The 134468-nt window shown below is 31.3% G+C and overlaps 13 protein-coding genes and 1 pseudogene across 32 annotated transcripts; 9 read left to right on the forward strand and 5 right to left on the reverse strand.

Moving 5' to 3' along the window:
- Positions 1–231: 231 nt before the first annotated feature.
- LOC108330645 (serine/threonine-protein kinase RIPK) lies at positions 232–2938 on the forward strand. The gene is made up of 5 exons (XM_017565141.2): positions 232–990; positions 1294–1429; positions 1527–1663; positions 1878–2001; positions 2165–2938. The coding sequence occupies exons 1-5, from the start codon at positions 607–609 to the stop codon at positions 2761–2763; spliced, it is 1380 nt and encodes a 459-aa protein (XP_017420630.1). The 5' UTR covers positions 232–606; the 3' UTR covers positions 2764–2938.
- A 15693-nt stretch (positions 2939–18631) lies between these two features.
- On the forward strand, positions 18632–21465 carry LOC108329928 (subtilisin-like protease SBT1.8). The gene is made up of 2 exons (XM_017564315.2): positions 18632–20376; positions 20466–21465. Exons 1-2 carry the CDS (start codon positions 18759–18761, stop codon positions 21128–21130), a joined length of 2283 nt encoding a protein of 760 aa, XP_017419804.1. The 5' UTR covers positions 18632–18758; the 3' UTR covers positions 21131–21465.
- A 3730-nt stretch (positions 21466–25195) lies between these two features.
- On the forward strand, positions 25196–26653 carry LOC108331232 (protein LURP-one-related 6). Its single transcript, XM_017565879.2, has 3 exons — positions 25196–25469; positions 25894–26139; positions 26217–26653. The coding sequence occupies exons 1-3, from the start codon at positions 25251–25253 to the stop codon at positions 26358–26360; spliced, it is 609 nt and encodes a 202-aa protein (XP_017421368.1). The 5' UTR covers positions 25196–25250; the 3' UTR covers positions 26361–26653.
- Positions 26654–36954: 10301 nt separating this feature from the next.
- On the forward strand, positions 36955–43161 carry LOC108331606 (aldehyde dehydrogenase family 7 member A1). The gene is made up of 14 exons (XM_052876332.1): positions 36955–37135; positions 37234–37320; positions 37475–37606; positions 38342–38414; positions 38581–38603; positions 38711–38774; positions 39454–39499; positions 41054–41234; positions 41614–41790; positions 41898–42066; positions 42228–42364; positions 42450–42547; positions 42658–42807; positions 42911–43161. Exons 1-14 carry the CDS (start codon positions 37001–37003, stop codon positions 42963–42965), a joined length of 1527 nt encoding a protein of 508 aa, XP_052732292.1. The 5' UTR covers positions 36955–37000; the 3' UTR covers positions 42966–43161.
- Positions 43162–47068: 3907 nt separating this feature from the next.
- Positions 47069–54778, forward strand: LOC108330151 (uncharacterized). Its single transcript, XM_017564662.2, has 20 exons — positions 47069–47472; positions 48636–48768; positions 48851–49158; positions 49352–49433; positions 49507–49840; positions 50144–50202; positions 50414–50503; positions 50918–51009; positions 51104–51202; positions 51291–51368; positions 51919–52003; positions 52103–52161; positions 52261–52330; positions 52686–52777; positions 52918–52980; positions 53237–53303; positions 53605–53814; positions 53966–54088; positions 54203–54358; positions 54506–54778. The coding sequence occupies exons 1-20, from the start codon at positions 47069–47071 to the stop codon at positions 54602–54604; spliced, it is 2703 nt and encodes a 900-aa protein (XP_017420151.1). The 3' UTR covers positions 54605–54778.
- An 8719-nt stretch (positions 54779–63497) lies between these two features.
- Positions 63498–67517, forward strand: LOC108331076 (protein STRICTOSIDINE SYNTHASE-LIKE 4). Its single transcript, XM_017565694.2, has 6 exons — positions 63498–63695; positions 63782–63994; positions 64092–64162; positions 66572–66808; positions 66888–67020; positions 67101–67517. The coding sequence occupies exons 1-6, from the start codon at positions 63552–63554 to the stop codon at positions 67371–67373; spliced, it is 1071 nt and encodes a 356-aa protein (XP_017421183.1). The 5' UTR covers positions 63498–63551; the 3' UTR covers positions 67374–67517.
- A 938-nt stretch (positions 67518–68455) lies between these two features.
- On the reverse strand, positions 68456–75877 carry LOC108332000 (ATP-dependent DNA helicase Q-like 3). The gene is made up of 15 exons (XM_052876877.1): positions 75794–75877; positions 74908–75048; positions 74787–74821; positions 74257–74340; positions 72868–72956; positions 72091–72243; positions 71898–71998; positions 71040–71189; positions 70883–70969; positions 70720–70785; positions 70517–70650; positions 69916–70010; positions 69697–69824; positions 69359–69465; positions 68456–69047 (listed from the first exon to the last, which is right to left on the reverse strand). The coding sequence occupies exons 1-15, from the start codon at positions 75863–75865 to the stop codon at positions 68603–68605; spliced, it is 1887 nt and encodes a 628-aa protein (XP_052732837.1). The 5' UTR covers positions 75866–75877; the 3' UTR covers positions 68456–68602.
- A 105-nt stretch (positions 75878–75982) lies between these two features.
- On the reverse strand, positions 75983–76892 carry LOC128196331 (ATP-dependent DNA helicase Q-like 3). Of its 2 annotated transcripts, XM_052876876.1 has the most exons (4): positions 76687–76889; positions 76425–76596; positions 76105–76212; positions 75985–76020 (listed from the first exon to the last, which is right to left on the reverse strand). In XM_052876876.1, the coding sequence occupies exons 2-4, from the start codon at positions 76582–76584 to the stop codon at positions 76001–76003; spliced, it is 288 nt and encodes a 95-aa protein (XP_052732836.1). In that variant the 5' UTR covers positions 76585–76596; positions 76687–76889; the 3' UTR covers positions 75985–76000. The 2 variants fall into 2 exon arrangements, with proteins under 2 accessions (XP_052732835.1, XP_052732836.1); XM_052876875.1 differs by having other exon boundaries at positions 75983–76212; positions 76687–76892.
- Positions 76893–83769: 6877 nt separating this feature from the next.
- LOC108330152 (beta-galactosidase 7-like) lies at positions 83770–86666 on the reverse strand (annotated as a pseudogene).
- LOC108331979 (methylthioribose-1-phosphate isomerase) lies at positions 86145–90920 on the reverse strand. 4 transcript variants are annotated; one of them, XR_008248435.1, is made up of 11 exons: positions 90405–90904; positions 90142–90197; positions 89834–89992; positions 89555–89654; positions 89294–89433; positions 89052–89157; positions 88326–88464; positions 87969–88237; positions 87806–87875; positions 86439–86544; positions 86145–86159 (listed from the first exon to the last, which is right to left on the reverse strand). XR_008248435.1 is itself a non-coding variant. In XM_052876654.1 (10 exons), the coding sequence occupies exons 1-9, from the start codon at positions 90483–90485 to the stop codon at positions 87807–87809; spliced, it is 1119 nt and encodes a 372-aa protein (XP_052732614.1). In that variant the 5' UTR covers positions 90486–90904; the 3' UTR covers positions 86641–86729; position 87806. The 4 variants fall into 4 exon arrangements, 3 of the variants coding, with proteins under 3 accessions (XP_052732614.1, XP_017422524.1, XP_017422527.1); XM_052876654.1 differs by lacking the exons at positions 86145–86159; positions 86439–86544 and adding an exon at positions 86641–86729; XM_017567035.2 differs by lacking the exons at positions 86145–86159; positions 86439–86544 and having other exon boundaries at positions 87473–87875; positions 90405–90920.
- Positions 90921–93771: 2851 nt separating this feature from the next.
- LOC108329936 (protein trichome birefringence-like 16) lies at positions 93772–98104 on the forward strand. Of its 7 annotated transcripts, XM_017564325.2 has the most exons (6): positions 93772–93938; positions 94326–94393; positions 94459–94610; positions 95444–95524; positions 96162–96447; positions 96806–98104. In XM_017564325.2, exons 3-6 carry the CDS (start codon positions 94460–94462, stop codon positions 97632–97634), a joined length of 1347 nt encoding a protein of 448 aa, XP_017419814.2. In that variant the 5' UTR covers positions 93772–93938; positions 94326–94393; position 94459; the 3' UTR covers positions 97635–98104. The 7 variants fall into 7 exon arrangements, with proteins under 7 accessions (XP_017419814.2, XP_017419816.2, XP_052732694.1 ...); XM_017564327.2 differs by lacking the exon at positions 94326–94393; XM_052876734.1 differs by lacking the exon at positions 94326–94393 and having other exon boundaries at positions 93777–93938; positions 96252–96447.
- A 1212-nt stretch (positions 98105–99316) lies between these two features.
- Positions 99317–107656, forward strand: LOC108329885 (uncharacterized). Of its 6 annotated transcripts, XR_008248401.1 has the most exons (15): positions 99318–99864; positions 100823–100975; positions 101068–101277; positions 101373–101468; positions 101553–101669; positions 101766–102035; positions 102549–102705; positions 102856–102933; positions 103355–103455; positions 104297–104467; positions 104867–104941; positions 105094–105201; positions 106019–106385; positions 106989–107405; positions 107526–107656. XR_008248401.1 is itself a non-coding variant. In XM_052876376.1 (14 exons), the coding sequence occupies exons 1-13, from the start codon at positions 99337–99339 to the stop codon at positions 106367–106369; spliced, it is 2415 nt and encodes an 804-aa protein (XP_052732336.1). In that variant the 5' UTR covers positions 99318–99336; the 3' UTR covers positions 106370–106385; positions 106989–107493. The 6 variants fall into 6 exon arrangements, 5 of the variants coding, with proteins under 5 accessions (XP_052732337.1, XP_052732336.1, XP_052732340.1 ...); XM_052876376.1 differs by lacking the exon at positions 107526–107656 and having other exon boundaries at positions 106989–107493; XM_052876380.1 differs by lacking the exon at positions 107526–107656 and having other exon boundaries at positions 100836–100975; positions 106989–107493.
- LOC108329886 (protein LAZ1 homolog 2) lies at positions 106215–111063 on the reverse strand. Of its 4 annotated transcripts, none has more exons than XM_052876383.1 (9): positions 110512–110990; positions 110140–110196; positions 109330–109438; positions 108790–108974; positions 108631–108719; positions 108199–108448; positions 107138–107371; positions 106893–107065; positions 106215–106352 (listed from the first exon to the last, which is right to left on the reverse strand). In XM_052876383.1, exons 1-8 carry the CDS (start codon positions 110659–110661, stop codon positions 106901–106903), a joined length of 1239 nt encoding a protein of 412 aa, XP_052732343.1. In that variant the 5' UTR covers positions 110662–110990; the 3' UTR covers positions 106215–106352; positions 106893–106900. The 4 variants fall into 4 exon arrangements, with proteins under 4 accessions (XP_052732343.1, XP_052732341.1, XP_017419744.1 ...); XM_052876381.1 differs by having other exon boundaries at positions 106216–106352; positions 106899–107065; XM_017564255.2 differs by lacking the exon at positions 106215–106352 and adding an exon at positions 111014–111063 and having other exon boundaries at positions 106657–107065; positions 110512–110703.
- Positions 111064–129245: 18182 nt separating this feature from the next.
- LOC108331330 (protein NEGATIVE GRAVITROPIC RESPONSE OF ROOTS) lies at positions 129246–131215 on the forward strand. 2 transcript variants are annotated; one of them, XM_017565986.2, is made up of 5 exons: positions 129246–129351; positions 129441–129516; positions 129983–130521; positions 130603–130798; positions 130889–131215. In XM_017565986.2, exons 1-5 carry the CDS (start codon positions 129346–129348, stop codon positions 130906–130908), a joined length of 837 nt encoding a protein of 278 aa, XP_017421475.1. In that variant the 5' UTR covers positions 129246–129345; the 3' UTR covers positions 130909–131215. The 2 variants fall into 2 exon arrangements, with proteins under 2 accessions (XP_017421475.1, XP_052732612.1); XM_052876652.1 differs by having other exon boundaries at positions 129441–129492.
- The last annotated feature ends 3253 nt before the right edge of the window (positions 131216–134468 follow it).

The following is a 134468-nucleotide window of genomic DNA, read 5'->3' on the forward strand; positions in this document are numbered from 1 at the left end:
CCAAATTTGTGACCGTGGATGCATGAAAGTCAAGTGGGGGCAGCTACGTCATTTGGCTTCAACCAACATCTTAGACTTGGGAAAACTCGGTTCCCCATTATCAAATACTATTAAAAATATACATTTATTCAGATACTTGGCAATTTCTTGCTTGCCAAACAACGCCTTCATTCCATCTCTCTCTTTATATATATTATGAACAAAAAGAAGAAATCCATGGCATATAGGACCTAGACAACAAATCAAAAGTAACTTTTATAGGAAAAAATCAACATTGTGTTGGTATAAAAGGGTGCTCAAAACCTCTTTTCTCTCTGAGCAGTTGAAGATTTTGGAATAACCTTTCACTTCCAAAGTCTTAAAACCATTTCCATTCCACCACCCTCTCTCTCTCTCTCTCTCTCTCTCTCTCTCTCTCTCTCTCTCTCTCTCTCTCTCTCTCTCTCTCTCTCTCTCTCTCTAAATTCCTACCTAATACATTCATATATCTCAACAAGTTGAACCTTCTTCGCGTATATATCTTGAGCAGTTATGAGATTGTAGATTCATTAGTATCATCATAAAGAGTTAAAGTTTCGAGCTTTAGTTTTTCGGTCTTGATCAAGAATGACCCTCATGAAAAGCATATGGAAATCCATCTTCCCGGGTTGTTACAAGGGTGAGTATCCATCTCCGAAGCCAAAGAAGGTGGTGGCTACAAAGCCAAATTCTTCTCACAGGATTTCTGTGACGGATTTGAGTTATCCAAGCACGACTCTTTCAGAGGATCTCTCCATTTCTCTGGCGGGGACCAACCTCCATGTTTTCTCACTTGCTGAGCTCAAGATCATCACGCAGTCTTTCTCTTCTAGCAACTTTCTAGGAGAAGGTGGATTCGGACCAGTGCATAAAGGGTTCATCGATGACAAGCTCAGGCATGGCCTTAAGGCTCAACCCGCGGCTGTTAAGCTCTTGGACTTGGATGGCTCGCAGGGCCACAAAGAGTGGTTGGTAAGTACTTTTTTTCCCCTCATTAATTTGTGACAAACACCAACCCACGGTCTGATAATGAGTGCTTTTTCAGATATTTACTTTGATTATGTAGATGAAAGTGCCCTCTTATTCTCTTAAAAGTTTTTGGCGCATATAGTTTAGTCAAGCATTTAATTCAATGAGTGTCAGAAATTAGTTTTAAAATGTCATATATGAATGTCACAAATTAGTTTTAAAATTTAAATGGGGTCCTTCAAGAATATGTGTACAAAGAATGAGCGGTGAGCTTTTGGTTTTCTGACTTGTGTGTGCTGATGACAGACCGAAGTTGTTTTTCTGGGGCAACTGAGGCATCCACATCTGGTGAAGCTGATAGGATACTGTTGTGAAGAAGAACACAGACTTTTGGTATATGAATATTTACCAAGAGGCAGCTTGGAGAATCAATTATTTAGAAGTAAGATTTTTATTCATTATCAATTATCTTTAACTGAGTATTAAGTACTAATTAACCTCTTGATGACTAATTATCTTTATTGTGGCAACTTATCCAGGATTCACAGCATCACTACCATGGTCAACGAGAATGAAAATTGCTGTTGGGGCTGCCAAGGGTCTAGCCTTTCTTCACGAAGCCGAGAAACCAGTCATCTATAGAGATTTCAAAGCTTCCAACATCTTGTTAGACTCTGTAAGTGTCCCTAGTTTCTTTACTGTTCCATTATAATCATATAAACAAGTTCATAACTTGTGTTTATTTGATATAACACTCTACATAAAGAGTGTAAAGAGATTTTTGTTTTAAGAAAAGAGAATAACATGAAATATTAAATGATTGTTCGTATACTTTTTGCTCTATTTATTACTGTAACTCTTACTCTTCTGATTTAATATTGTTGTAATAGGATTACAATGCAAAGCTATCAGATTTTGGGTTGGCAAAAGACGGTCCCGAAGGTGATGACACCCACGTTTCAACACGAGTAATGGGCACACATGGATACGCAGCCCCAGAATATGTGATGACAGGTAATTAACTTAATTAATTTTCAATGCCAACTAATCCACTTTTCTAGTAACAATTAAGTGTATTAATTACTGGTTTTGTACCTAAAAAAGTGGAAGCATTAGCTGTTTATGCTCAACTCGAGGTAGAAACTAAACATTATGTCAATGTGTTTGTTTATTTTAGGTCACTTGACAGCAATGAGTGATGTGTATAGTTTTGGGGTAGTGCTGTTGGAGTTGCTGACAGGGAGAAGGTCAGTGGACAAGAACCGTCCTCCAAGGGAACAGAACCTAGTGGAGTGGGCAAGGCCAATGCTGAATGATTCAAGGAAACTGAGTAGGATAATGGACCCTAGACTTGAAGGGCAGTATTCAGAAATGGGGACCAGAAAAGCAGCTGCATTGGCTTACCAATGTCTCAGCCACAGACCTAGGAGCAGACCCTCCATGAGCACAGTGGTTAAGACCCTTGATCCACTTCAGGATTTTGATGACATTCCAATGGGAACATTTGTTTACACTGCTCCACAAGATCATAACAATGAAGTGCATAGGGATGCAAAGGATCAATGTGAAACACCTAGAAGGAGGGAAAACGACAGCAATGGCCGACACCATCACAGGAACCGCAACCTTAACAGGCATCATCCTCTAAAGTCCCCAAAGAGCCCCAAGCCACAACAATCACACACACATTTACGTTCACCGAATGATCACAACAACAAACACAGAAATGGTAGACGAATTGGATCAAACTCTCCTCCAGGAACCATTAATATATAGGATACGTAAAAATCATCATATATACTGTATATACAAAGATATTTTCACTTCATTTTCCCCATACATAGATTGTTTAGTTTTATGTAGTGTACCAAGTTTCTTGTAGGCCCTAGCAAAAAAAACACAGAGTGAGCGTGCAAGAATTGATTAATATATGGTCCAAACATGGAAAACATGCATGAGTTGTCTTTTTTTTTTCTTTTTATTATATAGTAATTTAATTTCTTAAACTAAGGGAGGATTATAAAGTTAATTGTTTTAAATAGCATGTGCGTAATATAAATATTGTGATGAAGTTTTCTTGTGGATATGGATGAAAAGACTTTTTCAATAAAAATGGACAAATTACCAACTACTTATTAGTTGTTGAACAAACATATAAAGATCTTTCAATAACAAGGGTTGTACAGCCAAGAGGTTTGACCATACGAAAAGTAATGTATTGAATAACATGCCATTGTGTAAGCTCATTTTGATGCTAATTAATAAATAGTTTTTTATCATAGATAGTGGAGACAGCAAGGAACCCTCTCATATTTGTGTGCACTTGATGAATAAATAACGAACCTTTAGTTTGATTTGACAAAGGAAAGATAATCATTATGATGATATGATAGGATTGGGTGAATGATTAGAAAAATAAAAGTATTAATTGGTGGCTTTACTAGTCTATTTTACACGATATTTTTAAATTGAATTGTTACAACTCAATCACTCATTCCAAGTTCCGTAAATATGACTATAATCCAAAGCACTTACTAATAAAAATAAATTTATATATATTAAATAATTGAATATCATAATTTTATAACAATAACAAATAAAATTAAAACGTAATTTTATAATTTTGAATTAAGTAAGTTATATAACGTCTATTAAAAATTAATGGGTACACATAAAATAAATATTTGAAGTTGACTTTTAATTTTCTAAGAAAAAATTAAAATAATATTTTTAACACTTTTGTTATCATGGTATGACTCTTTCAATGGAAGGATTTTGACTGATTTTTGGTTGTTTTTTTCAGTTCTTCTACGGTTTTTTTCTACTAGCCGAACTTGTGAATTTTTTTTTTTAATTAGATACTTAATTGATGCACTAAATTTTGTCTACTCTGTCTAACCTATTGATCCAATTCGATATGCATGTAGTACTGATAGAAATAAAAAATAAAATAAAATATTAATATAATAAGTAATATAAATAGAATATCTATAATAAGAGCTATTAATATATAGTATAATTCTAAATTAGTATACATGTGTGTTTTAATAAACTTTGTCCTACACTATAACTACACACTTTTAAATTACGTTTTCTCTCTATTTCTCTTCAATTCTATTCATAAATTTCTCATAAACCAGTTAGAAAATAAAATGAAGCAAAACTATAATAAAACAAACAAAAATCTCTTTAAAATTGAAATAAGGCAACCTTACAAAAAGTTAACACGATAATAAGACAATATGTGCCTATTTAATCCCACTACTCCTTTATGTCGGGAGGGTTACTCCCTACACCACCCCACTTTGCTCCCTCCACCATCACATATCTTTAAAATTCCAAAATTATCCTTTATATTTTAAAATATCCTTTATTATTTTAATTTATATATTATTATTTAAATAATAAATAAAAAACTTTTTAGAAATCTATTAAACGGATGTGGCACATCCGTTAACGGATGTGACCACATCCGTTGAAGTTTTTTTTTTTAAATAAAAATAATAAACTAAAATATAAAATATGTAAATAAATGTTACGGATGTCAACATCCGTTGAAGGTGAAACGGATGTTGACATCCATTTTATAGAAGGGCAAATAAGGTATGGGGAGGTGCAGGGAGTGGTTGGTGGTGGTGGAGGGAGCAACTCTCTTATGTCGGTTCATCTTGGTCCATGGTGAGATTACATGAGGGCAGTTTCTTCCTGCACCTCTTAATTTTCTTCCTGCACCCCATCAAAGTTTCCGACATTTTTTTCCAGAATAGGAATGGGTGTGTTTCTTCCAAAAAGTGGATGAATGCCTTTTGGAAAAATGTTCTTACTTATATATTGTGCCAATATTATTGTAACTTCAGTGTTAGACAATTTCTAAACCAATTAAGGGGGTTTGTTTAAATCAATTTATCTAACGAGTCATCAAATAGGAAGAAATAAGAATAATATAATAAAGGTAAAAAAAAGGCACAAAACTAGAGTTGTCGGTCTTCTTGCGAGCAAGTACTTAGAAATATGTTAGGCATGTCCAAGCATATGGTCAATTCCTTTTTTTTCCCTTTTGAAACTGTCAACATTTCGTTGCATACCTATTATTTCTACCATATTATATTTTCAAGTGGTATTGGACTTGCAAGTCTTATATTTTTATGTTATACACTATTTATCTAAGTAGAGTTTAAAAATATGCGATTAAATGACATAAAAATTTGAATTACAATGAGTGGTTGATTGCATGTTTAGAGATTTAATTTTTCTTAATTTTATTACACTAGTACAGGAAAGGAAATATACACCGGTTATTTTTGGTCATAGACCTCGGTTTTCAAACCGAGACATATGAAAACGAGGTAAAAAGTTCGTAAGATACAAATTCGGTTCAATGAACCGAGGTAGTATTCTAGGATTGGACTCGGTTCAACGAATCGAGGCATATCAGTTCTTCCAAAATTTCTCCGGTTTAAGGTTGGTGAATAATAAAATATGAAATAAGGAGGGAAGATTCTTTTAAAATGGTATAATATTAGTATTTTATACCAATACCTTAATTTCTAAAAAATAGTCTCAAACATTAGAGGACTAAAACTAAATAAATAAAAGCACGAGTCGTGTTGGAACCAAAACCCAAGGAAAAGCTACGAAACCAAAACGAAGATTTGAGAGGTTTTAATGAGTTGGTGGAATTTCTTACGTTGTTGTCAGCCACCTAGGGTTTTGCCCCATTAAATGGTGTTCGTGATCATCATATATAGAAGCTAGAAAACCTACGTTGGAGTTCCATTAGGGTTTTGTAGTGTTCAAAAAACAAAATCATAGGATATTTCCTTTGTAGAAGGAAAAAAGAATGAACCGAGACAAAAGCATAGATAAAGCAATAAAACTTCGAAGGCGTGGTGGCAGAACAAGAAGAAACAGTAATGGTGGAAATATAGTACTCAGCCACCATAGTCAAGTGCTTGGTTTTTGTTGCTTCCTTCTTGTCATCGTTGTATTATCCTTAATTTTGTTCTTCATCTTTTATCTCATAATATAGGCTTATTATCATAAATGGAGAAATAAAAAGGTGATGGGGTTTTGGTACAAAATGTGAGAAGTTGGATAAAATGTGTATTTTTATTTGAAAAAGGTGATGATTTATTTGTTGCTCTAAAATGAATAAGGGAGAGAGACTAGAGAGAGTGAGATATTTATTTTCTTTTTTCATACAAAGTAATATTATCTTTTTTCATGAGTGTTTAAATGTATCTTTCTTTCTTTTCTTGAGATAGAAAGAGACAAAGATAAATAAATATAAATATTGGGCTGAAAATTTGTTCTTAAAATGCAGGCCTTGTTTTTTCCTGGGCCTCTATAATTTCAACACGTAACTTCATAAATTTTTGTATTTCAATGATTCTTCCAATGTTAATCAGGAAAACTCTAAATAATTTCAATTTTCGTTGTCCAGAAAATAATTTTAATTCATATTCATTAAGAAAAGTTTGAGGGACACCAACTAGAAGTAAATTTAGTTTAAATAAATTGAAAAAAGTATATTTAATATTAATCGAAAGATGTTTTTAATGATCATCAAGCAAAATCCTAAATCTATTTCTTGGCAAATAACTCGAACCTAAAATAACAATAACAAAACACCCCAATAATGTAGACCAAAACACAAGTATGATAAACTTTAGTGTAAAATAAATTTTCATCGACATTTATTACAAATCTTTTTTAATAGGGTGACAACTAAATATTTATCAAAACCATCAAGTTAACAAATGTTTCAATCAAAATTGAATTAGAAAAAAAATTCAAAAAGAAGAGACATAATTTTAAGAATAAAGAAAAAAATTAATTTTTAATTTTTAGATAAGATTTGAAATGATCTAATCATAATTAATCTAATTACTTTTATAAAATTTTATAACTTTTCAATTTCTTTTAATTGTCTTTGAATAAATAATATATTTTTTTATAAAATAATTTTAATTTTTTTTATAAACATGATTAGGTTCTTCAAATTTCCTAACCAAACTCTCCTGGAAAGAAACATTTCATTAAAAATATTAATCTACTGCAAATGATTGACACGCTCACGTCCTATTGGAAATTATTGATATTTTTTTTCTCCTAAATTATCTATTGAGTAGTATTAGAAGTATTATGCTATATATTATTAGTTAAAAGTTTGGGTTCTAAATAAGGAATAAATAGTGAATAATCTGATTCAAAATTATCAGTATTTAAGCAAGAAAATCCAAATTCATAATCTTGTATTTAATTTTCCATTTATAAACATTTAAGTAACATATTATATATATTTAAGATAAAAAGTAACAAAAAAAATATGAATTTCTTCATCTTTTACTAAAATCTCTTCTATATTATAGGATTTATTAATTAAATCAAAACCTTTTATAAAGCTTGGGCCAAATTTGTGGACTTAAAAGTTTTGTTGTATTTTCGTATTCTCTAATCTACTAAAAGTTGGTAATTTACATGTTTAAATTGATATTCTATTTATTTTTTAGTATCGGATTCGTTTCAAGATAAGATAATACAATTATCTTCTAATTAATATATACTTTTATATTTTATTAATTAATTAACTTTCTGTTATTACTAACTATATTTAAAACATATGGATTTGATTATTTAATATTGTAACTATGGAAATAGATGATAACCAGCAAAATGATTTGTGGAATGAGCCAGTGAGCTGTAAGCAAATGCATAATTTATTTATCGCATGTGATGATTCGAGGTAATCGCTTCCATTCAGCTCAATGGTGTGTTAGCTTGAGTTGTTCACAGAAACATTATCAGAAGAAATTATGTTCAGAAAAAAAAATTGTTAAACACTCTTAATGCTATATAGAAAGTGATTAAGCAATCAGATATTCGTTAATTCAAACAGGGTACAACCAATATATATGTATATATCATATTACACTGATATAATTATTATTATATATAAAAAGTGCATTCTGTAATAGAAAATAATTTTATTATTTTGTTTCTAATAGTGTAATACATAATAGTATATAGATGATAATAGTTCCGCCGTAGCTGGTAGTACACATGATTCATATATTTGTTTAATTTTATCATATTAATGAGTCATGAATTGAACATTGCCATATCATTTTTAATTTAAAATTTGGAAATAATAAATAGTTTGTATAAATTATCTTTTCTATATGTTTGATAATAATGTAAAATTTATATTTAAATTTGTAACATTATTGAAATCTTAGACGCGCTTTCCATATTGCAAGAGTGGATGAGTGAGAAGATATAGTTTTTATTTAGGTGGAGGTGGGAAGCATATGAGAGACAAAGAAAAGGTAGAGTTTTTATATATATCTCACAACAGACAACCATTGAAACTAATGAATCAACGTGTACCTGTTTTTCTATAAAACGTAATGCAAATTAACAAGTGATAATGTTGTGATCTATCCCAAAATCTTAGGTTTTTCGCAGCTATATAAGATATTTGGTTTGAAAAATTAAGTTTTTTTTTCTTATTATGAAGATAAAAGATACCATTTAATTAATGTTCTTGTCATACCGATCCGTTATACTATAAGTATATGTCGTCTAGTATAGAAATATGAATATGATAATTACTTATGAGATTATCATGGTAAATAAAATTTAAAGATAATTGAATCATTATTAGGTTGTCATATACAACTTTTTCTTCATTTCTTTGCAAATTACCCAAATGTTTAATTTTCTACACTGTTTATATATGGCAGTAGAGACGAGAGATTTTGATTTGTGGGCATGTGCAATGCAGCTAAGAGACGAAACAGTTAAAAGGAAGTTTCTGAATCAACTTCTCTTTATTCTTTAAAGTGTTTCTTTTATGTTTCACTTCACTCATTCAGACAATTCAATCTTTTATCACGCCTTCAAATTAGCAGACACACTTCATCATCATATTTCCCATCATTCAAACCTTCCAATTTTTTACTCATGTACTTTCTTCTAATCATAATTTCTTTACTTTTATATTTTTATTTCACTTTAAATTCTATTTTAAGATTACAATATCTTAGATTGTATAACTCTCTTAAATATATAATTTAATCATTTTAAAAAGAAAAAAAAATATATCATCTCTCTACTAAAAATAATGACAGATGTTTTAATTTCTTCATAATGTAATTTTTTTAACACAAATTTATAATCCATGTTGTTTCTTTCTTTCTATTTAAATTATAAATTATACTTATTAAATATTAAAAATAAAATATAAATGTTATGTTTAGATCAATTTATTATATTTATAAACTAATATTAATATTAGTTTAATTTAATTTATTAAAATAATATCTCACAGTGATAAAAATGTAAATAGTCGTCAGCACGTGTTTTTTCATTAATAACAATAATAGTATACTTTTTTATTTTTTATTAATAATTAATTGGTTATGAAAAACGTAAGACCCTCAACAACCCGTGTTCTAAATAAGTTCTAAATAATTATATTTCATTATTTTATTTCAAAAACATCATCACTATAAATAGAATTTTTTAATACTTTCATTATCCAAAAAGTTTTATTTCTCTAAAACTTTTTACTTTAAAATTTTTTCTGTCTTTTTATTTTTAATTTTAACTCCTTACTCATTTATCGAAAGATCAGAAGTTGTCTAAGGCTTTATTGAGGCGAGATCTTCATTTCTAATTGATTAATTTCAGCTATAGAGTAAGTTGACTTCTACCATTTTTTCCTTAAATTTTGGTGTCTTTGCATAAAGGGATTTCTTTCACTCTTTTAGAGTGTAAGTTTTCTATAAAACTATCTATTGATAAGTGGTGTTAAGGGTATATACTCTAATCAAAATTATCATGAATTGTAGGAGCAAATACAGATATTGGAGCCATAGAAGGAATTTTAGAGTTCTTCGAATCGTCGGAGCGTCAACTAGGTAAAGGAAACTAGTTTATATTGTTTTGGATTTAGTATGCATGTGATATTTGATATGATGATGTGATGATTAATTTGTGAAATTTAATTTAATCGTGAAATTTGGTATGTTAAGTGCTTGAAAAGTGTGATGTGTTGAATTGAAAACTTATGCATGTTGGTGTGTAGTGGGTTTGCTAATGTGAAAAGTTGTATATAAGGAATTTGTGAATGTAAATTTAGTGAGTTTAAGCTAGTGTATTTTTACAGAACTTGGGTTTCGAATAAATTAGAAGAAGGGTGATTTTTTGGCAAAAAATGAGGGTCTTGACCGATAAAATTTTAAAATCATGAGTTTTGGGATAAATATGTAGTTTTGGGAATTGTCTTGAGGTCATTTAGGATTTTGTTGGTCTCTTATTGTACAAAAAAATCTGGTAGATGGTCTGGTAAGGAGTCGTCTGGTGAGAAGTCATTTGGTGAGGAGTCGTCTGGTGAAGAATGGTCTGGTGAGGAGTCGTCTGGTAAGGAGTTTTCTGGTGATACGAGTTGTCTAGCAGTAACGAAGTTGTGAAACCTCGAATTTGGGGTTCTAGACGTTTGGACGTTCCTTATGTCGTTTTGGGGGGTTTTGGACCATTCTGAAGGTGTTGGTGATGATTTCCAAGTTGTTTTTCTTGCCTAGTGTGTGCAATGAGTTATTGTGAAGAAAATTGTGTTATTGTGTGATTTGGTTTACAGTGCATATGTTTTGATAATTGTTGATACTTTTGGCGGGGAGAATGACAAGAGGTTTTTACCCTATCCCTTTCGTTCGTGTAAGGAAAGATTAACCTATGAGGGGAGTAGGTCGAGTTATCCTTGTTTATGATTTTATAGAGTATAAATACTATCATGGATTATATCTTTATCGAAGTCTATGTTAACATTAAATTCGAATTATTGACTGGAGAGGTTAAATTTTAATTAATTGATTAAGTTAAAACTTTCAACTGTATCTGGACTAAAGTAATAAAAAAATGGCATTTGAATAAAATGATTGAGTCTAGATAAAGTAGTGATTCCCAAGAAAATGTGAATGAATTTAGCCCATACTATGTGGCTACTTTCCAGCCAAAAGTTAAGGAATGTATATATATATTAAAACTTGAGTCTGTTTTCTTCAGCTGGCTGCCATTGGTTTATGTATAATTTTCTATAATGAACACAAATATGAACTCTGATTGCTTCAGGTTTCGCTTTCAATTATTTATGCCAACTTTCCACTCACATTAAATTCAGATTCGCGGTTTAAGATTACGCCATATTTTTTTACCTTATCTCACACCTCCATTACGCAAACTACCAGCCTCTCTTTTCACAATATTTTATAAAGACAAACTTATTCATCGTTTTTTACCAAACCTTTTCGCTCAAGCAATGTCTATAAGTATTTATATGACTTATTAAACTCCTGTAATTTTGCAAAATTGTGGTTGTTGATTTGATTTAAGGTGATGACCTTTTTCTTTTCCTATAAAATTTCTAAAAGTATAAATTTCTTTATAAACGCAAACAAAAGATAAATACGTTACTTCTAAAGCACTAATGCATTGTACTAAAGAGAAGATAGACTTAGGAGAGATAATGAATTTGAAGAATTTAAGAGTAAGTTGATTGTTATTTTTTTTTTTAAAAGATTTGGAGGTGAATTAAAGTGAATTTGAAAGGAAAATTTGTAAAAATTAGCTTAAGATTTGACCAAAGATAAAAAGAATGATTTAATTGATAGAAATGAAGACTACTAAAATATATTTAATAGTAAAAGTAATATAAATTAATACTTTTTTATATTATATATAATATAAAAATTATTAAAAGAAGAAAAAAATAAAAATAATTTCTAAAATGAAAAAAAAATGTATTTAAGAAAGTGAAATAATTATTTTTAAAATATAATATGGAATCGAATGGCTTGAGTGCAGATGAAATAAACCTTTCATCCTGCAAATCCATTTTTATTAGTTGCTTATTCATTAAAACGAATACAATTCAAAATTGTAATTCGTCTTTCTCAATTAGAACGTGTAATCCATTCATCCGAATACAATATAAAAGAAATGTTAGAGAAAATTTGTAATAATGCAAATGTCATGAATCAAAATGAAGTGGAAATACTCTTAACATATAAAAATAGCCACCTTACAATGTAACTGCAAAGAAAAAAATTGTAAGTAACCAACTTTTGATCATCTTATTTTGTCTCTTTTTATTCTTAAAAATCAAAATCAGCTACCAAATAACGTTAAACTAAAAATAATAATTGTTATATTTTCCCCACATAATAAATAAAACATATATTTTTCTTCACACATTAAAGATAAAACAGAGAATCCAAGTTCCAGTCAGATTTTTTAAATACATGGTGGCAGTGTACGATTTTTTCTATTCTATTTCCTCTATTTAGTTTAAATATGATAATATAGAAACGCTATGGTGACTCTCAAAATTCTAATTTTAATTTAAATTAATATATATAGTTATACGAATGACCTTTTTTTTTTATAATTAAATTATAACATTTTTTTCACAACATTACCGTACGCAATTTAAGGAATCTAACGGGTAGATTTTTTGGAACATTTATAGCATATTTGACAATGATGTAACCTTGCATGCCATCAATCACACTCAAATTCAGTCAAAGTTCATCATACAATTAAATAAATTTTTTATTTTCTTCTCTTTCTATCATTGTTTTCGTTTACCTACCTCTCTCATTTGTACTTTGAGCATGATAATTAGACTTGTTAATAAATATTTGGAAAAAAAAAAATCTACCAAAAGGTGAAGAAAAATCATTCATGTAGAGTTTTTTCTATAATTTGAACACATGTATGCCCAAACAGCTCCAAAAGCGATTATGAAAACATATGGACATACATATTATTTTCATGAAAATAATGTATTTTTTTTTTCATACGATCACTTATTTAGTATAACTTTCCTTGTTAAAAAAAACTAGGTTTAAAATAAATTAAGTCAAATATTGACTAAATAAGCAGTTGAATGAGCAACTCATTTATTGAATTAGTTGAAATATGAAGGTTCCAATCGTGCATGCACAAAAGTCTTAAGATTGGCTAAGATATGACTAACATAATTTTGGGTTCTGAGACTTATTTAAGAGCAATTAATTACTTTTGCATTATATGGCTTCTTATTCTCAAATTAAATGATGACCAACACCTTTTACCCCTTCACATGTTTCAGGAGTGTCAATTTTGAATCTATATGATAGAAGTATATGATTGGATACCATTATTATTTCATACTTAGTAATTAACTTAATAATATTATTTGAGTAAACTTTATATATATATATATATATATATATATATATATATATACGTGTGTATGTAGGTATGAATAGAGAGAGTCACGTTCCTTCAAAGTTTATTTATTTATTTATTTATATATTTTTTAAAATTATATTTACATATTATTATATTAGTTGTATTAATTCTAGAAAAAAAATTATTAAAACTTAAATCCTGTAAATTCATGTTTTCATTCCCTTTTTTTATTTTTTATTTTATTTTCTCTCTTTTATCTTCAACTATTTTCAATTTCTTTATTTGTATTTCAAATTTAATTTCAATTTCTCATTTTTTTTAATATCAAATTGTATTCCAGTGAAACATTCTTAACATGTTTTTTCTTAACATGTTTTCATATCTTTTAACGTTCTTCTAAATCAACATAAAATTTTTGAGTAAAACATTTATCCTTATATGATTTATACAAATAAAGAGAAACAATAGAATAGACAAAAATTATTATTTATACATTTAGATTAAAAACATCAGACGTTTATCACAACATTTAGTATGATCCATACTATGCTAGTCTATTTATCAAAATGTTTGTGTTTATAGTAATCTATTGCGATTATGCTAAACCCTTTTCTTCAACGTTTAAGATATTGTTTAAACATAGATAGCATTTAGGACGTTATCTTAGATGGACCTTTTTATAAACACTATTTTGTTATATGCTTTTGTTAAACTTCAAAATAAAATGTTTTTAAACGATTTTATTTTAAACCAATTTATGAAAATGTATAAGTGTATCCTTCTAATAATTTTACCAAATATTTGTAATTTGATAATCTACATTGCAGTTTTATAATCACATTCAACATTTTAAAACCATTTTAAAAAATTATATTTATATTTATACGATTGCTTAAAGTTTAGTTCTTTTTCACTACTTTCTTTTAATCAAAGGCTGTCAAACAATGAATAAAACCTAAGTATTAACTCTTTTTTTCTCGAGAGGGCTACATATTAAACTTTTAAGTCATTTATGAAAACTAATTATACATACATTTTATTAATGAATCTAAAAGTTAAATGTTTAGAATTTACCGTATGTATGATATGATTTCAATGTATGCTAAAGAAAAAATAAACGTACATAAATATATCCATAACTTCTACGAATAGATTGGGTTTTATGATATATCTCCAATAATTATTGTTATTATTTTTGTTTCATAATTTTAACGGTAGTTTTTAAATGAGTGACTTTTACAATGAGAAAAGAGATCATAAATCATTGATGGTTTATTATATAAACATTATTAAAAACAAAGAATTACATTACATCCATGTCTCTTGTTCAGAAGTGAAAATATGAGGTTGCAATTAGAATGGTGGGGTTGGGTAGGTTACCTAAGAAAAGCGCTTATATTGGCGTAATTTCAGCAGCCAATTAATCACTTTTTTTAAAAGATAACATTATTCTCCTGCGGTTCCCACCACCCAACCTTTTTTACGCTTTTATTTCTCTTTCTTTACTTTCGCCATGCATTATGCATGCCACCTATCATCTTATTCTTTCCCTTTTCACCCTTCAATTTAACATCACTTATTATTTCGTATAAATAAATGTATTTACTTAGTGTTACCTTAAATTAATTGCTCCCAACCTAATTATTATAAGATTGCTACATGATATAACACTTAGGGTAAACTACACAATTTTTATTTACCAATTTTGTCAAAGAATGTGACATTAATTATTAGATTTAAACCTAAATCCAAATTAAAGACTATTAAAAATACAGTCCATTACCAACTTTGACCCTCTTCCATAATGGCGAAAAAGTTGGAACAGTTGTCATGCAAATTTAGTCCAAATGTCGCATTAGATATAAATTTGTGATTTAATTGTTCCCAATCATTTGAAGTGTTACAAATACTACATTGTATATAAATGCATTTATTTATCCTATATTCTTTGATGAATCCTTCAAAATGTATTCAAAATGAGACAAATTTTGTAATAGGTAAAAAGAAGTTTAAACTTAACCCAGAATAACCTTATGTGAACTAGACTATATCTAGGGATGACAACGGGTCGGATCGGGTACGGGTAGTGCTTACCCACAATTCGACCCTCAGGATAAAATCGTATCCGTTACCCGATCCGCTACCTGTTTAAAAAATATCCACGGATATTTTAAAATTCGCGGGTACCCGCGGATACCCATAAAAAATAAAAAAGAAATATTTAATACATATTTAAAATAAAATTTAAATAAAATTACAAAAAAAATATATAATATAATATAAAATAAAATTTAATTTTAATTAAATTTAACCTAATAAAATATAATTTTATTTTATTTTTAATCAATTTAATTAAAAAAAATATAAATTATTTTTTTTAAATTTTCGCAGGTAATATATTATCTGTACCCGACCCGTTTAAAAGCAGATATTAAAATATCCGCTACCCGTTACCCGCGAATAGTTACTATTCGCTGCGGATTTTACCCACGGATACCCGTGCCCGCGGGTAAAATTGTCATCCCTAACTATACCCATCGACTCATCTAAAATATAATAAAAAATAATGTAATCTAATTATAAACACTAATTAAAAAATGTAATCTAACTATTAAGGAACTAATGTCTAATGTCTGCCTTAATCTTTAATTTAAACTTAGAGGCTAAATAGACTCTAATTCCATCCTAGTTCTTGCTAGTTGATATTAGAAAATAATTTAAACTCTAATCCGCAGAGCAATTATAATTATTTATTCCCAATATAGATTATTTTAATTATTATTAATTTTTAGTTCATAAATTAATATTTATAGTGATTAATTATTTTTTATCCCTAAATTACTATTTAATGATTTTGTTGTAATAGATTACTATTTGAGTTATTACTTAGAACTCTAACTTTAAAAACAATGATTCAAACAACGATAATTTTTAAACTTTATTAGAGGTTTTGATTTATATTGAAATCTCACTCTTTACTGGTGAAATTTATGGTACCAAATATTATAGTTTGAATGTTAAAAATTATATTAATGTATTACTAATGAAAGTAAAGAAAAGGATAATATTTAAGAGTTTAAAGAGACACGTTAACAGTTAACAGTGGCAAAATTTTAGTTCTCAAGCTTATTATTTAGTTATAAATTTATTGAAAAAATGCTGTTATTTTAGTTCCCAAGTATTCAATTCGTTGCAAACTTTAACTTTCATAAATAATGTTTTTTAATTGACTTATTCTGTTTTAGAAATAGTTAATATCTAAAAATTTATTATGAAAGGATTTTAAGATTAGCAAAATAATGCATCCCAAATATGGAGTAAACCACTATAAACATGAAATAAAACACGTTCTTCATCCCGGTTGATGTTTTTCTAACTTCCTTTTACAAAATAAACTGTCTCTCCTCTCTTTGAAAAACAAAATTAAATTAGTTTATTTTAAAGTAATTATCTATACTTTATAATAACATGTAATGAGAATTCTCATATTCAATATATATATATATATATATATATATTGTTTATTTTATTTTATTTTTAATAATTTATTTATAACAATACATAATTTATATCAATGAGAATTCTCTCTTTAATATATAAAAACTATTTTTCTATACTCCTAACAATATTTTCAAGTCATAAGAACAAAATTACAAGCAATGTACAAAATAAATATTTTTTACACTGCAAAAAAATATTATGTTAAACAAATACTTTATAGTTAACTTAAAGATAATTTAAGTCAGTAACAACATATAGTAATTAAAATATTTTAAAATACTAAATAAACAAGGATTTTTCATCTTATGCATGAGACTTTTGGTGTTGAGAATCTTCTTTATATTCTCAACTAGACAACTCTCCCAACAATGAGCTTCTTAAGAATCTAAAAATTTAGAAATGTGTTTATACTCCTTACTATTTAATTTTTTTTTAAGAACAGTATATTCATTGGCGATTAACTTTACATTTAATTATTCCGATAAATTTATTCTTACTTGCCATGTTCAGAATTTTTTATTCTTGAAAATCTTTTATTCCAATGCCACTTTTTAGAACATACTAAAATATTATTTACATGAAACCTAACCTTGAGCTAAAAACCCACTTCTGGTCTGGTTAATTGTTAAGAATGATTTGATTCCATAGAACTTTTTGTGAGAATCTATGAATGTTCTTGTTGATCCAATTAAAACAGAAGTACACATGTTTTTAGCACTTGAAAATTGAATACAACTTCAAAACTCCACTAAACTAAAAGCTTATCATTTGCTATTATAAGGAGATGAAATCTTTTATCAATAAACACGATAATTGAACCTTTGATGTAAAGATGAAGAAACTAGAAAGAACACTTGCAAAAGAATGCAGCCAACTTTTTTAATGATTTTGTCCATTCACCCCAAACATAAAATAATTCTTTTCATGCATTATGCTTTATGTTGTGTGAAAATATCTGATTTTTTTCTGGGTGGAAATTAAAATATTCAATTAGTACATACCCTCAAAATACTGCACCAGTCTCTGCCACTGCACAGTGCCCAATGCCCATGCTCATGTCAAATAGAAGATTTGATTGGCTAGTTCAGCATAATCATTCTTGTTTATTGGGAAGGATAGACACTAATTACATGTTAAATAACTTTGTATAAAATACAAGGTTGATTGGAAGTTCCTAAATAAATGTAATATATAAATAAATATTATGTAATATGAAATAATTACGTTAATAAATGAATTATATAGGTGAAATATGAAGCTAATATACCTTATCTTTGGTTATATAATATAGTAAACAAAGTTATGAAGGGTTTTCATCCACACAAAAGGGTAGAGTAGTGGACCTTTACCATTCCGTGTAGCCAGCTATTTAGGCTTTGTCTTCACTTGTTTCTATCTTTTCTAAAATCTCCGATTCACCCATCACTAAATTACAGCCACCAAATATGTAAAAAACTAATGTACTATATACTTACTCATTTTTCTCTGGCTACGTCTTTATACTTCCACACATAATATAATACCTTTTCTAAAACATACTGTGTGTTAGAATATACTTCTTTTAAGACTCAAGGATGGGCATATTGCATAATTTCTTGGATGCTGTTCTGCTTAATAACTCTCTGCCTTGGAAAACACACATTTCATCTATTTTATATATATTAACAAATAATAATAATTAAATACAGTAAGTGGTTTACACAGGAAAAGTAAAATACAACATATTTTGTAACATCAAAGCTTTACATCTCGCTACATTAAAAATATGAAGGAATATAAATTTTTATCAAATTATTATAAATTTATGTAATTTTTTCTTTTGAAGTTTGGAGAAAGACAGGTAACGGTAGGGAAGACCGGAGAGAGAAGAAAACAGAGAGAGTGAATGGCAGAAAGGTAAATTGAGTGAACTAGAGAGTCCAATTTAGCAACGGCCAACGTTATTATAAACCCAACATCAGTTCCACATTTTCTCTGACACTGCCCCTGCACAATTCATTCACTAAATTAGAAACCTTCACTCTCTTCATGAAATGGCTTCCCTTTTCACCTTCGTTTTGTCCCTCTTGCTTGTGGCACAATGCTGCTGGTGTCTAACATCGCCCAAGAAGACATACATAGTTCACATGAAACAGAACAACAAACCTTCAATCTACCCCACTCACACCGACTGGTACACCGCAAATCTTCAATCTTTAACCACTGATTCCGATCCCTTGCTTTACTCTTATACTCATGCCTACAACGGCTTTGCGGCGTCGCTGGCCGAGGACCAGGCGCAGGAGCTTCTCAGATCCGAGGATGTTCTTGGAGTGTACGAGGAGACAGTCTACCAACTGCACACCACGCGTACGCCGCAGTTTTTGGGGCTCGAGAGAGAGACGGGGCTGTGGGAGGGTCACACCGCGCAGGACCTCAACCAAGCGTCGCACGACGTTATCGTGGGGGTGCTGGACACAGGAGTGTGGCCGGAATCTCCAAGCTTTACTGACGCCGGTATGCCTGAGATTCCGGCACGGTGGCGCGGGGAGTGCGAGACCGGGCCAGATTTCTCGCCGAGTGTGTGCAACAAGAAACTCATCGGTGCGAGAAGCTTCTCGCGAGGGTTCCACATGGCCTCGGGGGTTGGGTCCAGGGAGAAGGAGCCGGCGTCGGCGCGCGACAGGGACGGGCACGGTACCCACACCGCGAGTACAGCGGCTGGGTCGCACGTGGGCAACGCGAGCCTCCTTGGGTACGCCAGCGGGACCGCACGTGGGATGGCACCGACCGCGCGTGTAGCGGTTTACAAAGTCTGCTGGACCGACGGCTGCTTTGCGTCAGACATTCTCGCCGGGATGGACCACGCCATTCAGGACGGCGTCGACGTGCTCTCACTCTCCCTCGGCGGCGGCTCCGCGCCGTACTTTCGCGACACCATTGCTGTAGGCGCGTTCGCAGCGGTGGCAAGGGGGATCTTCGTCTCCTGCTCCGCCGGGAACAGCGGTCCCGAGAAGGCCTCACTTGCAAATGTTGCACCCTGGATAATGACCGTTGGGGCTGGGACGTTGGACCGTGATTTCCCCGCCTTCGCCGTGCTCGGCAACAAAAAACGGTACTCCGGTGTTTCGCTTTACAGCGGAACCGGAATGGGGACCGAACCGGTGGGGTTGGTTTATAATAAAGGGTTGAACCAGTCCGGAAGCGTCTGCATGCCCGGTTCACTTGACCCGAGTTTAGTTCGTGGGAAGGTGGTGGTTTGCGATAGAGGGATTAACGCGCGCGTGGAGAAGGGCAAGGTGGTGCGTGACGCAGGTGGGGTGGGGATGATTCTGGCGAACACAGAAGCGAGTGGGGAGGAGTTAGTAGCAGACAGCCACCTTCTACCGGCTGTGGCGGTGGGAAGAATCGTGGGGGATCAGATCAGGAAATACGCTTCCTCAGATCCTAATCCAACGGCAGTTCTCGGTTTCCGTGGAACGGTTTTGAACGTTAGACCTTCACCAGTGGTGGCAGCGTTTAGTTCAAGAGGGCCCAACATGGTGACCCGACAGATTCTGAAACCGGATGTTATTGGGCCTGGGGTTAACATCTTAGCCGGGTGGTCCGAAGCTATTGGGCCCTCTGGGTTGAGCGATGACACGCGGAAGACGCAGTTCAACATCATGTCAGGTATGTTCTGTTTCACTCCCAATGTATGTATGGGATATTTTGGATTGGGTGCCATTGTTGTAACATTGTTTTTGTCCTGGGCATCATAGGTACGTCGATGTCTTGTCCACACATAAGTGGGTTGGCTGCGTTGCTGAAAGCGGCGCATCCAGAATGGAGTCCCAGCGCGATAAAATCTGCACTCATGACCACAGCGTACGTTCACGACAACACCAAGTCCCCACTTCGGGACGCCGCAGGTGGTGCGTTTTCCACGCCGTGGGCTCACGGTGCGGGCCACGTTAACCCACACAGGGCCCTTTCTCCTGGGCTTGTCTACGACGCCTCCACCAGTGACTACATCAAGTTCCTCTGCTCCTTGGACTACACCCCCAACCACATTCAACTCATAGTTAAGCGCCACGCCGTTAATTGCACCAGAAAATTCTCTGACCCTGGCCAATTGAACTACCCCTCCTTCTCCATCCTCTTCGGAGCCAAGAGGGTTGTGAGGTACACGCGCACCCTGACCAACGTGGGCGAGGCTGGCTCCATTTACGATGTCACCGTTGACGCCCCCTCGACGGTGGAGGTGAGGGTGAAGCCCGCCAGGCTTGTATTTGGGAAGGTGGGGGAAAGGCGGAGGTACACGGTGACCTTTGTGTCTAAGAAGAGTGGCGGTAATTCCGGCAAGTATGGTTTCGGAAGCATAATGTGGAGCAACGCGCAGCACCAAGTGAGAAGCCCAGTTGCTTTTTCTTGGACTCTCTTGTGAGTCTCTTTCTGTTCTGGTCTCGTCTCTTGGTGGATTACATTTTTACAGCACAGCCATTGTTTCAACCCCAACCACAAACCTACATGCTGCTGATTTCACAACACTCTGTAACATTATTTAGTCGGACATTTTCATTTACAAGGTTGTGTATTTTTTTCTCGTGAGACAAAATAGAGTTCAGATTGGTTAGTGGTGTGTACCCAGTAAAACTGATGTAACAAAACCAGTGCGTTGATCATATGTATAAAGTAAACACTGGCTACGCCAATTATCCTTAAGAATGAGACTTCAGTTTACTCTCCAAAAGCAAGAGTCAAATTTCATAATTTTTCATCTTTTCCTTTTTGCTTTTGGTCCAAGCTACTTCACTGAACTTATAAACTAGCTTATCTTTTCTAAATATACGTGGAATTAAGCACATTCAATTTTTATGCAGACAAATTAGTATTTAAAAATATTGTGAAATATAATTTTGTAAAAATAGAAAATCTTATTACGACATGGGTGGGTGCAATTAATCAGACTAGTGACGGTGTTATCTAGTTCTTTGACCGCAGTACAGATGTGTCTTTCTGAGTTATGACTTAGACCATACTTTGAAATGTGTGGTGATTTAAAAATGTATCCTAACCATTTTTGAGCCCTTGAGGAAATCTAGGGTCTGAAAGGAAAAGACACTTCCTGTGTGATTGACAGTTGCAAAGAGAAAGTGTAGCACATGACGATCACATTTCTTCAATCACCATCTTTTTTGCAGGGGTTATGGCGTGGAAAAAAGAGGGTAATATTCCTGACTTCAAAAGGGATTTTAATAACAATTCTTTAAAAAAAAAATTCAAATCCATGAAGGAGGCAATGAGCTCAAAAAGCTTTGGGAGGTTAATTGATTTTTAGTGATGCTGTGTTTGCCAAAGTCATGTGTAATGATCTCTTTCATTATCCCTCTTACTTTTCCTTTAGGATACATTCTACTTTTCTTTCCTCAAACTTTATTTTTCAAACTGTAAGTGGGCTTAATTTTTTTCTTTACCAACATGTGTTTTTAATCTTCTAACTAAAATATATTTTTTTTCATCAAATTATAAAATAACATTTTATTTCTTAGTCAATTAGTCCTTATAACTAGACAACACTCAAGAGTATCTTCACTATGTGTAAGGCCATACATGCTATATATTATTTTGTGTTGAAAGTTGTGTTTTGAATTATTGTGTTCAAAATTGTCCTTAAATTAAATCCAAATATTCATAAAATCTTTAAACAGTGTCACTTTTATAAGACTTAATTAAGATATCAAAGTCACATTGAAATTCTTATCTTCTCAAACCTTTCTTGTTCTCTTTCATTATCAAAATGATATATGCATATATGGTCTTATGGACCTTTGAACGAGGTTAGCATATTGATTTCGAGATTTTTCAGTTGATGTAAAAAGTGCAAGCGATTCTAAGTTTAAGGAAGAAATATTTTTTTTTTATAATTAAAAAGATAAGTAATTCACAACAAGTTCAGTGAAATAGATGTGTTTACTTAATGATCTATTAAGATATCTACTTTGAAGCTACTATTCATATGATATTATACTATAGACTCGTTTTGATGTGTGTATTATTGGATCGTTTGACATAACTTTTAAATGATTATATAATACATCTTTTCCATACAATACACCTCTTTATTGAGGAGGAATATATACAAAATACAAGCTACAATTATAATAATAATTTATTTGTGTGTGTTTGTGTGTGTGACCTTGGACATAAACACTCACTATAAATTGACATATGTATGTCTTTCAAATAGTGTTAACGAAAAATTTATTCTAAAATCTATAAATAAAGAGGTAAGATAAGAAGGTAGATGATGTTGTAGAAGCTGATGATAATAGAATAAAGATCACGAACAAAAGACTTCCTGAGGCGAGTAGATCATTGCCCTTAAGGACTTATCCGCGGTGTATTGCGTAAACTCCCAGGATACAACAGGAACTTCTCAGAATTTCTGAGGATTTCAGAACTAGCAAGGATCTCTTAAAAAGAGAATAAATTAAAGCCATAATATTTTTAGGGAAGAAAAGAAAGAATGAAATTGATAGAAGAGAGAAATAGAGAAGAGGTTCTGATGGTGATTTTTATAATGGATGAAAGGCTCTATTTATAGAGCAAGAAAAGGAGTGATCCAAGGAAAAGATCTTGCGGAAGAAGCTACCCGAAACCGTGCCTTGCGGATGAGTGAAACCACTCTTTGAATGTGGATGATCCTGAGCGTGACTTGCGGAAGAGTGGTATTGACCACTTGAAGTTGCAACGTTTCAACGTTCCTTGCGGAATGTGAACAACCAAACAATATAGATATTTTGCAATATAACGGCACTGTAGACACACCTTTTTATAACAGATGATTGCATTTATTGGGTATTTAAGATTTAACTATGGTAATGGATCGGTATAGTTGACTAACTTAAATCTCGGAGTTTCTTTAACATATACTTACCCGCTCAACTTGAATCTGAAAAAAAGTGAAAAATTATAAAAGATCTAACCATAGAAACCTTCGATTAAATAGAAAGTGAGAACGTAAAATGTGAAGGAGTAACTCTCCACCTCTAAAACTGTTATTAACTTAAATAAAAGGAATGTATAAAGCTTATTTTCTTCAGAGAATTAGCATTTCGAAAGCACTCCTGCTCCTAATAAATTAAAAAGACAAATTGTTAACATATTTTAAAGAAAATATTTTTATTTTCTTATAACTTTTGGTTATAATATTTAATAATTATATGATTTTTCTTTTCAATGTTAGAATATGTAAACAAATCTGTGCGTAAAAGGTCTGTATTTTGGCTTGTATGAATAAATTGGTAAGATGAGAAATCTACCGCCACATACGTATTCTCTAAATTTCTACAAATGTTTGAAAACAATTACTATTGGCCGCGTCTCCACGAGTCTCGTCCTCTTCCCACCACGTGTCACGACAGCAAATAGACAACTATGTCGTAAGATGCTACACTCTTGTTTGGGTACTAAAGTCAACCAAATACTATTACATAATTAAATTTAATCAAGCAACATTTATATTTATCAACTCATGCCAAATTTCTATCTATACTTCATTACCTTAACCAAATCCGTTAAACTCTTTGGTTTTAAGATATACTTGTTCAAAAATTGACAGGTCTTTTATATTACTTTAGCATATAAGAAATTAAGTTCTTTTTACTTAGCGTCACTCAAAAAATATTATCTGTAGATTATTTATTTGTTCAATACTTCGTTATGTAAGTTTTTTTTGTTAAAACAAGCTCTTAGAGTTAGCCAATGCAAATAAAATGCTGTCGGAGATATTGTAAGATGTTTCAACAAGTATAACGATTATCCATGCAGCAAAATTAATAAACTTTTTTGAAGAAGCATCGAATCATATATCTAGGTATCCAACGTGCTTTTATTTATAGGTTTCTCCATCAAAGCATAAGATTCTTGTATATATTTCAATATTTCAAATATTCCCCTTTGAATTTCAGGTTTCAAATACAGCTCTACCGAAATTCAAAACCTTGCGAACAGTCTCTTGAAAACTACTATCTAACCTACCTACCTTATTTTATGTCAGTATTGCCTGAGACTTCTCTGGTTGAAATCTGAAGGTTTTGGCATTTGAAAACCCCTTATGGAAATTCAATCTGCCACAACTGAAAGAGCAGTCTAACACGCCAACGCATGCTGTGAATTGAGCTAATTAATTATCACAAAGCAATGATCCACATCTGTGTGAACATACTCAAACTTCGACATCTCATCCACAAGCAACTAACGTAAATCAATAATGCCTTGTAAGATTCTTCTATCTCCTATACGTCAAAACTTGCCAAACCTATAAAGGGTAAGCCAAAGAAGTCTAGTCACACAAGTGAGGAGAACCTTGTTTCCATTACTCACTCATTAATATATCCTTTCTTGCAATGATAGACCCCAATTTTTTTGTGTATATATAAAAACTAATAGGGTGGTCTTTTAGGAAAGCTAACAAGAGTGTAAGGACGTAGAATATTAATAGAGCTGAGAATTTTACGGTATTTACATACAAAGACACACAGAAAACAACAAGGGTTTGGAAGATGATGCCTGTTATTAGCAAAATGTACTGTTCATCTTCTCAGAAGGTGCTTGGGGTCAGAAGAAGGCCACATGTGGTGAATGGAGGGGGATTTGTAGTCACGGATTGTAGTGCCCAAAGGGTTGTTTTCAAGGTTGATGGCTGTGGAATTCATGGCACAAAGGAACAGTTGATTCTAAGAGATGGTGAAGGAGATGCTTTACTTCTCATGCGTCGAAAGGTATATATCATATTTGCATTATATATCAATACTCGTGTGTGAAAATTTAATCCTAATCTTTATCAATTTTTTCATAGACTGTGCATGCAACGTATTCTGTTTTTGTGTGTGTGTGTGTATAGTAAGTTTGTGATTAAGTTTCGATTTCTAGATTTTGGTTGTCAAAAAAGATTATTCTCTCACATGCATATACCTTAAGAGATCAATCTTTTAACTCTTGAGTTAGATATCTTCTGTTTACCTAAATATATATACACAACTAAATGTGTGTTGTTTTGTTGAGAATTCACAATATGTAATGGGTGAAAATTAAATTAGGCTTAAAATTCACATGAAACTTAAATTTGCTATATCTAGGGAGTTTAATTCTGCACTATGCAATGATAAAATTTGCAAGATGAAGTTAACTTTGTGTGATGTTCAGGGAGGCATGGTTGAGGCCCTTAGCATTTACAAGAAGTGGAAAGGATATAGCATGAACTATGAAGGATCACAGACCCTGGTTTTCAGCTTGAAAGAACCGAATTCTTGTTTTGTCAGGAACAATGGGATTAGAATCTCCATTGAGCCTAGAGGTTCAAGTAACAAAGGCTGGGACTTTGAGATCAGGGGTTACTTCCCTGATAGGAATTGTAGCATTGTTGACATTAGGGGCAACGTTATTGCCCAGGTACCCAATTTTTCAAGTCTCAATTTTTTCTTTCTGTAAAATGTAACATGAGTAATATGTGTTTTTGTTATACACAGGTTGGGGTGAATAAAGAAGTGGAGAAATTGATGGAAACCAAGGATCTGTACAATGTGGTCGTGAAACCTGGGATGGATCAAGCCTTTGTTTTTGGAGTCATCGCAGTTCTTGACTACATTTATGGAGAATCCACCTACTGCTAAGTCTGAAATTCTGCAGAAGATGCTATGCTTGCTGAATTATTATTATTATTATTATTGTTATTATTATTGTTATTATTATTGCAGAAAACCAATCATGGTTTTATTTTCTTATCATAAATATGCATATATGAAAGCAGAAATCAGCAGCCATTACCAACTACTATTGGAAAATACCTTGTATATTGTGGAAAGGAAATTGGATACTTTAAGGTAGTGATTATTTTGTTTCCTTAATTGGCGTACTTGTTTGACAATGATGGATATGTTAAAGTTAATTATTTAGTAATTGTTCCTTGAGCTTATCGTTTATAGGCTGCTATCGAATCTGTGTGAAATTGGATTGGTGATGGAAGAATTTGAAGAGTTTGGAACTGAATTGATTGAATAAATTAGGCACGGAATTGGCTAATTTGGCTAAAAAAGAATCTCAAGAACTCTGAATTCATGCGTATGTATTATATTCACGTAATGACTAGTTTTTGCGTAATTGATATAAGAGACCATACTTAAGATGTAACCAATAATTTACTTTTTCAAAAGAAAAGTATATGTTTTGTTGGATTCTTTAACTGGTGAGGAGGGTTCTCTACACAATTATAAACAGAGTAGGTGTGATTCTCTTTAGCAAATAAAGATGATTCTATAAACCTAGGATTCGTCGAATTTTCATCTAACTAGACGAGAAAAAGTCGAGAACTGTTTTTTTTGTGTCATTTGAAATCTAACTGCCACCATTTCTCTGTGCATGATGTTTCGGTCAATCCATGCAGTATTCTGGATTCATATGCACTTGCAATATCACAAACATATAGGATGATTTTTTTTATTAAAGTTTTCAATAAATAATATTTTTAATATATATAAATTACTTTTCAACGTACAATCAACAATTTAAATTCGAACACAAGACTATTTCTTTACTATTGATCATATTTTAAGAAGAGTTAAAAATATAGATTAAAAGGGGTAAGAAATAAGTTATTGAAGGAGAATTTATCGTAGTTTAAGACCCACGTCAATATGCTAAACATTGAAGGAGAATTACAAGGGATCCTTTGAAATCAAGAGAAATAAATTGGGTCTTTTGATGAACTCTTTAATATGGAAAAAAATAACAGCATCATCCAAAAGGTTTCAAACCATCCTTTAGTGGACTATTCTCTCTAAAAAAGAAAAAGGTTACTCCCTACACCACCCACATTGCTTCTGCATTACCATATTTCCAAAATATTCTTTATTGGATTTCAAAATCCGTTAAAATTTTCAAAAATTTCTTAAATGAATTTTGAAATCCATTTTCGAAAAGTTCCTTAACGAATTTCGAAATTCGTTGAAAGAAATTCGTTGAAGAATTTTTTGAAAACTTCAACGGATTTTGAAATTCGTTGAAGGCTTGAAAAATCCTTCAAAAATTGTCGAAATCTATTAAAAAAAATTTTCTTCAACATATTTTAAAATCCGTTGAAGTAAAGAAGTGAGATGGTAAGATTTTTTTTTAAATATAAAGGATAGTTTTGAAATTTAAAAAAAAAATGATAGTGCAAATAGTAATGTGGAGTAGTGTAGAGAGTAATCTTCAAAAAGAAACTATGATTGGTACGATCAGCAATTTCTGTAATTGGGCTTATTAAACCCAAATAAGTTAGAGGGTGGGAATAGTGGAAACAAAGAAGGAAGGATGAACTTAAAACGTGAGAAACGTACTCTCAGTTTAGGACCAATATAGGAATTTCTTTTAATTCTTTTATTTGAATTTGAATTCATTTTTTTCTTCAAGGACCTGTAAATTTCGTTCAACTACAATGTCACTAGGTTAGATTTGCATTTCATTTGAATACGTTGAATAAGAGAGTCATTTCTAGAGCATAAATAACTATTCATTTTTTGTAAAAAACTTTTAAATATATTGAATTTGTTATTTCTAGAGCATTTCTAGATTGTTTTTTGTAAGAGAGTTTTTTCTTACTTAAGTCTTACATTTGATCATAAAATCGAATGACTATTCAATTCAACACTTATATTGAAACATCTTAAAGTGATATGACTTCCTCCATTGAATAACAAGTTATTCTTCTTTATATATGACCTCTTTTTTTTTTTCTTTCAAATTTTAGATTGAATTGTTGTTTCCATGTTCAAATTTCATTCATTTTCTTTTACCATGTATACATTTATTTTCTTCAATTTTAAAAACAAATACTCCCCTTTATAATTCTATAGATTAGATTTACGTCTAGTGAACAAGCTTATGAGAATTTATATTTTATCTTGTTCTTTTGTTCCTATTGTTGTATCTTTATTCTTGTTCTACTCTTAGATGTAAGCTTTTAGTCGTAATTAATCCTATGAATTAATTTTTGTGTTTAATGGTGAACATATATATTTGAGTTTCTTATTGTTTGATCTTTAATTCATTAAAAGGAAAAACAAATTCAAGTTTCTTCTGCTAATCAACCTAAAACATAACTAGGCACTTATCAGAATGAGATATCCATTACATATTGTAGAGTTAGAAAGAAGATGAGTTTTCCTTTCTTACCAAACTGTTGCACAAGATTTGGAATAAGAAATACAAAGGGAGAATGATGCATCAAAGTATGAACCTAAAGTATTGATTTGTTATATATAAAATGATAGAAAGATTAATTCAAAAAATATATATATAACTTTCATATCATTACCTATAATAACTAAGAGAGTGTGATCACAATTATCGATAATGGAAGTATGGGTTTCTATTAAAAACACTAAAGCAAATAGTTATTTTATATTGACTAAAATATTATTTTGCATTATTAACAAAATCTTATATTTTTTAATCCAAAAACAGTAAACAAAATAACAAATCAAATATATACCAATCACATTATTTAATTAATAAAGAAATTGAAACTCAAATAAAATATAAAATACTTAATAAGTTAAAAAGAATAATAAAAGATATATAAATTTATGATAAATTTAAAACTTAAATAAATAAATAAAATCAAATAATATGTATAGAGATATAGACACACAATGGTTTGTCACATTTATCTGTACACAGGTTATGAAATATGTTAGCTGTTGTAATTCAAACCTCTTTCTGTTTTTGTTAGTTTCTGTTTAGTTGCTCTGTTTCTGTATAAACCTTCTGCATGCCTATATATTCCATGCAGACGTCTCTTCCTCTCGTTTTGCTTTATCTTTCTCTTTGGAAACCCTTTGTGTTTTGTGTCCTTTTACGTATGTTCCAATAGTGGTATCCAGAGCCAAGGTTCCCTTACCTTGGGCGTGTGGGCTTTTCGTTGTTTCTCTCCAGGCTTCTGTTGTGTCTGGTGGTGTCTTTGTTGTTGTTCAAGATTGTTGTTCTTGGCTCGTGAGAATGGCTGCTGATCTTTCATCATCACAACTTCCAATTTTAACAGATAAAAATTGGAACCGCTGGAGCACCCAGATGAGGGTGGTGTTCCGTGTGCAAGGTGTAAGTGGAGTCATTGAGAAGACAGAGGATGATTCTTCCGACAGAGAAGGACAAGAAAAGGAGTTCAAGCAGAAAGATGATAAAGCGTTGATGCTCATTCATCAATGTGTTGATGACGTCCATTTTGAAAAGATTCAGAACGCGTCTACAGCTAAAGAAGCATGGGGCATCTTGATGCGATGTTATTCGGGAGGAGAAAAAGTTAAGAAGGTGCGACTCCAAGCACTCAGAAGACAGTACGAGCATCTGGAATTGGAGGAAGGTGAACGAATAAATGAGTCATAACGATCAAGAATCAAATGAAAGCCTGTGGTGAAGAGATTACAGACACGATGGTCATCGAGAAAATCATGAGGTCGTTACCGGAAATGTTTGACCATATAGTTGTTGCCATTGAGGAATCAAGGGATGTTTCTAAACTCAAGATTGAGGAACTTCAAAGTTCTTTAGAAGCCTATGAAATGAGGAAGCTTGAAAGGAAGTCTAAACGTGATGATCAAGCTCTGAAAGTCAGATACGTAAAAGGAGAAGAGAAAAGGAAGATCAAGAAATGGGAAGGAAAACCAAGAAAAGGGAAGTGGAAGAAAGAAGGAAATAACGCTGATAATGAAGAACCAGATGAGAAATCTGATACCAATACATCTGATTCCAAAGACAAGAAAGGTTACAAGAAAGGCTGGAAAAAGAAGAAAGATAAAAGGAATATAGAATGCTTCAATTGTCATAAGTATGGTCACTTTGCGTCTGAGTGTTTTCCAGAGAAATCCAAAGAGAAGAAGAGCAAGGAGAAAGAAGCGCATGTTGCTGAAGAAGACTCGGACACAGAGACAACGCTAACTCTGATGGTGTTGACAGCAACAGAATGTACAAAACCATTAAACAAGACCTGGTATCTCGACTCTGGATGTTCAAATCACATGACATGCAACAAGGAGTGGCTCGTCAATTTTAATCAGACCAAGAAGACCAAAGTTAAATTCGCTGATGATAGCACATTAAAGGTTGAAGGTGCAGGAGATGTGGTGATTAATAGAAGGAATGGTTCTCAGGTAGTTATCTCAAATGTGTTGTATGTTCCTGATATGAAATGCAACCTCCTTAGCATTGGGCAATTGGTTGAGAAAGGTTTTATTGTGGTTATGGGCAATCAAAATAGGGTTGAGCTATACGACAGCAAGAATAGATTAGTCTTGATTAGCAAGATCTCTCAGAATAGAACATTTCAAGTATGTTTCAATGGAACCGAGAATATACAATGTCTATCAGCAGTGAAGAACGAGGAAAGTTGGAAGTGGCACTTACGATATGGACATTTAAATTTCAGAGACTTGAAAAGGCTCGAAGAAAAGGATATGGTAACAGGTATGCCACATATTTCCATACCAGATGATGCTTGTAAGTCTTGTTTGGCAGGCAAGCAACCCAGAAAAGTTTTTCGATCTGAAATAGAGATGAGGTCAAAAGGATGCCTTGATATCATACATGCGGACATTTGTGGTCCTTTAGATACACCATCTCTTGGTGGAAATAGGTATTTTATCGTGTTCGTGGATGAATTCAGCAGAATGTGTTGGGTTTATATGATCAAATTGAAAGGAGAAGCTCTTGATGTGTTCAAGAAGTATATTGCTGGTGTGGAAAGAGAAAGTGGAAAGACGTTGAAGGTTCTTAGAACTGATGGTGGAGGTGAGTTTACCTCTCATGCGTTTGAAGATTTCTGCCAAAAGAAAGATATAAGTCATGAAGTTACTGCTCCATATACCCCACAACATAATGCTCTGGTAGAAAGGAGAAACCGCACTATCCTGAATACTGCAAGATGTTTGATGAAAGAAAAGAACGTGCCACGTGATTTCTGGGCAGAGGCAGTAGCTACAGCTGTATACCTCTTAAACAAGTGTCCTACAAAGCGTATCAAAGGAAAGGTGCCTCTCGAAGTAGGGACAGGTAATACACCTTCTGTAAAGCATTTAAAAATCTTTGGTTCCCTTGGGTTTGTTCATGTTGCAGATCAGAAACGTACCAAACTTGAAGACAAGAGTGAACCTATGGTGTTCATGGGATATCATCCCACTGGAGCGTATAAGCTCTACAATCCAAGGAAGCAAAAAATGGTCATTAGCAGGGATGTGCTTGTGTTAGAAAAGGAAACCTGGGACTGGAGCTGCATGCATAAGAATCCTAAAAGAATCTTGATACGAGAAACTCTCGAAAATCATGAAGAAGAAGAAGGAACAAAGGTTGTACCTGAAACTGAGGATGACTCTGCTGAGAACATCAGTGTTGAAGTTGGTAATCAACGACCCAGAAGGCAGATTGTGAGATCCTCAAGATTTTTCGATTATGAGACGTACTCAGATTCTAATATTGATGAGGAAGGGAGTCTAATCCACATAGCTCTAATGGCAGAGGCAGAGCCTGTGAGTGTTGATGATGCGCTGAAACAACCTGTTTGGAAGAATGCAATGATGGAAGAACTAAACTCCATTGAAAGGAACAACACGTGGCGCTTAGTTGATCTCCCACCTGGAAAATGTAGCATTGGTGTCAAATGGATATTCAAGAGAAAGCTAAATCCAGATGGCTCGGTGTCAAAGTATAAGGCACGTCTCGTTGCCAGGGGATTTTGCAGAAGAAGGGCATTGATTTTGACGAGGTTTTCGCACCAGTGGTGAGATTGGAAACCATTCGTGTGGTGGTGGCAATTGCTTGTGCTCGAAGATGACAGATCTACCAGCTCGATGTCAAGTCTGCCTTTCTTTATGAAGTGTTGGAAGAAGAGGTTTACGTACAACAACCTCCAGGCTTTAAGATTAAGAATGATGAGAGAAAGGTCTATAGGTTGCAGAAAGCCTTGTATGGTCTGCGCCAAGCACCCAGAGCTTGGAATAAGAGGATTGACTCTTCTCTGATAAATCAAGGATTTGAAAAATGCAAGGTTGAGCACAGTGTCTACGTGAAAGAAACATCAAAAGGTAATATGTTAATTGTTTGTTTATACGTAGATGACTTACTTGTAACAGGATCAAGGCTGGAGGATGTAGATGAATTCAAGATGAACATGAAAAGAGACTTCGATATGACAGATTTGGGAGAACTCTATTATTTCCTCGGAATGAAGTTCACACGGTCTGAAAGAGGTATTGTTATGCACCAACAGAAGTATGCAAATGAAATACTTGAGAGATTTCAAATGCACCAGTGCAATGCAGCTCAAAGTCCTTTAGAGGCAAATATAAAACTTGGGAATAACGATGCTGAAGAGTATGCAGATGCCACAAAATACAAACAGGTTGTTGGGTCGTTAAGATTTTTGTGTAATAGTAGACCTGATTTAATGTTTAGTGTAGGCTTGATAAGCAGGTTCATGTGCCAACCAAGGAAAAGTCATATGGACTCTACCAAGCGTATTCTCAGATATGTCAAAGGCACCACTGGCTATGGAATATTGTTTCCCTTTGGAAACCAGGAAAGTTGTTTGAAGATCACAGGTTTTTGCGATTCTGACTATGGTGGTGCCACTGTTGAGAGGAGAAGTACTTCCGGGTTCATATACTTCATTAATGGAGCACCCATCTCATGGTCATCCAAGAAGCAAACGGTCATTGCTCTGTCCAGCTGCGAAGCCGAGTATGTCGCAGGTTGCTATGCTGCATGCCAAGGAGTTTGGCTTGAAGAATTATTGTCTGAGCTGAGAATTGTTTTGGAGGAACCTGTGGAGCTGAGAATGGACAATACTTCGGCCATAAACCTTGCCAGGAATCCTGTCAGCCACGGGAGGAGCAAACACATTGAAGTGAAATTTCACTTCTTACGTGATGTTGTTAACAAGGAAAGGATCAAGTTGACATACTGTAAGACTTTGGAACAATTGGCAGATCTATGTACCAAGTCTTTAGCCATTGATAAGTTTGTGAATATGCGATCAAAAATTGGAATGGTGTCCTTCGAGAATTTGAATTAACGGAAAGTGTTAGCTGTTGTAATTCAAACCTCTTTCTGTTTTTGTTAGTTTCTGTTTAGTTGCTCTGTTTCTGTATAAACCTTCTGCATGCCTATATATTCCATGCAGACGTCTCTATAAAATCCTCTCGTTTTGCTTTATTTTTCTCTTTGCAAACCCTTTGTGTTTTGTGTCCTTTTACGTATGTTCCAATAAAATAATGATCCATCGCACCAAACAAACACTTCAACCTCATCTCAATCACCTTTCTGGAAAAGATAATATTAAAATGCGTCAAATCTGATACTAATTACTCATCATTCAACCAATTATTTTTGTTTTTCATACGAAATAAAATACCTCTGTTTTCTTTTTCATACGCAAATAAAATACTAAAACACACGTCAACAAAATTAACATAATTAAATTAATAGAATTATTTTTATTTATTTTGAAAGTTTAAAAATTAAATTGTATAAGAAAAAACAAATACTAATTTTACGTTAAAATTTATAAACTGAAAAGATATTTAACTATAAAAAAATATCCTTAAAAATTAGAAACTTAAATTGGATTCAGTATCAACGTTTTATAAAAGATTTGAAGTGACTTTCAATATACAATTTTTAAAATATTATGTTTGCAGTTCTTTTGTGTTACATATGGTTCATCTTATTTAGGTATTTCTACTTATCGTAAAACTCTCATCTTCTTAGTTAAATTATTACTAATTTATTATTTTTGCACTTTACTTCACTGTAAATAATTTTTATATGGATGAAAGGTGAAATTAACAAGAAGTTCTTCAGCAGGTCCCATATCTCAGTATTGCTCTATTTTGTAAAAGAAAAAAACTAAGAAATGTTGTTTTGTTCCGCATGACAAAAACAGCCACGGGGAAGATGGCAAAAGCACCTATCTTCAGTGACTGTTGTTATTTATTTTATAGGGGATGTTCAGCTTTTCTTGCTGTGATTGTTCGAAGACCACGTGCATCTTCACATAAATCATTGCATTTGGTTACCCATTTCAGATAATTGATTACACATTTTAGTGCATTCCTTTAAGAATTCAGTGTGAAAATAAAAAATAAAAATATGATAATGTTATAAGGAAATTTTATTAATAAATTTTTAAATTTTTTATATTAGGAATGGAGATTAACTTATAAGTAGTATGTAAATATATTTTTGTTTATAACTTTATAGAATATAAATCCTATTACGGATGCATATCTTTCTTAAAGTCTATATCAAAACATCGTATTCATATAATTGAATCTACAGTCAAATGATTATATGAGTTATAAAATGTTTCAATATTAAATTAATATGTGATATATTAAATTGTTTATGTAGTTTTCTTTTGAATACTAGCTTATTCTGTTGTTTTTTTGTTATTTTTGATGTGTTGTTTGTTTCTTTTACCATAATCTCACTTTATTGGTGAGATTAGATGAGAGATAAGTATTAAGTATTTATGGTGGAAAATGATAATATTGCAAAACATCTTTTGAATTGTTTAGTGGTTAAGTATAGTTCTTATAGATATAATTATTATTATGATTATTTTATTTTAAATAATTGTATTAATACTATATCTATAAGTTGTGACAAATTTGTTTTGTTTTATCAATTTTATAATATCTTATTTTATGAGTAATAAGATGCTAAAATTGAGATATTATAATTTCATAGTAACATACTTATCTTATTTCATAAAACGCTCTTTACATTATTGTAGAAATCTCACACACACGTGTGTATATATATATATATATATATATATATATATATATATATATATATATATATATATATATATATATATATATATATATATATATATATATATATATATATATATATATATATATTAGTTTATCTCTTTTCTACGTGATTTTACTCATTTCTTATTATCAAAATTTATTTGTCTCAATTGATATTTATCAGATATTTATACTCATATAATAACTCAAATATATATCAAAATTTAGACAACAAATCTCAATCACACATAATCATTTAATTAATCACATAAACTTAAAATTAACAAAATAGTCAATATCATCACATCTCAATTCCAAATAACATTGCAACTCGTCATATTTTCTCACAATTTCATTCACACAACTAAAATCAATCAATTTTCTCAAAATAGCTAACTTCTTTTATCATACTTGAACTTTTATCTCTACTAAGATCCACATATTCAAGCTCTTTATATCTTATATCTAAAGAAAACCACATCAATAATCTAAATGCATCCTAATGATTAGAGACAAAGAGAGATTTATCTAAACCTAACAAAAAGTCACATGAGAACATATTTCCCTCCTCGTACAAACAAATGTTTAAAATGATAAAAAAAATGAACATGTTAATTAGATATGATGGTTTCTATTTACTATATAATTAGGTGTATTTTGATCTTCAAATAAATTCTTAGATAAAGTACAGAAGAGAAGAAAAATATATTTTATAAAAAAAATAGTTTTAATAAAATGATGCTCAATTAGTTAATTTTTTTATTTATAGTTTAAACTTTATTATTAAAATAATCAAATTTTATATATAAATCAATTTTTAATTTTAAATACTTTTTAAAATTGTCCTTAAACTTGTAATTACATATTATAAAAACAACTTTAAAAAAATAAAAAAGATAAAATTAGTTGATAAATTAAAGATAGAAGTAAAAAATTAATTAATTATTGATAAAAGGCATACAAAATAGTTAAACAAAAATAAAAAGATAAAAATGTATTTTAAACATATAATATAAGAATAACTTTTAATAAAAGTTCAATTCAAAATCTCTAAATTTATAAATTACTTAAATCTTAATTAAACATTATTTAAATTTTAAATAAACATTGTTAAGTTAAAACATTATGTTTCATATATTATTTTATTGATACTAATAATACAATGAGAATTTAATCAAGCTAAACTATTAAATCTTACATTGATATTCCTCTAGGGTGGGAAACGACAACACAGGGATTTGGCGTATCACATGATTAACTTAGATCTTATCGTTTAACCTAACATATGCTTTGATGCCACGTCATCTCTCAAAATGCGAGCTTTGTACAAAAAATGGCCATAACAATCCACGTACGTGTCTGTCCCTGTCATCACCGTATGAGGAAGAGCCACAGTCTCTATAAATAAACTATCTCTTCCACCACTTTCTCAATCACTTTTTTCTTCATCTTCTCTTTGCAAGAAAATGGGTTCTGAAAGCAAGAGCTTCGACTTTTTCAAGGAGATCGGGTTGGCTTCCTCCAATATTGGCTCTTATGTTAATGGCCAATGGAAAGCCTCTGGTTCCTCTGTCACGTCTGTTAACCCTTCTAACAATCAGGTTCACTTTCTCATTATTTAGATGGTAGTTTTTGTTTGCTTTTATTCTTCAGCCTTTTTTTTTTCACTGTCGCGTGTTTGATGGTGATTTGAAAATAGACCATAGCTGAAGTGACTGAAGCTACTTTGCAAGATTATGAGGAGGGTTTGCAAGCTTGCAGTGAAGCAGCAAAGACATGGATGACGGTGATTTTTTTTTTTCATTTAAACAAAGTTGTTTACTTATGTATTTGGGGGGTGTATTAAGTTTTGTTTCAGTTACATGGTGGAGTTTCCAGCAAGTACGGAATTTACCTTATATTGGAAATGAATTGAGGATATTATTGTAATGTTGTTGCAGATTCCGGCACCAAAGAGGGGTGAGATTGTGAGACAGATTGGTGAAGCTTTGAGGGCCAAATTGGATCCTCTGGGTAGGCTGGTGTCTCTTGAGATGGGAAAGATTCTTGCAGAAGGAATTGGGGAAGTTCAGGTATCACAGTTATCTCTGTTCTGCAATATTTTGTGGCGTTTTTGTCAAGTTTTACAACTTAGAAATCAGAGTTTAGATTGTGTATGATACTCCAAACTTACGTAGAAATCAGAGTTTAGATTGTGTATGAGACTCCAAACTTCTTTAATGTCAACTAATGAAAAAGATAAGTAACGGTGTTCGGCTATGTCTGACCAGAACAGTCTGATGTATTCAGGGACATTCTAATTTATGTTGTTCTGATGAATTGATATGCCCTATAGCTTATTATCTAGCTATTCGTCTCGCAAATGTTATCAGAAATGGCAAACATTTGATACTTATTTTTAATTTTGTTTTCATGTGGTCTTCCCGAGCAGCTACACCCATCTAACTACATTTACATTTTTTTTCCTAATTGAGGGGTTTCTTAGAATATATCCTAATTTCTACGCCAAAATATTTTTTTTTATTTAGTTTTTAGTAGATTGCTTATGATAATTATTCACTTCATCTTCTTGGCTTATTCCCTATGTTGGTTTTTCCAAGTTGCTTTACTTTTGCGGTTGGCAGTTTCCCATAAATATTTGGTGTGCGAATAGGCAAGCGGCATTCAAAGCATTTTAGTGCCTTTCTTAACTATGCACAGAGCCAAATTAATCACTCACACCATATTAATGAGAAAATTACTATGTGAAAGATTCTTCATGTACCATTTTTATATGATGTACTTTGTGATCTTGCTACCCATTACAGGAAATTATTGATATGTGTGATTACGCTGTTGGGCTAAGCCGACAATTGAATGGATCAATAATACCATCTGAACGTAAGATTGTTGTGTACCTAAATTAATTGATCATCTTTTCTTTATAATCCTTTCTGGTTACATTGTTTAAAATAAGTTGTAGCTCAGGACTTTTGTTTTGATACTGATTTCTCGAGAAGAAATCCCAATTTTGATTTGTTGTTTTCTTCTACTTGTCTTTTAACAGGTCCAGATCACATGATGTTTGAGGTGCGTATTTGAAGTATAATTATTTTGCAAGTTTTTATGCCCATTTATAACTATAATAATTAGTAGGTGCGATGATATTAACAGAGACACATGATTTTACACCACAGGTATGGAACCCCCTAGGAATAGTTGGTGTAATCACCGCTTTCAACTTTCCATGCGCGGTTCTAGGTATGTTTTTTCTCAGTCTGTTTTAATGCACACGGCAACAAATTCCTTTGGATCTTGTATATCAGTTCAATGTTACATATAATCAGATTGAACGCGTTACTGCATTCATTCACTGTCCTTGTGGCAAGTATTTAAAGCTTCATCTGATTGTAAATCTGTTGTGTCCAGGAGTTATCTTTATTTCTAATCAACTGGATTGTTTGAGTGTGAACTATCTTTTTGATAAAAGGGCAATATCACCAATTAATTAACCTTCTTATTATCCAATTCATCTCCATTTTGGATCACTTTACAGTATATCTGTCCTTATATTGTGCATTTCCATTTGATGATATGTTTTAGCCTTTTCTTAATATTTAGCCGCCCCTGCTATAATTAAAAAAGTATTCAGATTAGGGATTGCAACATTGAATCTTTGTGTAAAACATGCTACCCTAGTGTTACCGACCCTACTTTAAATAAATAGATGGATGCTGACATATATGAGCGGTCAGCTTTCTTGAAGTTTTTCTATCTAATTATACAATCCATTTTCTATTCCCTGATTTTAAAGTTTTTAATTGTAATGAAAAGATTTTCATTTGTCTTGTGCCTCAGGATGGAATGCCCACTTTCTATCCTCTGAATTTTTAATATTTTTATTGTAATAAAAAACATGTTAATTTCCCTTGTGCCTCAGGATGGAATGCTTGCATTGCGTTGGTCTGTGGCAACTGTGTTGTGTGGTAAGTCTACCTTTCTATCTGTCTATATATTTTATGAGATTGCTGAACTGGCCATTTTATGTCAGATCATGATTGTTTTGTTAATATTTCATGAATTGTACTGTAATTTTCTTCTCTATTTTCTTGTCATAATTGACTCTTATAATTTGTCGGAATAATGGTATATGTAGAATTCCCGACAATTTTGCCTGGTTGTGTTTCACCATATGCTTTGAGACTTGAACATTCATAGGACCCTGTATTTCAGTTAAATTCTCAACTCTATTAATCCAATACTTCGGTTCTTGATGCATTACGGTTTAGCTGTATGTATTTCATTGGTACAAAATTAGAATGATTGGCCAGAAACAGGGATATGGTGAACATTTTCCTTGACTTTTAGGCTTTTGGGTAACTAAACATTTTGTTATGAAAATCCACCTCTTATCTCTAACCTAATTCATTTGTATTAAGGGAATATATCTTAGGTGGCAATGTTGTTGCTGAATGGGATTTTAAGATATAATATGCCCTTCAACTTCTCTCACTTCCAGTATTTTAATTTTCAAGTTGTGGAAAAACTCCCCATGACATCAATGCATGAAGCCTTTCCCTCCTAGTAGGTTAAGGCTTGATGGTGGTGGTTTTTATCGTTTTCATGAAATGGTAATGTTCAAGTGCTACATATTTTTATAACTGATAGATACCAATAAACGAGGTAAAATCGGAGACCATACTTGTATAAGATATGGGAAAGTTCCACCCAAGATCAGTGCAATATCAAATCCTGGAATAATAATTAGTTTTAGAAATTGCAGAAAGAAATACAACTTCTGGACAATTTAGGAGTGCCTAACTCTCTCAAGTCATAACTAATTTTCCCGATCCTGTTACTGCTCCGCTGAACTCCATCTATTCTCTTATGTCCCCACAATACTCAATGGTTATCAAACTCACAAGCCAACTTGTAAAATTCATGTGTTTACGATCATGGATCCAAGAAACAGGTTAATACGTTTGCAAACTTGTTTTTGGGAGATCCTGTGTGAACTTGAGAAAACTCATTCACATTCATGTAAAATTGCAAGTTCATTTGCAGTTCTGTGTGTACAGTTGGGCAGTTAAAAATAGCCCATAAATGATGCCTGGGTTTGAACATTTTTTGGTCTTTATTTATTTGGAACTGAGACCTACGGTACTATTCTACTTTTTTTTTTGTTGGGTTCTTAGATAAACTTTGGAGACACTAGGTCTAGGTCCTTATCAGGAGTTCAGTTGTCCTTGAGTTCTAATATATCTTCATAATGGCTGCTTGCTTATATCTATGGTTTGCCTACCCATTCAGCCCCATCCCCCAAAAAAATGTTCATATAATATACACAGACAAAGTCAGTAAAGAAAGTCTATCATAAAAGATCATCAAAATATCTTTGTTTTTGCCAGTTATGCAGATCTGTATGGATTTTGTATGTATATGTGTATTCACTTGTCAGATTATCGAGTGTTCAAATTTTTTTATTTGTTTTTTGTGTTATCTTAATATTTATGTTTTTCTGATTACCACATACATTAAAGGAAGGGTGCTCCAACGACTCCTTTGATAACTATTGCTGTGACAAAGCTTGTAGCTGAAGTTCTTGAGAAGAACAACTTACCCGGTGCAATTTTCACATCTTTCTGTGGAGGTGCTGACATTGGTCAGGCAATAGCAAAAGACACACGCATTCCCCTGGTTTCATTTACTGGAAGTACAAAGGTACTTTATGTACTTAGTAGTTGGGCATAATGTTTTAAACAGCCAAGCATAATTAAAGTAATTGAATAGGATGTATAAATTTCTGTTTGTGAGTCCAAAGATGTACATGTCACCTAAATGATGCTCAGTTTAGTTGCCCTTAGTACTCTAGTCTTATTGTAGTCTGTCTATGAACATATCTGATATCTAACATGCTAAATCATTACCCCTTTGGTGCAACTACTTCCATGTTTCATGTACTGTGTAATCATGTATGTTGCCCTTCCTCCCTATTAAATAACTAAAGTAGAAACTCTGAATTGTTAACTTTCTTCAGAATGAGTTGTAGATTACGATCTTATGGTGTTGAGTTCATAATGATGTTTTCCCTGTTATATAGGTTGGCTTGATGGTCCAGCAAACAGTGAATGAGAGATTTGGCAAGTGCTTGCTTGAATTAAGTGGAAACAATGCAATAATAGTCATGGATGATGCAGACATTAAATTGGCTGTTCGTTCTATTTTGTTTGCTGCTGTGGGTACTGCTGGTCAGCGGTGTACAACCTGCCGGAGACTGGTATTAGATTAGAACCAATTTAAAAGATTAAATTCATAATTGCAATGCAAGTCATGTGTGATTTTATAAGATATATCTATTTTCTAATTCAACTTCTTGTGCTGCAGTTTTTGCACGAGAGTATTTACACAAATGTACTAGAACAACTTGTTGGACTCTACAAACAAGTCAAGATAGGGAACCCCTTGGAGAAGGGGACTCTAGTTGGGCCATTGCATACTCGTACTTCCGTGGAAAACTTTCAGAAGGGTATTTCAGTCATAAAATCCCAGGCATGTTTCATGTTACTCTTTTCTAGTTGAGTTAAATATTAAGGTGATGTAACCTTCTTGTCTGTAATTATGCAAAGTAGGATATGCTATATAAAACAGATTGAATGCTTGTATTCTCTGTGGAGATAATGTACTTGATACTCTGAATCTCTGATTATCAGGGAGGGAAGATCTTAACAGGTGGATCTGTATTAGAGTCAGAAGGAAATTTTGTACAACCAACAATTGTTGAGATTTCTCCAGATGCTCCTGTAGTTAAAGAAGAATTGTTTGCTCCAGTTCTTTATGTCATGAAATTTCAGGTAGCGTATATTCTATATCTTCTTTCATTTTACTATTTCTTTTGGACTTTAGTTTTACGATTGAACTTCACTATTTTCTACTTAGACTCTGGAAGAAGCAATTGCCTTGAACAATTCTGTACCTCAAGGATTAAGTAGTTCAATCTTTACACAAAGACCTGGAACTATATTCAAATGGATCGGGTAAGTACTTATAAACTACTCTGCTGTAATTCTAACAAGGATTTAGTACTGGCTACAACAACTCTAAAGATAATTGATTTCACTTGTTCATGGATGTGAATATGGTGCAGGCCACGAGGTAGTGATTGTGGTATAGTGAATGCAAATATACCTACAAATGGAGCTGAGATTGGTGGTGCCTTTGGTGGGGAAAAGGCAACTGGTGGTGGTCGTGAAGCAGGAAGTGACTCATGGAAGCAATACATGCGTCGTTCTACATGGTAAGTTCTAGTTGAATTTATGATATTGCATTCCTTGGTTACAAGCTCTGTTAATGGTGAATATATCTTCTTCTTCATCTTCTTCTGTGCATATCCTTGACAGTACCATCAACTATGGAAGTGAACTGCCGTTGGCTCAGGGAATTAACTTTGGCTAGACAGCCACCCTTGTAACATGAGGATGAACAAATGCAATTTTGCAGCCAGAAGAGACAAGTTCTATCACACATGTTAGTCTGGTTGACTTTGGCTCAAAGTGTTGTTTGAACCTTGAACATGACAGCTTCAATGTATTAGACTTAAATAAATGGCAATTAAATCTTATTTCCAAATAAAGTATCTGACGTTTAAATATGAGCAAAGCAGATTTTGGTCTTTGAAAATATCACATTTTTGTATTTAATTTATGCAAATTTTTATTTTAGATTTTATAGTTAACAAAATGATGTCATTTGGGAGTGCACCACAGAGATTCAATGTCTGGTGAGGTAGAATTTATGAAGACAGAAAAACAATTATGAAGTTAAACACAAATCCCCTACTTTCTTTTTGTGTACTGATGTCTACTTTGATTTTGTTCTAACAGTTTTCTTAAGATTTAACATCAACCTTTTTCTTAAGATTCAACAATAACTTTCGTATTTGACCAAAATTTATGAGCAAAATATTTCCACATTTAAGAGTTTGGTAAGATTCACCCATAACTTACGTACAGGAATAAAATTAAATTTAAGATAATGATATTTGACTTCTGATTTTAACTCTGTTACGTAACTTTAAAATTAAGGATTTTGTATTCGCTTTCTCTTCATTTGTTTCAAAATTCATTTTAAACAAATTGATTTCTTTGTCTATTAATTTAATTTAATTTCTTCGCAAAATTTCTGTCTTTTAATTTAATTTCTTCGCATGGTATTAATTACTTCGCTAATATGCTATATTGAAATATGTTTTTCTATTATTTTTATTTAATTACTTTGCATGTTATTAATTAAATGGTGAAATGACTTTATTTAAATATGTTTCTCTAATAATTTAATTTAATTAGTTTGTATGCTATTAATTAATCACTTGGTCACTATTCTATATTTAAATATATTTGTCTATTAATTTAATTTAATTTGATTATTTTGTAAGTTATTATTTACTTGGTGAAATTACTATATTTAAATATATTTGTCCAATAATTTAATTTAAATTATATACGCATGGTGAATATGCAAATTTAATTTAATGTATTTTAGATAAACCTTTTTCACGTAAAATAACTCATTGGAAACCCAAACATTTTTGTTGAAATGTTTACACGCTTTCATTTTATTTATTATGAATGAAAGGGAGTAGAAACCATAAAATAAGTCTAACTTAGATAAATTTTATATTGATTGAAAGCATAAAATAAGTAGAGGCTCGCCTAATAGATTATTTACTTCACTGTGTTAATTATATCAAAATTACCATATTCTTGATTGGATTATTTTCTAAATTTTGCTTTATTCTTCTCAGTTTAATGTTGTTTCATGTATGTTAAAAGCTGAAATGAACATACTACTTTTAAAATATCTTCAATCAATTTGGATCTATTTTTTATATATTAGTGAAAATACATGTGTTTAATTTTTTTATGATAATAAAAAAAATAAAAAAAGACATTATTATTATAATTATAAAATTAAATATAAATAATTTTTATAATTTATTGCAATTAATTTTTATTTATTTTTTAAGTAATTTTATAATTAAAAAATATTAAATTAGAAAAAACAGTTACTTAAAAGATAAAATATTTGATTAATAATATAATTATTTTAATTAAAAAATTATTTAAAGCGTAAAATTAGAAACTAAATATGGATAAAAAAGATAAATCACTTTATGTATAAATATAGATAAATTGTTTAGGTTAACAAAAGTATAATTCTAACTATTTTTAATAATTGATATATGTTATTTTAGTCTTTTTTTTTATTTCATAATTTTAAAAAAATTAATAAAATGTTTTAGTCTTTTAAAATAATCTACAGATTATTTTTAAAAATCGTCATTATATAGTATCTCACTTCTATAACAATGAAAACTGGTGTTATAGAAAATTATTTGTAATGTGTTTCTCTTTCTGGTTTTTGCATATTAGGCCTTGTGCTTAGTGTTATCTCACGAGTACATATTAATTTTTTTTTATCTCAAATTTTATTTTCAATTTCACGTTTTATCTTTAATTCTATTACTTTATGTATCATTCTTATTCATTTCATTTTTTTTACTCTTCATCAGACATGTACATTGATTTTATAAATATGATACAAATTTTATTATAAATTAATTTTTTAATATTGAATTAAATTTAAAATTCATTATATTATAATCATTTAAAGTATATTCTACTCAAACAGTTCTTATTTTTTGAATGTTTTTATAAAAGAATTGCTTGCTAATTGTGTTTTCACTCTGTTCAAATTTGATAGATTTGTGGGATATAGAAAATTTTCATTCTAAGTTAATAAGAGAGATTTGAGGGTGATTATAATGAAAAGACATTTTTATCCCTAGTAATAATGTATGAAAATGCATAGAATCAGCTCTTCTGAGACGTGAAAAAAGTAGGTTACATACACTACTTATCGAATCCCATAGATGAGGGAATCCATTCAAACCGTATTAACATAACTTTTTAATTTTTTTAATTTTTAATTTTTTTAATTTTTAATTTTTAATTTTTTTAATGTGTTTTACTTGTTTTAATTTAATTAATAATATTTTATATATTAAAATATTAATTGATACTAAATTATATAAAAATATGACATTAATTAAACATTTATTAAATTTCAAATTAAAAAGCAAAATTTTAAAAAATATGTTAAAAAGGCGTTAAAATCTTAATCTGTTTTCAAAAAACGGTGAAGTATTAATTGAATTTCGAAAATAGGTTAAAATAAATTCCTTAATCAATTTTCAAAAATCTGTTTTTGAAAATGGTTGAACTCTTATTCTCGATTAAAGAATTTTTATTTAATTTTTTTTGTTTTCTTGTTTTTTATAGTTTTCACAAAACTTTCGAATTAATTAATAATTTTTTTTTGTTTTTTTATTTGTTTGTATATTTTGTTTTACTTTGAAGATGTAAAGAGAGAGGCTGAATATATGAAAAAGAAATATCTTTTCTTTAAATTTACAAATTAAATTAATTTTAATTAATTACAATGGCTCTCGCTTTATGAAAAAAAATTAAAAGATAAATTTTCTCTTTTTAACAAAAATATGTTATATATTGATACGTGACAAGAACATTAATTTATAATTAGAGGGTATTTGGGATAATTACTAAAATAAGGTTATGTATTTAATTTTAAACGTAAAATTGATTATAATAACAAAATTAAGTCTTACTTTCCCTACAATATTATCCTTTAGAAATAAATGTATCCATTATATCTAAATAAACTTTCTTATGAATAAGTATTAATAACTAATTAAACAATATGATGAAAAAAACCTTTAAATATATATATATATATATATATATATATATATTGTTTGTTTTAAGATTAGTATTTATTTTATTCTGTCTATAATCTATTTAATTATAATTTAAGTTTTTTTCCCTCTTTTATTAAGAAAATAATGAAGAAAATAACACTTAAAGTCATTCAATTATTATAATTACTTATTTATATTTATATATCTAAATATAGTTATTTTACAAAAATAATATTTTCTACATATATTGTGGATTTCTAATTTGTTAACTCATTTATGTTTTACGTTTGTACAATTTATTTAATTTTCGTGAATGGATATTTCATTTGGATTTATATTTTCTATTTTAATTAGTTCAGTTGTTATATATTGTTTGAAATAATTGTATGATAAATTTTATAAAATAAAACTAAATAAAAAATTTAGATATATATTTATAATAAAAATAATAAAATATTTATATTCAATTTTAATTATATTTTAATAAATTTAAATTTATGTAATAAATATACTGTATTGGTTTTAGAGAATCCGAACATTTAATAATCAAATAATAATGTATTATATTATTAATGAATCTTTACCTAAATGTAATTCAATTAAATTATTATAATAATCAACAAATTAAAATTTAAAAACCTATTAAATATAATTGAAAAGTATCTTATTCTTCGAAATCATATTTTGAACGAGGAAACTCATTCTCTCGTTAAAAAGTACCTCATTCCATTGAGAGAATCAAATTTTGTTGCCAGAGCAAGAATTGTTAGAGTAACAGAGAATGGATATGAGTGTACTCGAAGCCGGAGAAACAGTTGCAATTCGCGGCTATGAACTTCGTCTCAATCGTTGCACACTCAATTCTGAGCAACCGCAACAACGTTGCGTCTTGCAGAAACGTGATTCTTTGGATGATTCCATTAACCATCTCTTGAATTTGATTCAGTGTGGCAATTATATTCAAGCACTCACCTCCCAATCTTCCTCCCACCTTGTTTTCCAACTCGCTGACCTTGAATCACCGTCACTCAGTGATCCCGGTAAACTCTATTCTTTGTTGGTTGATCGCGCCGAGTGCTTCATCACCACTGCAGCCAATCACGTTGAACAGCAACGTAGGAACATGCTTGTCACGTGCATCGCAGTTGCCGCGTTTCTAGGGTTCACTCAAGCCAACTTCATCGGGTAATTGGAATTTATTTTTAGCATAATTAATCTAATTGTACTAAATTATAGATTATCTATAATATAATATACTGTAAAAATTAAACTATTTTTTATTGAAAATTAAATTATACTTAATTGCTTCAAATAGTAAAACATCCGATAACCAAAACAAATTGTGGTTATAACAAAAACACACTTTTGTTTGCTTAAATACAAAATAACAAAAAAAGTAAGAAATATCGGAGATGCTTTTCAAATACTAAAATTTGAAATACTGTCGTTGTTATCTTTCAGATTATATATATTATATATATAAGTACAGATAAAATTTTATGGTGACTTTTTTTTTCCCTTTAAAATAAGCAAATAAAAAGAATTTTAAAATTTCTCTAACTTCTTTATTAAACTGGAATAAGTGTAAAAAAAATATTTTGTATCGCCCAAAAAGAGAAATATTTTTTTAAGACTCGGTTTTTGATCTATATAAAATAATGTATAAACAAATTTATATTATTAAATTAAACTATAGTTAATATGAGAATCAAATTTTAGGATTTTTATATTTTCAAATTAATAATCAATAACTATTTGTATTAATTCAACTTCTATTAATTTAAAAGTTATTTATAACCGTTTTCAAATGATAAAAAAAAAGTAGTAAAGATCAATTTAATTAGGTAAGCCCAATTATTATTACTTTGAAAAAGGCATTTGTATTATTTCTTAATATTTTAAGAATGAATTTATAATAATTTTTAAATAATTAATCTGAAATGTTAAAGTACAAATTTAATTAAAAAAAAGTTAACTCCCATGGTTTTAAAAAACATTTTTGACTTTTATAAAATTTAAAATTTGAAAAAAAAAATTATAACAATTTTAAAATTAGATTTAAAATATTTAAAATTCATTTTTATATAAAAGGTGATTACATTGTTAGATTTAAAGTTATATCAACTTTTTTTAATTAGAAAATATTGCAATTCAGAACATTTAAGATATACAACATTTCACTTCAGGGAAGTTTTAGTTTGATACAAAAACAGTTCACTTTGTCTAAACCAATTTTCAGATGCAAAATAATTTTTGGTTCTGTGTAGTTCTTAGCATACAGTTCATTTTGTCTACCTCTCATTTTTATTATATATTTTTAATTTGGAATGAAAGTGTTGCTAGTGCAGGCCGTTGGAAGGGGTAGAGCTACCGAAATGTCCTCTGGGTTTGGATGGTGACGACGAAGGACGGGACAATTGGGCTCGGAATCAGCTTATGTCTTCTGGTTCTGACTTGGTCGGAAAGTTCTCCAATCTTCAGGTACATCTACGTCGTACATTGAATTTGAATCAATTAGGCTATGTTTAATAGAAATTCTTACTTAGTGTTGTTGTGTTTGTAGTATATAGTTTTTGCGAAGATGTTGCTTATGCGGGTGAAGGATTTAGGTAGTGAGATGAAAAGCCTTCCATGGTGGCTTGCGCGGGTTTTGCTTGTTCAACAGAGGATTTTGGATGAGCGGTGTTCTTCCTTGTCTGATCTCTTGCATGTGTATATGGGTGAAGCTTTGCAGATGTTTGGTTCTCGCGAACAAGTTGAGAGTTATTGGCAGGATGGTTTACACGATGGAGAGAGCTCCGGCATGATCTCTGTGATTCATTTGGAGGCTGGCATTATTGAATATGTATATGGACGGGTTGACTCTTGCAGGTAATTAGATTAATTGCTATCAGCAGGCTAGAGCCACGAATTGTCCTAGTGATATGTTTCTTACCATGCACGTATATGATTTATATCGTTGAAATATCCAAGAATAAAAAGAAATTTCACCAAGTGAGGCGTGATAGTTTATACCTGTGGTATATTTTATGATGAATATTACCTTGGGCATGTATTGTATCAGGATGCATTTTAAATCAGCTGAGATGGCAGCTGGGCTTCAGCTTTCAGTCACTGGGGTACTTGGTTTCCGTACTGAACACCAGGTAAACCTACTAAACCTACTGCATGATCAATAACATGTTTCACGAAACTTATCTAATTCCGGGATCTGCTTAGGCGGAACCAAAGGCACAGAGGGTACTTCTTACCAACACATGTACATCAAATAATGTGGATGAAAACTGTCCCTTAACGAGTACCGGTATCCAAACATGTGATTCCAACAAAGGTGAAGATGATTGGAATATGAATCAGCATGAAACCTCTGAAGCACCTGCACTTAGAATACCCAAGTTGTTAGAAAACAACGATGACTCTAGAATTAGATCTCCATCTCAAAGCATAGAAAACGTTGGCCATGTTACTCCTAATTTGACAGCAATTCAACAAGCTGTAATTCTGGCATTTTGCCTTTTGGTTGAGAAGAGCTCCCCACGCGATGACTTGCAGTGTAAGTTACTTGAATTTCTACATTCATGCAAATGCATACTTAATAAAGATATAAGTCTCTTTTTGAAGCTACCTCTGCTCTGCTATGGACTTACGTGGTCTTATTTTGTTTTACCTTGATTCAATCTTGTCTGTGAAATTGTATTTCATGTTTCTAAACTATTTCAAGTTAGTTTAATCCCCCGTCTTTTGCTTAGATCTATTTAAATTTTTTAAAAAGCCTCTTATTTTCCCGAGAAGGAAAAGGTAAAAAAAAAATGTCTCTGAACAAGTTTTCATTTGGTGTTTTGTGACTTGGTTTCAGTATGGGATACGGCACCTTACATTGAAGCAATTGATTCCCAGAACTTCTCTTACTTTACTGTAAGTAGACAAAATTCTACACCGGAGCTTATACTTTAAAAATGTAGTCTTTTCTGTACAACCTATTTGTATTTAAATATGCAACTACATTTTATATTATTATATTATTACAATTGAGTTGTTATTATATAGTTTTTTTTTTCACAATATTATTTTTCAAAATATCAATTTGTATTGTAAGCATTATTTGATTATTTGTATTACGCTATAGATCAGGTGTTTATCGGATCTTTTACGTATTCGATGGGAGTCATCTCGTTGCCGAACTAAGGAGCGTGCCTTACAGATGATGGATAACTTGGTATGTGTTGTTTTGCGTTAGCACGTTGACTTTGGAATTACAATATGTTTCTAATTGAACTAAAAAACAGAAGTAGTGCAATTTCAGATTTTTTTTAAGAAAACCCTGTTTTAATAGTAATTTTTCAAATTTAAATATATGAGAATTACAATAAGAAATAAATTTATTTATCTCCTTATAGGTCCATAACTACATCCATTATAAACCATTGTCTTTGGGATGATAAGTTTGATATTTCAGATTAAAACTGAATGTATCCGTAATTACACACGATGAAATTTATTATATTATATGAAATATATTTAAATTTTTTTATGTACAATCAACATACATGTATACATTTAATCTGGCTATAATGAGTGGTTGTATGATTTGTACACTGTACCTGATAAAATTGTACTATGTTATTTACAGGTTAAACATATTTATGAACCTTCTCCAGCAATAGCTGATAGAATTGCTTTTATTTATGCTGTTTATATGCCAAGTATTCCTGCATTGCAGATGTAAAAACCTTTCCTTTCTAAGTCTTTTATGTATTTTAGCTTCATAAAAATGAGACAATTCTTAAACAATGGTATTGCCTTTTTTCTTTTTCAGGGAATATGGGGAACTTTTGTCAGATTGCGGTTTGAAAGGAGAGGCAGCGCAGAAGTTTGTAGAATTAGAATTATGGTATAAACTAAAAGACTGTTTCAGGTATTATAATAAAACCTTAAATGAATAAACCATCACATTCACCTTTCGTTGTCATTGACGTTCACTTGATGTTTGATTTGGAAAACAGTTTCTTGGGGAAGAAAGCAGCCGCTGTTGAGCTCATCAGGAAGCGTCTTTCGGAAACACCAAATGACCCCATATTATGGTACGTTACATGGATTGCTTATTTTTCCATTCTAATAATTGCGTGATTAATTATTAAAATAGTTTAAAAAAATTATAATTAGTCTCTCAATTAATAATTAAAATAATTTTTATTATACATTGTTTTTAATCATTAATATTAATTATCAAAATTTTTGTTATAAAGTAATTGATTTTTAATTAAAAAGTTAGTTTCTAAATTAATATCTAAATATATCTTTTTTTCACTAATAAATTCATAAAGACTTTTTTTTTTCTTTTATATAAGTAATGAAGTTAATAAAATACTCGAATATTAAGCATTCCAGTCAAAGATGACCACCTATCATTTTTGTGATAGGCTCTCCGTTTTGTTAAGCAAGAAGCTTTTCACCGAGGACAACTGTAGTCATATTTTTATTTTATTTTTCTATCTACTCAGTTATTATCCAAGATCGAACCGTGATGGATGACATGCTAACATAAAGTATATCTGATAAATTATGAAATAGGAAGACTATATAACATTATTTTATATATTCTTTTTAACTCAGTGGGTAAAAATTTTCCAGGTGTTCCCTGGGTGACCTTACAGATAATGATGCATGCTTTGAGAAAGCTCTGGAAGTTTCAAACAATAGGTCTTCTAGAGCAAAGGTGTGTCTGTGCATGTATTCGTGTTTGTACAGGTGTTCTTTTGCCTTCCATATATCTGCTTTTATAATATTACAGAAGTTGTTTTTCTCTTACTGATAGCGTTCTATGGCTCAAAGTGCATACAAAAGAGGAGACTACAACAAATCTATATTGTTGTGGTGTGTATATAACTTTCTATCATCATTGCCTTTATCGTTAATGCATGCATGACATGTGTTATTGTTATCGTTAATACAATTTTTGTTGACCAAACTTAGGGAGTCTGCACTTGCAGTGAACTCAATGGACCCAGATGATTGGTTTAAACTTGGAACTGCTGCAGTGAAGGTTATTAACATTTTACTTTCTCGGCGTTAGATTTCATTACAGTGAACAATTATTTTACTAGAAAAGGGTACAACTTCATGTAGGGTAGATGAGTCCCTACATTGCTATTGTTGAATGGAAACGATATATAAATTTTAGGCCAGCGTTGATGAACTGAATAGGGTAGATGAGTGCGTTTTTAATGTATAAAGTTCAAAGTTTCAGATAGTTTCTTTCTGGAAAAGCTACTTCTTTAATTATGCACATATTATCACCTGTTTTTTATAATAACCATGCCCGTGTAGACTTGTCCCTCTTATTTTTCTTTCACTATCTCATCATTTAGTATGTGAAACTGACTGCCAAGATTTTACAGGCTCAAGATACAGGAAAGGCTCTTGATGCGTTTACTCGCGTAATTCAACTTGATCCTGAAAATGAGAAAGCTTGGACTTACTTCGCAAGCTTGTAAGGAGTTCTTTCTTTCTTGTAGTATTCAAAAATAGTAAAGATCTTAGTTTGTTTCAGTGCATAAGCTCTCTTTTCTTCGAAACCTCTCACGTTTAATTTTGGTTCTAGCTTTTACTTATATTTTACCTGACATGCAGGCACGCGATGAAAAGAAAGGGCAAGGAGGCCTTAATTGCATCTAAAGAAGCCTTGAAATTCAAGTTTCGTATACGTCCCTTTCATTAAATTTCCTTTTCATATGCTGAAAGTCTCAAATACATACAATTTTTATTGCTTCATAATAATTTCAAGAAACCTTGTTGAAACTCAATTTTTATGTTTATCCCTGTTATTAAACTTCCTTTGCGTCATTAATATGAGCATATGCTTGCATACACACAACATTTGTACTGGTTCTTAACCATTCGATAGTTAACAGTCTTTGCATAGTAGTAACATAACGATTCTTGGTAACAGACGGAACAGCTGGCAATTATGGGAGAACTATAGCCATATTGCTCTCGAAATTGGCAATATCAGTCAGGTATGCTGTTTTTGGTTTATCCTCCTTTGATCAAACATGTTTTTATGCAGTTTTAGTCTTTTTAAATTTACTGAACCTTTTTCACTGGTTGACCCTTCTACTCATTTTTTTAGCTTATTAAAAATATGTTTATATTCATAAGCCACTTTCAGAGGCTTTGCTATACGTTTTTAATTTTCAAAGTGTATATGATAAATGGACAGTAAATATATTTCAAGTGTAATAAATAAAAACTGTAGGAAAATTATAATTTCTTTTGGTTCTTCCTTGATCATCCATCCTGTTTGATAAATTCTTTTAGGCTCTGAAAGGTGTACAGATGGTTTTGGACATCACCAATTATAAGAGAGTAGATAGTGAATTATTGGAAAGAATCACAGGGGAGGTGGAACAGTTATGCATTGTCGATTCTGGAGCAGAATATGAAATGGAAGTACGTGGAGCATCTGTTGCCGGAAGATCACGTGAAACTGAAAAATTATTGGTTTTACTTGGCAAAGTCTTACAACAGGTATTACTAAATTCTATCAAGATTCTTTAACTCTGCATGATGAAGTGGTTGAACAATCCCCAATTCCACACTTCAACCGGAAGTAGAGTGCAAACAATGTTGTTTGCTCTGCAAGTTAAATAAAAGCTTAATATTTTATGCTCTGCTACAGATAGTTAAACATGGGAGTGGATTTGGATCTGATATCTGGGGCTTATATGCCAAATGGCACAGAATTAATGGAGATCTCATGATGAGCTCTGAAGCCCTCTTAAAGCAAGTTAGGTCACTCCAGGTATGTTCAACGATAAGGTCCATAAAATCTCATACAGTTGTTGTTTGTCCTAATGATAGTTTTCATAATTAACCAATTGATATGATTTTTATTTTACTATTTGTATCGTTTCAGGGAAGTGATACGTGGAAGGACCGAGATCGGTTCAAAAAATTTGCAAAATCATCTTTGGATCTTTGCCAGGTATACGTAGACATGTTTTCATCTGCTTCTGGTAGTATTAAACAACTGTCTACAGCTGAGCTGCACTTGAAGAATGTCATCAGACAGGCAAGATAATTTAGTACAATTTTTCATGATGTTGGAGGGTTGAAAACATAATCTCGATTATTCTGTTTAAATCTACTTTATTTGCTTGTCTTGCCCATTCTGTAAAACGTATTTTTGATTTATTTATTACTTTGTATATATGCTCAGGCTCAGAGCTGCTTCTCCGATACACAAGAGTTCAGGGATCTTCAAGCTTGCTATGATGAAGTGAAAATTAAACTCCAATACAACTCCATCAATGCCTAGGTAAAATCTTTTTGGGAGGTTGCTTTCAGAATCTTGAGTATGCCAAGTATTTGATATGATTATTAACAAGTCACGAGATTTTGATCACCGGAGTTTTGATTTATCTTTCTTTAAATTGTTTGTATTGATATATTTTTTTTTAAGTTACTTCTAGTAGAAAGAGTCTTGATGTGTGATTCACTGTATGTCTAATGAAGTATTGTCAAATGATACTCAAAAGAAGTATAAAAAATGTCATGAAGTATATTCGTACCCAAAATGACTACAATCACATAATTCGGAAGCTCCTGACCCATCCCGAGTGATGTATGCTCATTTCACCAAGTCATTACATATCTTTTTTGACACCTATAAATAAAAGAATGCACAAGAAGACAACGAATAAACACTAAGTCATATCATATCTTTTTGACACCATACACAATCATAATTTAATGTTTCAAGTGCTTAAGAAACGCTTTAAATGCTTTAACAAAAAAGAAACAAATATCATTAACGAATGACAAAAAATGGGGTTCAACTTACACCAAGAGTGTATGGAAGAACGAGAGCAATAGGGGCGCAACAAGGAGAGAATGTGCGATGAAATTGGACTGAAGCAATGAAAAGAGTGGAAGAAGGAATGAAACGAAAGAATGACAGAGAAAAGCTTAAGTTTGATTCAAATGAAACCCCGCGCCCAAATTTCCATCGTGACTAAAAAAATTCTAAATCCAATTACAAATGCCATGTAGGATGCCATGTCATCGTGTCAAAATGGCTAAGAGAATTTTGAGATCAATATATATTTTTCTACATATATTATAAAAATCTATTCAAAAAAATATGAACAAACATAAAGATACTGGTCAAGAAAGAGTTCATTCATGTAAACCCCAGCTGATAGAGCATTGAGACGGACAAAGAAAAGTTATGCAAAGAACCTCGATCACTGGTCTAATCGCAACAGGTCAGTTAAGGAAGAGTTCTTAAAAGAATCTTTATCGTCTCAAGCGTCTAGCCTCTATTGTAGGGTCTTAGCCTTTCGACTTTTGCAAGTTGGATGTCCTTTATTCCAAGCTCTAAGACTAAGTTCCTCTAGGCTGAACTATAGGTCAACCTCTAAAAGCGATCACTCTTGGCAGAGAGCTCTTTTTGTAGCCCATTGTGGACCAATCAGTTACAAAACGGTCATTAAAAATGGTAACGACCAGTGCTTGATCACCATAACCAAACAACAGGGCTGAGTGGTTAGAGGATGGTCAGATTAAACAGTGTGGTCGAACAGTTACGACATGATCGATCAATCACAACATGATAAGATTAAACCGTGTGACTGACCAGGCACCACATGGTCAAATTAACAATGGTAATGAAAAATCAACCTCTTAATTCAGATTAAGGTACATATGTATCATTGTGTCATGATTAGTCAGGCAGAAAAGTAAAAGCTCAAAACAACCACTATACATAAAGGTATGAGGTATGACTTTTGTTACTAATAAGGAGTATTGGTAAATCTTGAAGAAAATTGTTTTGATGATGCTGCAAGAAGTTTTAGTTGAAGAAGATATTAAAATTATTTAAAAGCAATTTGTAGAAATTAAATATAGTAGGAAAGTCTTGTAAACTTTGTAAAACTTGCATTTTTAACTACAATAATCGATTATGGAATGGCAATAATCGATTATCACAAAGTCATCCAGGAATAATCGATTATCACCTCATATAATTGATTATCACATTTTTAAAAAACCTGTAACGGACTTGAATAATCGATTATCACTTACAATAATCGATTATTCATGGCAGTTGGGACTTAACCTTAGATATTCAGAACAGCTGGCTATATATTGGGTTTCTGTGAAGTTCAAAAATAGGTTGTCGTTGAACAGAAGCTCTTGCAGAATACTGTTTGTCAGAGGAAGTTCTCATAAGCTATAGTTCAAGTTCCCTTGCTTGGTCTCGTGAATAGGAGAGGCTCGTGTTTCGTGTGTCGATAGTCGGAGCAAGCTCTCTTCGAGTTAGCAAGGTACTCTGCCTGGTCTCGTGAATAGGAGAAGCTCGCATTTCATTTGTCGATAGTCGGAGCGGTTCTCTTCGAGTTGGCAGAGTGTTCTTCTTCTGGTTCGTTCGTCGAAGGAATGTTTATTTATCTGTTTTATTCACTATTTGTTGTAATCTGTGAAACATCTTTTTAGTGGAACTGTTAATCACTTTTTATAGTGATTAACGACTGGACGTAGATTCTGTTGAATCGAACCAGTATAAAAATTACTCGTGTGATTTTCTATTCCCTACATTTTTTATCTTTTACGCATATCAACTGTTCGATAAATTTTCTGAAAGAAAATTAATTTTCTAAAAACAGACCAATTTATTTTAAAAAGGTGACCGAACACACTTTCTGCTACTCTAAGCTTTATTCCGCTGCGTTACACTCTGTCTGGTACCAATCAACAACTTTAACATCACAAACACATAATATGCATTGATTACTTACCGAACGGTCATCTACTGACTTTAATATTGGAGTACCTTCTATAGGTGTCGCTGAAGCAAACTTTGGACGACTTTGGAAAGACGCTAAAAGCCGAGCAGTTGATGACCTGGAACCTATCTAGTCTACAAGCGACTTTCACTTCATCAGGCACTGTAAGTTCTAGAAAATGTTCTTTCTCTTTAATAGAAAACTTCACCCGAAGCTTACTCTTGTGAGTCCTCGAAGTTTTACTTTAAGAAAGCTTAGTTTCCTTCCTTTTAGTGAAAGAAAGAAGGATGGATACATCATGTTCGGGAGGTGAAAAAGGGGATGGTGAAAAGGGAAAGAAAATATGAAGGAAAGTGAGACCCATGAATGGTCAAAGCTTTTCATTATTAAAGATAACACTAATGATATGAAATTTTATTTTGAAAAACAAATTGAAAAAGTAAAAAATGTTAACCCTCACCAATAAGGCCATGCAGCATAGTAGGAAGTTGGGCCAACGGTTGTGTGAGGATTCACAGGGCTTCATGGGACTTTCATGTAGCTACTGGAAGTGCAAAATGTATTGCTGAGTTTTCGAGCATGTGATCCACTTGTATCATATCAAGAGAGATTCAACGGTCTGCGCCGCACACACAAGCTTTGTATTTTTCAGGGAGTTTCTCATTCTAAACCTTCTAGAAAGGTTTACTTTAATAGATGTGTGATTGCATTTTTCTTCATCAGTTAGTGCAAGTTCTAGAAAAGGACCTTTCTCTTTAATAGAAAAGTTCACCGAGGTGTGGGAGGTGAAAATGGTCAAAGCTTTTCATTATTAAAGATGACACTGATGATATGAAAATTTATTTTGAAAAAGTAAAAAACCTGCCAGCAAGGCCATCCAGCATAGTAGGAAGTTGGGCCACTTATTGGGTGGGGATTTACGGGGGTGCATTTGACTTCCATGCAACTATTGGAGATGTAAATGTATTATTGAGTTTTTGAGCTTATGATCCACTTGTATCATATCAAGAGAGATTCAATAATCTGTTATACGCCGCCAACACAAGCTTTGCATTTTTCAAGGAGTTTTTCATTATAAACCTTCTAGAAAAGTTTAGTTTTACAGATGTGTGAGTGTCTTTCTCTTCGTCAAGCACTGCAAGTTTTAGAAAATGACCTTTCTCTTTAATAGAAAAGTTCACCCAAGGATTACTCTTTTGGGTCCTCCAATTTTTACTTTGAGGAAGTTTAGTTATCCTTCGTTTTAGTGGAAGAAAGAAGGATGGATTCATCAGGTTCGGGAGGTGAAAAAGGAGAGGTGAAAAAGGGAAAAAATAAGTGAAGGAAAGTGAGAACCATGAATGGTCAAAGCTTTTTATTATTAAAGATGACATTGATGATATGAAATTTTATTTTGAAAAAGAAATTGAAAAAGTAAAACACGTGGACCCTGCCAACAAGACCATTCAGCATAGTACGAAGTTGGACCAACAATTGCGTAGGGATTTACTGGGATTCATGAGACTTCCATGAAGCTACTGAAAATGCAAATGTATTACTGATTTTTCGAACAGATGATCCCCTTGTATCATATCAAGTTTGGTCATAACATGTATAGAACGTAAAACTTTTATAGTCTTTTTAGATATAACCGTAATAAAAGATAAAGACTTTTATACTAGGTTTAGAATCCATATAAAAATCTAATACTTTTTATTTCTTTGTTTTTATATAAAATTTTCTTAATTGAGATAAAAATAGTTTTTTATTAGTGAATATTTAAATTATTTTAGATATTGATTTTTAAACTCAATAAAACAGAAAAATGACACTTAGAAGGGAGGGACAGATGTGTCAAATAAAAGAGTTTGAGCATTTTATAGAATTTCCCAAAGCACAACTCATCCCATTTTCTCAGAATCTATATCTCTTTAAAACTCAAGCCTATTCTTTTCTCCTCCTTTTCTCTAGAAACTCTTCATCTCATTTCATCTTTTCTTCAACCCGCCACAGTCTGAGCAATTTTGGGAGTCAAGATCTTCTTATCCACCGATCAAAATCAAGTTTAGAATCAATAAGTTCACTCTCTTCCTAGAAATTATGTTTCCTGGTACAGGCAAGCCAAGTTTCTGGCTGCATGTGTTCATCATTTTCTTATTATTGTTTCTAATCACTTTCTTGGTCTCTTGGGGTGATCCTTCCTTCTCAATCGGTGAGCTTTAGGTGTTCTAGGATTTTGGTGTGTGGTGCTCGCAATTCTGCAGTTTGATTTAGCTTGTTGTTCGGTCCAGTTATAAGGTAAGGGAAGCTAGCTAATTTAATTACTTTGTTTTGATGTATGAAAATGTTGTTTGATGATATTGAATGTATGTGAAATTGAATGAATTGGTGTTCGGTGCTGTTGGTGTGGAATATTGATGCTGTGTTTATGATGATTTTGTATCTGCATGATTATGGTTCAGTGGCTGAGTGAAATTGGAAGGAAGGGTGGTAGTGAAATGGGGGAATTGTGTTTGGTTTGAGTTTGGTCTGTATAGGAAATCTGATTCTCAGTCATTGAGTTCATGATTCTGCAGAATTGACTCTCAAATCTATGATGAAACTCTCTTAACGATATTAGAAAGGTTTAAACAATCTTAGTCCAGTGTAAAGAAGTGTTTGATATATGTTGGAGGATTAGAAGTTGGACGAATGTAGTGAAATTGGTAAGTTTTTGTGTTGAACATAATTATGCAGTTATTCTACAGAATTATGTAGATCGCTGAAGGTCCTTAATTGACCGTTCGACTTCTCTCTAGTGCTCGGTCTTAACTGAGTTATGCTATTATGGATTCTCAGTTAATGACCGCTCGGTCTTGTATTGATATTCAAGTGAAAATAAGCGTTCGATCTATCATAGGCTTTAACTGTTTATGACCACTCGGTCACATACTGTCTTGGTAGTGCTCGGTCATTTACCAGCACTGGATTTCAGAAACGCTCGGTCTAGTACTAGCAGTTAAGCTAGTGTTAGCGCTCGGTCTCGGTAGTGCTTGGTCATGTACTGATTACTCAATTGTATTGTTGTTCGGTCTAAGCTCTAAGTGTTCGGTCTAAATCAATAGTGTTCGGCTTAAGCCAATAGTGATCGGTCTAAGGCATTAGTATTCGTTCTAAATCATAAGGGTTTGGTCTAAAATTCAAGTGTTCAGTTTTAGCTTTAGAATTCGGTTGTTCTGATATTCCACTTCAAAGACGTTCGGCTCATGATTGAGTTTTACTCTTTACATGACCGTTCGGTCATATTCTCATATTGAGAGTGTTCGGCCATTCGGTCTTGTTCATAGGCTAAGGTTATCTTTCCCGTTCGGTTGTGCTCAAGGGTGATGTTTGTTTTACTGTTTCGTTTGACGTTATCTAAACGTGATATGAAAGAGAATTACAAGGAGGAATGTCTCAGCAGTGGTTTCAATGTGGTGAAAGTTTGAATATGGTCAGACTAAGCTGGCATTCATCCTGACATTCTAATGGTCACCGAGTCTCAAGTAGTGAATGGTGGCACATGTGGTGAGAATAGTAGGAGGCCTGGTTACGTATAGCTTGGGGTTCCAGCTGTCGAACTAAACTTATGTGTAGTTTGCGGTTTCTAGCTACAGTGAGGGATGAAGGGCTAACCTCGTGTGGCGGCTTGGGTTTCCAACTATGGTATTCATGGGGTTTCCAGTTTACCTTTTCACTAGTGCAAAAATGTCGTAGCTACATAATTCATACAGTCCGGATAGTCAGAGTAAAAGTGGTCGGTCATTACATATATATTATACGTTCGGTCATTGTTGAAAATGTATGTTTGGATGTTATATGGTTGACATGTTCGTTTTGTTTACTTTTATGTTTGTCAGAATTATATGTTTACATAGTTAATTAAATTACACTAGCTTACCCTTATTTTTCTGTCTTGTCATGTTGTCCGTTCGGTCGTTTTTGTCATTGCAATGATCACCCTGTGGGTGTGAGCAGAAGATATTGAGGGTTCTCTGGAGCAGGCACTAGCGGGAGAGGATGGTTTCCACTAAGAGTAAGATCTTTCGGTCTTGTAATTATTTTTGCAGTACACCTCTTGTATGACCGATCGATCTGTTTTTTAATTTATGGTTATTTTAGGATAACTGTAAGTTAGTTTTATTCTACCTGTAACTGTTCTATTTTATTGTAAATGTAAGGACTCTTAAGAATAGTTTTAAAGCTATATTTTTGGGATGTTAAAGTGATGATTATTTGTAATTAAGATTAAAAATAATGAGTAAATATTCTATTAAATTTTAATTAAGAACCTATTAAAGGTTTTTAGAAAATTTAGAAACTAATTGAATAATTTAAAGATTTCAATTGGGTTATTTAACGCGCATATGAATATCATAGAGATGTTACAATTATGAAGTTAAAACCAATTATCCACTTCCTTTTTGTGCACTGATGTACTTTGATTTTGTTCAACAGTTTCTTAAACTCAACAATAACTTACCTATTTGACCAAAATTTATGAGCAAAATAAGTTTCGTAGGATTCGCCAATAACTTACGTACAGGAATAAAATTAAACTTATAAGGACAAAATTTAAAGATGTAACGTCAAATAAATGTATCTTATTTATGTAAAGTACACTACTATGATACTAAATCTATTTTTTTTAAAAAAAAATACACTATCTTAAATTATAGATCCTCCGATGCTAAAATTCTAATGACAGTGGATTTTTTTTTTGAGGAAGATGTTGTGATCCTTTTAATTATGTATTTTTAGATTTTATGAAAATTAAATAATGCAAATTTTTAATTTTTTATAATATACGTTATTTAATATTAATCAATAGTAAAATATAAAATTATATATAATAAAAAATAAAAAATTTATTAAGATAATTTTTTTATTTACTTATCATTCTTGTTCATCTTCCACTATTTTACATGCTGCTTCACTTATCTCTTGAGTATTCTGTATAGTGAGTTTTATGAAAAATTATTTGTAATGTGTGTTTTTTTTCTAGTTTTGCATTTTAGGGTTTGTTCGGTGTTCTCTTGTGAAGAAATATTAAACTATTTTCTCTCAAAAATGTTATTTCCAATTTCACTTTTTTCTTTACTTCCATTACTTTATTTGTCACTATTATTTATTTCATTTTTTGGCTGCTCATTTTCATTCTTGAGATTTATTTTATTTTTTTCTGTGTTTATGATTTTTCTTTTCAAGTTTTATTTTAGTTAAATAGTTGGACATGGCTTTTATATTTTTCTTACAAGGGATGAACGAAAGATATTTTGAAATGAAGAAAGTAAGGTTTTTAAGAGTTTTCAATAATAATATCTTTAAAAATGTAATTAGTTCGAAATATAAAATATATATATTAATGATTTTACAACATTTATAGATATTATTATGTGAAAAATGAAGTCGGGGTTATGTTGTGTATTGTGATACTGCTATTATTATTGTGCGATGATGCTACAATTTGCAGACTTAAGATTATACTTTATTATATATCATTAGAAATTTTTATAGTACAAAAGAAGAAGGAAGGAATGGGATGAAGGGATAAGTGAAGAAGAATAGCCAAAGATTTGATGTTTTTGGTATCAAGTTGAGATGTGACGTAGCAATGGTTTTAGTTTCCATTTCGTTTTGAAAACTTTTTTGGTATGAAAAAATTGAGTCAGTTTTGTCCTCTTGTGTTAATGTCTGTGCTAGTAACATTATGGGTCAGAGCTATCATCATTTATTAATGGATTTATTCTTTTTTTCTTATTCATCTTTCAGAAAAGATAAATATAGGTTTTCCACTTCAAAAACATGTCTCTTGTTCAACGTTGAAATTATAAACTCAATATCTCAAAAAGTGAAATCTACCTTTTACATTAGTCTTTAAAGTAAGATTTGGTTTGTTGGGTTAATTAATATTTAACTTTTCTAAACTTTGATGAATTAAAAGTTGTTTATCTCTTAAATAAATTTTAAAAATGTTTGGTATCTGAATTTTAAAACTCAATAAAGTTAAATTATTAATTTTTTTATATTAAACTACATTTTAAAATTACATTTAAGTTGTTCGTATATTTTTAATCTTTTCAAATCAAATACTAACTTTAAACGTATTAAATACGTAAAAGAAAATAATATTATTAAATTAAAAAATTATATAATTGGCCTTAAAATTTAAGGTGATACAATAAAAACTCACCATTTTGCATTTATTTTGAAATGGGTGAACTTTGGACATTGTCCGTTTATTACCTACTTTCTTTTGTACTCATGAATTAAAATTAAAACAAGTTACAGAGCCGCACAGTTCGAATTTGATTATTGATACTTGTCAGAGGAAAAGATAAGATATTTAAAAAAAAATCCATGCTTGAATTATGACCACACAAGCTGTTGCTGGTGAAAAATTGTTAGATAAATAGAGTGACCTATTACTCATACTTTTGCATCAGTTACAAGAAAATTAGAGCACCTGACTCCCATAACATGGGTTCCTTAGTAAGAGTCTGTTCAAGCTTCATTCTAGCAGTTTTAGTGTCTATCGCAGTTCAAATCCTTTTCTTCTCACCCATTGATCCAGTTTTGCTTGATCTAAAACCTTCCACAACAACCAGAGACAACAAATTACAGGTGAAAAGTTGATACTTGTAACATGGTTTTGTTATAGAGTTGAAGAATCAGTATTTTGACTTGCTGTGTTTCTCTTTTTTGGACAGAACATCATTAAACTTGGAGATGGGCATGTGAAGGAACCAGAAGATCTTTGTGTGGATAAAGAAGGGACTATGTATACTGCTACTCGAGATGGTTGGATCAAAAGAATGCTCAGAAATGGAAATTGGGAGAATTGGAAGCATATCGGTGGTGATACCTTGATAGGAGTCACAGAATCTAAAGAAGGTGGTATCATTGTTTGTGACTCTGCCAGGGTAAGCAAAAACTGAAAAACTGTTCTAAAAAACATGTTCTGTGAAGTTATGTTTTCACATTTGAAGAGTTTATGTTGCGAAAAATTATGGTTTTCAGGGTTTGCTGAGGGTTAGAGAAGATGGTATTAGTGTTCTCACTTCACAAGCTAATGATGGTTCTAAAATAAGGTTAGTTCCACAAATTCATGTTTCATTTTCAGATTGGTTTGTTCTGTTACTATCCCAGAATTTATTGCATGGTTACTATTTCTATGTTCTTCAATGTTTTCCTTTTTGTCCTTTCTATATGCTAACTCATTACTCAGGTGATTTTCAAAACGACAAAATACAAAAAAAAAACACCACGTGGTTATTGTGTTTGCATGTTCTGTTACCTAAATTCAGTAAACTATCAATCATTTACATGTTGTCGTGTTTTTTTAATTTTAAATCAAATTATTTAAAATATAAATTTAGATAAAAATAATAATTTTAAATACAATTTAAATCAAATTATTTAATAAAATATCAATATGTAAATAAATAAATTTAAATGGGTATACCAAAATATAAATTTTAAAAAATAATAATCTTCTGTGTAATAGTTTCAATTTTATTGATATAAAAAAATTAAAAATATATGAAGTCAAATTTTAAATAATTATTACATGAATAATATTTTTCATTAATAATTTTATTTTAATTACTTAAATTTAAATAGTGCCATTATATATAAGTATATGCATGTTAGATATCATTACTCTATCAATAATTAAGTAAATAATTAAATATCAGTATCCATTATATATAAAATCCATTAGAGATATTGATTTAGCATCTGTAATAAATTTTATCTGTTACAATTATATATAATTAAATACTAAAGAAGTTTACTTTTTAAAGTCAGTATTCGGATCTATTTGTCTTCAGTTTGTGAAGTTATGAATGAGGGTTAGAATTTGAATTTAAGTCTATTTTGATAAATAAATTCGTAAATGTTAGTGAAAAAATGACCTAAAACAGACAAATAGCAGTGTAACTGGGCAAGGTTCACGTTAGAATGCAGAAGAGTGGGACCAACATATGAAAGCGAAATCTGCCTATCCACCTCAGGACCACCCAATGACATTTTCATGTTTAATAGGAATGAGTGAACAAAAACCTAAGTATAAAGAAAAAATTAATTTTTATTTCATACATTAATTATCATTTGCCAACTCTTTATAAAGGTAAAATGATGTTAATAAAAAAAATTATCCTTTCAGAAAAAAAAAGGAAAAAATTTCTAAAAAATAATAACAAGTAGAAATGAAAAAAATTCAATGTCAAAATATCATTGTCCGGTGGAAATAATTTTTATGATGATGTAGAGATTTAATAAATAAAATCAACCATCAAAATGACATCAATATCTTGAAGAAATAATAAACGGTGGAAAACGAAATGGTAACGTTATTAATGTAGAAGTCGTAGTTGAAGAAACAGAATGTTTAATACCACAAACACGTATTATCCGGACAAAACGTCAAAAACTTCAATAATTACGTATCAATGTTCATCATTCTATGTATCTAAACAAATCCTTTAGTAACTTACTTTCCACAGTGACTATTATTTTACCTAATTAAGAACAAACACACACACACACACATATATATATATATATATATATATATATATATATATATATATATATATATATATATATATATATATATATATATATATATATATCACCTTTTAAAAATAATTTTATTAAAAGAAGCTCCTTCTTTCAATAAATACATTATTTTAAATTAATAGAAAGAGTATTACTTTTATAATAAAGTAAAGGTGAGAGAATTAGACAATTTAAAACCTGTTTTTGATGAATAAATCTTTAGTCATATGTGAAAGGAATAAAAAAGTTAAAACTACTCATTGCCATAATAATTATTACTATTATTATTTTAATTATTTATTTATTTATTTTATTATTATTATTGAAAATCATGCATGTTTACTCGTATTTTATGGTTGTAAAAATATAAAAAAAATATTTTAATTACTATTAAAATAAAAGTATTATTATATTTATAAAAAATATATTTTTGAAAAATAATTATAAAAAATAAAAATTTAAAGAATAAAATAATTTATATTAATAAAAGTAAAATTGATAGTAAAATGTATACATAAAAAAGGAATCACTAAAAGTAGTTTTTTTATATATAATTATAAATTATTATTATTATTATTATCATTATCATGTTAATAATAATGGTGATTACTGTACTTGAACTTTTGACCAAGTCACTAAAAGGCTAAATGAATTAACATGGACGGTTTCATTTGAGGTTGTCTTATGCTCAGACATATTTAGTTTATTGAATGTACTAAATAATTAAAAGTTAAAGTATATGTTTTTACGAATGCTTAACTAAATTATAAAATATTATGAGTATCATTAGTAATTTAATTTAGTAGCGACAATCTGATAGTCTGATCGTTTAAACATTTATTTAGACAGTTTTCATATTCTGGGAAAAGTAAAAGTTTGAAGCTTTTGTAAGAGTAAGAATTATAATTAAGGTTGAAATGAATATCGGATGGAACCAGGTTTGCAGATGATGCAATAGAAGACTGGGATGGGAATGTGTATTTCAGCATTGTGAGTACGAAATTTGATATGCATCATTGGCATCTAGATTTCTTAGAGGCAAGACCTCATGGACAACTTTTCAAGTACACTGCAAAATCCAATGAATCTGTTCTTCTTCTCGATAACCTTGCCTTTGCTAATGGAGTTGCACTCTCCAAGGACCAAGATTTTCTTTTGATCTGTGAAACTTGGAGGTACCACTCTATACTTGTTTCACTTTCTTCTGTTATCTGTAATTTTCTTTTGTCTGATGTTAAGTGTTGTGTGAATCAGATATAGGTGTCTGAGGTATTGGTTAAAAGGAGAAAAGAAAGGCAAGACAGATATTTTCGTAGAAAACCTTCCTGGTGCACCTGATAATATCAATCTTGCTCCTGATGGAACCTTCTGGATCGGTTTGATTCAGGTATTATTATTGCTATTAACTTGCTTTCTTGGTGTTAAAATTGGTGTTAATAACTAAAAAGATTGAAAGTGATGTAACAGTTGAGTTCTGAAAGGCTGGAGTTTATGTACAACTACAAGATAACGAAGCACCTGCTAGCTGCATCTCCAAGACTGTTTAACTTTGTGGCTGATCTGAAGAGAAGAGCAAGGGTGGTGAATGTGGGAACTGATGGGAAGATAATTAGGAAGTTTGAAGATGGTGATGGGAAGGTGATTAATTTTGTGACTTCAGCTTTGGAGTTTGAGGAGCATCTTTACTTAGGTAGTCTTAGTTCAAACTTTGTTGGAAAATTACCACTGCATGGTGCATAGAATGGTGAAGTTCAATTCTTGAATAAGGGGCAACCTCTCAGATTGGATCATGCAAAAGAATCATCTCCTTATATGTATGATGCAGAGACTAAGCATATAGGGTAGATAGATGTTCATGATAAGGTCTCCATGTCTTTTCTTTAAGTTTCACTTTACCTTTTTCAAATTCTTAAATCTTTTCAAACTTTAAACATTCATTACTTCAAGGATCTACATTACTTCAAATTATTTTCATGAAATTTCAAATTATATCACTGTTTTAAGTAAATTATCTTTCTTTTAAAAAGGATTAACAGTCAAAACTATTGGAAAATGATGCCTTCAGGGAAAAAACTATAACTGTGTTTTCTTTTCGGCCATTAGAATGGAGTTTTCTATCAATTTCAAATTATTAACTAGTTATGTCAGTTTTTTTTTCGCCCTCATAACTAGCGTAGATAGCTTTAAGAGACCGACATGTTCTTTATTCAACACACTAAATATAAAAAGAATAAATAAATAAAAATCATAAAAATATTACATGAACATTGACCTATTCAATTATTTATTCAAAGTTGCTATTGTAAAATAAAAACTCAATCTTGTTGACACTTTAAGCAAAAAAATATATTTTATAATTTGATTTGATTGATCATTGGTATTTTTTTAATTTATTTTATACATTTATTATAATATAATTAAAATATAAGAACTCAATTCATTTATTGATAATAATGTTATAACAAATAATTGTTGAAAATTAAAGTATTAATATACTTGACAAATAAATAAATTACACATTTAAACATTATTTAACATTTAAAAAAATCAAATTATCAATTTACATAATTAATAAAACATAATAATAATAAAAATACTAAAACTAAAACTAATAAAATAGTATTATTAATAGATTACGAGTTAATCTATCTTAAACTTAGTTTAAATCCATTTAGTTCATAAATTTAATTTAATTTGATCCACATTTAAAAAAGCTAATTATTTTCTAAACCAATGATAAGCTGGGTTACCTCACATGTGAAACCCACTTGACACTTGTAACTACAAGACTATTTTCCTTGACAAGGATATGCTCCAACAAAAACACTGCATCAATGTCCAAATGGAATTTTATGCTTATGAGACAAACTATTCAAACAATAGTAATTGATTTATAGAAGCCGAAATTGGCACTTGATATTATGCCACTAAAATCTGAACTTTAATAGTTAGTATCTACAAATGTAAATTTACTGCATCCTCATCCTCTTTTCGATTCTTGAATGCTTCTTTGTGTCATTTAACTGGTCCCCTTTTGTTTTCCTACTATTTAGGAATTCTGAGAAGGATGGTATTTGTGGCAAGTTGGTATTATTAAACGAACAGCTTTCCATTGGCACAATACATGGAGAAGTTTCTGATCTAGCATTGCCAGAGTATTCATTGCTGGTATCTTCTGCACAAGGATCTAAAGTAGGTGGCGGTTTGAAGGGCTGTTCAGCTGGCGTAAGGGACTGTTCAGCTTCAGCAGAAGCATTAATTGCACAAAGTCGGTTCATCAATTCGCTGGAGGTGGCAGTCGTCAGCCATCTTACAGTACTTGCCACTTGCGAATAATAGAATGATTTGCCAGCCTTGCCATACTTCTTGTAGCATTCATCTTCAAGGAAAGATGCTGACGTATCCACTTCAATCCTGAACAAATGTGTAAAAGAATCAGCTGTCGTTGCTTTAATTTAGCTGACATAATTTAAGGTGAATTTATCATCATGTTTGTGGTTGTCATTGTCATTATATTATGCTTAAAGATTTAGTTTTGCTGTTTAAATAATACAACTATGGCACAACAATAATGTCATCTATGAACAAGGTGCTGCTACATGTCATATAAGTGGGACACTTGTTATGGCAAAAACACATTGAGCAACTGAGTGGTGTGTTTTTCTGTTTGGGAAGAGGGAGTGGGACAACAGAACAAAAACTCAAAAAGATGAAGCTAAGCATACTTGAAGTCGTCAAGCCGTTGGTGAACCTGTTTAAGAGCATTTTGTAACCTTTGCCTGCTTGATCCTCGCATTGGATCCGAAATAGCATTCTTGTCACCTTTGTTGTTCTGTTATCAAATTAGATGAGTCGGTATAATAATGTATTTTTATTGATCTTAGCAGTAATAATGAACTTCGAAAAAAAAAAAGAGGCAGATACTACAAAAGAACTGTATTGTCTTTCCCAATACAGATTGCTTATAAGAACAGTTTCAGCAATGTTACCACCCAAAGGTGCTAACTATGGAGAATCTACGTTTTTTAACCAACAACGTGAATATAATCCAATAAAGATAAACCTGTTTATAAGTGTTATTATTTCTATAGAAGTTTTCTTCTGCCCGTTGTAACATAGCAAGCTTTTCATTTACTCCCAATCTGGATTGAAGCTTTGACCTGGTTAGGTTGTTGATAACCTCATTACCATCTGCAAGCCAAAATTCACCCACGTAAATTATGGTCTAATAAACACTTGATCTCCCCAAAAGTAAAAACACAGGCAACCAAATAAGTTCTACCTTCTGAATCAGATATATCTTCCTCTGATCCACTTGCTTCCTCTCCCCGATTCCAGAATTCAGATAACTGTTCTCCAGTAGTTGCGGCAGTGGAACTGAAAAATTAAATTTGTCCATAAATAAGAAACTAGATATCATTTAACTGGATTAATGAATATAGTAGAAGGCAATCATCATCAGACCAATAATGAAATACACAAGAATAACCGTAAAGTGTAACTAACAAGAAGTCAGAGCATACAATCCTTATGTTGGACCAAACTACTCAATAATCAATTGTTTTAATTCCATTGCTTTCTTTTTCTTTTCATGTTTATGGGCATATTCAAGAGAGGAAAGTCCCACGGTATTCACACTAAAATGACACAAATTTATGTCAAGCTGTATTAGAGTTCCATCTTTATACCCATATGGTCATGTCTGATATCTTTATGTCAAATGAAGTAAGAAAACTAAGCATAGCCTGCATGACACATCTACCATTCATAAATTTTCCTAGCAAAAAATAACTGCTCTACATATTCACAGAATCTGTTTTCAGTGTATCAACTTCAAGTTCAATTCCTAATGCATAAGAGGGTTCTTTACTGATGAATAGCACCTGGTTATAAAAACTCGAGATGAACCATTTTTATGACGCAGAGCACAAACAGTTTTGAGATCCTCCAAACATCGAGCAACTAAGTTTGCATGTCTGCAGGCATCACATGTTTTTCCACACAGTGATGCAGTTACCTGCTTATAACAATTAAAGTTAATAATCCACTTAGGTTAACACGAAGCATGCCACAGATATTTCATTACCTGTTCCCCAAAACTCTCAAGAATTCTTTTCCTGCGGCATCCAGATCCTTCACAGTATTCAACTATCTACAGTCAGTTACAAATACATTCCATTACGTAAGTATATAACGGCAAGGTGCAGAGATACTGTGTTAAAAAAAATCACCCAGAGACTAGATGTTACCTGATTGAAAGCAATCAGGGATATTTTGGATGACTCTTCCTGTGAACTAGATGACTTCTTGCTCCCCGATTTACTTAATATAAATTCCTGATACAGATTATAATTTAAGAAAACAGGTATAGTACAGAAAGAAGAGTAAAGTCTCTAGTAAGCCAACCATTCTTTTGCGATCGTCTATCCCATAGTACAACAGACTTCTAGATGGCAATTGATCACGACCAGCTCGGCCGGACTCTTGATAGAATGCTTCCATTGACTTGGGAATATTGAAATGGCAAACAATTCTGACATCCTTTCTATCAATGCCCTGTAAATTTGATCTCAAGTTATAACCAACAAAGCACAAGTATAATAAATAAAGATTACAATATTAAAACATCAAAAAATTTTAATCACACCAATAGTAAATCACCACTTACCATTCTAAATGAAGACCAAAGGCTCAGTAACTACATGCAACAGCACAGCTCCAGGCAAAGATTAGGAAGAATGGAAAGAAATATATCACAACCTCAAATAAATCAAAATCTATTTGCATCATACTAAAATCAGAAAAGGATGTAGATATATTTTAACACAAGTGAAAATATTCATACTCAGATTTCTAATTACATTTTTTGTTCCTCACACTTTGACCCATTCTGCTACACATTGTAAGAAAATAAAATTAATTTTAGTAATTTATTGTATTTTAATCTATCAATATTATTTTCAATCTCTATACAAGCCAAATCAACATTGGACTAAGGAATGTGAAAGAATAGTTAACAGCATGCTTGCGCACCATCATGGCTCCATGGCCCTTGGTCTCTACAAAAGTCCCATCACAGAGCATTTTAGCTTGGTAGATGTCGCACCAAGTATCATTCCAGAAATCATTGTAATCCGTAGATCTTATGGCCACTACTATGAACAGGGCCACAAAATTCATCAACCCCCCACAGCACACACCAACATGTAATGGCATGCTTCAAAGAAATAATTGCATGAGATACAAACATAAAAAGGGAAAAACATACCCAAAAGCCACAGTAGCAACAATAACTTTTATCTTAGAAGAAATCCAATCATCTAACACCGAAGTTCGCATTTTATTATTCAATCCTGCATGATAAGCTGAAAAGACCCAAAATAAAATATACTATGTGAACTTATAGGTGTAGAAAATCAATTAGTAAAGGCAGAAAAATATGTAAAAGAGGGAGTACCAGCACATGAAATACCACTTTGGGATAGATTACTTGATAAGTCATCACACATTGAACGTTCAAGGCAATACACTATTGCACAGACATCTCCCAGAGATTTGAGTGTATTAGATAAATCAGCAAAAGCATCATCCAATAGATCTTTGTATCTAACTGTATCATCAAGAATTGAAGTCACATTTGTTTGAGTAAATTATAAGCTTCATCTCATGCAAAATCAACATCTAGAGAAATAGAACTCATGCAGTAACTTGAATGTTTACAATAGCCGAAATGGAATAGCATATTCTTTTGCTTTCTTCTATCCTCTGTCATTATTAAGGGGAGCATAGACTGTTAGGACATAGGGTATTTGGATATAATGGGAAAGGGGATTAGGATAGGAGGCAGAGGAGTTGTATAAATAGTTGTTTGTTTAGTGGAGGGGAACTTTTGGCAGTTAGATTGTTGACAGACTTTGTCCTGTGGAGGGGGTTAAGCCCTTTGTATCTGTAGTTGCACATACCATTCTTTTGTGAATAATACTCTGTTTAATTTTTTTTTCTCTATTGTGTACCTGTTACGTGTGGTGTTTGGAACGTTCTTGATTAGGTTTCTCTTTCGGAAACCTATCATAGACAAACACTTATGTACTGTGTGGATTTATTTATTACTTATTGCACCAGTCACATTACATGTCACATGGGACAACCATATTTCACCGTTACTAGCATAGAAATTATGTCACAAAAGTTTAATTGATTTCAGATATGAATCATTCAGCAAAGCAGAACTGACCTTCATAATATATATTTGGACGATTAAATGAAGACTTGAGTATTAATGGATTTTGCATCCGCAAGGATTCAACTACATCCTTCTGAACCCTACAGAAAAAGAACATCCAGGGAATCAATGCCGCATGTCATTCTCATTTGTCTCCCCTCAACACATAAAAATTTTACATCAGAACAAAAGAGAATGCGTGCACCAAAAATATAACCCAGAATGTGCAATGATCGTTGTGGTAAGCAGGGCACTTGACAGAACAAGCCAAAAATTATTTGGTCATTAAATAATAGCAAAAAATTCTTCCACAATACAAAATATACTGGAGGTTACTACATTTATATATTTACACAAGCTACGATAAGTTTACACAAGGTGTAAGATTTAGTTAAATTATGCCTTCAATAACCTTTTATAGAATGCAAATTTAATTGTTCTATTCATACACTCTGTAGTGATCATGCTCGTAAATATCTCTACCATTCTTCTATTCCTCATAATTTTTGGTTCAAACAGTTGCTTAAAGAATTGAGCTATGGGGATGTTACAAAGATGATTGTTTGTGATAACCAAGTTACTCTTCATATTGACTCAAATCTAGTATTTCAAAAGAGGACCACACATATCAAGTTGAGATAGATTACCGCTTCATCCGAGAAAAGGTTTTATCTAGAGACATTACCACTCAATTCATTAATTCCAATGCTCAAATGGTTAATATCTTCACCAAATCACTTTAGGGCCCAAGGATGGACTATATATGTAACAAGATTGGTGCATAAGATTTATATGCTCCAACTTGAAGGAAAGTGTTAGATGTATTTTGTACATAAATATGTTCCTCAGTTGTGCTTGTACACACAAGGGGACTTTTTCACATGAATGCATACGATTTCCCTCTACATTAATCAATCCAACCGTTGAATTTCATATTCTTATTAATTAAATTAAATCATACATCAAAATACAAAATTTCATACAATTTCAAAATTATTTAAAAGATTATAACGTCACTTAATGGATAATATTCTATTTAAAAATATGTAAATTTTTATTATTAGATAACATATCTATACAAATTTTAAATCATATGAAATATGATAAACATGATCATTAAGATAGAAAACTTCATCGGTTGGATCAACTACATTTGTATTCTATGAAAAGTTATTGAAGGTTTGATTTTGACTAAGTTTTATACTTGGTGTAAACAGATAGTAACTCTCTTTCATCTATCTCACTTATAGGAGAATAGCAATTGCAAAACCATGTGAAAATTGACAAATTAATGTTCAAAAGAATATACAAGTATGAATATAAAATGCAAATATGAACAAATTAAAACATGACAAAATAAAAAGCAAATTATATCAAAGAAATTAAATTAAGAAAACTCACTTTGGCGCAGCAGTAGCAGTCAAAGCTAATATTGGTACATCTGGTAGGTGGCTTCTCAAAGATGAAAGCTTACGGTAGCTAGGTCTGCTCCAAAATAGGGAAGGAAAAGAGAATTGTGTATCATGATAATAAATTCTAATCTATATGTATATATGGGAAATTAAACACAAACACCCCAAAATTAATCAAATCTTCAGATATTGGATAAAGAAAATCCAAAAGGCAAAGATAATTGAAACATTAATGGAGTTCAGCTGGAACCTATTGAAGCACAATCAGGCACTTACCAAATTAATGTTATAAGTTTAGCACTAGGATAAAAGTAAATATAAAAATCAAGCATTTACACATGTGAACAGAGAAGAGAGGATGGATCTAATTAGGCAAGGCACTACAAAAATATTAACTATATACAATTTATTGTCCTAGCAGAAAGAAACATATGAGTCCTATAAGATAATCATGAAAGAATTCTACCATGACAACAAACTCCAATTGGCTTGTTGCAGAAAGCAGAATGTATGACAAACCTGAAATCATGACCCCAACTTGAGATGCAATGCGCCTGAAAATTTTGCACGAGCGAAACTACTAAGAAACCAAGTAAATTCCCGTAGATAAAAAATTTGAAATGGTCTTCCCAGCACACACCTCATCTATGGCAATGAGATTTAGCAGCCCCCTAGTATAAATCTTTGTGAGCTTTGACATAAACCCTGGTGTTGCTATTAACTCTGGAGTCACATATAGCAGCCTTGTAGAAGGTTTTCCAGAATCAAGGTCCTCGTGAATCTTAAATCATAAAAGGTATAAATCACTTTCCTGAATCAATAACACTAGGGAACACTGAGGAATTGGGCACATATGGACTTAGCTCCTCTAAACTCTAACGTGAAGAGATTAGTAAAAAAGTAGGTTTTATGCAACACGGATTTCAATTATAACATTTTCATGAATATAAATTGATAGATAATTTCTCACTTTACACACGATAAGAACTTTGGTATCATGGGGTGCCTAACTCCCAACATGGAGAGAACTTTTGAGGGTGGGTTTCCCAAGTGTTTGGATACTTATCAATATCTCTTTACGTTAAAGGGGCTAAAGTTATTACACATGCATATATATTAATTTGGCATGGATTCTTTCCCTTTCCCCGAACAAAAAATACATTTATATACAGACAAAGACACTATTCATGTTAAATAGATGTACCAAACTAATTGCAATGTAAACAACTCCACGATCTGGAAAATATCATTGAGATTATTGTAATTGTTATATTACTTACACTTCTGTTTCACTTCGATATGTGTAGATATATTATTACAGTAAAGATAGCGATGAGCCTTGATGCAATAATAAAGTCACTTCCTTTTAAGGTGATAGAATCAGTCATGATTGAAATCCTAGTATCAGTCACACTGCACTGCTTCCAAGGCGAGACAGCTTACATCTAAACCAGACCCCACTATGTTTGATTATCGTGCATCAGATTGCCTATCATAAAAAGTCAGCATTTTAACAACTTACTCACCTTTACTTTAGCATCCGCTGTTTTTGTTGAGGAGAGAAAATCTGCTGCAATCCCTTTCTCTTTCAGTGTCATTACTTGGTTTTCCTAACTTGTAGAAAGGGAAAAAAATCAGCCAAAACAAACTCTAAACTCAGAAAATCAACATTTCTGAAAATCAAGTGAATTACCAAAAGATGCCTACCATTAAGGCTGTCAGCAGAACAAAAGTCAGACATCACAGTAGTATCCTAGCATAAAAAATTATGAGAATTACCAAGCAGCAACAAGCACAGCTAAAGACACAACATGTACACAAGAAGAAAGCCATCCACCTATTAAAGGAGATACAACGAGCACAATTCCTGGTTTTGCCAATGCAGGGATCTGATAACACATTGACTTGCCTCCCCCAGTTGGCATAAGACAAAAACAATCCTTTCCTGCATAAAAAGAGTCCAAAATCAATGGAAAATTCCAACTCAAATTACCATTCTTAAGCAAAGAGTCACTTTTAGTATAAAAAGAACAAGACTTGAATTGAAACCGTTACTTTACACTAATCAACAGTCTCTGAGGCACCAATTACTACAAAACACGAAGGAAAATATCATAGTTCACTTCTATGCTTGTAGAAAGGAAAAGGTGAATGCACCTGAAAGCACCGACTGAATAGCGTCCAATTGCATGCCCCTAAAATCAGGGTACCCAAAATGCCATCTTAGAAGCTTCACCAATGTTTCCTTGCTGCGCACTTCCTTCCTCTTTCTGTTCGCATTCGCGTCGCTCAGTGGCAATGTCGACTTCTTCTGCATTTCAGTTCCAACCTGCCAAATAAGAAAAAAAAAATTATCGACAAATTCTTCAGCGGAAGAATTAGGAATAAAATCGTTTGAAAGTGCACCGAAAGTTCGCACCTTTGATAGAAGGGTTTCGCAAATTGATCGGTGCAAAGCCTTTCGCGGGTTTTTCTTTCTTCCAATGGATAAAAAAAAAATATACGTCTGACGCGCTGTAAAAGAAAAGGGATAAAACGTTTTGTATTGAGGTACACTCCGCGGGGGCTTTTAAAAACCTGATTGTTAATATAAGATTTGCTCATAGGAGTACAAATGTGAACCATAAAAAGACCATGTGTCTCAATAAAAGAGAATAACAATACAAAATGGATACTTGTAGTTGAAAATGATTTCGCTAAGTGGATACTGAATCAAATATTATTTGTCCCATTAAAGATAACAACTACAAAAGAGATATTTGTGGCTAGAAATTTTCACTTAGGGAAATCATTTTCAACTCATTTGAGAATGAATTTGAAAATAAATTTTTTTAATTTATTACGTCAATATAATTCTATACTAATTTTTAAAAATTTTATTTCCAAATTCATTTTTATTTACCTTCAAATTCACTCAAATAAATGACAAAAGAATTTATCTTCAAATCCTCTCAAATCCCCTTAATCTCAATTCCCCTTAAATCTACTCAAAAAAACAAGACCTTAGGGAAGTCTACCAAAGTAGAAGAGACTAATCCTTCAGAAGAAGTATTGGAAATCAAAATGTGTTCACGAACTCAAATTTGATGTTGTATTTTGTTGGTAAACATCCTCTTCTATACATCATACAATATATACTATTTATGTTGATCAATTTAGTATTTATTACTACACAACTAATTGGAGGAGGTAGATCTCTTATGGATCCATTTTATTTTTATCTAATACAAGTATTGGCTTACAAAGATTATTTAACATTTTCATCTAGAATTTAAGTTTGTTTTTTTAGAAAAAAATTAAAATTAAAATGATGTTCAATAACTAAAAAAGTTATTTAACTTTTTTAAATACGAATGAATAAATAAAATAACATAATATATATATATATATAAACATTTAAATAATTTATAGCAATAATAATTAGAAAAAATAATGAATAATAAGTTGAATGTTTAGTTTTATTTAATTTTATCACAATTCTATAATATTGTATGAATCGTTTAATTCTGTTAAACTATATTTCATTGTGTGAATTTTAACAACTTTTAGTCAATGTACAAAAGAAATATTTATTTGTGAAGAAATAGTTTAAAATAAATAAAATATCACAACGAATGAATATTTTCTTGTGACAATATTTATTTTGTAAATATTTGTGACGAGCAACACTTTATCATATAAGTTGCTATACAATTATGTTAATAATAAAATGTTGTAATGTCAAATGTTGTTTACTAAAATTATATATTACAAACGTCTTCATAAAATGTAATTTTTTTCTTAAGTGGCAAATACAGAGTTCTTCACTTATGACAAATACATTGACACTATAAACCAAAATTTATAAGAACAAATATGAAAATATTATAAGAGAAAACATCTTTAACAAAAAAAAAGTTGTTAAGTTATTCTCTCTTAAACGAGTGTAAACTTTTGCTTAAACAATGTTAAGGAATCACTTAAATGAGTATTCATAGGTGCTTAAAAGATTATCCTTATTTAAGTGTTGTTTGATGAACATTGGCACTTAAGCACGTGATTATGGGTGTTTCAACAATGAAACACAATAAAGTTAAGATTCTCTTACTCTTTGAGTATTATTGCTTAAATGAGTATTCAAAGGCGTATAAGCTATTTTTGTGAAAGGTAAAAAAGAAATGACATTATGTCTATTGAAAACATAAAACATCAATTATGTCTATTGAAAATATAAAACATCAATTAAGCAAACAAGATATATTATCATAACTATAATCACTCATTCAAATATTTATTAAACAATTTTGTATAAAACATAAACTAAAGAAAAAGAATCATGCTATTGTTAAGAATTTAAAATTAAAATAACAACTTCCTTTTTTTCAATAAATAACAATGAAAAATTGTAATTGAATAAATTTCAAAATAAAAAATAAAGTAAGGTGTTCTGATGATTTAACAAATAGAGAAGTATGAAAACTAAACAGACATGTACATATTTATATCTATTTCAGTATACAATTTACAAAATTAGATATTACTAACATTTATAACCATATGAATATTTTCTATTGACATAGTAACACATTCAAATACTACCCAAAGATACCAATTTATTTATCATCATTATGAATTTTTTTATTTATTTTAATTTACTAATCTGAGTTCACTAATTATAGACTTAAGTTTTTCTCATTCAATCTATATGGGTCCTCCCAAAATGATATGTTTTTCCTTTTCCAACACGAGGATTGATTTTCTAACTGTCTCATAATTGTTTTTCCATATCCACCTTTTTTTTATTTTATCTTTATTACTATAAATTATTTTATGAATTTATTTTTAAAATTTTATAATTATTTTTTAAAATTGTAATTGATTATTTCTAATAAAATTATACTTATTTTTATCAATATCGGTTAATTTATTATTTCATTCTTTAAATTGTATAATTACTTTTTAAAATTTAATTAAGTATCTAAAATAAAATTATAAAAATTATTTATTTTCTATATTATTTCTTTTAATGATTATGATGAAATCCGCGTGAGTATTTCTAAAAACTAATTAGGGCATGCAGCTTGTTCCCCATGAGATAATATATACCTTTCTGCCAACTTCGACAACTTTATCGTTTAGTCATGTGTTCTCCATCTACCTTACCACGTTTTCTCGAAAGAACTTTGTACCACATATCAAAAAAGAAATTAGGGGGAAGTTAACAAAAATATATATATATATATATATGTGATAAATAATAGTGCTGATTTGGACTTTGATTTTCTTTTTTAAAACAAAAATATTTATTTAAGTAAAATAATTTTCTGTCGAATTTATATACACTTTTACCCCACTTTTACTATAGGGAGAAAAAAATGTTTGAAAATTAGCTTTATTACTTATTGGTGTACAGCTAATATTTTATTTCATGAATTGCTTTATTCTTTGGGTAAAATGTTGACCGAGCAGAAGACTTTATTACACGTGCTTCTAAGATTATCAATCACACAATAGAATCGATTTTTGATTTCTTTTATTTATTAAAGCTTCTTTTCTTGTATTTTAAATGGTTCTAAGCCAAAAAAATTAAATTATAGTAAATAAAAATAATTTTCATTAAGGTATGAACTCAATTTTAAAATTAATAACAGTAAATAAATTAATTAAAAAATGTAAGAATCTAAAAAATAAAATATTAGAGTTAGTAGATTTTTGAAATAATGAGAAATAATATTTTAATTTTAAAACAATTCAATAATATAAATATAATTTCTTAAACTTGTTTTATTGTCTAAAACATTTATCATCTCTCTAAAACTATTTTTCTGAGTTTTCTCTCCCTTTTTTCTACAAATTACAACTCTCTGATAATCTGTTTGACAATGAGGAGGTGCTTAGGAAATCAACACAGTGTGTTCTCCAACATCTACCGATTAGTTTCTATTCTAGAACAAGTAAGTTTTAGTTCATTTTTCCTTTCACTCTTAGTTGAGGCCATGCATAAGGGTTCTTCCTTTGCATGTGTCGTTTGACTTTATTTTCTTGTTTCTTGTTGATCAGATGTTCTAAGGACTCTCTTTGATCACAATTTTATGTTATGTAGGCGTTTTAGAGTTCCTTGAGCTTTAAGCAAGGGTAGTGCACCGCATAGAACTTGGTTGTATTCTCTTTTAAGGTAAGGGAAGCTAGTTATCTTTCTTTAAATTATGTTTGTTGTGGAAGTTTGGTGATTTCATGTATTTTAGGTTGATCTAATTATAATTACAATACCTATGTTAGTGTTAAGTTCATTTAAACATGTGTAATTAATTATTTGTTGATTGGTTTATGGTATGATGTATTTCATATGTGATTACTATAATAAATGGTGTGTTATGAAGTTTGTTTGTTGAAATTGGTTGAAATGTTGCGGAGAAGTGAGTTATCAAAGTTATAGGCCTTTCTAAGTCAAAAATGGAGGTTTGATGGGTGAGTTTTAAAAACAAGGGTCTAAGAGGAGGATCATTGATTTAGGGTGTGTTGAGAAGTCATTTAAAACTTGTTGGTACCTTGAGTTGGTAAAAATGTGATAGAGAAAGAGATAGGAGGAAATAAGGTGATTTTTGGAAGGTTTCAAGTCCTATTTTAGGGGTTTTGGGTAGTAAGATTATGATGTCGAAGGTTTAAACTGAATTAGAGAATTTAGGGTTTGTTGTTAAACCATTTCTAACTTGTTTAGATCATTAGAATGTTAAACTTTGCATGAGAATGGTAAAAGTGAGTTGGGTGGGTTAGAGTAGGTAAAATGAGTGTAGGGTATCCTTTTTAAGTTAGAAATAAGTTCTTAAGTTAGGACAATGTATAAACCATTTGAAGAGGTATAGAGAGCATCCAAGATAAAAAAAAAAATAAGGGTAGGAAGTGTTATGGTGTGCCGCCCAACTGCAAGGGAGTAGTGCTCGAGCCCTAAGAGTGCGAGAGGAATGATGCTCATCGACAGGAGGGTGCCGCCCAACGCCACTCTACAAGGTTTTCTTCCTTTGTTTTCTAGTCCTATGGTTTTTGTGGTTTATTCTGATCTTTGAGGTGTATCTTGTGACATGTTTTTGGTATGTTTTATGTGTGCTAAGTGTTGTTGGTATGAATACAAGGAACTCAGTCCTGTGGGTTATCTTGATACTTTAATGATAATTCATTCTTTATTAGAGAAGAGTGATACATGTGGTGAGAGTGGCAGGAGGTCTTAGTTTACGTGCTTCCACTATGTCCTAAGACGTGGTATAGACTAATCTTGTGAGTGTGGTAGAGTGAAACCTATTGGCAATGGTTTTGCAAAGCAGTAAAGGTCACCACAAGTACATAACCTATCATAGCTCAACATTCATACTAAATCCAAATAGTCCAATCTAGGTCTTTGACATGATTAAAATGTTTGATCTACTTTATGTTAATTGTAATGTATGTATGACATGTTAAGATATATGATATGATTATTTTTGTATCACTAACTTACCCTGTTTGTTTGTTCTTGTACTTGTTGTCCTCATGAATTCGTGTGTTTTGATGATGATCATTTGGTGGATGTGAGCAGAGTGTGTGACGTGTCTCTGAAACAACCATTAGGTGAAGATAATGTTGATGTGTAAATATTGTAGTATTTAATTTATTTTTCTTTTGGTTGTATTTGAGGATCCTTTTGTACATAGTTTTGTATTAGGATTTTGTATATAAAATTATTTTTTTTTATGTTTAAAAAGTTGAATATAAACTTTATATGTCTTGTTAACTATTCTATTGTATTAGATTTGTGATAATTTCTTAATAGTATTTTAGATTATTTAACTGGGATGTTACAACGAGAAACATTTATATACACAAAAACAAAACATTAATTAAAATCTAAAATATTTAACAATGTACAAAAATTTAAAATATGCATAATAACTTAAAAATAAACATTAACGCATATAATGTCGTTAGTTTGGTGCGGATTAGGAGGAACAATAATTTAAGGGACAAATCTATAACTTTTCTGTTATAAATAATATTTATAATATGAATACTCCAAATACATATAAGTTTGCTAATAGAAAAAACTTGAGACACTGCCAAACAAATACTTCTTTTAAAGGATTATCTTTCCTTACCTTCAGGCAACACTCATGTTCTTGATAGCATGTTTGAATAAGATAATTTAAAAGAATAATTAATTTATTTGGTAAATTTGTTTTTTTCAGAAGAAAATAGTTGTTTGGATGAAAAACTTAAAAAAAAATTAAGATTTTCAATAATTAAAACAATAGAATTGAAGATTTATTAAAGAAAAGGAAATTAAAATTCTACAACTATGCACTTCCTCTTAATACAAATTATGCATAAACAAACATATTTCAATAATTAAATTTAATTATTATTTCATAAATTTTTATTTTGAAATACATGGTTTTGAAATAAAATTTCATTTAAAAAAATTTAATTTCTTTGTCCAAAATTTTAAATAAACTATTTAAAGAATAAAAATAATTTCAATTTAAATATTATAAAGTTATTTAAATATATTGAAATCTATCATCAAAATACAATGTAATTATGGGATAAAAAAAATAACAAAAGTAACCATAGTTTTTCTTAAAACAATTGAAGTTTAAACTTGTTTACAAAAATAGGTAGTGGATTCTTAGTTATTGTGAACTCTATTATCCCAAATAACATTTTTTATTTTATTTATAATAGTGGAAATACATATATGATGTGTATATGTACTTTTTTTTTGATAAAAAAATATTATTATTATTATTATTATTATTATAATCAAAAGATAAAATATAAATAAGTTTTACAATTTTATTGCATAGTTTTATTTTATTTTATAGGTGAATTTTTATTATGATAGTTTTTTAATTTTAAAAAATAAATGTTAAAAAATAGTCAAATAAAAAATTATTAAATTATTAAATTTAGAAAAAAAAGGTTATTTACAAGATAAAATTGATAAATAATTATTTTAATTTAAAAATTGGTTAATTAAAAGATAAATTTTAAAAAAATGATTACAGAAAATCTTCTTCACGTAATAGTATAGATAAAAAAACGATTATCTAGCAAATAAATTTGAAAAAACATGTACATAAAGAATCCTTTATATAATAATATATGATATCTATTCATAGACCTATAAAAATAAGTAGGTTTTATTGATGTACTTGATTATTTTGTTAAATACAAAAAAGCTTTTGGATTATTTAAAACATAAAAACTCTAATCTAACATCTTTCATAACAAAAAAAAACCATAAAGTTGGATGACAGTCCCTAGCTCTACCTGTGTGAGAGTAAGATCGTACATGGCTCAATTTCAAAACAGTAAAGTCGAACAAAACACTTTACAAAATGGAAAATTAATTAATTCAACTAATAAAATTAATCACCTTTTCTTAAAGGATACTTTCTTAGAAAGTGTCTAATTTTCTTTAACCATCATCATTTTTTCGTGATACATAAACAATAATTAGGAATCAACAATTACCACACTAAAAAAAGTTAAATTTTAACAAAGGTGGATTTTATTAATATGAAATGAATTCTAGAAATTTCAAATTTAAAACAAAAACTTAAAAATAATAAACTAAACAATACCTAAACTAAGTCATCTGAGTCTATTTACTTGCTAATGTTTAAAACAAAGATTCTAACAAACTGCTTCCACCGCAAGTCTCTTCACTATATTTCTACAACTTGTTGCTCCAAAAGTATTTTCTGAAATATCAACGATGCACGATTCCTTGCCCACACATGCCTACAAAATCCCAGAACGAATAAGTTCATCATTTCATGCAAATCATAATCAGAAAGAAACAAATGAAAAACTAACATTTTGTACAATGGACAAAGCATCATTTTTGCTTTCACAACTTCCTTGTTTGAATGTGCCACATTCACCTTCTGGATTGCCAAAACTTGCAAACTTTATATCCGAAATGGGACGTCCGTGGCAAGACAATTCCAAACTCTTGTTCTCGTGAGTGTTTCCACAAGCAGACCCAACAAGTACAGTTTGAAAATTTACCAGAGATGGATTGCCACCAATTTCCTCAAACAAAACCAATGTGTTTACATCATCTTCAATAAACGAGCGAGGAACATGGTACCTACATTAATTCAAACAATGAATCAAATGTTATAACATTAGAGAAAAACATGTGTATAGGATATGTGTATATGTATATAACTAACCATCTTTATGTGGGTTGGCCACAATTGATAACGCATTTTCTGTCACTATATTCACCACGGTAGTCACAAGGATCATCACTGCAACCATCCTCACTTGCATCATAACTAGGCCATGTACGACCAATATTATGGCCATTCACCCAAGCAAACCCTTTTCCCATTCCTTGCATATCCACAAGGAGGGGCTCTAACCCAAGAGGAGCTTTAAAAGTGGTCTAAAAAATTGTAAAAAAAAAAACATAAAATGTTATCACTTTAATTATTAGTTTAATTAAAGAGGTGCCAATTTTATACCATTGAAAAACAACTTACCTTGTACCAAGTCAACATTCTCTTTGTTGGCAAGTAGTTAGATTCCCATTTGGAAGCAGAAGCATAGGGAGAGTCTTCACTAAAGAATTTGTTGTCCCAACCATGCAACCCAACCTTGTAAGACCATTTGTTTGAGGATAGATCTTTGACCACAGTTTCATCATCTTTTGTGCTTATTACGCTGATGGGCCCAATGAGACCAGCGCTCCATTTATCATAGTTTGGTCCATAGTTCTGTTGCACACATTGTCATACATTAAATCATTGACAACTATTAAAATTTTATGTATGACTGAATCATATGATATAACACTATACTTGTAGTCCAAGTGTGACACTGAGCAGACTGATAATATTCTTTCCTTGCATCAACTTAATTTTAGTCTCAAATTCATAACTGCGAATACCATATGTAGCCCAATGGGAACCTAAAACCATCACCAAAATATAAACCATGTTATTCAATTAAATCAACTTTAGTTAACAAAGAACAATATTGAAAGTGATGATTAACATATGAGAGATAATATTACCAATATGTTCTCCATTAACGAATGCATGAATTACGTGACCAGTGCCATTGATTCTAAGAGACATATTATTTGACAAAACTGGATCACTTTGATCGAGATCAAGTCTATATAACATTGAAAGGAAAACTTGTCAGAAACTTTTGAATAGAGAGAAACAAAAGAAGAGATGAAATTAAATTAAGAGTGTATGACATGATTACCTTGTCATGTACCAAACATAATCACTGGCATCAGAAGCAATTATTTTTTGATCAACAAGTCCATTTGTAGAGAAATTTCCTCTACCAAGGAGAGCATCATCAATATTCTCAGCTCTCCACACCCAATTCAAAGATATTGGTTCATCTTCCGCTTTGTTTTTACCCTTTATCATGACAGAGGTTTGGACATTCACCTACTCATGAAAAAAATAACAATTTATCATAAAGAACAAATAAAGCAGCATTTGGTTAATTAATATTAAGAAAAGAAAATAGAAGGTTATGATACCTTGGCTGTGTTATATTCTTCGGTTTGACAATCAGGAAGAAGACTGACCGACCAAGCAGGAACATTATATTTGTTTCCTCTAAATGTTACTATGGCATCAGTGGTGGTGTTGGTGTTAGTCAAGAAGCAACTTGATGAATCATTTGCCATATACATAGTAGCCTACAAGGTGAAATTTTGTCCCATAATAAGTACTTAACAAAAATATGGTGGGGATATTTCTAAAGTGCTTTTGTATTAATTTACCTTAACAGAGTGACCCAAATCAACTTCATATACATTTCCATAATTAGTAAGACTATTCTCCATTGATTTCAGAATCCTATGAAGTTCTTTAAGGTGACCCCATTTTGGTTGGGCTATGTTTCCTTCAAATTACAAAAAAAACATGAAACTTGATGTTTGGTGAGAAAAGAAAGACAAAAATGGTAATTAAAGATAAAAGTAAATGTAAATACCGAATTTATTTTATTGTTTAAAATACACGCCAAAAATTTTAATATATAGTTTATTCTAAGAATCTTTTTACTTTGTCATTTAAATTACCAAAAAAGTTATATTTCACGAGAACAACTATTTTATCATAAAAAAAACTCTTATCAATTATAAGAGATGAAAAATTACAAATTAGAGTTTGATATATTTACCATGTAGTAGTTTTGGAACGTGCCACCTGTTTGAAAAAACCTAGCCACAGAATAGGCAACATCTTCTGCAGTTCTACGTGGATCTTTGCCACCCCAATTCTTGAACCTGAAAATTGAAAAACCAATTTAATAACAATTTACTAATATTTTTGAAGAGGAAAATGTTTACATAGTATATATATATATATATGTTTAAACCTACCAGCCAACCCAATTTTCAGTCCACATCTTAGGACTGTTAGGATTATTGGGCGTGAAGTCGTGACAATACCAACCATTGCAAGTATTTATCTAGTATTCAATTATAAGAAAAAAAAAATATTAGCATCAACCTTTATATTATTCATAAATATAATTTTATATTACTATTACTATTAAAAACAATTTAATAATTTTTATTTTCAATCTATTAAAATAATTTTTTTTATCTATTACATTAGTCAAATTCAATATAAATTTTTAAAAATTTTATTTTCAAATTTATTCTCACTCGTCTTCCAATTTAAAAAAAAAACAACACATAATTTACTTTTAAATTCATTCACTCCATCTTCCTAAATGGTTAGATTTTTTATAAATACGTTTAAAAAATGAATAATTTAAAAAAGCGAGTAACTTCATTAAAGAATTAATAATTTTGATATGAACCAAGTCAATTAACTAATTTGTTTCAAGTTGAACAATGACTTTTGCTATTTTAATTTTTTATACATGTGAGAAAATAATGGAAATATATCTACTAATGAGTTAGGTGGTTAACACTGCAAATTTCAGGACTACAAGTCTATAACTTTTTGTCATTTATGCTCAACTTATACTTGTTCATTTCTATATAACCATTTGAATTTAATTCATAGTTGAAGTCTGATAACTTTTTAACACAAACAGTGGTTTTCTTAAAATTGAATTATTTTAATATTTTATATACCAATTTAACTTGTAAAGAAATAGTTAATGCCCATTTAAAAAGGTATTTTAGTAGTGACAATTTTTATTATATCTGGTCTAATGTTACACAAAGAAACATTTGACTATTATCTCGTGCAAAATTAAAATGCTAAAATGTTATACCAAACATTGCATAATGTTAAAATATAATCATGTTATACAATTAGGTTTTGCTATCAAGTCTTATCAAACTAACGTACCAAAAGGGCTCTTAAAAACCCTACAACTCCATTTTAATCACACAAGCACCGTTTCCATGAATTTTTTATTGACTTGTTTACTAACCATAACTATGTCCAGATCAGTTTTTTTAGGACACCGACATTGAACTAGTTGATCCTCCTGTCACAACACTCTCTCCAAACATGAATACTTTTCAAATCTACATATGTTGTAACGTGTGCGAAAATTCACTCTACCTTAACCAGTTTTCTGTACGAAAGCTTTGATGTCGAATGCATCATCAGCAGAAGTCTTCGTAATGACACCCTGCTCGGAGAACATGAAATGGTTTAGAGGAGAAAATGCAACTGAAACCATACAAATTATGCAAGTAAAGAGAGATAAGGAGTAAAGAAAGACCTTCTCCGTGATGATCCCAGATATTAGACTAGCAGGAGTAACATCGAAAGCTGGGTTCCACACAGAAATTCCCGATGCAGCAACCTGCTCTCCAAGTCCTCCACGTGCGTTCAACAATTCCTTGGGAGACCTCTCCTCAATTACAATTTCTTGTCCAGAAGAAAGTGATAGATCAACGGAGGTGAGGGGGGCAGCCACATAAAAAGGTACATTATGAAACTTTGCGGACAAGGCAACACTGTAGGTTCCAATTTTGTTGGCTGTGTCACCTGAAATGTCATTTAGAGGAAGATGAATCTGATGATACCTTTCATGCTCACGCAAACCATAGCTTATTTTCATTGTAACTCAAAGTACCATTTGATGCAACACGATCAGCCCCAACAACAACAGCATCCACACTTCCTGCTTTCATTAGTGCAGCTGCAGCAGAATCAGCAATAAGAGTTGCTGGTATTTTTTCATGCACCAACTCATAGGCAGTAAGTCTAGATCCCTGCAATTAAACATTGCGATTGATTGGTACTCACAACCTCCAAATCGTTTTAAGTTTGATTTCATAGTATGGGTTCTCAACGCTACTACAAACTTAAGCTAACTTGTTCTTATATGTCATCAATCTACAGTTCAAATAATATACACCCACACCCACATATGTTCTGGATCTCTGTAGTCGGCGTGATCATCACCTCTAATATCCTGACTCTGAATGAAATTCTAGTATTTTAAGTTTAATGGGCCCCAGAATTTTTACTCTCTTCTTTTCCTTATTCAAATGAATGACTACGCAGAAAACTTAAGCTGAATATAACTAATTAGATAAACTACAATTATCACCAAGATACAGATCGAAAAATATCTGTTATTTGAGTGTTCTTGTTCAGAAATTGATGCTACATATTAAAACTTTATATTGGACATGGGTATAAACCAGAAACGAATATACATCATTGTGGTTAAAAACTGTTCTCAATTAATGCCATTAATCAAGTTGTTAAAAAAAACATAAAATAACTTTTACTGATCATCCAATTTAAATGTAACACGGGATGTATCTTCTCTCAAAACGGAAAGTGCACTCACTTGATTAAACGGGCGTGTTTCAGTGCAATAAGCCCTTTCTAGAACTCCTGCACTGTGAAGTGCACAGATCACACCCAAAGCAGTACCATATCCAGCTGTGGCTAGACTGAGTATTAATGAAAGACCAAGTTATTAGTGCGTCCAAACACTGAATCATTAATGTATCAAACAAATGGAAAACAACAGATAACTATATTATATGAAGTACTACACTAAATAAGGAATGGTACTGTAAAAGGCACCTTCCAGCATTGCAATGCGTCAAAACAGAAAGCTTTTGTTTCCCAGTTTGTTGCTGAATACAGCTAGCTCCGTAAGAGCCAATAGCTCGATTTGAGGCAACATCATCCCCAAGCATAACTTCAGCAGCTTCTATAAATGCCTACGGATTAATCCAGTATATTCAGGTTCAAATGACTAAAATCAAAAATGAGTAAAAGGGGTAAAAAAAATGTAAATTTCTTCACTAGCAAGAATTCCTTTAGTGTAAATTCTAGTAATACCTGGAAAACACTCCTGCCCTCTGAAGTGGTAGCAGCAGCATTTGATACGACTTCTTTGAGTTTTCCCGCAGCATCCGATATATTCACTGCAGTTGGCCGACTGCATCATGAAGAAAGAAATAAGCTAAAACTCATGTTTGAAAGGAACTTAATGACAATCACATTAACTTCTTCACAAGGAACTTCAATATGCCAAATGTTAATCGCTGGCAAAAGCATGCTTAAATCAACCAAAATACCCAGATTGCTGCCTAAGAAATGCAGAAAATTTGTAAACACCTTGAGACAAGATATTCTAATTTATTCTGCAGGAAGGAAACAGCTTCACCAGCTGACCCATTGAAACCGTCTAAATTGAACACCTCCACAGCCAAAGAGAGTGCCGCTGCAATCGCAATAGCAGGTGCTCCTCGGACCACCATATCCTGAATGGCATTCCTGAGAAAGTTATGAACATTCAAATAGTTTGAACCCACCGACTGAAAATATTAAGATTATAATCCAAATTCTAGATGAAAATTGTCCACTTAAAAAGTTATCTACTGATGTAGCGAAACTCAAATTCAAATTCAACTAAAACATCTTACCAGCCATCTGTTGAATCCCGAATTTCCAAGTAAGTGGTCTCCAGAGGGAGCTTTCTCTGAAAAGCAGAATCAGTGGCGAAATGTAAAGATTAAAACAAAACCAAGATTAGTGGTTGCCACTACACATCCAAATTATTAAGCCGGACTTTCAAATTTAAAATATAATATTAGAACATTGTCGGAAACGTGAAACGTGTGTACGTGCGAAAATCTTTGCATACGAAATCGGCGAAGGGAAGAGGAATATAAAGAGAAGAGAGGACCTGGTCGAGAAGGTGGAGGGAACCGCGGTTGTAGCGTATGGATTGGAGCGTTGCTGCAACATCGTTGAACTCACGTGCCATGGCTTCACTTTCCCAAACAGATTCAGGGTTTTAGGGTTTTAGGGTTCGGTTCCCGAAGAAGGTTAGTGTGTGTTTGCTACTTTACCGGAGTTTCAGAAATTCGCAATCCTGCGTTTTTCTCTCTTCTACTGCATAAACAAAGGAATACGATGTTGTTTCTTTTCTCTATATCTTTCACTGCAAACAAAGATTCCGCAATCGTGCTTTTTCACTCTTTTACTTCAGCAACAAAGATTCCTTGGCATCCTCCACCACCACCCAAACAATCCTGATTCTTAAACCAACGTTTTAAAAATGCCCACTATGTTATGATTGAAGATAAGGAAATTTTAAAAATTGTTAAAAACAACTTTTAAGAAGAAAAAACATTCATTTTTATTGAGACAACTTACTTGCCTAACCTATATCTCAATCCTAAATTCCAATCATGTATTTTCTCCAAACTTTAAAAATTAAGAATTTCTTTACATGATAAATGAGGCTCTTATGAGATATCAACACATATTTAAACATACACCTGTCAATGTCATAAATCACGACAACAAATTCATAACATTGTTTGAAAACGAAAATTATATTCATTCACATTTTTAAAATTCAAGACGAATAATGTAATATTCCAAAAATACAGGGTCAAAATCATATAATGGGAACATCACAATTTAATATTACAAATCAGTCTTACAAAAGAGTAGAACGTACGGTTGTGGCCGAACGGCCTTACAACATAACTAAGTTAAAACAGCACCCTAGATACAACTAGGTCGAACGGTTTACAGCAGACCTATACCGAACGGTCCTACAAAAGAAAAGGACAAAAGATGACCGAACGGTCATTCCAAGAAAATCAATAACTGACCGAACGCTTCTACTGTTCGGCCTTAACTTCCACTTCTATCAAATTTTCTTTTTCTACCAACGCTTCTTCCAGCAACGCTTCTCCTTCTGCTCACATCCACACGGATGATCATTGCCACAGAAGGACACATACCGAACGTACAAAACGGACAAGACAGGAAAATAGGGTAAGCTTATGTAATTCAATTTAATCATCAACATGCATTTCACACAATTCACATAAACAATATCATTTCATTCACTCTTACATGCAAAGCCTAATACTAGACTCTGACTGTCCGGACTGTATGAATTTTGTGTAGCTACGACGTTCGTGCACCCGGGTGATGTAGTAACTGGGATACCCTCAACAGCTGCCACCCGAGGTTAGTCCTATCTGTCCAAATTAACCATAAGGACTAGGACCTCCTGTCATTCCCACGCATGACTTACCCTTCTCTACGTGAGAAACGAGTAATCACGGAATATCAAGATGAACCGCCAGCTTAGCATGCCCATATTCATACTTTACCACTTTCCAATATACATTCATGAGCTATTCCTCCCCCAGAACGCTCGTCCATAATCCAAAACATTTCATCCATATCATATTTTATTCATCTTTCATTATTAATAATCTCAATTGAACCCTTCGTACAAAGATCCCTAAGGATACCAAATACCGAACGTTAAATATCAACCCTAAACCAGACTGAACGCTTGGAGTGAGACCAAAGTTCTCCAGTTCCAAACGGATCAAAACCGATAGATGGAATCATTGATTTTAAGAAAGGGAGTGATTAACATAATAGTTCTCAAGAACGATTAGCAATCAAAAGTTTATTTACTAGGTGAGCCAATTGAATGAACTAACTCCCGAGTTAGACCAAACGCTAATAGGCCTAGGCCGAATACCAAGACTCTAGGCTGAAACCAATTTAAAACAGACACTTTGAAAACCTCAAATAAGGGTAAATAATTGAATCAGGTGAATAAACCGAACGTCAATAAATATACTTAGCTTTTGAATGAGTTAAACATCAAGAACAATCAGAATGTCAGTCGAAAACCGAGCACCGAAAAGGGCAAACCCTATTGAGTTTGAACGAACGTTCTTTTATATATATATATATATATATATATATATATATATATATATATATATATATATATATATTTAGAAAGGAGAATGAGTACTGGTGTAAGACCGAGCACTTACTCATTAGCAACGAATGTAAAACGAACATACAATTAAATTATATAAGCTTCCCTTACCTTGACACGTAGACGAATGCTCAAACGTATCAGAATAAAACTTCCCTCTACCACAGAACTAACGTTTCGACGATCACGTTGTTAGGGATACTGAACTACAGAGAAAAACCAGAAACACTCAAACTACTACCACCCACTCAGACGACCAGAACCAAACAGTTGCAAGTAAGACCTAACCGAACGTACTAGAGAAAAAGAGACTCACCGACTCAGAATCATAAACCAAAGTGACACGAAACTTAGAAAATGTTCAGTTTTACTCTACTGTCAAAACGTTCGTCCAATCTGCGACACACACCTGTCTTCCACTTTCTGAATCTCAGACTTCCTTTGCTTGATACCTGGCGTGCGCTCAAAGGGTTTTGGGTGGGTTTTAAATGGGTTCTGACAAATAACTTTTAAAATATTTTAAAACTTGAGTCAAAAACAAAATTTAATTTTATATTTTTATTTAAGTATTAGAAAGATACGTAAGAATTTAAACAATTATAAAAGACAATAGAATTGATAAAAAAAAATATTTTGAGACGTATAATTTTTATATTTATTTAATATTATTTTTTTTCTTAAAAAATATAAAAAATTAATTTTTTATAATATTTATTTTTGTATTGTATGGGAAATAAATGTAGAAACGTGTTACACTGATAATTATCTTATAAGCCTCCTTAGTCACATGGATGCGAATTTATCAATTCTAACCCAATAACACGCACAAGTGGAGGACTTCTAAAGAATTTAATGGTTATCAATGGTTATCAATTTGACGCGAACTTTGAAAAATCGTTGTCGGAGATCAGATGACAGTCACACTTATATTGCTTAGTAGACATTTAGATGTTGGAGTCAACAACGTATATGAGAACCCAACCAAATTATAAAAATAGTTTTAACAAATTTAGAAAATAAATTATGTTATTATTGAAGTTGAAACTCTAGTGGTAACATTTGATTCAAATAAAGTTCCACTTGATAAGAACTTTTTATTCTCAAATTAGTAAAAAAATTGAAAGTAATAATGGTAAGTGTTTAATACTTTATATTTTAAGTCTTTGAATCTTCGAAAAGAATGAAAATAAAAGAAAATATTAAATTTCTTACGTGCATTATTCGTATTTTTTAACCATTCTCAATAGAAGCCGTGAACAAAGAGAAAGAAAAGAAGGTTAAAACAGGAAAAGAAAGAAGTAACTTCCCATAACGGTTCTTCTACAAATTCACCACCTTCTGATCTATGAATCACTTCCGATCTACGCTACCCTTTTTCTGTTTCTAGTCACTTCATTTTCGATACACATTTTTACACTTTCTTAGGGTTCCAAGTCCCCTTTTCCTATTGAGGTGAGTTCTGGTGTGAAATCAATCATCCGTTGTTAATTTTCATACCATGATCGCAATCACTCGATTTCTCTCCGTTTGTCATACTAGCTTGCTAGCTCATGCCACCCACCTTCCATTTTTTTGGTTTCTTGTGCATTTGTCGCGGTTGCTTCCAAAACGGACTTGGTGGAAATGTTTTAGCAATGAAGGCATTTTAATTGAAATTGATAACTTTTATTGGAATTTTTTGTGGAAGAAGGTCTTGCTGTTTCAATGCTGCTTAGAGTTTGATTGATCACTTGCTTTTTTGAGAAAGCGACGTTTGGTTGTCCTCTATAGCTTGAAATCATTGTTGGCTTAAACTGAAACCTTTTATTTATTTTTGTTTGTTTCCTTTCTTGTTGGAAGATTATTGATTGGTTTCTACTATAACTCAATTGGAGCTTAGGATTCAACACATTTGAAAAGGAAAGAAGGTGTCTTCCCTTCCCTTCCCTTTTCTTTACTTTCCTATGTTTTTAACTTTCTTTTGTCTGTTTAGGATGAAGGTGGGCTTCTATGGCTTGAAGGGTAAAGAAATTTCCCTTATTTCCATTATCCTGGTGTCCACAACGTTCATTATATGGTCATGGGAGAGAGCACCCGGTCGTGCTTCATTTATTTCCTCTCAAACATTGATGCATTTTTCTTCAGGTTTGCATTAGTTTTTTCTTTGAATAAAACTTGTGTGTTATTCCCTAATATGGGAATATTATTTTATTTTTCATTTATGAAGGCCTCGTTTATGTTGCAAATGTTACTTAGTAATTTGGACTTTGGAGGTAGTGTTTAAAGTCTGAATTAAAGAACATGTTGTCTTGATGAGTGATGAAGCTAGATGTAGATCCCTAGTTTCTTGATAAGGATAATCTCATCCTTTTAAGATGAGGATTGAGGATTCCATTTATTTAGTATCCATTGGTGCCAAATACCGTCTTATTATTTTGTAACGAAGCTTTGAAACTTCATGCGGAACAGTCGACTTGTATTTACTATCAGTAGTTTATTTTTGGTTGTTTAGCTTATTTGAAGATAATTTGGCCAATAGCTCTGTGGTCCACATACTCGTGCCAAAGCCATGTATACGTATAAATAATAAAACAACCAATAGGATAAAGAAACTAAATATTAATGTTGTGTCTCAGGCAGTTTCTGCCCAATGCTTTGCAAGGGATTAAAGGAATGCTGGAACTTCTCCATATACAAAACGTAATATATTTCTTTCAAATTATATGGTTGCATTTCTCATTTATCTACGTGCTTATGTTGTTCTTCATCAAGTTGATTGGGTTAATTATACTGTTATGATGAATCATGTCCGCTGTTTTATGTTCTATTCTCTCATAAAAAGAGATTAGATTATACTATTATCATCCTTTAACCATTACAACCCTTGTCATGTGTTCTTGCTGTTCCCTTCCCCTTTTATCTTTGTTAAGCTCGTGTTAACTTGGGACTTAAACTTGGTCTTTCCTTTGATGTTGTAGAAATGCTTTCCAGTGTGTTAGATGAATATGATAGCAGCGGAGAAGTTGGCATCAGTTTGAATAATGCCACAGAAAACGAAGGTATTGGAAATTTTTGGCAAATGAATATGTAATATGTCGCTCTAGTTCCCAATTTCATGGAATGTTCAAGCTGATCCAAGTATCCGTTGAATATTATTGTGAAGCTAACTCCTTCTGCTGATTTGAAGGGAAATTGATACATGTAACTTGTTTTGTTGACCTTGAGTTTTTTTTAAAGTGTTTCTCTTTTTTTATGACAAACCAACTTTTCATTTAATTTTGCAAAAACCTTTAACCCTTATGGTTAGAGGAAAATTGATGCATGCTCTTCAACTTATTATCTGATAACAAGCTTGTTTTAAAGGTTACCTCTAAATTTTTTTAAGAAACCAGTTTTATTGCTAAAGAAAACTCAAAACTTTATAGCTGTTATAATGTCGAAGTTGAGAAAATAATCTCATTGTTTGTTCCCTTCTCTTATCGAGAGCTGACATATCTAAGCAAGTTGCAATTTAGCACTATTTTGAGCAGTAGTAGTCAACAAACAAAAACATATTTCTGTGGACTGATTCAGGGATGAAGAAGCTCTCATGTTAGACAAACTGGATTAAACTTTTGAGTGTTCAATATCTTTTCTCTTGTTTGGTCTCTTCATGCATTCATGTTTTAGAGGATCAAAGTCCTTCTTCTGATGCAGGGAAAATTTCATGCAAATTTGTTAGATTGATGAACCATATATTGCTAGTACTGTTAAGTAAGGACTGCTTTCTTGTGGATCCTTTTCCAGTATGTAACCTTGCAAAAGGAAAATGGGTTCCAGACAACCGCCAACCGTTATATTCAGGTTTCGAATGCAAGCAATGGCTGTCAGAGATGTGGGCTTGCCGCTTGACACAACGCACAGATTTTGCATATGAAAGGCTTCGATGGCAGCCAAAAGATTGTCAAATGGAGGAATTTGAAGGGTCTAAATATTTGAGAAGGTATTCTGTGTTCTAAAGTAATGTTTATAGATCGCACTCTTGTCTAATTGATTTAGCTTTCAGTTCAATGATTTGATACTTGAGATCGCAAATTGAATCATTGGGTGCTGCTTGATATACTTTGAATAATCAGTTTGGTAGAGGCTTGTGCTAACAGGCTAATCATGTAATTTTAGTGATTACTATTTCTGGTTGCTTTGTAAGATGGTTCTGTACTTGATCAATTTCCTCTGGTTTGGAAGTTACCTTGTATTTCACTACACAACGGATTGCAATACACTTGCGCTCTTCATAGTTTAAATTAGTATAAATTTTTGGGATCAATTTTTACAAATTGATAACCATTGGCTGTGTTCAGGATGCAACACAAAACTCTAGCCTTTGTTGGAGACTCATTGGGTCGGCAGCAGTTTCAGTCTCTAATGTGCATGATCACTTCTGGGAAGGAAACGCTTGATGTGGAAGATGTGGGGAAGGAGTATGGGCTGATTCTATCTGAGGGTGCCGCTCGCCCTGATGGATGGGCTTACCGGTTTTTGAGCACCAATACTACAATTCTCTACTACTGGTCTGCAATTCTCTGTGATATTGAACCTATCAATGTCGATGATCCAGCGACAGAATATGCAATACATCTTGACCGGCCTCCGCTGTTCTTGCGCCAATTCCTTCACAAGTTTAACGTTCTGGTTCTCAATACAGGTCACCATTGGAATCGAGGAAAGATCAATGCTAATCGGTGGATAATGCATGTTGGAGGTGTGCCAAATACTGACAAGAAGATAGCAGTGGTTGCGGGTGCCAAGAATCTCACTGTTTACAATGTGGTTAGGTGGGTGAGCTCGCAGCTTTTAGAGTATCCTAGTTTAAAGGTATTCTTTCGGACCATTTCCCCAAGGCATTTTGTTGGTGGGGACTGGAACACTGGAGGCAGCTGTAACAGCACTACACCAATGTCAGTGGGAAAGGAAATATTGGGTGAAGAGTCTACAGATAAAGTTGTAGCCAATGCAGTGAAGGGAACAAGGGTCAAGATCTTGGACATAACAGCTCTTTCTCAGCTTAGGGATGAAGGTCATATATCACATTTTAGCATTTCGGCCAAGCCAGGTGTGCAGGATTGCTTACACTGGTGTTTGCCTGGCATTCCTGATACGTGGAATGAAATACTCTTTACACAAATCTAGTCTGCACATGATTTTACATACTTTTATTTGCCCAATCATGTCGTCATACTTCCTATCTTGTACCTTACTCTTCAGAAGATGCAGTTGTGGGCATGCAATGCAATACAAGATGCCCTTAGCAGGGTTGGAACTATGACCTGATCTTTGATACATGAGTATGACTTTCCTGATACTTTGAAGTACGGGATTTTCTTTTGTACAATATTGGTTAAGCATATAATTTTACTTCTTAAGTGGCCAGTTGCTTCCTCACAGAGAAGGTTGGTACATAGCTAAAGTATTGGAACATTTAACGATAGTAACTGGAACTGAGTTATGCTCGGCTCTTCAACTGCAATTCCAGACATTGGGAAATGGAGATACCATTTTTCGTCTTCTTGGGAGCTTGAGATAAAGAGTTCCAATGTACTTTTAGATTTAGTATACTTACTGGATCTTCTCAAAGAATAAACATTACAAGTTCAATATAACATATATCCTCTTCATTACGAGGGAGAAATTTAGTCACAACTGTGAAATATTCTCTTAAGTTTAACTGTATTTTTAATCCTCTGATAAAATGAATTAAGTCTCTTTGTCGTTTTACTGTCAAATTATTAACGAAAATTAATAACCAAGTGATGTAGCTTATGTAATATCATGATTTCCTTATGTAATATAAAATGAGAACAACGAAAAGAAAGATTAAATTTAATTTAATAACATGTGACTTTTAATGAAATTTTTTGCTATTGTATTTTGTTTTAATAGATTTTATTTATGCCCACTCTTAACTAACCAGATACTTTTGTAATACATTACTTGAAACGTTATTTTCCTTAATGTTTGTTTTCAGTTAATTTTGTTGTCTTTCTCAGCATACTCCATCTTTTCTGAATAATAATTCATAATTCAAGCAGTTGATCTTTTTCCTATGTCTACAACAAAACATGCTTTCTTTTATGTTTTTTCATAACAGAGTTTTTCAATAGAACATGGTAACAAAAATCTAGTGTTCATTATTTTGCATCTTCATCCAAGTAAGAATTTGGTTATGTTTCTTGTTTTTCTTTTTATTGATTCCACCAAATATCATTTTTGAAGTACAACTATGATTCTTGACCAAACTACTTCGCAACCTTCGGAATTTGATAGAATGTATTCTGTACGGTGCAATAATTCATTCAACCAAAATTTTTAGATGGACAAAGCTACTGAACTAGAAAGATCTTAAAACAGATATTCACAAAGATTTTGTTCTTATTTTAGAATTGTAACTCTTCTTCAATAAAGCAAGGTGAGCAATCAATAACTGAATTTCTTTAAGAAACTGAATTTTGAAATCGATATGTACCACAAAGTATTCTTGCAATATTATTTTACCTATTATTGCTCTAAGACCATATCAAAACTAAAAGAAAAAATAGGTTTTGTGGTGGACGTGAGAAAAAAAGATGAACAACTTCTTAAATCGTTATTCAGAAAAACCATATGGGGAGTGCAAGTTATTTTGAAAGTGTGGTCTCATTCTTATAAACCACAAAAACAATAAACAAATACTTAAAAAAAATTATGAAATATTTAAATACTGAATAAAATAAAATTTGGAAGTATTTGAACATATAATTATTTAGAAGGTCTTTATTTTATTAGGGAAAAAAAGAATTTGTTGGAAAGAGAAGCCACGTCAGAAAAGGAGAACGTGGGTGGTGTCCGTTATTGTATGAGAGGGAGCGTCTATTTTTATGCGGGCGTCACAAATATTGAAAGTCGTAGGAAACGGAAAACGAAAGGAGGTTGGTTTGAGAAGGAAGGAACTCCATGTCGATGTCTCCTTACCTTCTCTATTGAAGAAGCCATGGTAGAGGAATTCTCCAAATCGGTGGAGGAGGGGCTCCGCCTCTCCAAGAGAATATACTTCGGCAAAGACCGCGCCGTCTCGCCGCCCAAGCCTCCTCCAACCATGTCCAAGTCCAACACCTCCTACCTCCCCACCGCTCCCATGCTCTACGCCGTCATTCACAATCCTGCTATCGTCGACAACCCCGACGTTCCAAGCTATCAGCCTTATGTCCATGGAAAGTGCGACCCGCCCGCGCTCATTCCTCTTCACATGACCGCCGTTCACCTTCAAGCGCAATGCTATCTCGACGCCGCCGCCTTCCTCACCCTCTCCGCCACGTTCCGACTCCACTGCGTCTCCGGCAGCCGCTTCTGCGATTGCATCGTTGCCGTCCCCGTCCCACATCAGGTGCGTGAAACAAATTCCATCTTTCGGTTCCTTCCTCTGCAAGTTTATTTTTATTTGGAATTACCTATTTTTTATTTCACGCTGATATTTGTAACTTACTTCTTTTTTTCCTTTCCTAGTCGTTACTATTTTCTTTCAAAGAACTAGCTGAAGGATCATATGTTAAGGGAGGTGCTAAATAAAATATGATAAGGACTACAACAAAAAAAAAACTAATGCTTGTTTTGAAAAACTCACACTAGATAAATAAAAATAAGAAAAAAAAAGTGAGATGAAATTTGACTTATTAAAAATATATATTTTTTAAACACACTAATTTACGAATTAATTTTACTCTTTGAAGGACTAATTTAAAATTTTCTTTTTATGAAGGGGTAAAGCGCAGATAAGTATAGGAATAAATTTATGAAAATGATATAATATCAATGTTCTAATTATGATTTTTGTTAATTTTGGGACCTAATTAACAATCCTAAATATGTGTTGAACCAAAAATAAATTGTGTTTGCTTTTTCAACCAAGCGTGATCATGTACCTAAAACTTCTTTTGAGTTAAAGGAATCAGAAAATTTGCATTAATTGATAATTTCTACTCCTTTTTATGAGCTTGCTTTTAAAATAAAAAAGACTTCAAGCATAAATCACTACTTTTCAAACTTAATCGATATTACCCAAGATCAAGTTTACAAACAAACCCTCACACCCATGCTTTATAGTTGCAGGACTTGAATAAGAAGTCTAGGCTAGATTTCTGGCGTTCCAAATCCATTATATGTTGTTTTCTTTGTGAAAACTTAATAATTTGTTTTCTATTATTTAATGTGGAATGAGTCCCGAATATATGTTTTGTAAACTTGCCTATATGTAAGGTTTCCATAATGGCTCCCAATCATGATGCGTTTGAATAATGCTTCAAAGAAGTTGCAGATTTTGTGTTCTGATACCATTTGGCTAACAGGGTTCAATTCTAGGTGTGGAAGTCAGTGTTCATAGGAAGTCTTATTCTACTCTGCTGGTTGATATGAAAGACAAAAATGGTAAGGAGAATATGATCCAATGTCAAGATGGAGGCTTTATCGGGCCTAATTTGTTTACATTGCATATACCTCAGGTAGATATTATGTTGTGTATTCTGAAGGTTATTGATTTCTAGGTCGAAATGGTTTGGTTATCTTGTTCATATGCTTCTTATGTTTGTAACAGATAGACGGAGGTTCCAAATTATCTGTTAAATTTAGTTGGTACGAGAAGATACTATACAGCAATGATGAGTTCTTCTTGAATGTGCCGTTTACCTTTCCTGATTTTGTCAACCCTGTTGGGAAAATGTCAAAAAAAGAGAAGATAGAAATAACTGTGAATGGTATAGCTGGAAGTGAGCTTCTGTACCATAAAGCGAGTCATCCCATGAAGGTTCATATTTGGTTCAATTATTGGTGGTATTATAGTTCGTATTTTATGTAGAACCAATTAGCCATGTGATGTGGTTGTATTCCCTGACTTTACAGACAGTGAGGAACAATGCTGGGAGTACGGGTTTCTTGTATGAGGCAGATGTTCTCTCGTGGTCAAAAACTGATTTTAGCTTTTCATATGTTGTGCCTGTAAGACTCAATGCCACTTTTGTTGTCATTTTTATTTATAGCTAGCTGTTGAAAGCTGCACTTTGGCATGTTGTATAAATTCAGGATTCTTCAAGTCATATAAGTGGTGGGGTTCTCTTGGAATCTGCACCTGTGGATGATTTTGATCAAAGAGATATGTTCTGCATGTACCTTCATCCAGGAAATCTTCAGAGTAAGAAGGTTTGTAGAGTATCTATAAACTTTGTAGGTGTGCATTTTACATATAGTTTTCTGATTGTCATTTTGTTTACATTGCTGGTCCTGCTCAATGTCTAGATATTCAGAAAGGACATCGTATTTGTAATTGACGTCAGTGGAAGCATGCGCGGAAAGCTAATTGATGAAACGAAAAATGCACTATCGGTTGCTCTCTCTAAGCTCGATCCTGACGATTCATTTAGTATTATAGCATTTAATGGAGATATATACCAATTTTCAAAATCAATGGAATTGGCTTCAAAGGATGCTGTTGAAAGGGCCATAGAGTGGATTAACATAAACTTTGTTGCAGGGGGTGATACGAATATTTTGCATCCTTTAAACACGGTAACTTAAATATTCATACAAATTTTCTTTTTTCCGGGGGTAGGAGGGGTGGAGTGTGAATTTTATGTTTCTATTTGACATATTTGTTGTTAATTATATACATAAACACACATGACCATTCATCCAACATCCTTTAAGAAATATTTTTCTTTGCTGATTTTTTTTTCAATATTAAAAAATAAAATAATATTAAAAGTCACGTGATTAGGTGTTTTCTCGGTATTTTATACTGTTTGAGTTTCTTCCGTGTATCAACACTCTAGTTAGTTTGTCATGTTTTGGTTATGATCATTCATTGTTTAACAAGAAAACTTCTGAATTAAAGTGCAATGTACTGTCTACTGAACAAATGAATCAATATGTGCTCAACTTGATGGAAATAGTTTTACTGTCTTTGTGACCCTCAAATCAGCTTTTGTGATTGTTAATGGTCACCACAGTTCTTTCTGTTCACTGTCATTGGGTAGCGTTGCATTGTATATTTGTATATTTTTACTTTGTCTTTTCTTTCAGGCAATAGAGATGCTATCTGATGCTCAAAGTTCAGTTCCAATTATTTTCCTAGTTACAGATGGAACTGTTGAACATGAGAGACAAATTTGTGATGTGATAAAGAATCATGTGACCAATGGAGAGTCAATGACCCCACGAATTTATACTTTTGGCATAGGTATGATTTCTTCTTTCCAGTATTTGAAGTCTGGATTCATTGTTACGTTCTTACCCAATTAAAATTCATCGATTCTAGTATTTTTTTTTTTGTATTGTGAAATCTTTTGAGTTTACTTTCTAATGTTACTAAAATCACATTCAATCCCAGGTCCATTCTGCAATAATTATTTCTTGCGGATGCTTGCTACGATAAGTCGGGGCCAACATCTTGCAGCATTGGATGCAGGCAAGTTCTAAACTTTTAACTTCAAAAAGTAAATGTCATCGTTGTTGTTTCTTGTTATTGTGAGCTTAGTGGCAATTTTGGATTTTAGAGACATTTTGATCTTCAAACCATGTCAATGAACACATACCTGACAAACAATTATATTATCTAAGGTAGGTTGTAACTTTATGTATTATAGTTGGATTACCTGATTGTGTTGACTAGCCTTAAACATTCAAACAAGTGGTCCTATAATGGTTTTGGACACTGGTTTCACAATTGTTTATAGAAAGGTCCTCTTTCTCTTGTTTAATTGCAAGGGGTGCATAAACATTAAAAACAGAAGTAGAGTAAAATTTCTGATTTGATCGAGTGTTCAACCTTATAAAAAATATTCGGGTGTTCAACAATTTAAGTTATGACCTATTTGAATTTATTGCAGATTTGATCGAGTCTCAAATGCTGCAATTCTTCCACAAAGCTTCATCTATTGTTCTTGCAAATATCACAGCAGACATATTCAATGGTCTGAATGATGTTGAGGTAAACATCTTATTGACACCTGGTTAGATAAAGGGAAATAAATGTGTCAGCATGTTTGCTTTTTTTTTCTTCTCACTAATTTCCGTCCTTGACTTTTATACATTTGCTTTAGTTTTTCTACCTTAACCCAGCTCAAAATATTGATATTTGTCTGATAGAACTGGATTACAATCAGGGTGCAGAAAGAAAATGATACTTAGAAGTTTATTGAGTAATATCCAACTCTGGATCAATGGATGCCTAGAGTTAAGAAGATACAAAGGAGGCTTCCCCAGTATTTCAAGAGCCTAGACTCTCCCACCCTAAACTAACTGGACCAACTTTTATACTCCATTACATTCTCTGCCACCACTATATATATATCAGGCTAACTAATTAACTAACTCTAATGGCTTTACTGACAAAACTTGCCTTTAACTAACAGGGTCTGGTCCACGTGATTCCTTTGGCGTTGACCCATTCTTATTTCTCTCGGTATTGATTTTCTAAACTGGGAATCAGTTTCCTAGTCTCCACTGTTTTTGATGGAGTAATTTGAGTTAGGAGAGGTCCTGCTTGCAAAAAAATTCCAATGGCTTCTTTTTTAGTTTCTATGCTCTTCCTACTGAATTCTGCAGTTCCCTCATGCCTTTGGGGGATACTTATTTATCTTTATGTTTCTTTTTTCCCGTTTATATCTTCTTTAGAAAAATATTAGCGATTGAAGACTAAAATGATGCCATGATGGGATTCATATTACTTTTCTGTAGCATATGTTATTATAAGTTCCATTCTTTTATCTAATTTCCCCTGAACTTGTGGTTCACTCTAATAGCATTATTTGCTATATATCTTGTCATAGGTGTTCCCCTTCCATATTCCAGATCTTTCCTCAGATGGTCCATTGATTTTTTCTGGAAGATACAATGGCAGTTTTCCCAAAGATCTTGAAATTAAAGGGGTCTTGGCTGATTTCAGTAATTTTGTAATAGATATGAAGATTGAAGAGGCTAAGGAGATACCTGTACAAAGGGTAATGCACTTCGCACTACCTTGCTTATTCGCAATTCAAGCTTATTTGTCTATCTTTTTCCTTAAACTATATCTAAAATTTCTGGAGAGGATGCTCAAATTTGTTTATGGGTGCTAGAAATCTATTTGGTACTCTGTCATCCTCTTTGAACTTTGAAGGATCCGTCATGTCATGAAGCATAGAGTGGTATACCAGTCACATTTAGTCCTAATTCCTCTTTTTTTTTTACATTCCATCCTTATGATTTTCTGGGGGTACATAAAGAACCATGGCTTTCTTTATCCTTCTAATGTGTGCATATTGTAGTTTACCTTGTAATAAAGATGCACAAGTTTGTTATTTCATTTCATTTCCTTTTCTGTTAATTATTATTCTCCTGCACTGCTTTTTCTTTATCAGATTTGTGCAAGGGACCAAATAGAGTATCTTACTGCTCAAGCTTGGCTCTCAAACGATGAAAAATTAGAACAGCGGGTTTGTTATTAGTTTCTGTTCTATCACTCCACGTATTCACGTGCTTGGGTTAAAATTTCATCTAGGCTGTAACGGTTCTTCAATTTGATATTCGGCCATTTTATTTTTCTCTAAATTTTTTTTTTCTTGAGCTACCTCATTTAAATTGCCAGGTTGCAAAACTAAGCTTACAAACGGGCTTTATATCGGAGTACACGCTTATGGCAAATCTTGAGAATGATCTTCGAAAGAATGTCAAGGAATCAGATAGAAAGAAAGAAGTATGTATCAAAAGTTGAGGTTCTTTTTCCTAATAAAATGGATATAATCTTGTGTAAACAAATTTTTTGTCATTTCACACTTTCAAATGTATTCCTTTTTGTATTAGATTTATGGTAACATGACATAGAAAACTAGAGTTTTGTCTGTTGGTTTTCCTGTTTTAATAGAACTCTTATATTTCAATTTTATATAGTCGTTGTTAGTTTTTCTTTTTCAATAAATAAAATATTACTTCCCTTTCTGACCGTTCTTCTAAATTATGGCAAAAAATATTCCTTTTTGTATTAGATTTATGGTAACATGACATAGAAAACTAGAGTTTTGTCTGTTGGTTTTCCTGTTTTAATAGAACTCTTATATTTCAATTTTATATAGTCGTTGTTAGTTTTTCTTTTTCAATAAATAAAATATTACTTCCCTTTCTGACCGTTCTTCTAAATTATGGCAAAAAATATTCCTTTTTGTATTAGATTTATGGTAACATGACATAGAAAACTAGAGTTTTGTCTGTTGGTTTTCCTGTTTTAATAGAACTCTTATATTTCAATTTTATATAGTCGTTGTTAGTTTTTCTTTTTCAATAAATAAAATATTACTTCCCTTTCTGACCGTTCTTCTAAATTATGGCAAAAAGTATTCCTTTTTGTATTAGATTTATGGTAACATGACATAGAAAACTAGAGTTTTGTCTGTTGGTTTTCCTGTTTTAATAGAACTCTTATATTTCAATTTTATATAGTCGTTGTTAGTTTTTCTTTTTCAATAAATAAAATATTACTTCCCTTTCTGACCGTTCTTCTAAATTATGGCAAAAAGGTGTCAAAAAAGAGCCATCATAAGAAGACTGGTGCAAAAGAACAAGGGAACCGAATGTTTTTGCTCCCTCACTTAGGTATAGGATTTGGCAACTTGGCTGCAACTGCTGAAAACATTCAGCCGGGACGTCATGAACCAAAAGGGCCTGATGCGGCTGAAATCTTTGTTAAGCGGGCCACGAATTGTTGTAGCTCCTTCTGCAATTCCTGCTGTTGCATGTCCTGCATTCATGCGTGTACCCGGATAAACACCCAATGCGCAAATGCAATTACTCAACTCTGCGTTGGTTTGGGATGCCTCAGCTGCCTTGAATGTTGTGCAGATATATGCTGTTCTGGAAATGAAAGCTGAAACCTCAAAATATGTTGTATGGTTGCTGCTATACACTACATAGAAATTACTGTTTATTGGGGTTGTTGCTTTGGGAATGTATATGCTTATGTCATCGGTTTCGTTTTATAGTTCATTTTTCTTGCCAACATTGGGTAATTTAAATTTTCCAAGGGTATCTTGTCCGGCATGTTTAATTTGCTATAGAAAGTCAATTTTCAATGCTTATACTGTTAGAAAAGAAAAGAGTTTTGTCAAATACAGCTTTACTCCCTCCTTTTAGCTTATTAGACACATATCTCAAAGGATTTTTACTGTTTAAAATAAACAACAGAAATCTATTGTAATTTTATCCTCTGGTTAAGTACCAGAGAAGTGATGGTTATACTGTCTATTCTAGCAACTCCTAGCTAGCACTAGTAAGCTGTCTTCAAAAGTTGCATCAACGTATATACACATTAACACGTAAAGCAGGCAGGAACTGCCCATGTATTGTGTAGTCTGTTTTCCATCCTAATAATTTTCATAGTTGCAATTTTTTTACCTTTACCTCTAAGATTCTGTGACATCTCTCTCTACTTGTATATCTGATTCTTTTTCCTCATCCTCATCTGATGAAACCACCGTTCTGTGATGGAAGGTTTGCTGAATTCTCGTCACTCCCTTTTCCACGGGCCCTATTGCTTGATTTATTGCCAGTACAACATCCTCGACAACCTGATGGATAGATAAGATGGGTTAACAGTGATAATTAAGGCAGATTATGTGATTCTTATGCAATGAACTTACTCTCTGACCACCTTCAACAACGATATCCTGGACGCTCTCCGTCACACTTGTTCTTGGAGACTCAACTCGAGTCGATGTCTCTTTTAGCAAAGCAGCTTTCTGCCTGTTCTCCTCATCTATCTCCAGGGCTGCCTCCTTTGTTTCTTTTCTGACTTTTCCATATGCAGCAGAAGGAAGAAATTGATATGGTTTTGCAGAAAATACAAACACATGAGCAACAGCTGCAACGGCCATCTGCATTACCATGTACATGAAAGTAGTTTGGGATGTAAGGGAATTGAAAATCATTTTTACTGTCTTCATTTAGGACTAATTTCTAAAAAATAATAGAATTTTGGCTATGGTGATTTTCAGAACTCAAACCCAATTATCACTTCTGTGTACGTAGGCTTAAAACCTTGACATGCAAGGAACAATAACTTTGTGTTTCGAGGCCCTGAAATTATCATTATTTGTTGACCTATTACATCCAGAAAAAAGGAGGGCTCACTAGTAAATGAGATTCATTGAACAGAGAACTCATATCGTTCAGTGGGCTCCTCGTGAATGCTTCATCGTAGAGAATGCATTAAAGCTGTGTGAAGAGTGTTCTACCAGCATTTCTTAGACGCCCAAGTGAAGTCTATGCATATAAAATTCTTTCAATTCATTTGCCTCCAGGTAGGAGAAAATAAGATCATCTATCAAAAAGCCTTTTGTTTAGAAACAGTGAAGCACATAATGATGATATGTACACAATTAGCACCTAAATTTTGAGACTAAAAATTGATCTTTCTCAACAAAAATAGTGTGATTCGCTCATCTACCCAAAAATAATTATATTGAAAAGAATCAACCTATATTTTTTATTGTTTCTTGACCCATTTCCCAAGGGTTGCTAGCAGAAGATGAAGATAAACCTTGCAAAGTTCAAATAGGATGACAAAATGGATCACTATCCCTTCTGCTAATAAAACAAAAATATCTGTCAAACCTAGCTTCTTAAAAAATGTTTATTTTATATCTTGATGGTGGTTATGAGAAATACCACAAGACTAAAGAGATACAGAGGAATTAATTACCTCTACGCAAATTAAGAAATCTTGTAAACCAGTTTGGAATTTTCCCTCATTGGGTAGCACCTCAAATGTACACAGTACCGCAATACCTACACCTTGCCACCAAGTAGCAAACACAATAGCCTTGAAGCTGATGAACTTTGCAAGTGGCTGTATTGGTTGAAGTCTCTCATGAGTAACATTATAGAACTGAACAAGGCAGTATAATGCCCACATCTGGCTGAAGTTCATTACTACTGCTATGTATGGATACCTGCAAAATGTGGAAAACCATTATTATTGAAAAAAATTGAAGATGACTTTGCCTAGTATTAACCAGTGCACACAATTAATAGAGAAAAAAAAATGGACAAAACATGCGAGATATATCAGTTTATGATGTCAGAGACCATGATAAATCAGATATTGAATTCCATCTTGGTAGAGAATACTCACCCGTAGTACCACTTGAATTCCCCATCACCATAAACACCAAACTGTTCTAATATAAATGCTAACAATGCACAAACAGTCTTCAGGATCATCTGCACTATATCTTAGTGATATTAGAGTCGTTTTGGAACTGAAATATTAAGGAAAACTTCAGCGACTTACATATTGAACAAGACCAAATTTTTCTATTGTGAGAAGATCTTTTCCTAGCTTGCCTGGATGCCAAAAGAAGTTGCAAAATGATCTATCATCCATGTCATGATTCTCATCTAGGCCATCTAACAAGGATTTACCAAGGTGCTCTGCATATTCATCTTCAAGTAATTCCACAACCTTTCCTTCACCACCTAGCACATTGCATTTGAAGAATAGAGTTAAGCGAAATATTTTCAGTTATGACATTTAGCATCATGATATGCGGTCTTCTCTAAAACAGGAATTCAAAGAAGTGAGTATAACATCAAATCTTGGGGAGCTGAAGTGTTTCCGAAACCCTTTTCTATTTTTTATTCCAGTTCCCTAAGACTACATCCTTCATGAACAGCTTTCAGTTGCAGATATAACATATGTAACTTCTATTTTACTTTACTTCCTGCATTTCTAAAATAGCCAAGTTTAGATGAGAAGAAGACTAGATATGCCTGATGCTAAAACATCCACTGCCATATTCTCAAGACGTTGAGGTTAGTGCCTGTAACTTACCAAGAGCAGCAATCAGGTATCTGCCAAAAGAATACAAGGCAAAGGCTTCATAGCAGTTTCTTAAAATGTCACATGCTAGAGATAATCTTGGATTCCACAAAGAAATAATCTGGAATAACAGGGAGAGAGAAAACAAAAGTTGAGTCATGTTGAAGTACCGCGGCTACTCTAAACTCTTTTGAAGTAGAAATTTGATCCAGAAACCAGCATGCAACATCTTACTTTCCGCTTTGTTTAACAAGGGGAGATGTAACTTGGATTGAGCATGGACCATTGTGATTTATCATGCAATTTCATAGCTTTAGAGACACAAAAGTAAACCATGAAAGCTTGCATTGTTAGTGATTTCCTAAACTTTACCCCGTCCTTTTTGAGGTGAAAAAAAGTTTATAGTTCCAGAAGAATATAGGAATTGTATTCATCATAATAGATCAGACAATCTGATTAAAAAGAGAAATGAAAGAAAGGAATGTAATCACTGAAGGAAACCTTCCATTCTCTGTGGCATAATAGCCTCACTCCTTCAATCTCCCATCCTTATTACACCATTTCCTATACTTCCCTTATTCCTCTTTTTCCTTCTACAGTCATATCAGTTGGCCATCTGAGATAAGCTACATGGATCCCATAACGCCACTGAGATTGATTAAAATCCAATTCTACCAGCTTATCAGTCTATATTACCAATTGCTTGAATACCGATACAACCTTAATACGATTCAAGACTAGATGTAGTTGTTCCTTCAAATGACTAACCCAACCAAGCCAAAAAGAAATAGGAATGTATTTCAGAGAGTAATAGAACCTTACAGACTCAGTAGCATAGATAGGGACCATTGAAATAACACCAACAATCCACTTCTGCTCCTGAATGTAAACCAGTTTTCGGGTTAGTCAAAGTTGTTCCTAACCTCTAAACATTTGATTCAAGCTAAAAAGGTTGCAACTTCAATATGTGGAAACGTATGACATGTTATTTTGTCCTTTTTTTTTCTTCTTACACAAGCAGAAGTGATATCTGAAGGCAGTGCATTTTTTATTTTTTTGAAAGACAAATTTCATTGAATAAAATTTCAACGAGCAAACACCACAGAACTCATCCACACCTCATGGCACAGTAGAGGCGAAGAAAGAATAAATAAGAACTTGATTGATTAAATGGGCACGAGAAAATGAACTCACTGCAGGGTTGTTGTATGATTGAAGATGTTGCAGAATGAGAAGGAAAGACAGCACTAGAGCTCCAAGCACAGAACAACCAGCAATTATGGCAGCAGGTGGGCGAAGATTTTTGTATGTTCCTTCAAAGTTTGAGAAATGATTTGGTGCCATTCCTCATGCATCTTTCTCTCTAAACACTTGAGAACTTTTACACTTCAATCACACCAAAGCATGCAACATGCAACTTCCATTAATGTAAGGTTCAAGTTCTCAATAACAACCATTCATAGGTTCGTGCTTATTAGAATTAAGAAAATGCCACTTCAATCTCATTAACAATTCCATTCTGCTAAGGAGACACACGTGCCTGCATTAAACTTCTAGCATATAGTTGCAGAGATAACGAAGAAAAATTTTACATTTATACACTGTTCTAATATAAATAAATAATCTGAAATTCATGTTCTGTCACAAATGGACTTCAGTTAAGGTGACAAGACAACATGGTCAGAAAACCACTTACCACATTAAGAAGGGAACTAAAGAGTAACCAACATGTTTAAAAAATGTTGCAAGTGAGATGAACAACACAATATGCATATATAACTACCGATCTTTACACGTGTGCACAAAGATTGACACGTTTTGCTATGTCGCTTCCGAAAAGGACGCGTGTAGTTTCGTTCTGAAATCCTCACCATGAACAGAATCCTTACATTTTTGTACTCTACAAATTTAATTTGTTTTCTTCTATTATAAGTCAAATCAATAATTTTAACGACAGACACGTTATTTATTGACTTAATACCTTATTTTGTCTCCAGTTTCACTCGAAAATATCAAATTAGTCCATCCTTTAAAAGTGCATCAACTACGTTTTTACTTAATAAAATTTATATAAATAAAATCTTTTTCCTTAAATCCGTACAAATAGCGTTAATTATTGTACGGATTTAAGGCCGTTTGTACGGATTTAACGGAAATGATTTTATTGATATAAATTTTATTAAATAAAGACGTAATTAACGCACTTTTTAAACGATGCACTAATTTAACATTTTCAAGCAAAATTAGGAACAAAATAGGATATTAAGCCTTATTTATTTTATATTCATTCATTAAGAAAATTTCTTTTTTTTTTCTACGCATTGTTATACGTTATTGTTATTATTGTACATTTTACTTTTACATTCTAATACATAATTCTAAATTATTTTTTAAACTCAATTCACGATATATCTCAACAAAATATAAAAATTAATAAATGAAATTTATTTAATTTATAATTAATTTTATAATCAAGTTTTTTTTTAATTTTGGTAATTATGTTTTATATGAGTATTGGAAGACTCTTTGGTGAATATCTCTTTATGTATAGATTTATATGTGATGGTTTATATGGTTATTTAGGTTTGTGTTTGATAGAATAATTTTGAATTTAATTGATATGTGGATTACTAATTAAAATGTTTTCTTTTATATACATTTAAATTAGTTAAAAATTTAATATGTTATTTATGTGATTATATGCTATGATTATACTATATACTAAAATGATTTGAACATACCTTTGTAGAATTATAATTAAATCTCTTCTTACTTTTACGAGGGTGTTACACATAAATTTTTACTACTTCTTTTACGTCATTATCAATTTCTTTGTTTAGTAAATTTGTTATTATACATTAAATAAATAAATTAATTAATTTTTATTTGATAAATAATTATTAAGTATTTTACAATAACTCTTTTCAATTTTACATAATACGAAAATCACATATAAATTATTCAAAAGTGAAGTAAAAGTAATATTAGAAATTATATTTGTAGTTAGCAAATAAATATAACTTATGACTACATTATGTATGGGCTCATTTTAAATGGGACGGTATTACAAGAGTGATATAAATTAGAGTGATATAAATTGGTGTTGGTGATGGTTAAGGAGTATAATTTTTGTTTAGGTTTAAAATGAAGGTAATGTGAAGAGAAACTTGTTTACACTATTTTTTGGAAAATAAACTTTAATAATTTTAAATATAAATTAAATTTTAAAATTATCTATAAAGTATTATTTTGATCTTCAAAATTATTAGTTAAAATCCACCGTGTGTAACATCCCAAAATACAATGTAAAAACTATATAAAAGAATAATCACATCGATTAATATTACAGATCAGTCTTACAAAATAAAGAACGTACGCTTATGGCCGAACGACCTTACAGAGAAACAAGAAAATTAAAACCGAACAACATAAGCAAACCCGACCGAACGGTTTACAAAATGCTATACCGAACGGTCCTACAAAATAAGAGTGAAAAGATTATCGAACGATCATCTTAAAACTAAACTAATAATACTGACCGAACGGTTCTACTGTTCGGTCTTAATTTCTACCTCAACTAAATTTTCTTCTTCTAGCGCTTCTTCCAGCAACTCGTCTCCTTCTGCTCACATCCACATGGATGATCATTGCAACGGAAAGACAACCGAACGTACAAAACAGACAAGACAGGAAACATAGGGTAAGCTTATGTAATTCAATTCATGTATAAACATACATTTCAAACAATCAACCAAACAAGATAATTCATCACTCGTTCATGCAAAGCCTAATACTAGACTGACTGTCCGGACTGTATGAATTCTGTGTAGCTACGACGTTTGTGCACCCAAGTGATGTAGTAACTGGGATACCCTCAACAGCTGCCACCCGAGGTTAGTCCTATCTGTCCAAATTAACCATAAGGCCTAGGACCTCCTGCTGTTCCCACACATGATTTACCCTCCTCTACGTGAGGACGAGTAATCACGGAACATCAGGATGAACCGCTAGCTTAGCATGCCCACATTCATACTTTACAAATTCCAATATACATTCATGAGCTATTCCTCCCCGGAACGCTCGTCCATAATCCAAAACATTTCATCCATATCATATTCTATTCATCTTTCATTATTAATAATCTCAATTAAACCCTTCGTACAAAGATCACTAAGTATACCAAATACCGAACATTAAACATCAACCCTGAACCAGACCGAACGCTTGGAGTGAGACCAAAGGTCTCTAGTTCCAAACGGATCAAAACCGAGAGATGGAATCATTGGTTTTAAGAAAGGGAGTGATTAACATAATAGTTCTCAAGAACGATTAGGAATCAAACGTTTATTTACTAGGTGAGCCAATTGAATGAACTAACTCCCAAGTTAGACCGAATGCTAATAGGCCTAGGCCGAATACTAAGACTCTAGGCTGAAACCAATTTAAGACAGACACTGTGAAAACCTCAAATATGGGTAAAGAATTGAATTAGGTGAATAAACCGAACGTCAATAAATATACTTAGCTTTTGAATGAGTTAAACATCAAGAACAATCAGAATGTCAGTCGAAGACCAAGCACTGGAAAGGGCGAACCCTATTGAGTTTGAATGAACGTTCTTATATATATATATATATATGTATATATATATATATATGTATATATATATATATATGTATATATATATATATATGTATATATATATATATATGTATATATATATATATATATATATATGTATATATATATATATATATGTATATATATATATATATATGTATATATATATATATATGTATATATATGTATATATATATATATATGTATATATATATATATATGTATATATATATATATGAGGTTTGCTAACGCGCGTACGCCTGTTTTTCAGTTGGTACGTTTTAGAAATGTGTACCGGGTTTTAGTAGACAAAAATATCCTTATATATCATGGATTCTAAGTTTTAAGGTTAAGGGTATTTTAATAATTTTCATTCTCAAAACTAAAAAAAAAAAAAAGAAACTCCCAAACCCTTACTCACCTCTCTCATTCCTCTCAACCCTTTCTCTTTCATCTTTTTCACTCCAATCTTTTCTCTGTCATCCCTACTGTAGTTCCAATTGAAAAAATAAGAAACATTTGCCTTTAAACAATTTGTCTTTGTAAAGAGTTGAGTCATTGACATATTCACCTTCAGGCAAAGGTTCATTCAAGATCTCTTCAATTTCAACATCTTCACTAACCTCTCTAATTTCATCATCTGCTGAATCATCATCTCTAAAAAACTCCTCCAGGCCAATTACCAATTCTTTTGGATGTCATTATGCTTGTGAAAATTAGATAAAATTATATACTACAAAAATTATAAAATGAAAACTCATTATAAAGTCATTTTTTGTAAGAAATTGTTTAACAATGAGTGTTTCTGATTTTTTCAAGGCCAATTACCAATTCCTTTGATGTCATTATGCTTGTGAAAATTAGATAAAATTAGATAAGACAAAAATCATAAAATAAAAACTCATTATAAAATCATTTTTTGTAAGAAATTGTTTAACAACGAGTATTTCTGATTTTTTTCAGGTCAATTACCAATTCCTTTATGCTTGTGAAAATTGGATAAAATTAGATAAGACAAAAATTATAAGATGAAAACTCATTATAAAATCATTTTTTTGTAAGATTGTTTAACGGCAAGTGTTTTTGATTTTTTCAATTGGGGCTACAGTAGGGATGATAGAGAAAAGATTGGAATGAGAAAGATGAAAGAGAAAAGGTTGAGAGAAATTTTTGATTTTTTCAATTGGGGCTACAGTAGCGATGACAGAGAAAAGGTTGGAGTGAAAAAGATAAAAAAGAAAGGGTTGAGAGGAATGAGAAATGTGAGTAAGGGTTTGGGGGTTTCTTTTTAGTTTTGAGAATGAAAATTATTAAAATATCCTTAACCTTAAAACTTAGAATCCATGATATATAAGGATATTTTTGTCTACTAAAACCTGGTACACATTGCTAAAACGTACCAACTGAAAAATAGGCGTACGCGCGTTAGCAAACCCCTATATATATATATATATATATATATATATATATATATATATATATATATATATATATATATATATATACATATATATATTTCAGAAAGGAGAATGAGTACCTAGTGTAAGACCGAGCACTTACTCAGCACGAACGCTTGGTGGAAGACTGAGCATTACTCAGTACGAGCGCTTGGTGTAAGACCGAGCACTACTAAACTTATAGGAGAAAGGCTTGATAAATATAATAAGATACCATTTTGAGTAGTGTTTAAGAACAAACGAAAATATAAAATTACATATAGATATACTTAAGTTTATAACCGAATACCAAGGAACAACTACGCTTGGTCGAACGCTCATGCACAATATTACAAAACGAAGACGTTCGTCCTCAACTAGGATTCTTCCCAAATGAAAGAATCCAATTCCAACCAAGTTCACTAGAAAAATCGAACGGTCAAGGACCGTTCAGTGACGAACGTACACTTTCATAGGGAAATTTCATACTAGAATTCTTTATATCAATTCATCTCTCAACATCTATTTTCATAAACTCAAAAATCCATATCATGGTAAATAATCATACTTCATATACATTCAGTCACTCAACAAACATGCATTCATTAGCAACGAACGTAGAAACGAACATACAATTAAATTATATAAGCTCCCCTTACCTCTAAGCGTGACCGAACGTTCAACAATTCACCTCTAAGCGTGACCGAACGTTCAACAATGCAGAAATATATCTCCTCACTACTGAAATCTTAGAGTTCGACGATCACCCCTTACAAACTAAACCAAACAGGAAAAACATAAATACTCATAACAAAGTGACCTATTCATGCAACCAAGAATCTGGGTTCGCATGTGTAAGAAGAACGAATGTTCTAAAGAGAAAGTGACTTACTAGTTTCAGAACCAAAAACTGATCGGTTCAACTGGAAGCTCTTGACGCCGGGAGTGCTCTAGCGGTGCCTGAGTGGTGATCGGAGAAGAGAAAGTGAGTGTTTTGTAGAGAGAAGGAAAAGCTTTTAGAGAGAAGGTGGAGAAAAATGAAGTTTCAAAATTTGAAAGAGAGGTTACATGCAGAGAGTGGCGTGAGTTTTGAAAAACTAAGCTTTGCTACCACCGTCAAGGACGAACGACCACTTTGCTGCCCACACCTGTCTCCCACTTTTTGATTTCCAGATTTCCTTCGTTGACACCTGACGTCCGTTCAGAGTGGTTTTGGGTGTGTTTTTAACGAGGTCTGACATGAAGTATGCATGATGATGTGTGGTTTCTTTTAAATACCAAAATGAATAGATTTTTAAAAAAATAGTTGAATTATATTTAAAAATACTATTCATTTAAAAAATATATTCTTAAATAATCTAAAATTATATTAAATGTTAAATATTATAAAAAAACTATATTTTAAATCTAATTTAATCTCATAAATTTAATAAATTAAAATTTATAGTTATATATATATATATATATTAATACTTTTTATATCACATTACCGTTCCATATAACTTTATGACTAAAATACGATCTCAAATTTTTTTCAAATTATTTAAGTAGTTCTTTTTCCAATTAAATGTTAACTTTTATTAAACAATTAAATAGTTTTAATTTTTAGTTTTTTAATTAAGTCACAAATTTTATTAAAACAATTTAATTAGATTGTTTCAATCAGAATTTTAGAAACAATTTTAAGAGAGTAGTCAGCTAACAATATATAACGAATACATGTCACAATTTCTAAAATTAGAGTGCAATTCCAAGATTAAGGTGGCAAGTTTTTCCATTTTAGAGAGAATGTGTTGTTTGCCCTAATCAATGGTGTTGTCTCTTCATAGTGCATCTTTTCTTTCTCCTTTTTTGGTTGTTCAAGTCAGTTATGTCTTAATGTTAGTTATTTTGATCTTGTACATGTAATGCTAGGGATGCAAAATCATAGTATCATAGTGTTTCTTCTCACGGTGATGGGTCTTGGGGTTGGGTGTAATATCCATTTGTCACTATGAAAAGGTTACAATATTTGATAACGACTAAAATTACTAAGAAGGGTAGAAAACAATTTTAGGGTATCCTTAATTATAAGGTTAGATTCATGAAATTCATTTCTTGTTTAATTTATGTTTTTCAAATATAGAAATTATTGTTACTAATAAATGTTGGTTGTGTTATAGTCGTTTTGAAAAATATAATGGAAATGAAGATTTTATGGGATGTAGTTATTTCAAATGGTACAGTGAGATGGTAGTGATGAAAGAGGTCCTACTATCGTAAAACAAAGGAAAAAGATATATAATTTAGAAAAATCTCTTAAGATTTCAGAAAAATGGGTGAAGTTGTTAATAGGAATGATTTGTTTTGTTATGTGATTGACATAATCCTAGTATCAATGTTGTTGAAAATTTTATGATTTCTTGTAAAATTTAGATGAGTTGTATGTGTGTTGAACGATGTAGGATTTTGTTATGTGATGTTAGGGCTATAGTCTTTTGTAATGTTATGAAATCAATGAAAATTTTGAAGTATATATAAAAAGAAGCAATGTACAATGAAATATTTAAAAAATACATTAATAAAGACAAGATTGTACTTCATTACGTTATAAAACACTTTGTTATAAACAACATTTTTATGGAAATACATTCATAAATTCATAAATAGATGTCCTAAACAAAATAACCTGCAAAATACATAACAAAGTTTTAAATTATATCTTCAAATGTGAATTCAAAATATAGGTTGCATCTTCAAAACATACATAATTTCTACCTCGTGTTGGGTTTGCCTCGTGGTAGGTGATGTGTGGATGAATTGGTTCAAAAGGCTATGACAATTGAGTTGGTGGTTGGGATGGTTTAAAAGATTGTGGTTCTTAGGGTGGTGGTTGTGGTGCTGTAATAAATTGAGTTGCTTCAGGTGGTGGAGTTGGTGTGATTGAAGTTGCTTCATGTGGTAGAGTTAGCATGGTTAAAGTTGTTGGTTGAGATGACTAAGAAGGTTATTTAGAGTGAGTTAGTTGTGGGTAACAATTTCATTTGAGTCCAATTTCTCTACATATGGAACATCTTTTATGTAATGCAGCTTTTTATAATTATTTTTCATCTTTTTTAACTTCCAAGGTTCTAATCTATTATCCTTTTCTAATCTTTTAGAATATATCTTTTTAGGTTGAGATAATACATCAAGAAAGAAAGTAATGTCCTACACTTGTGGATCGTTAACAGGATAAATGATTGAAACTCACAATTGCATTAGAACAACTGAAACTCAATTGCATTAGAACAACTAAAACTCACCTTCGATACTTAATTGAAGAACATTTCACTTCAGGAAACTACTATCATTAAAAGTGTAATCTTTAAGTTCCAATAATGATGCCAAAAATCCAATCTTAGCTTTTGTGTTTTCATTTCACAAACAATCCCTTTTTCAATCACAATTTCATCCTAGAAATTATAAATCAAAATTCCACATCATAAAAAAATAATTACATCAAGTAGGTCACAAGTGCCAAAATATGCATGCATAACCATTTTATCTTTAATGATTTTAGCATCATTAACTATTAGAACTTAATTCAATCAAATTTTCAAAAATGGAGACGTAATTGAAAAAAAAAGACCTATTTAAATAATTTCACCAAAAATTAGACAAACTTTTTTTTTAGTATTCCTTGAAGTGTTATGGGACGAAGGTAACAAACAACTCATCTCTTTTAGAAATTTATTACAAAAAGTACGAGATTTAATAAGAAAAGATAAAGAGAGATTATATGTGTAAATTAATAGTAGGCATACAATTAATAAGTAGGTGATAGTTAATTAAGAAAAACTAATAAAAAAAATTACAGAGGAATACTAGTTTATATGCAAGTAGAGTAATATCAATTTTAATAACATGTTGATTTTTTTAATTTATTGAGTATTTATTGATTTTGTATTTATTTTTAAATAAATATATAAGTAATATTTTATAAGTAGGAATTCATTGTCTGTGAAAGATTAAATTTAAATAGAAAAATTGATTAATCGATTTTTATTTCATAAAAAATATTATATCTTTAATAGTTTTATTTTTTACGCTTTTTAAGATTTTGAGAAATTTATTCATTTATTTAAAGACCAGAGTATATTATAAGAGTCCTAATATAAAGTACTACAATCCCAGTTAATTAAAATTTTATTTTGAATAAGTTTATTTCTATCCTTACTTAAATTAATATTTAGAAGTTTTGCTTCTGTGTGATAGAAGATTCTTGCATTGCATGCAATTCAAAGGATCAAAATGAATTTTTGTTTGACTAGGATTGGCAGGATTTGTTTAGATTATTGATATAAGATTTTCATGTATAAGTTGAGCATCCTATGAGAGCTAGAATTGTATAGCTTAGTTGATTAGTTGAGTTAAAAAGCTTACGTCCAGTAAGGAAAACTAGTTATTTGAGTGTTTATTCTATCATCATTGCTGGTTTGATTGTGTATATGCATTTGTGATAAATTATGATAAATAGTGAAATAGAATCTTTTTAAGATGTGAACATGCATGAAAATTTATGATAACATAATTTGTCTTAAGTATGAGTTGAATTGATCTATTAATAAATCAAACTCGTTCAATAAAATATTATTTTAGTTCAAATATATTGTTTTTAGCTTAAGAAAGAATTGAATATACTCATCTAGAATGAGTTTGAATAATTGATATATTTATTAAAGTTTATGAATTATGCGGACTTATTTGAATATACTATTGCTTACTAAATAAAAGTGAAATTTTTTAAATTCAAAGAGCTCAAATTGTTATACGAACCGGACAAATTAATATTAATTAAAAAAAGTTTCCAAGAATTTAGGTTGCTAAATAAAAATATTCTGAAAACAAATTAAAAAACTTCAGGTTGACGTGGTTACTAGGCGATTCTAGTTTCCGTAGTGGGTGGAGTCAAGTTATATAATTTCATCATCGCATTTGGTAATGAGTTATATATTTTGAACATTACAATCAAAATGCTTATGCATTTCTCTTTTATTTTTACACGTATAAAAAAAATAAAAGAAAAACAAATACTGTCTCAAAAAAAAATTGTAAATATAAATTCTTAAATTTACTAATTAGTCATATAACAGACTATCCCCTCACGTTATTATTGACATTCATTTATGTCTCATATATAGAATTGCAGACATAACGACATATATATGAAACATGGCATCTCACGAGTTCATATTATTTTATTATGAAGCAAATCAAGTGGCAGATTGAGTTGTGGACCAAGTACCACAAACCTTACTAAATTGAGTCTTCATTCCTCGTGCTCAAAACGGAATTACTGTCACTTATCATTCTTGTTTCCTCTTCATCTTTCTCTTATATATAAAATAATTATTCTATTTTTAACCCTAGTTAATTTTCATTTCAATATCTTATTAAAAAATATTGAATAAAATTAATACAAACTTAATTAATATTGAATATAATATATTTATTTTGGAGGTTGAGATAATATTGCATTATTTAGGCAGCCTTAGAATCAGGAGTTTGTTATATGAGAAACATGACTTTGGGGCATGTTCCATCCTTACTAGTCAGCATTATCCGAATCCTACCTCATTTTCTTGAGCTGAATCCAAAAAAAATCAATGAGAAGATGAAAATTTCTATGTATCAGCAAAAATTATGTAGTGAATCCAAAGAGGCAGGGAACAAAAACAACCTTCAAAAGCCGTAAGTCCAGGGGCAGCCACATAGCTATATTGCTTTCACATCTTTCTTAGACCATTTTACTTCTTCACTGTCAACAAAGAAAATCAAATAAATAAATAAATGAATAAAAGGAAAGATATGTGGATGAAGCTCTTACAAAAATTCCTTTCATGTAACTATCGTTTTTTCTACATATACCTATCCTTTCTTTCCGCTATTCTTTTCCTTTTCACCCAATTTTTCATACCCAAAAAACCAATGTATATGTATTGCTATTTCAAACAATCAATATTAATTCATTTTATTAATTTTGTTATGAATTTTTCAATGTAAGAAGATTCGATAATGATGAAACTTGAGTCACTTATTTATGAAAATAATGCTATTTTTAATTCAAAACTTTAAGATAATAAGATTTAACTCAGATTTGTATTTTCATCAATCTCTTCCTCAATAATAAATCTCTTAGACATGTAACGAACAACGTGAACATAATGTTGTTTCTAATAATTTAATCATAGTTTAATGTCTCACGTTCTGTTCTTGCACCATAATTCATGTAATAAGAGAATTCTAAACTCAATCCGTTAATAAGAAACAACACAAATTAAGGAACTACCTCAAAAAATGTTTCCTTTGCCTTATTGGCCACCACCCTCGATTAATGATTTTTTTCGCATGTATCCTATCAAAGGTTGATTTGGAGAAGATCATCACAAATTCCAAAAGTTGTCTTGGCGGTTTATAGGGTTTGGTTGAGTTCTCATTTGGTGAGACACCGTAAAGGAGAGTTCCTGTGAGCTTGGTAAGTCGACTCTGAGGTAGGGGGAGCTAATTATTTTTGTATGAATATATTTTATACAAATATATGCAGGTTGAATGTTGAACTGGTGTGTTCTTGTGAAGCTGTTCTACGATGTCAATTTTTATTGGATAATTATAACTGAGACTGTGGAATTGTGCTTAAATAATTTATGCTTTGGTGTTGAACTGGTACATGTGGCAATTATGTTTGTAAGTGTCTCTGTTGAAATTAATATGTTTTGGTTGAAATTGTTCTGGTTGGAGGGTTTGGAGTAAGGGCTCAGTGATAGCATGTATATGGGCAGGTACTGTTTAAGGTTACTGTGAGGGGAAGGGTGATATATATAATTGGGTATTTGATGTCTAGAACCTGTAAGACACTTTTAATAACTTAGATAATTAAATCATAACTTGTTAAAAACCTTTCTTTGTTGGTAGGATAGAGGGGACTTAAAAACCTGAGTTGGCACATCCCTGATCATAGAGCAGCCCTGGCCTGGTCCAGTACGTTGTGACTAGTCATATGTGCTAGCGCCGAAGGTGAGTCTGATGCGTTCAGACATCTGAACCCTCTCCGGTGACCAATTGAGGAAAAGTAAGATCTCTACTATGATGAAAATTAGACAAGTAGTTTACCAAATAAACCATGATATATATATATATATATATATATATATATATATATATATATATATATATATATATATATATATATATTATGATAACAATTTATATCATATGTTTCATATGTTAATATAATATATATCATGTTTTCCTAACTTATATTTCCATAACATTTAATAATATACATATATATATATATATATGAACGTAAACTGGTGCATGGAGGGGATCTCACTCATTTTTCTTCTTCTGTTTGGATTGATTGATGTTGTTTGACTGTCAGGATGTATGTATGGTGTTGTTGAGTGGTTGTAAAACATATGAATGTGAACTACAATGATGTAATTGAGTATGAAGTGGACATCTCAAGGTGAGATGATTGAAAGTGATGTGTGGGGTGTTGATGTTGTTCTGTATAACTGTATGGAGCTTTGAACTGGTATGTCTATCCCTACACTCGAAGCACTGTTCATACTCAGATAGAGGAGAGCAGTGTAAGTGGTGAGAGTAGAGGGAGGTCCTCGTCTATAGTCTTAGAGTTTAGACATAGACAGATTGGGAGATTTACCTTGCATAGTGTTGGGGAGTGCCAGCTGAACTACGCAAGTGCAAGAGTTGGAGGAGAATGATGTTGCTGCACAGTCTGCGTAGGATTTAGATATTTAAACTCTTGGATGTTAAATACTCAAAACTGTCTGAGTTTAAAACTCTATATTATATTTTGAATGACTTTAATTTCGTACTTAATTGCAAGTCATACTTTAACTGTTCTCTTTATTTGGATGTCGACGCCTATATTATATAATTATGGTTATTATATTTTTGGGATGTCACACATTTTGTCTTTTACAAAGTAGTTTAAATAAAATAACGTTGTTTGGTAGGAAAGCTTTTGCTTAAAAGTTATAGCAAATGTCTCAAAACAAAAGAAGAAATTGAAGAGAAGAAACTAAAATTTTGTACTCATAAAGTACACGTTGACTTTCATTAAAGCCATTAAAAACCATTCTAGTTATTCTCAAAGTAACTCTTTTTTATCTGAAGGCATATAATGGAACATATAATGTAAATGAAAAAAAAAAGTAAATTATAAGTAAAATAGAAAAAAAAGAAGATGATGATGATATAAGAACAGATATAAAATGATGAAGGGGTAGTGGAATTTGGTAGTGTCTAGGAGAAACTGCCCAATGAAATGCATGGTGGAGATATGGTGATAGGAATCACACATAGCAAGCTTATAGGTTCGGTTAGTAAGGAACATCTAACGAGAACTTTGGCCTCAAATCTTTCTCCTTCCAAATTTCCACTATTTTTACACCTCACTAACGTTAATAAATCAAACCTAAACATTTTTTTAAATCTATTTTCCCCTCATTTAATTTATAATATCATAAAAAATGTGTATTTAATTGTAAAATTTAAGTCATGTCAATCATCTAATTTCAAATTCTAGATTAACTAATTTCGCGTAAAAATTATAATGCATATGTATATAATGTAATAAAATGCGAGAGATTTAATTTTGATTAAAAATAAAAATTTATAATATATAAATACGTGTAAATTTTATTTTATAAATTAATTTGTTAATTTTGTGAAGTTAAATTAGATTTAAAATTTAATTCTAAACTTAAAATAACATTAATTTTAAAAGTTTAATAATAAATTATAAACAATTGGTTTCGTTAGTTTAGAAGCTGATCTAATATAAAATTATGAGTTGTAAACTAAACCCTAAAATAGTAAACTCAATTTAATTAAGTCATATTTTTTTGGACTTCCTCCGAGGTTTAATTTTTGACTGCATATGTTTTACTTTTCTTTTTTTTATCGTTTCTCTTGTACTATAGTTGGTTGGTCAAAGATAAAGAAAGTAGTGAGCATACAATTATTTATTGGCAACAATGGCACAATATCCATATATTAATGTTGATGCCACATTGCATGCAGTGCATCCTTTTTGCATTGTTTGCTTTTAATTCATGATAAGTTTACATCCTTCTATTTACCAACATAACTCTTCCTTTTGCCAACATCTATAAGTTAAATCATGAAAGTTAAGCACTGTTAATTTAAAAGTATTGGAGAAACAAATAAAGCAGGTGTGTGTATATATATATGTATACATATATTTCAAATTTGTTTTAGGTCTCAGATAAATTGTATCCTAAAAAGAACACCGATGTGTGGTGTGTGCTGATTTTTCGAATGCATGATTTATACCAATTATGACGAAGATATATAATTTGTTTCATAGAATGATTAAAATAAAATAATAACATTTTAATTAATGAAATAATTGAAAATAGGTATTTTTATAAATGATAAAGTAAATTATGAAAGTAATATAGAATTTTAATCATATTTTTTTTATACAAAGTATAACATGTTAACTTGAATATAGTCAAGGTAAATTTTTTATCATCAGGGAACCCAACAAAATTTGAATCAAAATAATACGAAACCTTCCGTTGATCATAATCAATTTTTGTTTTTTTCTAAATACATTCATTTTAGAACGGACAAGTGTCATTGACATTTTTTTTTTAATTTTGTATAAGAAAGAAACAACCAATGCATGCACATTGATGTTTTTGTTTCAATATAATTTTATAAATGCGATTGATTCCTATAATGTTATGAGTGTTAGTGTAAATGATTCTAGAAAAGGAGATTGAATAAAGTTTAAATTATTTTTTGTGTTGTTCAATCTAAAATAAAACAATAAGGAGATTAAACATAATTTTTTTTATACTAGTTTATCCTTAACGTTTTTACTATATTTGGTCTTCCAAATACACAACTTAAGAAGTTTAACTATAGTGGAAAAACTTATTCAAGCAAAATTCTCTTCTATGTATAACTTGATTTCACTGTTTTAAATATCTTTCGAAGTTATAATTGTTATATGATTTCATTTCAACATTGTTGTATAAGCATATTATTCATTATTGACTAAAAAATTATTTTGATCAGCATATGTTTGGATTGAGTTGATTGGTTGATAAAGCGGTAAAATATGTAATTGTTTTGTACAGTGATAATCTGACATAGTTTAAAGTGTTTATGGTTGAGAGTTGTATAAACGTAAAAGGAATGGATAAATATTATGCTTAATTGATAATGTGAATAAAGTATCATATGGTGAAAATAAGATAAACTTTTCCATCCAATTCTTTTGTTGAGTGTGTATAAGAAAGTTATCTAACTAGATATCATTTATCTATCATGTTTGATAAACTTTGATTATGTATTAGGTGTATATATACCAGTTTAATATACTTTATCTCCTAAATTTATATACTATGATTGAATTGTTATTCTTTTAATAACATTAACTGAAACCATGAATGAGAAATTTGTTATGTATAAATTGAGTTGTATATCTTCCATTATTTTATGTTAATTTATTTTGTTCATGGTACAACTGTGATAATTATGATACAAGATCATATGAAGAGTTAGGGAAAAAGTAATTCATAATCATTTATATATATATATATATATATATATATATATATATATATATATATATATATTTGAGTATTTAATTACTAGTTAATGTAATTGGTATGTTAAAAATTACGTGGGCTTCAATAAATAAATTTAGATGTAATAAATATTAAAATGGTTACCACTAATATCTACAAACTAATAAATGAGAGGTGAATTGGTTTTTCAAACACACTTATATATTATAATTTGGCCTTATCTCGTGGGAGATGGTTTGGAGATGGTTTGATAGTGGACCACTTAGAACTCACTAGGATAGGCGGCTCTGATACCATGTTAGAATGTGCGTTTTTAAGTCTAATTCAATCCCATAAAACCGGCTTGTAAGGTGAGGTTTGCACCTCATTTATATATTATAATTTGGCCTTATCTCTAGTCGATGTGAGACTTCCAACACACCCCTTCACGCCGAGGTATAAACATCTCGTGCGTGATAGTAAAAATTAGATGGTCCGATAACAGTTCGATAGCGGATAGAATAGAAGAATAGAATGCTGATTAACAAAAAGAAAAAAACATACATATTCGTTGGATTTAAAAGAATTTATCTCCATAAAATCTCTTCTAAACAATCTGAATTAGAAGATTTTCTCTCAGTCAAACAGAGTTTATAAAATTATAAGTGCATCTTAATAATTCTAAACTCCAAAAAAACATCAAAAACTTGATAAACTTATCAAGAACTACGAATGCAATGTTACACACAATTGCATAAAAACTATCACCTACACAGTGATAACAACATAAAACATTGAAAAATGCAAAAATATAATAGAACGAGTACACCTGATTTTATAAATCAATCCTATTGTCAAACAAGAAGCAAGTTCATATTCATTGATTCTTGATAAACTTAAAAAAACCCATTAAAGTTTTCTCCAACAACCCAATAACTCTTTTGTTCTCAATAATTAAATTCTTAGATTTCAAAATTCATGATTAACAATGAAAAGAAAGCTAGTTTTTAAGACAAATCTGTTTATATTAATTAATTATAAAAATAATTAATCAATTAATATTATTTAGGTTTAAAATCTTATAATTATTGGCTTAATCAATCAGAATAGTAAGCTAATTAATTAATAACAGATATATATATATATATATATATATATATATATATATATATATATATTTAAATTGATTCTTTTCACATCAAAATTAATCTTAATATTAATTATATTTTAAGAATTTTCTAGTTACATGACTCAAATTATTAATATATAATCTATCCATGTTTAAACATCATCAAAAACTTGAAGTGGCACTTGCACTAGGGTCTCCCCTTTTCAACAATAAATTTGAAATTGTTTTAACACTTTCGAAAAGTGTAAAATAAATTTTGAAACTATTAAAAATTGGAGTTAAATAAGTCAATCCAACTTACTATCTTAATTTTTTAATTTTTAAAATGGAAATTTATTTATTTTAATTATCCACTATAATTTATTAATTTGTTTTCCCATTTATATTTTTAAAAATTATTATAAAATTGTATTAAACTTATACTTTTTTTTACTACATATAGTTTCGATTGTATAGTTAAAATTATAGTTTCAATTCTGATTATTTAAAAATTATTAGAAATTACTTATTGAAATTTAAAAATGTCAATTTTTTAAAATTGAAAATATTAAGAGAAAATTAAGCTACTACTAATTATAATTATTAAGAAAAATAATTTCTCTTTATTATAGTTTTTGTAATATTTTTAATATATATTTGTTATTATTCTTATCCTCATTAATATAATCAACGGTTTATTATTTATTTATAAAAATTGGCTAAAGTAAATAATAATTTTTCTCAGATATTATGCAATTATAATATTATAAAACTTAATGGAAATATTTATTTAATAAATATTTTTTAACAATTGTTACAACATAAAAAAATATATTATATGTTTTTTTTGTTACTATCTACATCGTTATAATAAAGAGGAGGTACGCTCTTTTCTTAACCAATTTTTTTTTAATATTTTTCAATGAAATAATTGTATTGTTTAATCAAATAAAAGTAGTTTTCTTATTTAATAAAATACACATTCTCTTCATTCAAATCTAACTAAATAACTTCTACTCCTCAAAATAGGCACTACATTTATTTTTCAAATAATTTTGACAAAATGATAGAGTTTAATGTATTATAATATACAGAAAGAGATGTGACCACGCCTGTTCCCACTTATAACAAACACATTTGGAAAATTTGAAAATAACTTATTTTTTACTATTAAACATTACAAATCCATCTTTTATATAAAATAACTTTATCTGTAAAAAAAAACGAATTCATCAATCATAATGACGTGTATAAGAAAATGAATTCATCTCTTATAAAATAATTTTACCCTATATCATTTGCATTTTAATAATAATATATAGAGATAAGGAAAGTTACTTCCAAAATATTTTCAAACGATCATTTATTAATTTAAAATATTATTGATTACTCTTCAGAATCATTAAATTTAAACAGATTACTTATTGAGATTGACTTTAAAGATAATTCTTTTTATTTAGTTTCACATATTATAAGATCATTTCTATTGCAACAGTTATTATGTAATATTATAATTTTATTGTTTTTGAGTTAAACTCTGTTACGGATTTTTTTTTTCTTTTTTTATTACAAGAGGATCATTTCTATTACAAGAGTTATTACATACTATTTTATTTTATTTTGTTGAATTAGACTCTGTTACAAACTTTTCTTTTTCTTTTTCTATTACAAGAGTTATTATAATTCCTAATTTTATATCACTTTCTAAGACATACTTGAAACTTTATTTAAAAAGAAATATATTATTTAAATATTTAATCTCCTAAATTTATATTAGATAAACTATAATAAAGTGGAGAGTGTTCTTAAAGGCAGGTAGAGAGGAGAACACCAACCTTGGTATGCATGTGGCTATGAAAATGAACTGCACTTCAATATTTGGATGCCAAATAATAATGTCCCAATATTCTTGAAGGTTTGAGATCCTTCACCATAAATCGAGTTTCCCCTAATCGATTTAACCACATTTGTTTATCCTTTCTGCATAAAAAAATCAGGTGGCAAAGGAGACAAGAAAATAAAAAAAATTATGGTTGGAAAAAGGAATGATAAAAAGACAACTTAGAGAAATCAAGAGGTTGCTAAAGTCACTGTTTGGGAACTTGAACCACAAATTAGTAACTGTATTTAAACTTTAAATCCTTTCGCAGCTCAGCACTTGCTGGACTTTGCTTCGGTGTGGGATCACCACACTCTACATTCTTCACTCTGCAATCTATCAAAATTTTCTATATATTTTACCTTTAACGATCTCTAAAGTTTATTCACCAAAATGAAGGTAACGAAAACTTGCTTTCTCTTCTGTTCACATTATTATTATTCTTCATTTCCAAGCAGCATGCATCATGATCATGTGTCCCTTTGCAGATTTTTGAGTGGATGCAAAACAGAATCAATGGGAGCAATGGAAAAAACAAACGTACTTCATCGATTTCATCTATCCGTAAGCATATTTTTTTCCTTGCTCTCATCATTCTCCAGCGACAGGATCATTTTTGCCACAGTTTTTACATGGTTTGATATACTAAGGTCTGATTATGACGTTGGCTAGCTGTGAGTTTTTGTTTCTAGATGCACATAGCGATAAAAACTATTCTGAACAGAGTTAAGAACACAATAATGCTCACGGCTAAGAACAATAAAACAATGTTCTCAGGTTGGTGGTGTCTACTGTGTACTGTTTGAGTAAACAATTGTTCATTCTACAGGAACAGAAACTATGCCACTTGGGCTTGATTAGGTAGAGTGAATTATTATTCTGTTTGATTTATCATACAAGAGAAAGTAATATAATAATAATTCAGTTGAAATATATATCCATTGTAACTTTGTGTTTGCGACTTTATATCACCTTGTAGAATATTCTATCATTTGTGGAGTGAGTTTGATGATTGTTTTTCCTCCTTCAGATTACACGAAGCATGAACCTTGCAAACAAGAGTTCAGTGACTGGCCTCAAGCACTCCTTGCAATTGGAACGTTTGGGAGCAACACCATGAAAGAAGATTCGGGTGGAAGGAGTAAAAACACTGTGGAGGATTCATCTTCCTTCAAGGATTGCAAACAAGAGATCACGCTAGAAGAAGTTGCAAATCTTCAGAATGAGTTCTGCATATTCTTTAAAGGGCGAGTGGAGCCAAATTTGGGAGGTGAACAAGAAGAACACACCAATGATCTGACCAAGGATTGTTTGAACAGTGAGCATTCTGAAGCTAAAGAAAATGAATCTCTTTCTGATGGCTCCAATGCCATGCGAGGTAATTTCTACCCAAGCAAGAGTATAGTGTTTAGCAGGGGAAAAGATTATTGTTTGGATCATAGCAGTAAGAGAGGTGTTGGGAAGAAATCACTCTCTTTTCTTCTTAAGAAGATGCTTGCTTGCAAAAGTGGTTTTCAACCCACCCCTTTGTTCAAAGATCCACTTTCCACTGAGTCCAGAATGGAGAAGGTACATCAGAAACCATGCAAATCACCTTATAATCACTCCTTCAATTTTCTTACTCTCATTATACTTTGCTTCTGATCACAGATTTTGAGGGCAATACTTCACAAAAAGATATATCCCCAAGGTTCATGTTCAACTACACCGTTCATAAACAAGTACCTTGAAGCCACACCAATTTCTCAGTTTGATGATGATGAGGACAATGAAGATGGTGATGATGAAGAGGAACTCGCTACTGTTTCAGAAAATGGAAGTAAATGGGTGAAGACTGATTCTGAATGTAAGCTCTGCACATTAAATGATTTATCTACATTATTACATTTTACTCAGTGCCTAAGTTCATGTATAATCATGTTTTTTTCTGTGACAGATATTGTTCTTGAGATATGATTGGTTTGTTTTGCTGTACCTGAACCACTGTGATTATGCATGCTGAAGTCTTCGCATGGAAGGTAGTAGCATAAACAGCATGGAAGATATGAAGTAGTGTTCCTACTCTTTTGGATGTATGAATCATGCCAAGGAAAGCTGACAAACAGGAAGAAGAATCTGGAAAAGTTCTATGTTTTTTACAACTTTAATGTAGTCCATGAATGTCACAACATAATCCAGTTTCTTATGGATGAGATCTTAACTTCTGTATTTGTAATAAAGTGTGATTAATTTAACAATAACAAGCTTTTTTTTCTTATCTTTTTCATTCAGCTTTGAAGGTTCTAGTGTAAATGAGCAACAACGATACATTATTGCATGGTTGGTTAAGGGTCACCACCATATATGTTAATAATGTGAATCAGTCGAAACTTGACATATATACTTAAAATTTTCAATTAAAAAATGAAAATGAGTTAGGCCATGGTAATTTTAGATCATATAGTTTCACATTCTTCATTTAAGATTCGAGTATATAAACTTTATTTTAATTTTTTTAGCTTTTGGAAAAGATATTTTATCTGTTATATAAGTTTTTTTTAAATAATTAGTATTGAATAGAAAATAACAGAATTTTATTTTAAAAATAATAACCAATAACTTTGATATAATATTTAATATTTTTTTTAATAGACTAAACTCCATCTTACATATTTGGATTAATTACAAAAAGTCAGTAGTTGGATATAGTAAATACTTTTTATTCTTTTCGAAAAAATAAAATGTTGATTACTTAAAAGTACAAGAAAAACCAAGAAGAAAACATGTAAAGTGAGAAAATAATACATTGCAACTGCGAATAAGGCTAACTGCTTGTGGCCATTTGTTAAAAGAAATTTATATATAAATTCTTTTCCTAACGAATAAAACTTAAGTTAGTCTTCGAAGTTATATTTACTGTTACATTTGCTTTTGAAGAAAAAACTCAAATAAATCCTTAATAAAAATTGTTTATTTTTAAAACATAAGAACTAGGTACAACGAAACACATTTTCCTCCTACTTTATGACCAGGGAAAAAATATATGAGGGATATAAAGATATTTCCATTGTTAAACAAACAATAGAAGTTTGCAATTTATATCTCTTCTCTTAGTTGAATATATATATATATATATATATATATATATATATATATATATATATATATATATATATATATTCTGATTTTCTTGTTTAAAGCATTGATTTTCTCAATCCGATGGGATACGAGAATATGATTAAGTACACATCCGTTTTATCTTTATTCTTATATTTTTATCAATGTTCATCTTCGTCCTTTCAATTCTTATATAAATTATCTAAGTATTATACTTTGTTATGTTAACTAAAGGATTCTTATATTTTTACTAATACTCATCTTCCTCCTCTTGGCTTTTTGGTGCTCAGGTACTACTGGTTGTTGCTGAGCGTCACATGTAAAAATCTCTAAATTTTGCTTTGGTTACTCTAATATCTATCCAAATAATCAAAATGGCATCCGAAACAATAAGAATGATTCAAAAACAAGTTTATAACTTAAATTAGATACCAATTTGTTGATTTGGTTAAGAATCAAGGCTCAACCAATCAAGGCTTTACACCAGATTTTCCAATGCATTAACTAGCTAAATAAGTCCTAAATGACCTTTCAAGGTAACCATCAAACAATAACTTTACTTATAAAACTATTTTTCCAAGAATTCACCTCTTAAAACCCCTAAAATGAACCCAAAAGCAACCTAAACTCACCCTATTAACTACTTTTCAACTCAACATCATATTTATAGTTATTTGAAGTTATAGACAAGTTTAAAATGATCTAAAAACAGTTTGTCAACATCAATCTTAGTTCCAAAATCACTCTTTAAGAAATTCACCTACCAAACCCTGAACTCAAACCTAAAACCCACCCAACAACATTTTTATTTTACTACTTCCAACTCTATAACAGATTTATATCACACATATCCTCAAAACAGTAGCATCACATGTTCAAGCAAGCATCATGTCACAATTATATACCACAATATTTATAAATAGGCAAATATTCACTCAAAATGTAATAATTTCAAACAAGCATACAAATCAGAATCTATCAATAATACTTACATACTTATTATCATAAAAATTAAAGCAAATATTAGTCTCTCTTACTTGACAGAAGACCAAACCGCTCTAAAAAGCCTAAAACAATTCCAACCTATTGAAATTCCTATATACTCCTACAAACCACAGAAACACGATCAGGATACACTAATCAATAGAAAGTCTTATAGAAGACTCAAACTTAACATGTAAAATAAAGAAGGCTAGCATGAAAGGAAAAATGAAAGTGATCAAAGAAAGGAGTAGAAAATCAACTTTCTCTATTGAAAAAATCAATAAGCTAGACTTGAAAATCTCGCCGCTATAATCACTCAGGTAATCTCTAATCTTCAAATAGATTAACACAAGACTCCTAGAGAGAAGTCAGAGAACTTTAAAAAAAGTGATTTATAAAAAAATGATGTGTTTTAAAATAATGAAACTCGTTTATAACGAAACTATTTATATTAAAATCTTTTAATATTAAAATAATTGAATAATTTTAAACTACTACCCCTTTTAAATTACCATCTTATAGGTCTTACATAAGTATGTTTTTTTTCTATAATGATAAAAAATAATTTTTATAATTTTATTGGAAATATAAATAATTTTATAATGTTTATAAATAAATTTTATTTATTTTGTAGGTATTTTTATTATTTAAAAAATGGTAAAATGCTTATTTTTTTTATTTAAAGAATGAAATTGAAAAATAAATGTGGACAAAAGAAAAAAAATCCTCATATATATATATATATATATATATATATATATATATATATAAATCTTTAGTTTTATATAAATCATTTTTTTATTTTCATTTTCTCTTCTATTTGTTTGGTTTGTTCTGTATTTATAAAAACACACTCACATATCTAAGATATTTTCCCTCTCATCACAACTTTTATTATACATTTTTTTTCTTTATATAGTTATGTTCAAATGGTAAATTATCAATTTCATTCAATTAAATAGTTTTTAGATCTCAAATTTGATTGTTTTTATACCTTTGTAATATTTTTATTTATTGTCTATTTTTTCACATGAGAATGATTGACTCTTAATTTTTAATTTTTTAATTGTGTAAATCTTTCATTGTTTTAGATAATATAAAAAAATATTCTTTTTATTCTCTTTTACCTTAATTTTTGTTCCAATTGAAGAAATTTTGTTTTGCTAAAACAATTTTTATTATCTTAATGGTTCAACTAATTAGATATCTGAAAATTTTTATGAAGTTTTCAAAATATTTTCCATCCTATCATACTCTTAATTATATATTCTTTTTCTCTGTGTGATTTTATTCAATGATGTATCAAATTATTTTTAAGATATACATATTATGATTTTCACTTCGTTTTAATATTTTTATATGTGGTTTAGTTTTATCTTGAAGAATATTATTTTAATGATTTTTTATATATTCTAACTCATTCTCACAAATATAAT

This window comes from Vigna angularis, chromosome 4 (genome assembly GCF_016808095.1).
Source record: "Vigna angularis cultivar LongXiaoDou No.4 chromosome 4, ASM1680809v1, whole genome shotgun sequence".
NCBI lineage: Eukaryota > Viridiplantae > Streptophyta > Magnoliopsida > Fabales > Fabaceae > Vigna > Vigna angularis.

What these genes read in the sequence shown, in the direction of transcription:
- LOC108330645 (XM_017565141.2), top strand. Translation starts at nt 607, where the DNA reads ATGACCCTCATGAAAAGCATATGGAAATCCATCTTCCCGGGTTGTTAC. An exon ending in AGGGCCACAAAGAGTGGTTG is followed by an intron (nt 991 to 1,293) that starts GTAAGTACTTTT and finishes TGCTGATGACAG; the next exon opens with ACCGAAGTTGTTTTTCTGGG. An exon ending in GGAGAATCAATTATTTAGAA is followed by an intron (nt 1,430 to 1,526) that starts GTAAGATTTTTA and finishes CAACTTATCCAG; the next exon opens with GATTCACAGCATCACTACCA.
- LOC108329928 (XM_017564315.2), top strand. Translation starts at nt 18,759, where the DNA reads ATGGCTTCCCTTTTCACCTTCGTTTTGTCCCTCTTGCTTGTGGCACAA. An exon ending in GCAGTTCAACATCATGTCAG is followed by an intron (nt 20,377 to 20,465) that starts GTATGTTCTGTT and finishes TGGGCATCATAG; the next exon opens with GTACGTCGATGTCTTGTCCA.
- LOC108331232 (XM_017565879.2), top strand. Translation starts at nt 25,251, where the DNA reads ATGATGCCTGTTATTAGCAAAATGTACTGTTCATCTTCTCAGAAGGTG. An exon ending in TACTTCTCATGCGTCGAAAG is followed by an intron (nt 25,470 to 25,893) that starts GTATATATCATA and finishes TGTGATGTTCAG; the next exon opens with GGAGGCATGGTTGAGGCCCT. An exon ending in GGGGCAACGTTATTGCCCAG is followed by an intron (nt 26,140 to 26,216) that starts GTACCCAATTTT and finishes TGTTATACACAG; the next exon opens with GTTGGGGTGAATAAAGAAGT.
- LOC108331606 (XM_052876332.1), top strand. Translation starts at nt 37,001, where the DNA reads ATGGGTTCTGAAAGCAAGAGCTTCGACTTTTTCAAGGAGATCGGGTTG. An exon ending in CTTTCCATGCGCGGTTCTAG is followed by an intron (nt 38,775 to 39,453) that starts GTATGTTTTTTC and finishes CTTGTGCCTCAG; the next exon opens with GATGGAATGCTTGCATTGCG. An exon ending in CATTTACTGGAAGTACAAAG is followed by an intron (nt 41,235 to 41,613) that starts GTACTTTATGTA and finishes CCTGTTATATAG; the next exon opens with GTTGGCTTGATGGTCCAGCA.
- LOC108330151 (XM_017564662.2), top strand. Translation starts at nt 47,069, where the DNA reads ATGGATATGAGTGTACTCGAAGCCGGAGAAACAGTTGCAATTCGCGGC. An exon ending in GAAAGTTCTCCAATCTTCAG is followed by an intron (nt 48,769 to 48,850) that starts GTACATCTACGT and finishes TTGTGTTTGTAG; the next exon opens with TATATAGTTTTTGCGAAGAT. An exon ending in GGACGGGTTGACTCTTGCAG is followed by an intron (nt 49,159 to 49,351) that starts GTAATTAGATTA and finishes GTATTGTATCAG; the next exon opens with GATGCATTTTAAATCAGCTG.
- LOC108331076 (XM_017565694.2), top strand. Translation starts at nt 63,552, where the DNA reads ATGGGTTCCTTAGTAAGAGTCTGTTCAAGCTTCATTCTAGCAGTTTTA. An exon ending in CCAGAGACAACAAATTACAG is followed by an intron (nt 63,696 to 63,781) that starts GTGAAAAGTTGA and finishes TTTTTTGGACAG; the next exon opens with AACATCATTAAACTTGGAGA. An exon ending in TCTGGATCGGTTTGATTCAG is followed by an intron (nt 67,021 to 67,100) that starts GTATTATTATTG and finishes GTGATGTAACAG; the next exon opens with TTGAGTTCTGAAAGGCTGGA.
- LOC108332000 (XM_052876877.1), bottom strand. Translation starts at nt 75,865, where the DNA reads ATGACACTGAAAGAGAAAGGGATTGCAGCAGATTTTCTCTCCTCAACA. An exon ending in CAGCGGATGCTAAAGTAAAG is followed by an intron (nt 75,049 to 75,793) that starts GTGAGTAAGTTG and finishes TTATGATTTAAG; the next exon opens with ATTCACGAGGACCTTGATTC. An exon ending in CAACGGCTTGACGACTTCAA is followed by an intron (nt 69,048 to 69,358) that starts GTATGCTTAGCT and finishes ACATTTGTTCAG; the next exon opens with GATTGAAGTGGATACGTCAG.
- LOC128196331 (XM_052876875.1), bottom strand. Translation starts at nt 76,584, where the DNA reads ATGCAGAAGAAGTCGACATTGCCACTGAGCGACGCGAATGCGAACAGA. An exon ending in TATTCAGTCGGTGCTTTCAG is followed by an intron (nt 76,213 to 76,424) that starts GTGCATTCACCT and finishes CTTTTTATGCAG; the next exon opens with GAAAGGATTGTTTTTGTCTT.
- LOC108331979 (XM_052876654.1), bottom strand. Translation starts at nt 90,485, where the DNA reads ATGGCACGTGAGTTCAACGATGTTGCAGCAACGCTCCAATCCATACGC. An exon ending in AAACACGCCCGTTTAATCAA is followed by an intron (nt 88,465 to 89,051) that starts GTGAGTGCACTT and finishes GTTTAATTGCAG; the next exon opens with GGATCTAGACTTACTGCCTA. An exon ending in CTGGGATCATCACGGAGAAG is followed by an intron (nt 87,876 to 87,968) that starts GTCTTTCTTTAC and finishes TTCTCCGAGCAG; the next exon opens with GGTGTCATTACGAAGACTTC.
- LOC108329936 (XM_052876733.1), top strand. Translation starts at nt 94,430, where the DNA reads ATGTTTTTAACTTTCTTTTGTCTGTTTAGGATGAAGGTGGGCTTCTAT. An exon ending in ATTGATGCATTTTTCTTCAG is followed by an intron (nt 94,611 to 95,443) that starts GTTTGCATTAGT and finishes TTGATGTTGTAG; the next exon opens with AAATGCTTTCCAGTGTGTTA. An exon ending in GGGTCTAAATATTTGAGAAG is followed by an intron (nt 96,448 to 96,805) that starts GTATTCTGTGTT and finishes GGCTGTGTTCAG; the next exon opens with GATGCAACACAAAACTCTAG.
- LOC108329885 (XM_052876376.1), top strand. Translation starts at nt 99,337, where the DNA reads ATGAGAGGGAGCGTCTATTTTTATGCGGGCGTCACAAATATTGAAAGT. An exon ending in GCTTTTCATATGTTGTGCCT is followed by an intron (nt 101,469 to 101,552) that starts GTAAGACTCAAT and finishes GTATAAATTCAG; the next exon opens with GATTCTTCAAGTCATATAAG. An exon ending in AATTTATACTTTTGGCATAG is followed by an intron (nt 102,706 to 102,855) that starts GTATGATTTCTT and finishes ATTCAATCCCAG; the next exon opens with GTCCATTCTGCAATAATTAT.
- LOC108329886 (XM_052876383.1), bottom strand. Translation starts at nt 110,661, where the DNA reads ATGGCACCAAATCATTTCTCAAACTTTGAAGGAACATACAAAAATCTT. An exon ending in AATCATACAACAACCCTGCA is followed by an intron (nt 110,197 to 110,511) that starts GTGAGTTCATTT and finishes GTTTACATTCAG; the next exon opens with GAGCAGAAGTGGATTGTTGG. An exon ending in ATTTCTTAATTTGCGTAGAG is followed by an intron (nt 107,372 to 108,198) that starts GTAATTAATTCC and finishes ATGGTAATGCAG; the next exon opens with ATGGCCGTTGCAGCTGTTGC.
- LOC108331330 (XM_017565986.2), top strand. An exon ending in TTCATCGATTTCATCTATCC is followed by an intron (nt 129,517 to 129,982) that starts GTAAGCATATTT and finishes TTCCTCCTTCAG; the next exon opens with ATTACACGAAGCATGAACCT. An exon ending in CTGAGTCCAGAATGGAGAAG is followed by an intron (nt 130,522 to 130,602) that starts GTACATCAGAAA and finishes TTCTGATCACAG; the next exon opens with ATTTTGAGGGCAATACTTCA.